The 141,674-nt window shown below is 29.9% G+C and overlaps 6 protein-coding genes and 1 long non-coding RNA gene across 10 annotated transcripts in view; 4 read left to right on the top strand and 3 right to left on the bottom strand.

The window, feature by feature from the left end:
• Window positions 1–19,187: 19,187 nt before the first annotated feature.
• On the bottom strand, window positions 19,188–26,510 carry LOC111033228. Of its 2 annotated transcripts, XM_022313875.1 has the most exons (4): window positions 26,083–26,510; window positions 21,926–22,138; window positions 19,968–20,109; window positions 19,189–19,653 (listed from the first exon to the last, which is right to left on the bottom strand). In XM_022313875.1, the coding sequence occupies exons 1-4, from the start codon at window positions 26,242–26,244 to the stop codon at window positions 19,373–19,375; spliced, it is 798 nt and encodes a 265-aa protein (XP_022169567.1). In that variant the 5' UTR covers window positions 26,245–26,510; the 3' UTR covers window positions 19,189–19,372. The 2 variants fall into 2 exon arrangements, with proteins under 2 accessions (XP_022169568.1, XP_022169567.1); XM_022313876.1 differs by lacking the exon at window positions 21,926–22,138 and having other exon boundaries at window positions 19,188–19,653.
• A 14,447-nt stretch (window positions 26,511–40,957) lies between these two features.
• On the bottom strand, window positions 40,958–56,644 carry LOC111033231 (legumain-like). The gene is made up of 8 exons (XM_022313881.1): window positions 56,413–56,644; window positions 50,630–50,727; window positions 48,473–48,554; window positions 47,536–47,621; window positions 43,958–44,111; window positions 43,795–43,867; window positions 41,432–41,550; window positions 40,958–41,343 (listed from the first exon to the last, which is right to left on the bottom strand). Exons 1-8 carry the CDS (start codon window positions 56,560–56,562, stop codon window positions 41,047–41,049), a joined length of 1,059 nt encoding a protein of 352 aa, XP_022169573.1. The 5' UTR covers window positions 56,563–56,644; the 3' UTR covers window positions 40,958–41,046.
• A 5,118-nt stretch (window positions 56,645–61,762) lies between these two features.
• On the top strand, window positions 61,763–84,753 carry LOC111033219. Its single transcript, XM_022313862.1, has 5 exons — window positions 61,763–61,961; window positions 62,092–62,742; window positions 62,866–64,191; window positions 64,276–64,617; window positions 84,560–84,753. Exons 1-5 carry the CDS (start codon window positions 61,763–61,765, stop codon window positions 84,751–84,753), a joined length of 2,712 nt encoding a protein of 903 aa, XP_022169554.1.
• A 15,593-nt stretch (window positions 84,754–100,346) lies between these two features.
• On the top strand, window positions 100,347–106,286 carry LOC111033227. Its single transcript, XM_022313874.1, has 6 exons — window positions 100,347–101,102; window positions 101,803–101,993; window positions 102,344–102,518; window positions 102,966–103,049; window positions 103,963–104,125; window positions 104,868–106,286. Exons 1-6 carry the CDS (start codon window positions 101,076–101,078, stop codon window positions 105,443–105,445), a joined length of 1,218 nt encoding a protein of 405 aa, XP_022169566.1. The 5' UTR covers window positions 100,347–101,075; the 3' UTR covers window positions 105,446–106,286.
• Window positions 106,287–109,509: 3,223 nt separating this feature from the next.
• Window positions 109,510–120,477, bottom strand: LOC111033221 (sorting nexin-6). Of its 3 annotated transcripts, none has more exons than XM_022313864.1 (14): window positions 119,900–120,477; window positions 119,098–119,151; window positions 118,918–119,022; window positions 118,739–118,849; window positions 117,328–117,449; window positions 117,081–117,243; window positions 116,844–117,009; window positions 114,747–114,862; window positions 114,416–114,598; window positions 114,322–114,348; window positions 112,943–113,006; window positions 112,746–112,831; window positions 111,628–111,702; window positions 109,510–109,929 (listed from the first exon to the last, which is right to left on the bottom strand). In XM_022313864.1, the coding sequence occupies exons 1-14, from the start codon at window positions 119,903–119,905 to the stop codon at window positions 109,846–109,848; spliced, it is 1,362 nt and encodes a 453-aa protein (XP_022169556.1). In that variant the 5' UTR covers window positions 119,906–120,477; the 3' UTR covers window positions 109,510–109,845. The 3 variants fall into 3 exon arrangements, with proteins under 3 accessions (XP_022169556.1, XP_022169557.1, XP_022169558.1); XM_022313865.1 differs by having other exon boundaries at window positions 114,322–114,339; XM_022313866.1 differs by lacking the exon at window positions 114,322–114,348.
• A 74-nt stretch (window positions 120,478–120,551) lies between these two features.
• Window positions 120,552–121,160, top strand: LOC111033223. The gene is made up of 2 exons (XR_002604384.1): window positions 120,552–120,967; window positions 121,034–121,160. It is a non-coding gene; the product is annotated as an uncharacterized LOC111033223 (long non-coding RNA).
• A 9,950-nt stretch (window positions 121,161–131,110) lies between these two features.
• Window positions 131,111–141,674, top strand: part of LOC111033220 (L-asparaginase) — a 16,648-nt gene continuing 6,084 nt past the window's right edge. The window contains exons 1-6 of the mRNA XM_022313863.1: window positions 131,111–131,657; window positions 133,236–133,698; window positions 137,372–137,513; window positions 138,665–138,776; window positions 140,006–140,131; window positions 140,970–141,180. Coding sequence (XP_022169555.1) covers window positions 133,383–133,698; window positions 137,372–137,513; window positions 138,665–138,776; window positions 140,006–140,131; window positions 140,970–141,180 — 907 coding nt within the window. The 5' untranslated portion in view covers window positions 131,111–131,657; window positions 133,236–133,382. The remainder of the gene's footprint in view (window positions 131,658–133,235; window positions 133,699–137,371; window positions 137,514–138,664; window positions 138,777–140,005; window positions 140,132–140,969; window positions 141,181–141,674) is intronic.

The following is a 141,674-nucleotide window of genomic DNA, read 5'->3' as shown; positions in this document are numbered from 1 at the left end:
CTCCCTTTTTGAACGCGAACCTCCGTTTTTGTGCGATATCATTTACGTTGTATTGTGCGCGTGTATATATATATATATTTATTTTTATTAATCTCATACCTCATGTAATTCGTGTTGCAGACGATAACGAGAAAAATATTAACTCTATACCGTCTTGTATCGTTTGTGTAATAATATATACATCGAGTCGTCTTGAGTATAATAATATGAACTAATAAAAGTCCGACGGCATGTCAATATCGGTTTCGCCGCTTTCGTCGTGTACGTATATAATATTATGTACAATCGCACACTCGCCGTTGTTGACTTACACGCGGTCGTGATCATCGCCATGAACCGTACACATGTATCTAACATCACGGTGCCTGCCAGTTGTTTTTTGCTCTATTGTTTTTTTTTTTTTTATTATTTACGGAATAAAATATTACCTTTCGGCTTTCGGCGGTACCCATGTTGTATAGAACAGAGCATAAAGCGGGTACCCAGTACCACCTATCGTACTATAAGCTGAGTGCTGCTCGCGAATCAATTAGGTTTTCTCGGAATCCCGTTTCGTTTTTCGATTTTCGCGTGCGTACAGGGTGTTTCAACAACAACAATGTGCTAACCCCGTTTTTCCTTCATTGAGACCCGACGTTCGGCATTTCTAAATAATATTGATATTATGCTACGAAAGACCGCACGTATTATAGTATTCAAATGCTCGAGATTTTATGCATTACTCGAGGAGTTACTGCGGCGATTTGATTTTCTGTTTTTCACACGTCTACATCCTTTTTCTGCCGTAGATTATTTAGCGGCTAATTTCTGTGAACATTCTCGAGTGTCGGAATCGAAATTCGAACTAGTAGCTGAATTAACCTACATCGATACGATTTCAAAAATAATATCCACTAAATAATTTTAAATAAAAAAGGAGGTTCTCATTTGAACAGAAGTTTGCATCGCTAATTCTTAATTAGTACAAAAAAAAAACACTCAATCATTTGAAAACATGGTCTTTGGGTGTTTTAAAAAGTTCAAAGATTTGAATTTTAATAATTTCACGAAAGAGGGAAAAAATATGCATCAGTTTGCTTGATGAAATAATCTGTATAAGGTGATTTTTGACGATCAATAATAGTTTTTGAAAAATGTCAACGTTTATGGAAATATTTTTTTTTAATGATATAAGTCATAATATTACCTATATTATAGGTACTACAAAACATTTTTGAAACAATATCATACATATTATTTGTAATCATTGACTTCTTAATTTTTGTACGTTTTTGAACGATACCATAGATATTCATTTATAAACTCATATTATTCTGACAGTTTAAATTCAACAAAATCAAAGTTCGAACCAATAGTAAGTTAATAATAACTACTGTAACTTGAAAATTGTGTCTAAATGTTATGTGTATTTTAAGTTCATAGACAATTTTAGACCATTACTCCGCTCATCAAAGCATTACATATTCATTGAATCCTAACCAATATTAACTACTCTTTCGACATTTGGTTTTTATAAATTAAAAATTTTCAAAGCAACATTATTCTTCGGAGTATGAAATTATAAAGATATACAGTCGTTAAAAGTGTAAAAAAAAAACTAAAAATAACATTTATTTTTTCAACATTTCGCTTTGGTATGATGTTTTACAACTATCCAAAAAAAAAAAAAAAAAATGCTTTACACGTGTTGAAGATTCGATTTATTAATTTTTTATCTTTAAAAGAACCACCCAGTATAGTAAAAGGTACGCGTGCTTGGTTTTGTCTGTATTTCGTTATAACGACGATTCAAGAGATATATTGCTTACGACCGCTGAGCAGGAGACGCTTCGTTTCGATTTGTTATCCGACGCAGACCATCACTCGTGCAAGACATTTTGCGTTTCTATTTAACTGTCTGGGTCACAATGTTTTTAGACTGAGCGGTAAATATTTAAAAAATCGATTGTTTCAAATATACGAAAAGCAAAAAACACGTTATAACACAACAGTAAAATTAAAGACCAAACTCAACGCCGTCTGATGTATAATTTTGGACGAAGGACACCACCAAAAAATTATCCCGAGGCCCCCAAAATGTCGTGCTAGTGATCACGTTAAATGTTTTCGTAATCTTAAAGCGTTACTCTATAAAGCCCACTGGTGTAACGCTGTGTATTTTACACTACCTACCGAAAAACGATTACCACGAAAATCAAAATATTTTAATTTAATCTTTTTAAATAATAAATAATATGATGTAATATAGGTAGATTCAGTCGAGGTTAATGAACTTTATAGTACCTACTTATTACACATTACAGTTGATAATTATTTTAACAACTTTACCTAAGCCTCGTTTAGTTATTGAACTAATCAGAGGCTAAAATAATAATCTTTATAATACATATTACAAATATTACAGTTGATAATTATCTTAACAACTTCACCTAATTCCTGTTTAGTGAATAATTTAAATTTTGTTTTCAAAAACACTACGAACAGCTTTGTTGGTCAAACAATAAGGAAACCTATGATACAAAAATATGTACATATTATAATCTAGTAACCGATAAACAAATATTATATTTAAAATTCGGCGCAAATACTTTTTTTATTAGTATTCGAATGACGATCAAATTTATTGTAAGAGTAATTTTTTTTTTTTTTTCAACACTGCAGCTGCATCGTTCCGTAAAAAATCGAATCGACACAACAGAATCCTCTTGTGAAATGCATAATAATATGCAATAAGGTCTGACCAGACATTTCGGTCCCCGCTCCAGTAGGCGGGTGGTGTGGGTATATTATATTAGCGGCGTTATAATAATAATAATAATAATAATAATAATAATAATAATAATAATAATATTATATCGACGTCGGTTCGGACCGCGTAAAGTCGTATCCCAGAGGCGGCTAACAGGGTCGTCGTACCCACATAATACCGTTGTCAACCGGCGGCGGCGGCGGCGGCGTCTCGGAGGAATCGAATAACGAGCCGGCGTCTGAGGGGTGGCCGCCCGTGGGTTTTGCACAGTAATGGATGGATTCGTTACCGGCGGGTCATTTTACATTTATAGCGATTTTTCAGCGGACGGACAATGCGGCGATCGTGCCGGTTTTGTATACGTCGTCTAGCTGGTCGGGCCTCGGTCGCGAGACCTGCAAAAGTGTTCGCCGCGGCCGACATTTTGTATAGTTTATGAGTTCGCCCGCTGCAGCGAGTCCGCTCGGTGCATTGTGAGTGAAAATTCCGATGTGTAGCACACACGCGCGCATTGTCACCGCCATCAGATCGATTGAACGGTCGCGACACTATTAGATGTGAATTGTTGAAAAACGGTTTTACGACGAGTCGACCAGCCGCCGTTCGCCCGGAGCGAATTCGTCATATCATTATTAATCTGATTGAATCCGATTTTTCGATTTTTGATAATCTCGCGTTGGATTCGAGATTCGACAACTCTTGACGTATAGGGTTGGATCAGTTAAACGTTTTAATCTACGAGGACAATCTTCTGCAGAACTAATAATTCATAAATTCGTTCGAGTAATAAGTGTATAGTATACTCGTCATTTTCAAAACTATGAAATGTCGTTAGTTTTCTATAAGAACAAATTTGTATGGTGGTCAATTAATAATACTTTGTCGTGGGGATGGAGGATGTGGCCGATTTGTTGACGTGCACTGTTCAGTATTTCGTCATTAAAAATATTATTATAAATACTGGAAAATGGTGATGATAGGGGGGGGGGTGTCGTCTAATACCACTGACGACTGGTATAAGCTATTATAGGGTTTTGAGTTGTTTATCGACAGTCGGTAACAGTGCGGCGTTACAAATTTGTATATTTTAACTGCAATTGATTAATCTAGGATTCTTTTGTGGCGTAAGGACAAGAGAAATCTATTTCGATTGAATTTTATCAATTATTAACACGCGTTTAATTATTATAATATCATTTCAATTACGATAGTGTATATTAATTATTATCACTTACCTATGTTTGTAAAATGAAAATAAACGGAATTTGAATGTTTTTATTGACAAAGTACCATGATGCAAATGGACACTCGCTCCCTCTTACACAGTTGGCTTCTGGTAATAGACATCACTATAACAATACGCACCTTAATTTGACTTTTTGAATACTTAGAGAACATAATATATAGTATAGGAAGTGTTGAAGGGGATAATGAAAATAGTTTTCCACAATCCCAGTCACCTATGAAAGATATTTTTCGAAGCTTGCACATTATAAAATCAAACTTTATATTAAACTATGTATCGACATTGTGGACGATGTTATCCAAGATCGACTGAATGTCGACGATTCCCAGTATCATTACTCTCCTAAAGTCCTGACGATTAAGTTGAAATTACAAACAAGTGATGTTTTTACTCCTTCGAATGGTAACATGCATTCAATTTTTTCTCATTCCAAATCAGAATAGTTTTTTTAGTAAAACAAATCGAATTTTGGACTAGTGGTTAACATTACTTGAAGTTAATCAAACTGAGAAGCACAGAGGTAAACCGACACATTGGTGCTCGTCGCAAATTAAATATCTACCGTTCTAAGTTCACTTTTTGATTCCGTAAGACTAGTATTCGACAAAATACATTTTTTTATGGTTGAAAAATAAACACCCGTACAGACCAGAAATGTTCACGGAATATTTTCATCAGAGTCTTCTATATAACACTAAGATACTATTGAAAAAATATTTTGAGCTATTCATTATTGACACTGTACATTTTTCATATTTTTTTAGTTTATTTTTAATTTACGTTGATACGCCATAATAGTCTTAATTGTATTTATGTTAATTCGTTACACGCGTTTAATTATTGTAAATGTTATTTTGTAGTTAACTTTTCATACTGTGCATTTACACCGCCACACCAGTGTGCATAATCGTATTTAATACACACAAGTTGTGTGAAAGTTTTGATTTGTGTGAAAATGACAAATTTTTGCCCAGGTAAATGTTTTAACTTTTAAGTGCTATTTATCATCTCATCCAGATAGATTGTCAATAAACCATCTGCTATAAACTCTTGATAATTTATGGTCATATCTCTGTACACCAGTGGTACAATGATTGGCTCTCGGTTAAAAAGTGTTTAGTACAAGGTTCCTGCCGCATAAGTTTATCTTCGAGCTGTATACCTATTGCAGTTAAATTTTAAAAATATTTAATCTCAATTTTTTTACGATGTTGTATGACAAAATTGAATATTCAGACGGATTTTGTTGAAATTTGAAAGCTCTTATAACCGTAACAACTTGAGAATTTCGATTATTATTTTAAAAGCATACACAATGACATTTTTCAAACATTTATACTTACCTATTTCAAGATTTATAAACCATGAATCCATGTACACCATTCACGCATTGGTATTGACTTACAATGAGTTATACGTTCATAACAAATACAGGTACTACCTACTTGATATAACGTTATAATGAAATGGCGTAGGTCAATTATAATATTCTATTATTCTATGTTATTTTTTTGGCAAAAACCAATTCAACCAACTGTATTACTATAATATCTAATAATATAAATATCTTTAGAAATAAAACCCGTCACACGCCGTTTTCTTAAGGATCTTTTAATCTATTGCACGCGACATTGTAAAATTCCCGATTTCCAAACAGTACCTTGATACTTGTTTACGTTGAATTCATTTTTAAGATTTCATAAAAAAAAAAATATTTATACAATGTTACAGTTAATAAATTTAAATTAAATGTCGATACTCTTTGTGAAGTTTAATACTAACTGTGTACCTTTTATTACTTGAAGCGTTCCTACTATTTAAATTTCAAAAGTAAAAATATATTAAAAAGTCGTTCAGACCCCTGAAAAAATACTTAAGAGGCATTACCATGAATACGTATATGGTATATGTATACGTATATTTTCAATCAAATGTATACATGTCTAAATTACTAAAACATTAATGCAGTATTGATATAATATGATTGAGCCTCGGTCGTGGAAAATATGTGAAATTTTTTTAACGTATGAACATGGTATTAATGCATTGAACCGCATTTTATTTACCGTCGACTGTAAATTCAATACACGAGCTCGGAGCTGCACAGCTTCGATGACTTTAATTTCAAATTCAACACAACATTATTGCGTAGTCAATAACAAAATTATAGGTAACAGTAGTTATCGATCGATACTGCCTATACAGTTTGTATTTTATTTTAGGGTTTATAAGTGATTTTCGAAAGAGCTTACAACATGTGGACAGTTTATCATCGTGATAGTTGTAGTATAACCGTTTGCATTAACGACTTTATACTCGAATCGATTGAAAGCCGATGTGTGTGACATATAAGACGGCATGTCTATTAATTGAAATATTATTACACAATGTGTAATGATATCACTAATACTTTAATGAATTATTATATAATTATGCAAGAAGGTACCGGTAAAAACGTGATGGTTAATCGCGATAACTATTTTACTGATGTAGATTTTGACGGCATTAGTATTTATAAGTTCGAGATCATATTAGGTACTATTAATCATGGTTAGAGAATTAGTGGCCTATTAAAAAAAAAAAAATTATCTATATCTCATATTATGCTTCTATATCTGTATTTATTTTTGACTGAAGCACTTCATATTATAACTTGTACCTTAACGCTGTGACAATAATGTGTTAGGTGTATTTGCTCACCGTTTATTTTCATACCTATATCGGTTATCGCGGTATCATTACCACTAAGAACTACCGGTTTTACTATCGAATGACGTTAAAATATTATGAAGTATACATTGGATCGATTAGCGTATTATTGTGAGGAACACGTGTTGTAACACATGCACATACACATATTTTCATTTTTTTTTTTTTTTTGATCCAAAAGTAGTTTTATTATTCGCTATAGCATTATAATATATTATATATTAAGTTTATATCTTGTAGTACAACAATTATTATGGCTCGCAGTAGGTGTCAAGTTTTTATATATATATTCAAAAAAGCACATTTGTATAAAGTAATTATTATGGGTACACATAATTAGTTTATGCAATATGCGCTTCGTACTATAAAGTATCTACAGGTTTATCCAGGAAAAATTTGTTAAAACAATTAAAGCAGTCGTTTTTAATATTCGTCCGGGTTATTGTAATATTCTAGAACATAAAAAACAGTACTAAAATAATATCTGGGATATTGTTAAATTAATATTTAATATAGTTTTTTTGTTGATTGTTGTTAGATAACTTACATGATAAAATAACACTACATAGTTCTACTGGGAGCTTTGTATAATATTATAATATAATATATCTATATTTATTTTTTCGATATTTATTTTCATGTTTTTTATTATTCGATTTGCATGGATGCAATCGGTGCACTGTCATCATCAACAGCATTATAATTTTGGCAACGAATTCAAAAATAAAATAAAATGTACATAATATTATTAGGTACGTATAATGCTATAATATACATTATTATTGTAAGAACTCATTAATACGAAACGATTGGAATTTACATAAAAAACAGGATTTTATTTTTTATTTTATTTTAATAATATACCTGCAGGACCCCAAAACAATGAGAAATATAAAATAAATATTTACAATAACACGATAAAAAATAATATGGCCGTAAGTAAAGGCGATAACGTTAATAATTAATGTTAGTAGATAGTCAGTTGACTAATTTATTCAAGGATTATATTAAAGGTAGGATTTTCGCTAGCAATTATACGCATAAGTCGATAAATATGGGTGTTTAATAAATAATTTTAAGATATTCAATGGGAGCTATCCGGACCTATGTGGTTTTTCAAAGGACAAAAAAAAACCCTGGTGGCTCCCAGTCACGTTATATTTCCCGTACGAGTGATCGGTTTGTCTCGTTCTTACACAATACACGGAGCTAATATACACGTCAGCGTTTTCTTAGTTAAAAATGGAGAGGTTCGTGCAAAATTTCATTTCAAGAAACAAAAAAAAAAACCTCCGGAGCTATCTGATTTTTCAACGGTAAGAAAACCAAACAGATCCCAGTTACACTATACGTATTTTCTAACCGGGTGGTAGGGTTTGTCTCGTTCTTACGCGGATTAACTCGTAATAATTGTTTCATCAAATTCGATTAAAACCCGATTTACGGGGATGTCATTGCGATTACAAATGGGGATGTAAAAAAAGGAAAAAATAGGAAAAAATAGTACCAGTTGGGCAGGCCGTAGACTTCGACATTCAACTTGAGTGTTTACAGCGGTTGACTAATTGCTCGTATATAGATTGTTACACAATATTTTGCAGTAAGAAATTAAATTATATTTATACACTTACATATTGTATACATATATCGTGACTGATATAATTATAATATAACGGCTCATTTTATATTTTTCTAAATTAAATAAATAACTATACGTACATTATTTACTATGATTTTTATCTCGGGCCTCGGGACCGCAGTAGTCACTGACACCCTCCCGCCCCCCTCTTTGTGGGTGTCTGCCCATAAGTTATAATTATTGGTTATTGTCCCGAAACCGAATGTTTCTTAGGATGAGATGGTGTTATCGTAAGATATTTTCGAACAATCAAAATGTATGGTATACTTGGAATCGTTCTCTTCGCAAACAACAATATCATACGAGAGTTCTGATCAACTTACCGGATAGCAGTAATTTTTTCAATAATAATAATGAAAACATTTTTTTTTTTTTATTTACAATTTCTATTTCTTTAAATGTATAATTTTATTAGTTTTTGATATTTTTGTTCTAATAATATACTATTATGTTCAAGTAAACAATCATTATTTCAATAAATATTACATAAAATTGTCACTGTACACTCACCTGCCTTAAATCATAAAGAGTGAAGTATTTACTGAATTATAAATCAATAGACATAATCTATCGTATTGATTAAACCAAACTTATAAAATCGAATTAAATAATATTATGTCTGATAAGATTTAGTTACAGTTGTGTTCTATTGTAATGGTTAATTATAAGTATAGCCTGAGTGACTACTCTTTTTTATAGGTAAAAAAGTACACATTAGATTAAGATAGTACCATAAGTACTATGAAGTATTAATGGAATCATTATTTTGTTACTTAAATTATTAAACCAAATAGCACTTAACAGTTATAAACGTTAATTACAGGAGTATTATTTTTCCTTCAATATAGATTCTTGAAAATATAATGTGTATCGAATAATAATTACCAATGGTTAACATTGTTAAACGTGTAAATAATTATATGTAAGTATAACATATTACCTAGGTATTTTACATAAAATAAATCGTTTAAGAACATTGTAATTTTTTGAAACGATATGCTGTATATATCCATATATTTTTTAACCATAAATTATAGAAAATTAACGCATTTTAACAATTATAATTACATGGCTTATCAACCTTCTGTAAGCATAAGGCGTGTGTTGAATAAAATTGGGAGTTATAGATGTACATTTGTGGATAAGCTTAGATTGTATAATATAATTTCTAAAACAGCAATTAAATACTAATTAAATTAAAAAAAAAACAAATAAATACATTAAACAATATTGATTATAAATACAAAACATTCGGAAGATGTCTAGATCACATGAAAAACATAAGATATAGGTGCTATATAAAGTAAACACAAATAAAAAAATACATTTAAGTACAATACAAATATAAATTTAAAAAATGTAAATAGCTCATTCCTCGCATAATAGTATTTTATTAAGATATGTATTTACATTTTTTGTAGAAATATTTCTTAGATATTTGTTGTCATTAAGATTTAGAAAATTGAACGCTTTAGGTCCTAGATAATCAATACATATCTCGTCAATACTTTTTTCTACATAATTTGTTTTCATATCCTAGGCTATAGTCTATAGTTTCTCGTTTATTGGAAGTTATTTAAGATAAAAGAAAGAGTACATGTCTTGTTTAACTGACATACAGGTAGTGTACACCAAGTACTACTTAGTTTTGTTTGTAGATCCAATTTTATTTATTTTATTTCGGCAGATACGAACGACTTTATTTTGCTGTGTAATTAATAATATATTCTTAGTATATTTTCAGTAGCAACCCCCCCCCCCTTCTCATACTTTTATTCAATATTGGAAAATCGATGAATGGGTATGAAAAAGTTTTGAATACATTCCAAATTGTGAATAACACAACTAAATAACTAGTAGGTAATATACAGAGTGATTCACCAAGAATGCTCGACATTTTTTTTTATAATGCAATTATTAAAATCTGATTTTTGGAATCTTTGAATATAACAACATATTTCAAATTCTTGAGATTTGTTGTATGACTCAAGAAGTGTCTTACGGAGATATACTTTTCTGTCTTCCAAATGACACAATATCCCTCTTCCATTACAAATAATTTATCATGTAATTTTTTTGAAAATTTTGATGTATCGAAAATCCAAATTAGAACAAGCAGCTTTCTAGTTATTAAGCATTTTGTGCTAAGTTAATTATTCATGATTATAGCCTTGGCACTTTTATGGCACAAACATCTTACAATTTCGGTAAATGTAATAAGATATAACAATTTTAGACCACAAAAATATTTTAATTAATTTTGTCATGTTTTTATTAAAAATTACGCAGCCAATTTTTACTAATTATAAAAACAAATTAATATAAGTTATTTTTTCATTTTCATTTTTGAATAAATTAAAAAGCAAATTCTATCCTAGGATAAACCTTTTTTTATCCAATCTCATATGTAATTATTTAAATATAAGCAATATAGGTAGGTATCTAATGTTTTCGCTTTTAGACTTTAGAGAATACATGTGTAATGTACTCAGTAATAAAACGTACCTAAGATTTCTGAAATTTGAATTTATCCAAATACAGTCGGAATTGGCTCGACGTTGAAGGGAAGGTACAAAAAGTACGAGTGGAAAACTCGGTGGATGCTAACATATTTGATACATCTCCATTTTATCTAATTTCTCCAAATTATCCGAATCTATATTGCGCTAGGCTGTAATTTCCTTTTCACAAATCCTATTAGTTCGGATGAGCCAAAATGGTGGTCCTGACAGTTCAACAACTACTTATTATGTTACTTGTTGATTGTTGTATATTATTTACGCATATTCTATGCTTTTAATGATAATTTCCAAGTACCTATAAGTTATTTACACATGATTTTGCAGAAGGTTTCGATGGTTCGAATCACGTCATATTGTTCCATTCGGTTTCCTGGCTCATCGGCTGGTCTGAGCGAACACTGTAACTTTTGTTGGGTTCATTAATTTAAAATCGAATGTGATGTGTCCAATGCCCCTATGGTGGTGCGATATCTCTTCCTACACATTTGAGTCGTAGCTATTTCTATGCATAGAAATTATTTATAATACCGAGCCGTACGCTTCGGCGTACTTCAAGTCTATAAGTTGGTAATTGATGATGGTATGAATTAATTGTCTTCGTATCAGCTCAATCAATAACTGTCACATTTTCTTAAAAATGACTGAAATCGACATTTGCAAAAATGTCATGTCAACTAGAAATAGGGTCTAACGAAACTTCCTAAGGTTTTAAGGCTATTTATACTTCAAATTGATTATCCTCTTTGCGATTACACTCTTATTTTGTTAATGCCGTATATCAACGTTTGGATTCTTTAGCTGGCAGTATACATGAGGCTAACTTAACTTTTATTGATAGGTAAATAAATTGAGTCCATGTGAAAATCACGAAAAACAAACAGCGAAAATAAAAATCGCGAAAGGTTTTAACAGCGAAAACAATAATAGCGACAAGTAAGAAATTATTTTCGTTGGTGGGTATACCTTTATAATATAATAAGTAATATAGATAGGTAATCAATTATGTAATTTTGTAATCTTGCGTCTTGGATCACGTAATAAAGATAAGCCGAAGTTGAACTTAACAACTGTCAAGCTTTGTCTTAGTAAATAATAATAATAATGATACCTAGATAATCAATGTCATTTTGTACTTAGGTACAATTCACCAGTCACACCAGTCCGCATTTCGTCCGTTTGCCGTTGCCATATTCGTACAGTTATTCACTCTTAACATTTTCGCAATGAAGTTTATATACTTATATATTATAATTTTAGGAAAAATATCAAATTTAAATTGTATTTTTTTTATAGTATTTTGACGTATTTTAAGTTTTTTATGAAAAATATATATAAAAGAATATTTTAATTTTCGCTATTATTGTTTTAGCTGTTAAAAACGTTCTCGATTTTTATTTTCACTGTTTTTTTTTCGCAATTTTGACTTTCGCGATTTTAAGTGGCACCCAAATAAATTGTAAAAACAATCGTTTGTGCTTGAATGACTATTTATCAACAGCCCTTCTGAATAATTATAATAATAATTTTTGTTCTTACTTCATTTACTAACTAATTATTCCAACTTATAATTATACTAACTAACGATTGTTTAATAGGTACTTTTAAAAGCTGTATGGAATTTATTAAAACGCAGAATTTATAGTTTTATTTAAATTGTATGCAGTCATTTGATATTTTACAACAATGTACGAGTTTACTAGCCGGGCGGTTTATTAATTCCAAAAGAAACAGAAAAATAATTTATTTTGTTAAAAGATTTGAATTTTAATTGAAAAAATGTTGTAATCTAAAGAGAAGTATCAAAAATAGATTTATATGTATTATTGTACCATTCATAGATACACGCAACCTTACATATTTGGCAGTGTATTTACCTGACATACTAATAGCGTTTTATAATATTTATCAAATTTATTTTCTTGAAATATTTTATGAAACTTTTACATTGATGTCGAAAATTAAAATTAAAAAAAAAACTAGGTAAGTGGGTAACGCTCTGCTGTACTTTATGTGTCTAAAGAGTCACTGTAGTTGATGTGTTAAATTAAAATTCAATGATGTAAAATAATTGTATATGAAAAAATGTCTTTGTGTGTATAAAATATAATAATTTACCTACTTTGAAAAATTCAAACACTCCCCAATAATATTTTTAAATTACAACAAGGTAGCCAAATCTGTAAAAAATAAGTGTTTTAAATACAATTCATGTTACGTGCAAAATAAATGTGAGATAATAAACACGATTGATATTACAACATTGACCTATCACAATAATTAGTATTCATTTTTTTATTTTATAATATTTTGACAATAATAACTTATTTTGGGTTCTGAGCGTAGGGATGAATGTAAATGCCTATTGATTTAACAGTGGTGTGAAATGTTTTTTTGTGTCTGGGGACACTTTTTCTTGTCGAAAAAAATGCTCTGACGAAGGTTTCTGGTAGAAATTTGGATCTACGTAGTTGGTACATTAAAAATATTTGGTACAGCGATGTAGATAAGATATTAAATAAAAATTATGACGTAATATAATACATCAAATAGTTTTAGAATAATATTATGTTATTTTTACTTGGGTGTTGAACCATCAGCTGTATACGTATTTGGTTGAATGTAAGTGCTAAATTCCTATACAATTGCCAACAACATTTTTTATTTGAGTTTATACTTGAAAAATATAAGTTCCAACAGACTCCAGTACTTCCATTTACAAAGTCCTCTTGAAAATAGACAACAGTAAAATATTGTACGCCTTTCTCTTGATATGATTTATTTGATCTTATATGTATTATTTATAATATAAGTATAGTTTGTAAGAGCTTAATATTTTATAGTACTTACCTACTATTATGTAAGCAACTAGTTATAAACATATTTTGTTTTGATTAAAAAAAAAAAACAAACGTTGACAACATAGGCCGACAACATTTTGTCACATTTTGTTTATGTATACCATTAGATTACAATATTTTTTTTAAAACAAATGTTAGACACACAAGTTCGATAAAGAAAATCGCTTAAGCCTAGATTTTGTTCGTGACTACGTCCATGAATCTCGTTTATTTGTTTAATTTATATAATAATTATTATTGTTATCCATTATCGGAAAAGAAATATTTATAATAAATTGAGAGATTCTTCGGGAAAGTGTACACCGAATACAGCTAATTCAAATAAGTAATTTTTTAAAATATAAAAATACAATTTATACGGCAAATTAAAAAGATGTAATAATGATACATCATCTGCAGTTACGTCGTAGAAAACGAGCGTTGAGAGTTTTATAGACGTCACTAAATATACTCTAAAGAGTAAATAAAAACCAATATAATGAAAGCCGATAAAAAAAAGTATTTATATTAAGAATAAAACAATTTTATTACGAACAATTTTGTAGTTTAAGCTTTTAAGAACGACGTAATACGTTTAGTAATAAAATGGAAAGTTTGTTTGTCGTCCGATAATATCATTACATCACATTATTATGATCATCACACGGCGTTATGGATAGGCTTTTCAGATACACTTATGTCGAGATGCTATTATTATGGTATCTCGTATAAACTATGGTCTACATTATTATATTTTGTTAAAAATATTACATCAAAGTACGACGTAATAATAATGTATTGTGTAAACGTGCAAAGAAAGTAAATTGAGTAAGAAAAAAATAAACTACAGTGAAACCTGTAAATACCAGACACTTTCTTTTGAGCTGAAATTTTGTCGACTATATTCAGAGGGTTCCACTTGTAGAAAGTTTGGAGTTTGTTTCTAAAAAAAACCTCGTTATCCACTATATATTTTGAGTGGTGTGTGTCTGTTAGGGGAGGTTACACTGTGGTATGATTGAGTCTGAATGCAATTTTATGTAAATCGAAATGAATTAAATAATAAAATTTCATATTTTATTGGACTATAATATATTATTATACTGAATTGTGTTCATGCAGTAATGAACACTTACTTGTTTACGGAATTACATGGAACAGTAAATGACTCAAATATTTTAAATGTAAAATAGATCAATGTAGACATTATATTTTTCATTGGTTAGTAAATAATAAAATGGTTTTCGTCAATTTTTTTGGAACACTTTTCTGGGAAAATTGTCATGAAAAATACTTTATTTCTGCACCAGGTGGACGAATAGCATGGTTTTATATCTTGAAACAATATTTTTAGTTTATTAAATAAGTTTTTTTTTAAACAATAAATATATATATTGGTACACTACTACACAGTGGTTCACATCTTAATGTTGTAAATGTTTTCTGGTTGTATTCACAGGAATATAACTGATAGGTACTGTCATTCTCGTCGTACGGTCTTACATTCAAATAATGTCTCAGATAATTCTGTAAGATTTAGTTTTAGTATGATATCCAAATTATTATATGTACTGCAGTGTTATTGTAATTGGACGATTCCGTTGAAATTTAATTAATATTAACATTTAAAATGTGGACAAGTGGGCACCACTTTGCTGTACCGTAGTTGTCAAGTACCTATGTCACTGTATAATGGACGTTTTAGGTTTGAATTTTTAAATTAATGTTACTTTCAGGCAAATTCATTATTTGTAAAAAGTAGGACATTTTCCATCAACCCTTTGTTGACTAAACTCAGAATTAAAAATTATTTTTCCGTTTTTTTTTTGCATACAAACATGATGTTTGACCCATTGATAAATAACTGAACCTTTTTAAAAAATTTTATCAAATCAAATTTGAGTTATGATCTTGGTACTCAGAAGTGCCGTTGGTAAGTTTAACATTTTTATCCTGGTACTAAAATATACCGTCGGCCATAAAGCACATTATTTTTTTACATACAATCTATACGAATCAAATAACTATTATATCAAGATAATTCTTTAAAATTGAAACATTACGTTTGGGTTCTAAGTAGTACGAATTTATCAAAGTATGTATATGCATTTAACAATATAATAACAAATATTTAATACTTTATACATTTGATTACTATATTTATTTTTAATTCCAAAAAATGTACATATTATATTCCTTATGTTATTCCATGGAATACATTAAAACAGTTTTTTTTTCATTAGAACAAATAAATATACCACAACGTGTACATTTTAAACGTCGTTTTGACTGTATCTGATTCATTGAACATACATCACATCTTCCTTGTTCATCCACATATTTAATTCAGCGTTTAATTCACTTTTATTTTATTTAAATTTTCTTTGAAAGAGACCTCGTACTGGAAATTGGAAGAAAGATGCTGTTGAAGAAATTCAAAGCATTTTCAATGTCCCAAAAGGTGATGAGAAACAAAAAATATAAATACAAAAATGAATACAAAATCATAGAAAAATCAATACATTTAACGCTCCGCTCCAAAACCAAAATTGATTTTGTAGTTAAAAATGTATTAACTGTTCAACTTTTTTAAGCTAATGATTGAAAATTTAAAACAAGTTTCCACGTAAGCAGTTGATTCGGTATCCAAAAAATTTTAAGATAAATACAAACACGGCTTTTTTTACAGTTATTTTAAGTTGATATTTAGACGAAATTACATATCAACACAAAGAATAACGATTTCAGTCATTTTGTTGTGATTCGGTTCTAAAACAGCCCAATTTAGCATAGGTATGTAAAACATTTTTCCAGCATTGCAAGTAATTTTAGAATAATATTATGAATAATATTATTTTAACTTACCGGCTATGGCATTAATAATAATTAATAATAATATAAAATATCCTAGAATGGTATACTGTTTCCGCTCAACATCGTTTTCCGTATACAATTATAATATCATATAATTCAATTTAAATTTAATATCACCGAATACAGCGACCTCCTAGACACCTAATGTACAGTAAAATGACATCCACTTAACCCCTTTTCTTGTTGCGTTCCCCAGGTTGGAAACCGCTTGTACAAAATATGTTTGTAAACACCATTCTATCTTTTTTTTTTTTTGTGAGAGTGACTATCACTAAAGTATATAAATAATATCATTACGTTACCTATGCAATTACAAATATAACGAATAAACGAATACATCGTACAACGAATTTGTCGACTCGTATTTGGTGTACGAGCCCAGCGAGAGGCTTTGTGTATGAGTCATTTGTGCGATTTTCGTGTGTGATCTTTTAAACATTTTGCCAAAAAAGTGCCCATTCGACCATGGCTACAGTATTACCCGACTTCACCCTGGAAAAAATAAACAAATATCAAATAATACGGTAATCGATTTATTTCGGTTCCTGCAATGTACCTCGAGTCCTCAATTGGATACGTGCTCAGGAAAGTGTGTGACGGTTGTGTACCTCGTTTTGCGGAAAACCCACAAATCCGTCTGCCACAGTTGGATTAGTTACAGCCCTCGGTTTACTTGTTTAGGTTTAAGTGTAATAAAACTTCTCGAGCAAATCGGTTTGAGTTTAATTCCGCATGGAAAATGTATTACAGATGTAAGCAACAAAGATTTTACACGATCAAGCCCAGGTGAGTGATTGCGTCTAACCTTTTAAATTTTTTTTCTGTAAAAATCTGATTCGTGTTTCGTCAGTCGTCACATACATTTTCCGATGGCAGAAGTAACGGACTTATAAATATAAAAATATTATTCTTCCAACAATGCGTGTATTATATTAAAGTGTATACTTAGTTTGAAAATGTAAAAAAAAAATAATGCACTTGACAATTTGATAATCGATTAATATTTTTCTATCCTAACTTCGACAACACGTCTGTACTTTATTACTTTCTATGGGTTGTTTTCAACAAAAATCTAAAAAATATTCATTCAATTATTTATTTGATGAATACTTTATACAACTTTTTGGATTATTTATCACATTTAAACATTTTTCCATACTAACTTTGACATTTCATACCCATGTGGTAATTCTGAGGAAAATTACAAATTTCTAAACCCAGCAATATGTCTTTGTGCTGGAAAGAAACATTTTTCTTTAATATAAAGATTGATTCACCAGCTATTACTCTATTTTTCTTATTCTATAATGCAGTTATTCAAAATGTGATTTTTTAAATATATTTTAAGAAATAAATTTGCAAATTGTTGAGATTTTTTATGCTTGTTAAGGACTGTTCTTTAGAGATACAAAGTTATTTATTCAAATAACAACCTCTTTTTTCTACTGTAAAATATTTAGCAGATAATTTTTCTAAAAATTATTAAGTATCAAAATCAAAATATGTAGGAGTAGTTTGGGTAGTTTTTTGAATTATTTTACTTTGGGTAAATACTAAGGATAATACAATGATAATGGATTATAAGATACGAGATCAATTTTAATTGAACTATGTTAGTCATTTATTTAATAAATCTAACAATATTTATAAATTATAAAAATAGACCAATCATTGAAGTACAATTAAAAGATATCCGATATTACCTGTAAAGTATAGTTACAATAAACCTTTTCTAATGACTATTGCAGTATTTTCGTTGACATACATATTTTTATAAATAAAAAACTTTTAATTTATTTTAGAATTAGGTACATAAAAAGTTCAGTAAAATTATTCACTTAATAATTTACAGTGTTTCGGGTTCACTTTCGAAAAACAGAAGCTTGTTACGCCACAGGCAACAATTCAGCAGTAAAAAATATCTCAAGAATTGCTTAATATAATATTCATTAAGTACATTTATAAATTCCAAAAATCAGAATTTGAATAAATTCATTATTAAATGAAAAAAGGGGTGAGCATGCTTGGTGAATCGCTAAAAATAAAATCACGACCTGATTTTGGTTCACGAGTCAAAGCCCAATGTTTGGGAATTTCTTCCCTAGAGGTTAATATTTAAGAATCTTTAAGTCTCTTTATTGTAATCCAATTATATATTTAATTAACTATTTGATTATTAAAAATTAGATTCTTATTATACTCTACGTCTTGGGCTATTGATCGCATTAAATTGATTTTCCAACCAAATTTGACTCTTTAAATGAAGGCCTTTGATTTCTGTGTAAAGTTATAGGTTTCTAGACCCAGAAATTTGGACTTTGCGTTGATACCTATGTGAGTTTTTTCTTCTATACATAAACACTTTTTATCCATATATTGGATGCATAGATTTCTGTTTTTAAATTTTGGTTAATACTTGTTACTAAATACTTTTTTTTCGTGGGCACTCGAACATAATTATAAAAAAAAAAATCAGCTATTATAATATAGTGCGGCCATTCCATGAAAAGGTTTACTTATGTGAAATTTTAAATTGCAATGATTGCATGTCATCGCATCCTAATTAAATAAAACAAATAATCATTATTTGCCTTTGTATTCGCATCGGAACATTTTGTTGAACGTGTAAATTAAAAACATAAATAATTCAAATCCATTTTAAACATTTATTCATATCCTGGGGCGGTTATAAGTACATTAAATCGAACAAAAATCGAAAATCAATGAAACCAACTCTTTAAAATCAAAAACTACTACATTATATCCCAATCATAGCCGGTTCGCCAACGTACAATATTATGACTGCTGCACCAGGGGTGAGTTTTGTTTCTGATTTATTTGACAAGCCATCACACTGACAGTTGCATTTTCGGCCTTAACGTTTTTAGGCAACGTCACGTTGTTTTGATTAGCCCACTCGGGGTAATTAGCTTCGTACAAAGTTTTCAGGCCCAAAGAATTTGCTATTCCTTGGCTCTTTTTGTTGGTGAATAGTCCGGATATCACGTTGCACCCCAAATGCACCATCTCGGGTAACTGCTGATTGATTACGCACTCCAACAGTTTTTTGCCCAGCCCTGTGTGTTGTACAACAAATATTAATTCAGTCGATTCAAACAGCTGGGTAGGTTCGCAGCGTGCTACACCTATATAATATAGTATGTACTATATAAAATATAAATTAATACGTTTATACGTATAAATGAAAAGCAGTCGTTTCGTATTATTTTTGCGAGAGCGTTTTTTCGAATGTATATGAATTTTCGTATTTCGTTGGAGTGTTCGACCAATAAACGTTATACTTAAAAGGGATATTATTATGCTATTTACGTGTTACCAATAAACGAGCGGTCTACCTTTTATGTGAGTATTATTAGTAAAACACACTTACCTTGACCTCTATAGGCAGGAAGAATAAACCAAGCGTAAACTCTGAAGAATGCTACAGTCTTGTAATATTTGTAAATGTCAACTTTTTGGCTCAAGTGGTTTTTGAAATTCTGTATTATATTCCATTTTTCTCCTTCGTACAACTAAAACATTTTTTTTTTTCGTACATCAAGACAAAGATAAATATAAAAACCTGGAAAATCGCTCTGTCGTACAGTTGTTGGGTGGGTTTTGAGTGTAACCTATCGTCACTGTTGAGTATAGGTCACTGCGTAATGGATGTGTGTTAATTATGAATTCAATTATAAAATAACATCTCGCATCATGTGCATAACGAAAAACAATTATTCTGAGTGGAGACGGCGTGTCAGCCTCTGTTTCTGAGAATATTAATTGTAATTCATATTCGTATTACAATAAGTTAATTATTTTTTCTATTAGTAGTACAACGGTATAGGAACTCAACCCGAAACCATATAGCTTATTAGAATATTATAATTAGAGCCCGGATTCAAAGCATGTGCCTATGATATATTTCATACAATACAGAGGACAAGAATTTCAAATGCACAATTCGTTTTGTGCATATCTATTTTGAATTCCCGTTAGAAATGTTCCCATTTTTAGAGTATTATTTTTTAAATTATTTTCGCTTGATTGTATTAATTTTTACTTTTATAAATTAATAGGTAATTATACTAGATTTCAGTGTAAATGAGGAAATTCAAATTATCGAATCAAGAAATATTGCTTACATAATATTTGATGTTTTGGTTTTTAGGTATTTCCGTTCGCATACTAAAATATGTAAAATATCGTTCTATATTATATGAATGTCTTTCTCTATAGCGAGCAATCGCCGGATATGGAACTGAACTGATCTGTACTCATTAACGAGGCATATTTGAGGAGGGAATTCTCTCGTATTTTTTTCTAGACGATATATTGATATTTTACTGTAGTGTATTAAAAAAATATTACATCAATATTAAATTAAATTTGATACTTATATTTTTTATTCGTTTACTCGAAAATAAATTTTAGATTATCTGCAACTATTAACTATTTTTAACTCTGCATCAAAGAAAAATGTATTTCTTAAAACTAATCATGGTATCAACTGTTATTAAAATATTATATTTCGTATTATGTGTGTAATATGCTACTGTTATCAGGTGCAGTTAGAGGGTCTTTAGCCACTAAAGAGCTTTAGCCATCACCTTAGGAAATGTTGAATATTGTGTATTTTCATTTATACAATAAATTATAATTCATACGTTTTGAAATCCACAAATATAAATTAAATTATTATTATCGTTATCAAATCTTGTATCCTTAATATTGTCTCCTTAAATGACTCATCTATAAACTGTTATGTATTAAAATTAAGATCATGTTTTTTTCAGGAAAAATTAACCCTCCTCCCCTCCCCCCTTCGTTTCAGATTCATAGATCCATATAGCCTGATTGTTATTAATTTATTAATTTCAATACTACTGGCGTAACGGGTAACGTAGAGCGTGATGTAAATATGTTCATTATTAAAATAGATGAAAATTAGTCTGAACAATATGTCGAAAATGTTATTACAAGAAGAGTTTGGAAAACAACAACAATATACGTAATGGTAAAAAGTTTCAAGTCCCTAAGGTTAATATTTTTCAAATTACGAAACTTAATAAGTAAAATTGTTATTTTTCGTTTAAACATCAAATTTCATCAAAATTTTAATTTGAACAAAATATTGAACCACCTCTCTCTATTCATCTAAACTTAAACTAGTTTTCTTTACAAGTAACTAATTAACTACGAAATTCTGAACTTTCTGAAACTTTCCCAGACACCGAGTGTTTATCTTTACACAGAATCTGATTATTTAATTGTCCGGTTACAAATTATTGTGTGTACCTAAGTAGGTCGTATGTACCATCAATTTGTAAAATAAATTCATCCAATTACTCTCAATCTGCTAAACTCCAATGAGTTATCTTCAATTGAACAAAATCTGCAAATAATTATTCCAACGCATTTCCCGGAGCTTTTTTCAATTACGATTGTCGATAGAGTATCAGAGATCCAATGTTTGATCAAATATAAAAATTGATCAATTGAATCTTGATCTGATGACAATGTGTTACTATCGCATAATGATTCTTCGTATATATAATTATTCTGAAAACAAAAAGGTGTTTTTTTTTTGTCATTTTTTTAAAATTGTTTTTTCAATTTAATCAATTGAGGCATAATATAGTTAAACTTGCTACTTAAAATGTTGAAAATATTTATCCCTCTGATTTTAACAATATCGATTTATTTTTTATAGAATAATAAATCATAATAATAATTTTTTTATGTAATATATTTATAATTGTTATAAATTTCAAATTTTTAAAAAATAAGAATAAAGACGTTGCTACACCGGATACCTATCTAGGTAATCCGGGTTGATTGATTGGTCAATGTATTTATTTTTTAACCTAAAATAAATTCATATATTTACGTTAAAAAATTATGCTGACCACATGTAGTGTTCTGATTAAAAAATGGTATTATAAATATGAAAAATTAATTGTAATTGTTTTACCTATCTAAAACTTGGTATCTATCTATCTAACTATACAAACATGAAATCTATTTTCATTGTAATATTAAGCCAACATAATAACAGCAGCTAATCACAGAAACTACTCATCCAAATATCTTGATTTTTTTTTAAATGATAGAATATATCACTGAGTAGGTTTTAAGCATATTTTAACCCTACAAGGAGGAAAAGGGTAGATTACACATTCACTTTTTCCAGCTCACTAAAGACAATATTTTTTTTTCATTTAAGATTGCCATAGGTTACATATTTAATTACCTACTTTAATATTATAATTAGTTGAAATATGTGACACACACATTTCTTTTGCAAATTTATTTTTTTTTCAAACAAATCTTTGGCGCGGATAACGTCGGGCAGAACAGATAGTATGATATTTAAATCATTATCATATTAACGAAATGCAATGGGAAACTGGTCTTACAATAATAAAAATTCGTTGTAAGTACCTAAATATCTATATAACGTCAAGCCACAACAAAGGCATGCATATTATTTGTTACCCTGGTATAATCGAACAGTTTAAGGGCAACGTTTTTGGATATAGCTGACAAAGTGGATTTTCTACACTTTGCACGAATCTTTAAATAATGTAAATATCTTAGTTATTATATGAAGTATTAAATACATACAAGAGGGTAGGTATTAAAAGAAAAACTTAAACTTTTCTTTGAAAATATTAAATACCTACTATGAATAATATAGTCACAATTATGTGGCTTGGCGCAAGAAGGACAGAATGTTCAGAAGGTAAAATAAGTCACATTCGAACGAATTTGAGATTATTTGACATCGTCAATATTTGATTACTTATATTGTTTGTGTGTTAAAACGGCCAATTTTACCGATTCAGTACGCCAAAATTCATACATATTCATTGGTCATTTTGACATTAGTCGATAGAAGTAGGATATATATTATAATATATATTGCGGACATTGGATTTGGACATTGGCCATTTTAAAAACAATTAATAAAGTTTATAAATATGAGTAATACGTGCCTATTAATATTATGTGCAACTAATATTACAATAAATGTAAGTTGTTTACTTATTAGAAAAAAAGTGTGCATTTTAAATTTTAGTTTTTGGCCAATAGGTATCTGTAATTATTAATTATATTTATAAATTCATCAAGAGGGTCAATGTGAAAATCCAATTAATACATTTTCTGGTTTCGCAAAATATGAACGTTTCATTAAATTAAGAATTTAATACATCAAAATGTCAATATGTCATCGAATTTCTAAAACATTAACGTAGAACCAATAATCCTATTTAAAAATTAAATTTCCCAATAATCTTCTTATTGACATTGTATCTTCTTGCGACATACCTTATTATACATAATAATATAAATACGTAACTTAACACGAAGAAGTTTAAAAAAAAAAATTGACAACATAATATTATGCTGAACTGTCAAAACCTGTACGTAGTATCGAATGGACAATTTGAAATGAATTTTGATACCAATTGAGATTCATATTTTTAGCATTTGGCTCTTGTATTCGATTTTCACCGAAATCGATCAGAAATATTATAATACGTGAGCATACAACATATGTAATTTGCACCTAAATAAACAGGCCTATCTATATTATATTTATTGATTACCTACACACAGAAAATATCAATAATATTAATAATTTATTAATTGAGGTCTACGAATTACCATGTGAATGGTTATAAATTAGGTATAAAAGGTAGATATTATTATATTGCCGGTTATAGCACTTTGAGCTCAATTCAGTCGAATTGATCAACTATTTATTAGTATTTAATGCAATAAACCAACATCAAAACAATGTTCTCTTCCTATAATAGCATATAATTTTTATAAAATATGAATGACTACGTATAAACTTTTAGGTACAGTATACCAAAAGTACGTTCGCATTTATTTGTTGTATTTTCAAAACAATACATTTCATAAAATGATAAAACCCTACTCAGGTGGAATCACTCTATTGTTAAAGCTTACTTCTAAACAACACCAGATCTGCTGAAGGCAAAACATAATTATAAATGTTGCTGTAGGCAAGTTTGTACAACACAATATACCGTGGGTATGGTGTCTTCTTAGCATTTCATTTTTTCACTCGTTTTACATGAATTTCTAGCTTTACCTGCCATGCGTTGAAGGCATAATGTTGTAGAAAAATATGCGCCGTAATGGCTGCCGAGCCATAGACTTTGTATTTAAGAAAACTGTTTAATCCAGGCATAGGTTGGCACTCCGAAGATCTGTTCACTGAGTGGAAATATTATTATGAGCGCGTTGAAATTATTTTTTTTATCATCAAATTTCAGAATTTGAATAACAGTTTCGATGTTTTATGATAATATGTTGATATGTTTTGTTATTCAGTTATGTCACAATATTTTTTAAAACATAATTTCATATGAATTTTATTGTAAGAATGTGCGTGTTTCTATATAGGTAATATCGCTGATACTTGAACTTGTACCAATCAATATGGTAATACACTGAATACTTAATACTGATGCTCAAGGATCTATTAAAGAGTGCAGCGGGACAAGATATTGTAATTTTTAAATTTTGAGTTTCACTTCCATCTGGTTACTATTACCTAGTGAAAAAGTACCTATGGTTTGTGACGTGTTTTCATTCACATATGTAGGAATGTAATAATATTAATTGTTTACCATGTAGACAGTTAGTTCAAACTTAATATCATAGACGGCAGAATTAATTTGGTATGTCATTTTTAACTAACATTTTTTTTTTCTTTGGAGTACATCAAATGTCACTTATCACCTTTTTATAGTTTAAAATTATTCATAAAAAAAATAAAGAACAACCAAATCGTTAAGAAATTAAAACTGATTTTTTTAAAATTACTTATCTATTACTTAAAAAAATGAAAAAAAATTGTATTAATTATAAATCAGACTAAGCCATTGATTATTCTATGAATTCTATGAACATTTAATATTGTTTTTATCAAAATAGTAAAAACTTGATTGACACTGCACTTGTCCTCACCACTACATGCCATACTTTTATTTAAAAAAAAATCAACGTTGTTATAGTTCAGACGTTCATAATCGAGTTTAATAAATGTCACTCGGTAAAAAATTTTTATTTTTTATTTAAAAAATATTTATTTTGTGATATTTTGTGTTACATAATATAATGACTATAATAATTTACCCGGAAAAAAAGGCAACGATGAAAACTGCTAGTACTTGCCCCCCCTCCTCTGCGTACGCCCTTGTTTAAACTAACCATGTTAGGTATGTAAATATTTTCTGAACTTTATGTTCGAACGGTTTCAAAACGAAATACATTTTATGAGATATTATATCAATCACAAATGAATTTTTAATTTTAAAATCAGGAAGATAAATAACTGCCCATACATAGGTAAGTATTAAAATAACAAAACCGCAGGTGGTTTTAAAACGTTTCCAGATGTTTTTAACACATTGTATACCTATATAGGTTACCCATAATATAATATAGATATTATGATATTATCTTACTTTAAACATGTCCAACACTTCGTCGAATCGCTCGTCGACAAATACTTGAAAAATGAATTCTGATCTGAAGACCGTCCACATTCTGGGTTGGGTGATTCTCGTCATGAAGTCTTCTTCCGTTTCCTCTTCTGCGGGTAAATCTTGTTTTGGCTTGGACGACATTGTACAACGAATCGAGTTCGTTTACGACCAGTGAAAACTAATTTCCGTTCGCGAATCGTAGATTCCTTACTATACTTCAGTGTGCATGTCTGGCCTATACATACCGCCGGTTAAGATACGGTGTACCTCCAACCGCCGCGGTACAACTCCATCGATCGTCAATATAATGGTTACCAAGGTTACTGCATGTGATTCAAAATTATCTTTAATTCGAGGCACACGGTGTACACAATAATGTTTATAATATTAGTGTACGTACCTAGTATTAAACAAAGTATATAATATGTTAATATTACAGTTCAAAAACTTACGCATAGGTACCCGTTTTCAAACATTGCTTTGTTGCTAGTTTTTCGCTTTGTTTTTGACTATATGTCGGCGAGCTTCCGAAACAATATCCAATAATAAATATTTACCGATCAAACATGAAAGGGCGAGGGTCGATACGAACAATAGAGAAAAAAATAAATTTTCCGCTTCCTGTGCTATACGTATACGTGTGTATACACAAACTACTCACTGCGCGCAATATTTACAATAGTAGGTAGGTAGGTACATATATATATATACACAAACATAAAGAAAGTCAACAAAACTTTCATGCCATATAATAATAATACGCGAATAATCGCCGTATATTAATATTTAAAAGTGTTCTTTCTGAATGATTTTCGTTTTTCATCGAAAGTCAATCGCAACAATACCTACGTGAAATGGTCTAGAACGAAAAACCGTATACAGACCGAGGTCGAAAGATGCAGAAACGGGGTTACCCGGTAGTAGGTACCTATACCTACTCACTATGAGTGGATTGATAACGAAACTGTGGTCTCGAACCTGACCCATTCCAAACATTTTGTTTGGTATTGAACCGGATTTGAACTGCAAAAACAATGCATTCCGAAGAAAAAAAATTCAAGCGAATTGTGTTGGTGGATGAAATTTAAGAAAAACTGGTTATTGTTTAACAGTCTGCTGTACATTAGGTGTCTGCAGGAGCCCAGAGAGTCACTGAAGCAATGAATGTGTTAAATTTTAATTCGATAATCAATAATCTACGAAAAACAATTCTGGGCGAAGACAGTCTTGTCAGATTGTCAGCCTATAATATCACTAAGTAAAGTTGATGATAATTATTATTGTGATTAAAGTAATTTATTTTTCTATAGACGTTATAACTAGTGTAGGTAAATTCATTTTTGGCAAAAAATTATAATTTCAAATGTTATCGTGTGTATAAAATATAATTATATAGACACTCTGAATGTTTTTAACTACAAAATAATTTCGAAATATTCGAGATTTTGATGAATGTCTTAAAAATTTCAACTTAAAATACTTATACAACAGATTTTTAAAATTGTTAAACTGATTTTATAACTGTTTAAGAGGAACCTCGCATTACATTTTCGAGGTTTTTGGCACAACGAATACAATCGTATTGACATTTAATACAGAAATTTCAAATGTCTATTAATAACTCAAAACTAGTCAAAATATTTTGAAAATGTTATCACTTAAATTTTAAGATAAATATTTTATGAATATTTCAAGTATTTGAGGTGATTATTTTTTGAATAGCCAAAAAATAAGAAAATCATTGTAGGTATGAGAATTTGTTAACTTACGGGTGAATATCCAATGTCTAACATCAAGTAACGGTAGTAAAAAATTAATATGACTTTCCAATACACTTTTTTTGTTTGTTAAATGTAGGAAAACTTAAGGAAAATCCTGCATTAAGTTTTAAAATCTAAGATATATAAAACAAAAATGTTATTAATCTATAATTCAAATTTATGAATTTGAATAAAAGAGAATAAACAATTAATAATTTGCTAATTTTTGCGACTTTTTAAATCTTGTCAAAGTTCTAAGTTCAAACGCCCATAAAATATTATTATGGATTTTCACTAAAATTTTTTTTTCATTTTTACTAAGAACAACTTATAAGGACCTTGTATTATATTTTCAAGTTCTTTGACGGACCGAAAAAATTTTTATCGACCTTAATCAAAAAAACTTTCAAATTTCAAAACCTATAAATAGTTCTATACAAGTCGAAATATTTTAAACATTTTATGGTGTATAGAAAATGTGAATTGAAACACTCAGAGAAAATTGCATGTATCTATGGTAATTTTTTTTAGAGTTAATTCGAAAACCAATTTCGCTTAAAAATCTCAGTTTTTCTTTAATTTTTTGTTTGCTTATCCCTACTATTGGGAATTTTTTACTTTTGACCCTCAAAAGTATCAAGTTTCACTTTCTTATCATAAAAGACGATGTTGAGGATAATCGAAGCATTTTTACTGTCCCAAAAGGTAATGACATACACCAAAAAATAAAATAAAGATAAAAACACACATCATTGTAAAATCAATACATTCATCGCTCAGCTCAGAACCTAAAAGGTGGGCGAGTGGGTACCGCTCTGTCTTACAGTAGTAAGTTGTCGAGCATGTAGTTTTTATGGATGTATTTTTTTTTTATTTCAATGATGGATCATTGCAAAATAAAAACGATTCAGAGCGGAGACGCTGTGATCTTGGTATACTAGTGAAAATAATCAAATTTAATAGGTAGGTAGTTAAAAAAAAAATAGTAAAAATTGATGATTTATCAAGGCTATAATAATAGCTCAAAAAGAGCCAAAATATTTCAAAAACGTTACCATGTATGAAAATCGTAATTCATATATTATACTTTTATTGAAATGTGTCCGCGGGTTATTAGTTTTTGTGTTTTCTGTAATAATTACTATTTATTTTTCAAAATGCTCTCAAAAACTACTATGAACTATCAATTTTCAACATTTTAAAGTACGGATCAGATTAATTTTTCTATCGGAAAAGATGCCGATGTCGAGAATCGAAGCATTTTTGCTAGCCCAGATGTTGATGACGGACAGAAAACAAAACAAACATCACCGCGAAATCAATATATTTATTCGCTACGCTCAGAATCAAACAATTTATTTTTTACAACAGTAAGCCACTTATACGCAAACATATTATAAAGAAAGTCTACAAAACGATGACGCCATATAATACGTAAATAATCGAATATTATTTTTGAATGATTCGCAGGATATGTCTCATCAAAATATATCTTCAAGTGTTCACGAGAACAGAGATCTTTGTATTCAAGGTGCTTAATATTATATATAGGCAGAGGTATCATTTAATTTAATTCGTTTTATTAAATAAATAAGCCTCGGCGTCTATGGCCATTGGCATACAAGTAGTCTTTTAGTATATTATAGAGATTCTTAAGATATAGAATTTACGTAAACAATTAACAGGTTTGTACAGTATTTGTAAGATTGGTCTTAAGGTATAGTATTTGCATGAACAATTAACAGATTTTCACAGTATTCGTAAGATTGATCTGGATTCAAAAATGCATCATGAGACTCGCGTTGTCCGGGTGGAGGGTTTTCGACAGGATATTTGAAACAAGAGCTAGGTGTTATGTCGTTGGACTATTATTGGACGTTGGTCGAAGGACTTAATGTTACCAAATTTTTCATTCGCCTACTATACCACCGGTATGGTAAACGAGCATACTAACATTTTACATTTATTGTAGGTAGACCTACTCACGGAAATATTTTCACGCGCGCTGTTTAACGATACTAATTACTAATATATTATTCATTTTTCGATTCGGCAGACTAACACCGTGTAATATTGTGCACATTGAGTTTATCAAGAAATTATAATTGAATTGATATTTCAGCCACCTAGGTTGTATAGGTATAACATATTTAATTATTTATCTGTTAATCACGGTACGCGGGATCAGAACCGAATGGTGCTAATTTGGATTTCGAATTTTCAGTTATTGCGATCACTTATTAGTTACCCGAAGGAAATTTATTTTCCTTTCATCTATTCGTTTCGTCGCGATTCTTATCGAAGTACAAGGATTCATTGAGTCGATAGATTTCATAATATTATACAATTTCCAAATGTTTGTTGAAAACAATAATCATTGTATTCAATACTTAATATCTCCGAACTATTTTTGTCAGAAAATCTTTATCGATATTCATTTATACCATTGCGGTATACCAGTACTCTTAAAAGAATATTCTCTTGCAGATTATTACCGGGTAGGTAATTTTCAATTTTTTTTTCTTTTTTGTGTCATAATGATGTGATTATGTTTGAAGGTTGGTACTTTTGTTAATCAACTATATATTTTTCATTTTGTAAATAGTTTTATAATTTTATTAATAAGACATTGCTCAATTGAACAAGAAGTTATATTTTAATTTTTTTAATTTTTGGTTTACTATGAAAATAATATATTGAATTGAGTATTATTCTAGTGATCTTTAATATAAAAGTACCGAATGATATACTGTATACTATGTAAAACATGATTATTTAAATAATGTGTATGATGTTCAGTTGTGGACTGTGGTAATGTTTTATTCTCTTTTCTATGGGCTCGGTCAATGAATTATTGAAGAAAAAGAAAATTACTTTATATTCTCTAGCTTAGAGTATATTCTCAAGAATATTGTATATTTTATTCTTGAGAATATTCTCTCGAAAGATGATTACGGTAATTGTACATCACTATATACCAGTAGATAGAATGTCGATGTGTTCATTCACGTACTGCAATAATAAACAAGCATAAAAATATAAAATATTTGTTAATGCGGGAAAAAAATTATAAAATTTAGGTACCTCCCCCCCCCTGGATCCACAGTTGGTTCTATACACACTTTAAATCAACTAAAAATTTTATTTCGTATTCACAGTTCAAATATATACAATAGTTATAGGTATTGCAGTAAATGTAATTTTTTTTTTATTATTGGGCTTATAATAAATTAGTCTTCGACAACTGAGGTCATTGGCCTAAAGGTTAGACATATGACCGTGGAAAACTTGGAGATATTTTTCGAGTTTCCCTCTCCAAGTGCTTGTGTCATAGTGTGTGGGTTAACAAGACAAATGTATTACATAAATTCATGTTATAATTATTGTTTATTATTGAATCAACGAAATTATATAATAGTTGACAGCACCACCATAGTATTATTTTGGTCTTATCATTCACGACCCATCCCCTTTTGTAAAACTAAATTTAATTTCCCGGAAATTATACACTTAAACACTTAACTCAGAACAAAAAAGTTCTAACGGAGTGACAAAAATACTCGTATATTCAAGTCCAAAAGGTTCTGTCTGCAGAACTTTTTGAACTTTACAGTCCTTAACTTAAATCGTTTGTACATTATCTTTCTTTTTATGTTAACTTTTACTCAGAACGAACCCAAATTACAAGACTTAACACAGAACAACTTTGTTAAATGCTAAATTTGACTACCATATTAAAATCATTAATTATTGTCATTACGAAAGAAGACAATATAACTGTCTGAAGTTTAAATTATTTCTTCACGTGAAAATTCGATAATTTTGGGATTGCCGACGAGTGTACTACTCGTGTGTGTAACTAATATATTGTGATCAAATGACTACAGATAGCCTACAGGGTTGCAAATAATTATTTTAGAATGTTTTTGAGTGAGCAAATAAAATATCAGCGAAAAAGGTGCTTAAAATAATACTTAAATATTCGTTTCATCCGATGTAGTTGAGTAGGTATACTACTCAAATACATTAAAAACTATTTCGAATACCTATACTTAAAGCCCTCGTCAGCTCATATTGTAATAATTAAAGTTCGGACTTGAAGGCAAATGCATTTTTCTTTTTCTCAGATGATGGTTGAAAACATATAATTGATTTTCTAAAAACCGTTTCATTACATTTTTAAGGAAACGGTAAATAGTATTTATTTGTATGCTCACAGTCGATTTGTTTTTTTTTCACCGCGACATTATTCCACCATGTTCAAGCGAGAACGTTCCCTTTCCAAGGACATCGATTTAACAGTATTATACATCACAGGAAGATTGCAAACTCGAAATTAGTTTTGCGCTCACAAGGAAATATTTGCCATATGCAAAAAATTTTTTTTTTTGTATCTTGTAAGCTCCTGAATTTCAGTAAACTTTGCTATAAATTTGTGAAAATAATTTAGAATTAATAAGTAACTACTATAGAAGTGAATAAATAAATTTACAAAAAATGTTTATTTAAGCAATTCTGTGTTGTTTTACTCTTAAAAAAATCATTCCAGCTCATAACAAGGTTATATGCGCAAAATATTTGTAAGTGACGAACAAATCGGTGGATAACCTAAACTGTAACGTGATAAAATTCGATCTCATTCGAAAAGGACGTTCTCCCTTTAACACTGTGTAATTAATGGGAGATGGACAATTGACCGACAACCATTCGAATGACAGGACAATCGATCGACAACCAAAATACCGACAAGACAATCAACCGACAGGGTCAATCGACTGACAACCAAAATACCGACAAGACAATTTTATCTTTAATTTATATTCTTATTTTAAAAATATTTTAATAATACATTTTTTATGATATTGTATAATAATAATAATAATATTGATAATATTTTTTTTATAATAAATAATAATTTGCTAGTTAAGTATAATAATTAAATAATTAAAAAAATAATTCGTTATTTAATAAAAAAAAATACTGGAAAGACTAAAAAATAATATACAAATGTATGTGACTCTATAGAGTGTATATTACATGGTTAGGTTGTGAGCAATACCTCGAAGATACTCCAGACGTGTCTTACTTTCACGATTGTTAAAAGCAGTCTTCAAGCGCTGTTCACGTTTTTGCTGAAGATTTGTTGGGCTTGGCTTTGGAGCTCCTTGAAGAATAGCTTCGATATCTGCATCAACCTTACTTTGTTCTTTCTGAAGTTCTTTAATCAGCGTAAACAGACCAATATGAGCCCTCCCCATCAATTCATTCCAACGCCGATGCCATGCCTCATTTTATAATTTTATATTTTATAATTTTGGTTTAACCTGCTTTATTTGTTGTCTTATTTATTTTATATAAAAGAGACATGTGCCAATTTTCAAAACTTTCAGCAATATATATATGATATAAGTTCCCGATTAAATTATATTTAAAGAAGATTTTTATTATTATTAAATATTATTACTATACAATATTTATAAAAATCTTTTTAATATAAGTGAAATTAAATTACTATGTAGGTACTTATAATGTTTAATTACTATTTTGTTTGTCGGTTGATTGTCTTGTCGGTATTTTGGTTGTCGGTCGATAGTCCTGTTGGTCGAATGGTTGTCGGTCGATTGACCCAGAACCGTAATTAATACATCGAGGTGAAAAAAAAAACAATTAGACCGTGAACAATGAACATACAATCATGCTGTATCGTACTTGGGTGAACATAATTATTTTTGACTTTTTTCACCTGTAAATGGATTTTTTGCTTTTTTTATTTATGTTTTGCACAATAGTCGTATACGTACTTTTGGTACTAACAGATAAGAGGTTGAGAAAACGACTAGTTTTCGATGTTGTGTTTAAAATTACTTAGGTATGTTTTACTACCGCCTATCGCCGCGCCGTTAGGCGTATCGATAAAGTATTTTCGCTTTAAATCAGAGTTTCTCAAAATACCTAGAGTGCCTACAGATTAAAATATGTTCTTCGTGAGGAGTAATGGTTCAAGATTCAGTATTGATTGGAGAAACAAAACAAACTATAACGATTTAAAAAATAATAATTCAGATTATCATTTATGTATATGAAATACGCAACAATGACTTCAGTAAACGCCGAGAGACAACTATGTGTAAAAAAATATTTTATGCCCATATAGACATTTACTTCCAACGGTTTTCTGAAGACAGTTTCCGTATTATAACAAGTTCAATACAGATTATGGTACCTAGCGAATATTTTTCCAACTATAAACTAGTTAATTTTGCGGGAACCCATTCAAGTTTTTAGTACATTTTTCAACTGCTCTTTCGTATATCTATATATTAAAATCTTTTTGCAATTTGTTCATATTTGAAGTGCTTTTTGTGTCGTTTACATTGCCATCAAAACCGAACCCTAGTTACAATAAATAAATGAATAAACAAGAGTATTTAAATATTACCAACCTACCTAAATACAAGAAAGAAAAAAAGTGTCTGAATAAAGGTATCCAAATACTTAACTCCACTGCTGCCGAATGCTGATAGCTAAAGGGAATTAAAAAGTACCATTGAGAGTGGGCGCTATACTGCTGTTATTAATGTTGTGCAACATGAGAAATGTATTTTAAGGCTACGAAATAATTTTAATTTGTGTTGCCTTATCGAAAAAAATATAGTAATAAAGTTTCAAAGTTAATATATTTATTATTGTCTTTATAGACTGTATACAAAATGATTCGCCAAGCATGCTCCCTCTCCTCTCATTGTTTCCTTTAATAATTTATTTACTCAAAATTCTGATTTTTGGAATGTTTTAATATAATTTTGAAGGACCATATCCTTAGTGCGAAGTATAAATGCAAACATTTAAATAGCCAAGACACTAGTCGATATAATTTTGAAGTAAGTACATAAAAATATTTAAAACAATTACAAATTAAATAATTTACAGTAAAATGGGGTAGGAGGTTCTCGCTTGAAAAATAGAAGTTTTTACCGCCACGGGAGTACATAAGACACTCCTTAAGTAGTACAAAAGAGTTTAAGAATTTGAAATAAATGGTATTTAAGTGTATTAAATAATTCCAAAAAACAATATTGTCAAACAATATTGCCTATATAATCGTTCAAAAACAATAGTTTATGCAAATTTTCATTAATATTATACTTTTATTAACACCAATAAGGAGTCGTGCGATAGTAATAACTCGAAGAGAATAACAGTAATTTTGGTCTAAAAATGTTTGCTGCATCGAACTATTCACATCGAGTAATAATACTACAGAAAAAAAAACTATTTATTTATTGATGTACTCGTATCGAAGCAATAGTATGGTTGCAAAAATGGCCGTCAATTTGTCGCTTGAAATAGAACTTTATTGCGTCACAGGGTAAAGCAGACATAACCCATAGGTGTAGCAAACATTAATTGTGACGATCAAATTAAGTGAAATAGAAGTTTAAAAGTCGGATTTCGATTGACGATATTTCACACAGGCAATGAATAAACTAATGATATAATATATTATAGTCCTGTAAACAAAAACAAAAAAAAAAACGGCCAATAATTTGTTTGAACTATATGCGGGGGGGGGGGCAATCTGCTAGGTAGTACAAATAACAGAAATCGTCCAAAACGAATTATCTACTTACACCGTTGTGCAGCAGACAAGTGTGCGTTTTTCGTCGCAAAACTATAATACAAGTCATCGGGACACTGGTGAACTTAATTTCCCGCTCGAGATCTGGCAGGTGAAAAATATACATCCTTCTGTAAGTATTCCTACAGTGTAAAAAAGTATACAGATACAGTGATCCCTCGTTATCCGCGGAGGTCAGGTCCCAGCAAAGTTGCGCGGATATCGAAACCGCGGATAACGAGACCATAAAGCAATGTAAAACGGGACGTTAGGTATTTTATTTACACACGATTTTTAATTTTTATTATTTCGTGCATATTTTGTATTTAATTTTAAAGATCGCAAAAAGGTTAATATGTTTTACGATCATTTGATTATATATTTTTTTTATATAATTTATTAATTATTTATACGTACATAATATTATTATATTAGGAAGGATGAAAAAAAATTGTAATTGACGTTTGTTTCCTTTTGTTTTCTACGTCTTTGCGAACTTCTTCGTGAGGCACCAGCAATTCTCGGATTCAGCTTTTTATGTACTCTATATGTTATAAGTAATGGGTACAATAAAGATACAATTTCATCGTATGTATAATTGATAACATTTTATCGCCGACCCAACCGCGAATTAAAAATCCGCGGATAACGAGGGATACTGTAATTTAATTTATGAAGTCATATTATATATTATTATCTACTTATTCCAAATATTGGTTTTAAAGTTTGTTTCGAAGATATTGGCGGCTCCGATGAATTGGATGCTGTTGCCTATTGATTTAGGGCGATTGTGGAGTATTTCAGCTAATGATCCGGGCAGGCCATCGTGACTTGTTCTGATGCTGTGATATGTTCGTCATTCAGTGAGAATATTATGATTGATGGTTACTTGCAACGCACGCTCCGCATATTGGGGTTCTTTCTTGACCATCTGTGGGAGATTTGAGTGTGTCCGATTCGTTTAAATTATTAAGTTTATAATAAAATACAAAATTATAATACGTTTACGTCAAAGTTTAGTCAAACATCAGTTTAATGATCAAATGTCTTTAATAGAATATCACAACTAGGGCTCGGAAATCTAAAGATTGCATATGATTATTCTGTAATCCGTATGATCTCGATTTATAGCATGCCTAGTTAAAAATCTGAGCTATATACGATCATGAGTTTAAAAAAAGAAAAATTAGAATGCATATTTCGTCAATTTAAGGAAAAAGTATTTTTGATTTGTATACTCATATAATGCGTATTCAATATTTAAAAACAAAATTTTAATAAAAAAAAATGTAATTACTGTTATCGTTTTGGTCGACTTTAGAAATTATTGACATTATTTCAAAGAATTATATTACATTATAATATTATCTTATCGAATACAATTTTTTTCAGTTCAATAAAATGTTGAAATTGAAACAGTTTTCCACCATATTTTAAATACTTGTTATAATTTTTTTTTTTTAGATCTAACATCATTGTTTTGTTTTTTTGAATTGAATTGTGAATTCATTGTTATGTATATTTAGTAATGTTTTTTGTAGAAAATTATTTTACATGCTGCATCCGAACTGAGTCCCAATATAACCTTTTATGATGAATTTAGTTGTTTTAGGGTATATGCCAATTGAGTTCAGCGAAATTTTATGTATAATTCTAATTCAGTCCATGTTTTTATACTAACTGACTCAAATTAAAAAAAAAAAAAAAACATTTTCCTTTCCATTTGTACAGACTCGGGACTGTCAGCAAACTAAAAATTAGGTATTTAATGTATCTGTGTCATTTTCTCTTACTTCTCTATGAATAATTGTTCAAGGTCTCTCAACTGGATCATTTAAATATGCTTTGCGTTTTAGTTTATTGCTAAATGTTCTGTCTATTTATTAAAAATTCACTATGTTGTTGATGGTTATGACTTATAGATTTCTCAACTATAGTATTAAATTCGTTTAATTTAAAAGACGACTTACAGTTATTTTTGCAACATGTCCAGCGTTGATAATTATTGGCTAAATGCTTATGAAAACTAAATCTGTATCCGTCGATTATAAATGTAATTTTATTTCTTTCACTTAGGTAGTATAACTTCTTCATCCATGATGTTTGGTTTAAAAAGAGTGCATAATATAATGAACAAAAATTCCAAGTTATAAAAACGATATGAACAATATCAGTAGGTATGTCGCGTAATCTTCTATAGTGATATCGGTAGACGGTAATTATTATACTAGCGACGATAGAAATAAAATCTAAAATTCCTGGCCTATTATAGTTAATATGTTACTATATTATCTGACGAAAGTCATAAAAATGATATGAACCAAACGTTATACATTCGTATATCCATTTTGCATCGTGGCACGGCTGTGCGGCATAATTTCCGCTTTGTCTGAACTCTGGACTGTCGATTTTATGTTTTACTCAAAATAATCCTCGGACTCAATTAGTATATGTCCCGTTTGTACCCGGGGCTCAATTAGTATACAATTTTTCCCCCTTCAGGATTCAATTGGTATACAGCGATTTTACAACAATTATTTATGATAATATTGTAAAAAAAAAACATACTTTATTGAAATGATATATCTCAACAGAGGATACAAAAAAAAAAGATTATCGCCAGTCAACCACACACGGATATAGCGTAAAAGCCAATGCAAATGGTCCATCAATCATGAATGTTGTCATATTGATGGTTCGATTCCGAGCGTGATAGTAACACGCACTTATTTTCTATATTAAATATTGTATTTTGGGCGACAGTGTCACTGATGAAATAAAAATATGTCAACAGCTAGGCACCGACAATTTATAAATAAATATGTGTTTTATTGTTTTTTGTTCGGTTTATTTGGGGAACCTAAATATTTAACATGATCTGATAATCAAACTAATTATTATTATTTTTCGTTTAATCTGAAAAGTTTTAATTTACAGTATTAATACAAGTTTCTATTTCAGCTTATTTTTTACTGATTTTTGTTTTGACTATTTAGGGATCTTAGGTCTTCAAATTCTTATTTTAAGTTACACTTGAATTTTTAGTTTAATACAATTCAAAACTCTAAACAGTTCTAAAACCAATTGAATAATATTGCAATGTTGCTCTTAAAATCATTTTAAATGGTATTTGTTTCTTTGTGAATTTTAAGTCGCACGTGTATCGTTTGACCAAAAAAGTTTAACGTTCACGCTCGTTTGATATCAATTTTTATTGACTTTATGCAGCTTAAAAGGAGTCAAAATATTATGAAAATTATTTCATGTGTGGAAAATAATAAAATTAACATCCGACCAAAATGTCAAGTATTCGAGATCATTTTTTATAAAATAACACAAAATAAGATAATCGTTCAATGAGACTTCGTCAACAATTTAAGGGTGAAAATCCAATGTCGAAAAAATTTGAATTTCAAACACTCATAAAAAATTATTGTCCATTTATTTCATTTTAAAGTATGTACGGTCATTTGTTTTTTAGTTACCTACATCAAAAAAACGGCATCGACTTTTTTCGAAACCCGGTCTTGCTTAAGAATCCCGGTTTTTGAAAGTTTATTGAAGTTGAAAATTGCAGCATATTATTTCGATTACTCTCACGTGTACAGAGTAACAGACACAAAAAATAAAAATAAAATACATACATAATACCTACATATTATCATTGTAAAATCAATACGTTACAGAATCTGGATTGCTTAAAAAGTAAAAACCCAATTTTTTTTTAACATTAATCAGTAATCATAATAATAATAATGGTAATCATAAATGTTTTCAACCCTATAGTAATGAGCATTTACATTTTTGAAATGAGCATTAATTTATCATCGCAAACTAAAAAAAATTTGGCACTCCTGTGGTTGTCAAGTATTAATACCAATTATCCCGATAATATTGTGAAGAGCACATTCTATTATAAAACCTTGAAGTGTATTAATTCAAAAAAAAATTAAACTCTATTATTTTGGAACGACATTAAAAAATAGTATGCAAACACTGTAAATATTTTAGTTCGCATTATAGTTTACATGCTTTTTATATTTTTTATAACTCGGACGAAGACACCATAAAGGGCATACACTACATATCATGCACTATAATAAAAAAAAAAAGGGTCTCTAAAAATATAATATATCAATTTTATTTTATCACTAGCTCTCCGACCCCCGGTCCCCTATCTTAACTCGATTGGGTACTGATTTTGGATGCACAGTCGTTAGACCTCATCTATAAGCATGTATAGCGTCGAGTTAAAATCGATTAACGTTCAACTTAGTCACCTAGATATTATGCAAATCCACATGATGACACATTCAAAATTATTCTCTACCCAAAATTGGATCGCGATCTTATCGCTGACATAGACGATGGTTTCCTGGCTTAAAATGTATTTAGTCAACATACGAAAACACCTACGTGGATAGAACTGATTTTCATTTTAAATTTGTTTTGCATTTATTTTTGTTTTTTGGTCATGTCATGCTTTTTTTTTTTAACAATTCAGATAAGAATTACGAGTGAATTATTTGTCGTTATTATTAACCTATTTATATTTTTCACCAATCGAATAATTTAATAGTATCTACCTAAAACAACATTCCAAATCTTTTTTAGATTAACAGCACACAATATTATATTCTAATGATGTTTTGAATATATATTATTGACATTTTCAATTTAAAAAAAAAATCAATAATTAATTGTATTTTGAATGTATTTTGATTGTATGGCCGTTTTTTTAAGTCTTGTACATATTATAAACATTTTTATGGCATTTTTCCAGATTTTTATAACCATCAACATAATTAGGGCATTATAAGCATAGTATATGTTATAACTATAGTGAAGACGAAATTCGATTTATTGTGAATAGTCGTAATAACATAATATAATACAAAAGGTGATGTTCAATGTATTCTTCAGGAATGTTTGGGAAATTTTTGTTTAAACTCACAGTATATTCTTGATAAAACTTAAGTACCTATACTGACATTATGTCATTAAAAACTTTTTAGTAATATTTAATATGTTTAATCGTCGGTGTACACGACGAAAATAAATTATAATATCAGTTCATTGAGTGATGTCTATGGCGAACAACACCAAATAAAAATTATTAGCTTTACATATTTGCGCATTTTCCTCAAATGTTGATTGAAATATTGTGTTCGCCATATTCGGTATAATGTTATTCTTTGTTGCTAGCTAATATATACTTGTTTTTATTTTATGACCATCATCGGCTCCTAAAAACACTTTCAGAAAATTTGAAAAATTTCTAAGTCGAAGGTTTATTGCTAGAAATTAATCGTTGCAGTGACGAATAGCCAGAATTAATTTCGGAATAATAATCATCGAAATCCGCTTTAATTTATTATATTCAATCAAAATAATATTTTATATTACACATTAATCTATATATATATAATAATATATAGTATACTTGGATATCATAGTCGTATATTTATAAATATTATAAGTCTCAACTATTTTTTTTTTTTGCTACTTTTTTTTCGTTGGTTGACCACAATCACTTCGTTACGCGTAAGTTACATGCTCAGCTAGCTATTGAGAAAAACGCCGATTTACATTTTGCTCAACAGGTACTTCGACCTCTGCGATTATCGAGTCTTTGTCGTATGCCGAATGGCCCCCGGAAACGTCACCAACGAGCTCTGTTTTCGTGGTTTTTGAACTCGACGAGTTGCGATTCTGGTAACCAATGAATTGACTAATCGGTAACTTTCCGATATTCCAGTCGCCGTAGAGTTGAGGGTGTTCCTTGGCCGTGTTCGCCACGTCGTCTCGGACATGGTCGAAATGGTCGAACACGCTTTGACTCTTCCTCAATCCGTCGGGATTCTGTGGGAATATATTTAAAAAAAAAAAAATCTAATGCGAACTTGTTCGAATACGGCGGACGAAATCTATTAAATAATAATTATGTTACGTTTTCGGCATAATTCATCCAAGCGTATGAAAACAGTCCGGCCAGACACGGCTCTATGCTCGTGTCACAAAACGTTCCGTATGTGTCTTCGTCTGGTCCGCCGGCTGTGATCGCCAAAACTGTGGACAAAACGTAAACACGTTAATATTATAGTGGAAGGTTAAATGCGGGACCAAGTCTAAGACCGTATAAAGTTTAAATTTTGACGAAATCGGGTGTTTAGGAGCCAAAAAACGTGTTTTTATTAAACGACCTACTTATCGTTGAGGTTTCAAACCGAATGACAGTAGAAACTTTTGACATTTTCATCAAATTATCACTTATATCTAGCGAGGCTTGAAAATTAAATACCCATATAGTCGCTCACAGTGAGTTATTGGTTTATTACTGAAGTTCAAAAATCTACAAGAAATACCATCACATTTTTATGGGAACGATGAATTTGAAGTTTGACGATCTAGGGCGTGGAGATAAAATGTAAAATTTTTAATTAATCTTCAATGCAACCGGGTAAAAATAACGAAAATAACAGCGTACAACAATAGAATATATTATATACGCATTGGATGAAAAAAAAATACGGAATTCGTTAAAATAACAAAAGTAAGAAGGTATGTAAATTATTTTTTTACTATAAACATAAAACTGTATGTCAAATAAAGTATTTGTTTTTTGCTAAGTAATTGGATGGGTGACCACTTTCTCTGCCATATATTTTTTAGGTGCTTTTTTTTATAAATTTTTTTATGTTGGCTAGCAAAACATTTTATAAACGCGCAATACGAAATTACAGAACGGTTCATACATTATTCCACACGTTTAATTTCATAAAATATATTATTCGTAAGGAAATGTTATAAAAATGTTATAAAAAAAGGAAACTACCTTTTTTTATCGATTGTCACATTACGCACGGTTTTTTTACACTGCACAATGAAATATTTAAAATATTCGGATTAATTTTAAGCCATGAACATCAGTCAACGGTACGTTGTCATTTGCTCTTAAATAAATAACAACTATAACATAAATTTGTAATTGTATTTGTAATTTATATTTGCTATATTGTAGAATTGCACCTCTGCGGGCCAAAGGTTGGGCGCCACTGCTGTGGTATATAGATAATGGATGTACATATTATTATTATTATTTTGGCCTGGTCCCAAAATTATGTTATTCCGGGCTGCTTTCATTCTTAACACCGACCTCAGATTCATGTTATCGAGTTAGAACATTGTGGTAAACGATCAGAGAATTAGTTAATTAATCGTATCAAAAAATACTAAAAACAGTCAAGCTATATACATCTGTAAATCATCGTCGACTGTAGTCGATATAAAAACACACCGATACTCTTCAGGTACATGAATGGTGTATTGTGTCATCCTTAACAATATTATCCATCAATTAATAAAATAAAAAAACTTTTTTTTTTAAAGACAATATTATTAGCTATTAACAAAATGTCATCTCAATTTTTATTGGGTGCTCAGCAACCCAAATAGCACCCATCTATATGGCGTCTATAGAAGCAAAACATTATATAGCTGGAAACAATAATACAACTATAAATTCTTAACTCTGCCTCGTAATAATAAAATCATCATGGTCTGAAAGAACGAATAGATTATAAAAACTAAAATCAAACCTATTCAAATGCAATTATAAATATTAGTGTTTAGTATTAAGTTAAGGGTTATTTGCAATATTTTTAAATTTGTTATCAAGTTGAAAAGCCTAGTTTTTATCGATTTTAACACTAGCATACTTAACTTTTTACCAACTTAAAACTTTATAGTTAGTAGTATAAATTTCTATGTAGTGATTGGTTGAAGTTTTTCTTCAGTAAGAAAAACAAATCGCCATAAGACATTACCCGAAATATATTTTGACATGAAATCGAAAAATAATGAAATAAAATATAATTTAAATCTAAATAAACTATCTCCACTTATTGAATTGAAAAATCTAATTCCACCCTTTCGCGCTAGTTAAGAGACAATGTTTGTCAGTAGTTGTTAAATCGTCCGAAATCTAAAAACAACTGCAGGTTAATGTAAAAAGTTAAAATTAAATTGACTTTTTAGTTTAACTTTAAATTTTTGGTTCGTTCATGTCCAGCGTTGGACTACATTTATAGGTACACATTATAAACCAACATGAACAAAAGATAAATATTCATACAAAATCAACGCATTTATCATTTGGATATTCTAAAATTAAGAAAAACGACACTTAAACTAAAATACCGTAAGACATGCGATTGAACATTTCAACAACCAATGCTTCTCGTAAATTAAACTCTATTGGATCCTTAACAAAAACAAAAAACGAAATGTAGCTATATAATATTATGTACGTACCATTTATATTATGAGGAAGCGTAGAATTTTCGAACATGGCGCCAGAATGACTCGATTCTAAGTACATCAATAACTGCGTCAAAATGACGAAATATTATTATATCGCTTGCACAGTGACGAGTGTTGTGAATTTATGATTAAAAAAAAAATACGCTTATATTACATGTTTATAACCATTTCGGTTGTACATTTGCTTAAACGTTCTCACAAGTTCGTCTCCGTGCAACATCACATCTTCGCCAGAATTCGGGAATTCGATTTGTCCACCGTGGCCTCCAAGACCCGTGTGGAAAATTAAAATATTGTCTTTATTCGTGCTGGAAACATAATTCAAAATTATACATCAATCATACTAGCCGGCACGAAGTACGATTTTACTGCAGTTGAGTAGTCAGGGGGATGATGGGGCTACAGCCCCCCACCATAGGTTAGGTAACAGGTTAGGTAACCAACAGCCACCGTGTTCAATGTTCGTATTAACATACGTTATACATAGAATATATTATACTAAAAAATAATTATTTTACAAAAAGTGCAAGTGAAGAGATGTTGAATGGGGATTTTTTTTTAGTGAGAATTAAACCCCCCTCCCCCATCCATAAAAAAAAATGCTTGGCTACTGAACTACCGTGTATTATGTGATTTCAAATGTTTTTAAGTTTTTGGCGCAGGTAGTTGCATAAAATGCGTTTAAACGTACGACTGTCGTGTATACATAAAATATGTACAATGTGGCATGGTGTGGCACGGTGGTTGTATTCGGTCACGTTTCGTTTCTGAGTGCAAGCACCGGTCGGTTTCACCAGCTACCGGGTGGGTGACCATAACCGGGTTTTTAAAGACAAATCCTTACCACACAAACAGGTGTTGTGACCAACCGTACCCTCTCCCGCAGTAATAAACCTACTATAAACTTACAAACAGCTATAAACGGTCATTGCTGCCGTGCTTGAAATCGATAAAATAATGAATACAATTTTAAAATGTGAATATGTAATACCTGCTTTGATAGTTGTCAAATCATTACGTCATATTTGGATCATTAAGTATTTTAAAAATCTCGCGAATAATAAAAATTAAAAAATATACCATAAATATCTGTACCCATCTTATAAAAATATAAACAAACATATTATACGCCTGATGTTATTCGATTGAAATAATACTCTGTCTCCGCGGCTTATACATTTCGCAGTGACTAATAATCGTCTGCTTTTTAACGTGTTTTTTTTTTCTATTATTTTGTTTCAAAGTTTTCCCGACAATATATAGTCATCTGAACTTAATGTTTTAATATTTTGTTTTTTCGGCACGCTAACAATTATATAGACGATTAAAAATTATTTACAGCAATCGACAATGATCACAATAGAATAGATTATACGTAATAATAAAGCAGTAGAATAAACAATAAACGCGGTGCGCATAATAATGAACAAAAAAGGAAGTTAAATACATTTTTCAAACAAGACATAACTATGTCGAGTGAGTATATCGTGGGCGCGTTTACTTTCGAGGCCTGCGGAGGGTCACTTATTAGATGGAAATATTACGCACGTTTTAGTGGTTTGGAAAAAATTGTTGACAGATTTCTCGTGTAAGTTTTTGCTGTAAAAACTTCGAAGTCTGTGCGAAGGGCTTCGTTTCTGCCTAGACAATGCGCATCATTTGAAATCTTTCGTAATATGTTAGGCCGGAAGACGTGAATTTCATCTATTATATGAGTTGTGGTGCACCGGCCTCAAAAGGGGACAGCGTGACATATTTTTCCCTCGACCTTTTTCCCTCGCGGCACACTAATCTCAACCCATATTTAGCCAAAGCACACGTCTTGTCGCTGACATATATATGTGTGCATATTTTTTTTTATAGTAGGCTCTCGTCGTATATTAATTATTAATACCAAAGTAGTTGAATACCAGTTTATTACTAACAAACAATTTAAAACGGCGTGTTTCTTTGGGATAAAAAAAAATATTATTACAATTATAATTAAAAATATTTCAACCTATTACCGAAATTTTAGGTCAACGTTTAACCTAACGTCAACGATCGTGAAATTTTGGGGCACATCTACAGAGGCCTCACGGCACACCAATGTGCCGCCGATTGCACCCATTGCGGCACACCGTTTGGGAAACACTGATATATAGAGTACTATGTGCAGTAGACATTTGTCTGTAGCAAGGAGCGTTTCCGGCTGCAGGTGGTTCATCGATGTTTTTTAAACATTTAATTGAAATATTACAGTTGGCTTTTTTATGTCAGTTATTTTAAAAGCTCGGCGCATGTCGTGTTTTGGCAGGTAACTACGGGTATTGTGTGATTGTAACTCTTTGGAGTGAACCTATAAATTGTCATCATTGAGTGGGTCACAGTGATTGAACGCAATATTGTGTTGATTTTGAATACATCGAATGATAAATCATCAAGTACAAAAAACGATTCTGCGCTGAGGCGGCACGTAAAAGACTATCTATTTCAGAGGATATTTTATGATTTATTTATTTAATAATTATAAGAAATGTGTTTTTCTATTATTATACCCACCATCATAATATAATAGTACCTACAGTACGTATTTTAAATGCAAACTCATGTTTATGGCTAATACGTTTTTTTGAATTGCAACAAAATAACCAAAATCGTTTGATTAATAAAAATCTTCTTTTTTTTCTTCAATTTAAAGCCAATCGACAACGTAAGAAAGGAACTTTGTGTTAAAGTGTAATGGATAATTTTTTTTTAATTGTTCTGAATTCAAAATTCAAACGAATAATTTTTCAGTTGTTATAATGTTTCATGTAAATATGAATATAAATGAATTATATTTGTTAAAAATGATTTTACAATAATATAAAATAGATGTAACATTAGAATTCGGTCTAGTATTTATCACAATAAATTGGACCATTTTTACCAATTAAGGTCACTAAAATATTCGAATCACCTTATCTTCAAAGCCCATTATCGTGGACTTATTATCTTAAGACTACAGACTCAAAAACTCGAAAACATTTTTTTATTCTAATACGTCAATATTTTCAAAAAAATAATTCTATAAATAATTTCCTGTAAAAAAGGGGGGTTCTCATTTTAAAAACAGAAGTTGGTAACTCCACATGACACTCCTCAGTCCTCAAGTAGTACTAAAAATTCAAGAATTCGAAATAAATGGTCTTTGACCAAGTGTCCTTACAAATTTCAGATTTCGAATAACTGGATTAATTTGATAAAAAAAGGGGGTGAGTTACGGTTTGGTAAATTACCGTGTATACTCGTAAACTATAGACATTTTACTTTTTGACCCCCGCTGTGACCAGGTGAAGCTTGGGAAAATGACAACACACAATCGTTGTAAAATTAATAGCTCATGGTCGATATAGCTCTGCTCTGAATCCAAATGTGAATTTTCTTCGCTCGCGTTTTGGAAGTTGATGGGTTTCGGGTGGGTCAACTGAATGCGTTCGACAACTCTTGACAAGATTTATCGGGTTCGATTTAAATTTCAAACAGAATTAATGTTAATCACAAAACAATACCGTTAATTGTACAACTAATGTTATATTCTGAATGTCTGTAATTACATCGACTTCAGGGGATAGGATGGATACTTCTCAACTCACATCCCCGAAATCGATGGTTTAATTTTTTTCTTCGGTTCCAATAATATTAATGTAGTACGAAATATATTATTCTAATATGTTTCTAATTTTAATCTAATCACAACACCAAACTTACCTTAGTACCACTCTTTCACTTCCGATTCCTTTTACCTTCATCTTGTATCCTCGGAGAACGTTCAAAAATACATCTTTTCTGACATTCTAAAAATTAAAATTAAAACACTCATTACTCTTCAACAAATAAGAATACACGGGTACACTAAACTGATATGCGACAATAAAACTAGTTAAATATCTAACTATTCACTTGAATACAACTCAAGTGTACATTGTACGCCACTCTAGGATTGTCAATTAATCAATGTTAGAAATCGAAATGAAATTGTTTGATTGTAATTTCAGTTTATGCTTATCGATGTAAGTTTCTTTCTGAATACAAATTTAAAAAATTTATTGATTTTATAATTTATTGATTTTTATATTGTTTCAAAATATCAGATTCTATTTAAAATTTTCTGATTTTCAAACAGGATTCAAACATCAGTGTTACATTTCTACGGTTTCAGTTTGGTTTTCTACGTGCAGCCAACAGGCCATACCTAAAGTGGATCGTCGTTTGTTCGTCGATACGATGCGAAACCGTCCTAAATAATCGGTAATTACCTACTAATGAAGAACTACAATATTGTTAACCGTTGCAGGTTACTCTTGAATTTGAATTCGTATTTTTAGATTTTACCTCGATATGTACATAAACATTTTTAAAACGATTATTATTTTGAAACAAATCGTCGATTTTACAGATTTTATTTTTTAATTTCATCGTCTATTTTTAATATCATTGTAAAAATTTGATTTTCACAGAGAATTTTCATCGATATTTAAAATAGATTTTGAAATCAGTTCATATTATCCTTACTATAATTATAACTATGATAATTTAATGTGTTTGAATAAAACTTATTACATACGCTGTCTTCAAACAACATTTTTATGAAATAAGTAATAACGATCGATCGTTGTCATAAGCAAAGTAGGAAAACCATACTTACTTCTCCAGTGTAATCAATTGGTACACCTTCATAAACATTTATACCATTTGGCTCGTTTCTAATCACACCAGGTTCGGGATTTCTAAAAAAATATAGATTAAAATGTTTTTAATTTAATGCAATTCAAAAATACTGTATCTTATAATCGAATTAAAAACATTTGTATAATTTGTTCTACAACTAAAAAACTGCTGTAAAAGTACCCTGTGAAATAAACCGAGAAAAAGGCTTTACTGCTTCTAACGTTCAAATTAAGTATTTAACTTATTTTCGTTCAGCTTTTTCATTAAAATAATGATACCGAAGTTCTAAAAACTAAACCGAACAACATTTAACAACATTTTATTTAGCATTTACAAAAAAGTTCAATGCTTACTCACATTTATTACTCTATTAGAAGAACATGGGTTAAAAATTTATTATAACCGCTGTATACTCTAACCTATACATTGTGTAAATTCGTTTTGGTTGAATATTAATACTAATTAGAATTGAAAAGATGAGCGGATTTAATAGATTATTAAAAGTTTAAAGTGATATGATTCTAATAATATGCCGTAAAAAAAACCTTAAGGTGTTCTCTTAATAATCCTTGAACTTATAAAATATGTTTTTTTTATTTGATTAGTTTTATAACCTGCAACCAATTATAGCTACAATAAGAAACAAATGATTTATTGTAAATGAGCGTATATCTATATTTACATAATAATTATCATTCATTAATTGTACATAGTGCGTATAATGATACGCTTAAACTTGAAAACAATTATTCCTTTGAAATCTAAATTGTTTAAATTCAGTCACCCTCGAAATAATTAAAATATGCTACCATAAATATCACCTTGTAACTGGGCTGCAAAGTTACCCGAAAAACGCCGCATCACACTTGACAACATTTAAACTGAATGAAGTTTTGAAAATGTTACTATTTAGTTATTTTAACAGATATCAAGATCAGCTGTTTCTAAAAACATAACCTATTAAATTATAAACACCCACTCGACACAAATATCACAATAAAATACATGCATTTTCAAACACTGTCATTATTTTATTATGTGATGTCCATTTCATCAAAGCACTGATCGTATTGTTCAGTAAGAGATTAAAAACCTATAAAATCATTACTATTCACTAGTTGTGAACAAAATGTGATGATTAACATTAAAAAATTTGTTTATATACTGTAATGTACCTTCTAATTTTAGAGCGAATTTTTAGGTTTTTAAGTACCCACTGAATTTATTGACGTTATGCAGTTGAACGAGGGTGAAAATGTGTACGACTCATCCACTATTAGAACTCATAGAAAAAATTTACTTTGAATGTTTTAATATTATAATAAAAAAAAGGTTTTTTTTTTTTTTTTGCGAATGTATCGCCATCGAATATCAAAAAAAATATGTTAATTGACGAATCTCACCAACTAAAATACAAAACTAACTCTGTGTTATGGTGATTAATACGATTTAATTTAATTTAATTTAAAAAAATAAGTTATATTTATTGCACTCATTAGGTATTTTTGGTAAACTTCGGTCACATTTGAAAAAAGTGAAACATTTAAGCAATTTCAAATTTAATTACAAACTAGTTTGCATTTCATTTTTGCCATCATATCTCATGTTTAAATATTAAAAACACTCAGAGTACATTTTCTTCTAAAAATCCTATAGTGGATAAGTAGTCCACATTTTTCACTCCTGTTGCATTGTATAACATCAATAAATATGTAGGCGCGTAAGGATTTTTTAGGCCTGGAGATTTAAATAGAATAATGAGGTTTTTTCTATAGGCATTAAGGACATCAACATGCGTATCAGGACACCGGGAAATCTCCAGCCGTCCTCCGTCCTGCCAGCTCGCCTTTGGACGATAGACTAATAGTCTTCTTCTTTGTGGGTCCATACCTATCTTCTTTTGTGTTCGGACATTATTTTTGTTGCTTATATTTTTTTTTATTCGTACACAAAATGTATATTAACTTAGGGTGACTATAAACCCCAACTAAATTCTATATCAGCCGATATTTATTATAACCAGCTGTAAGTACTCGCAGTGCCTATAGTGAGGTGTTATATTATGGGTTGAAAACTCAAAACTTATAATAATGTACGATTAATCGATAAAAACAATAACAGTATAATAACTCACTCTGAATTGTATGCAATATCATCGTACATAAATGTAATGATACGTTCTTTCGGAATGCCATTTTCCCTCAGTATTTTGTAAGCATGACATACATTGGACTGAAAAATACAGGTGCATCATTTAAATGTGTTGAATTCGTGTTATAAATAATAGTTTTTATTTTATTTGAGCGAATAATTGTGTCTATTCAAAAAAAGATTACCTATGTTTAAATATTACACCGAAAGAATTAATGTGGACTAGAAATTGACGGTATTTTAAAAATGTTACTTTATTCGTTTATTGTTGAACATTTAAATAACAAATAAAATACCAATATCAACAAGATGCTTTTAGAAAATATCATCATCACTGTGGAACCAATATTGGAGGCTATTTTAGTAGAAGTATGATGGTAAGAATGAAAACACGAAAAAATTTTGTTTTCAAAAGTACTCGGAATATGCACGTACCTACCTATATATATATATAATATATATATATATATATGTTACAGTTAAAGTGTTGAATCAGTTCGTTTATGAAATAACTAGGTAATTTATAAAATAACTAAAACTTGTAGGTAATGTATATAATTTATACTTTAACTATAGTTATTTTATACATTCCCTGGTATCACTTCGTTAATGTGTCAAATTGTAAATAACAAAATATAATAAATATAGTTCTAACATTTTCATCAATTTAATATAACAAAATCAGATAAGATTGACCTAACCTTTTATTTTTTATTTATTCGATACCTACCTACACATTATAATTACAAGAGTATGTTGAAGTCTTGAAGAGTGTTATTACAACTATACTCTTGATCCCAGTTCACAGTTCACAGTATGTTCAGAAAATTTGTTAGCTGTAGAAGTTCCAAATAAAAGTATTACATTAAGATCTGCGGCAACTGCGCAGTCACTTTGAACTGGTCAGGGTTTTTTTAAGTGAACTTGTACCAAAACATGTGGCACGAAGCGATATGTTTGTAGAAAAAAAAAGTATTGTGCAACTCTAAACGCCATAATAGCCTTACACGAACAAATATAGATAAATAATAAAACTATAATTAATTCAGTAAAATAAAATATTTTAATATATAGGTACTTTAAATTTTAATGTATTTTATACTTTAACGGATATCAAACTGAAATTGTATATAATAATTAGATATTCTATGAAATAACTAGTTAAAGTACAATTTTCATGTATTGTTTCATAGGTACTTTAACTAACATTCGTAGGTAATTCATGAACTACCTAGTTATTTCATAAAATAACGGAATTCAACACTTTAACTGTAACATATATATATATAGGCTATTCGTAGGCACGGGTCATAACTAAGGTTTGTAAATTGTAGGAGTTGCATTTTATTCAATGTGTTATCGATTTATAGCAGACCAAACTAAAAATCCGAGCTATACGACTGTGAGTTTAAATCTCGAAAATCGAAAATGCCTATTATGCATATTTCCTCAGTTTAAAAAAAAAGCATATTTCTTGATTTTCACGTTTAATATTTTCTATAATATTGGAAATGTATAACTCGATATTATTTAATGTAGGTAGGCATCTATTGCTATTGTCGCAGTAAAATTTTAATTTAACCACAAAAGTATGATGCACATTATTATTTAATCTCTATGGCACTAATATAACGATGATAAGTTTATCTTTTCTAATAAGTTTTTCAGTTCAATAAAATGTTAAAATCAAGTACAGTTTTCCGCCATATCTTAGTATTATAAATTAATTTTTCATATTTTAAGTTTCTATAGTGCAAATTAATAACAATATAAATTCTTTTTGACGGAAATTTGAATTTTTGTGAACGTTTCTCAAATTTTTTTGCGTTTTCGACATTTATTCACATGCATATTTTACCATTTTCCTATAACTTCCAAACTACTTATTATAATATTATACTTATACAACGATAACACAAATAATTTTACACATGGAGCCACTTCAGACACGTCATTTTATCATTTTCCAGGACCTAAATTCTGGCGAAGTATCCGATTCACGAAAAACTGCAATTTAGAACTGTAGTTATTATACTTTTCGTACCCGACTCGAACGCAGGCAGTAAAGTATAAGGTGGAATAAGCCTAAAATATTTGTCCTATAATACTGTCTCGGCTTACGGTCGGCTCAAATATTAATTATCTGTTAAAATAATATATTCCGCCGACCGATATATTATTATTATTTGGGTACCTGCTGTCGGTCAAAATAATGTCGGCTTATACTTATAGCCCCTCGAATTAATACCACTTAATTACTTAATTATACTTATCCTCATAGTGTTTTTTCGCGACCTCTTAAAACTAAATCGGTTTAAGTTAAATAATTATACGCAATTATGGTGGCAACTAAAATATAAAATATAAATTGAAAATCGCATAGAATATTGCTGGTTAAATTTTAAAAACAACCTGTTCCAATACATTTTACATATCAAAATATTCCAGCTGAGTTCAATAGTGATAATTTTTAATGAAAATATTATACTTCGTATACATATATTTCAACAATAAATTATGCTGGAACGAACAAAATATATTTTTTGTAGGCAATATAGGTAGGTCCTAAACGATAGGTAGGTATGTACAGCAGTTCTCTTTCGAATTAAATCGTATAGCCCGAGAAATTAACAAAAATAACTAGATAATACCTAACTTACCTACCTATCTGGGAATTAAAAAGCTTAATTTATTAACTAAATGTTTATTATTATATTACTTTGGTGCGATTCGACCAACAAGACGCATCAGGCCACTGCACCATATATTATCAAATAATAAATAATAGGACCCAGATTTCAATGCTAAGTGCGCTTTGAGCATTTTCGGGTGTTCTGGGGCAATGCATTCCAATAGTTCATAATTCGATTCATATAACAACAGATACTTAAAAAAAATGATTTAAAAAACTCATTTATTTCGTATTTTTTCAAATGCAAAATATTACATCGAGAAATATTTTTACTATAGTATTTGCTTTTACACTTTTTAGACCTTTTTTATCCGTACCAAAATATACATATGAATTACATCGTTCGATAAAATGTTGGAAATTCCGAAAGTTAAACCATCGGTTTTCTATCGGTAGCGTAAACGAGGACCTATAAAAAAAATGTGGGTCATTTTGTAAGGAAATGGTTATCGCGTTGAATAAACATTTTTTCGAGCAGCTTTGGTTATTTACTTTGGTTTTTTTTTTAATTCTCAAGGAATTATAATCCTGGCTCTCAATTAAGGTATTCAAACGGAGATGATAAAACGGTTTTTAATTCACAAGCAAGACAGTATTTGGGAAGAACGTCGTCCATGAACGCACTCTCTCACGTTCACGTTCATATTTAGTGAACGGTAGGTACTCGAACGTCACTCGTTTTTTTTTTCAAATTGAACGCGAACGACATTTATATTTTAACGAACTTGAAAGATTTTTAAGACGCTCAATTTATTTGACATTTAAAAAATACGTGTTTAAGACATAATGATAAATTATATCATATAATTATATTTTCTCATTACAAAAAAATTTAAAAAATTCAAATTAACGACCTGATGAACGTGCTAATTTTTTTAGTGAATGTTTCAAACACCGAGCCACAGTACACTCGAGAACCAATGCCATTCAACGGTTGCAAATTAATGGTGCACATCGTTAGATATGTCATTATGTCAATCGTCATTCGTAGACATTTGGTACGATGTAAATAAGTATTCGATAAAATTGAGTTCAAATCAAATTCGTTCATCGTTGTTATATTAAGCAATTATTTTATTGTTGGTAATCTTCGCTTGTATACTTTTGTTGTTTGCGCACCTGTCAATATTTTTATTTAATTTGCATTGTTATTAATTTATTATTATTATAATTCAGTAATAGGTTCGCATTGTGCGGCCATATTATATTTCGTCAAGTCACGAAGATGATGAAACGATTTTGAAGCCGGTTAATTGTTTATTATAATAAAAGAATTGTGTAAAAAAAAATAATAATAATACTAAAAAACGTTAAGTTCGTCGTTTGTGAATGACATATCTTTGAACCGGCACGGAGTCAACCACACGGTGGTAATCATTTGTTATGGATTATACGTGTGTTGAGGAAAGGTTCTGGAAACTTTTCACGGAAATATTCGACACCAGAAATGTTTAGTAAACTCCTTGGAGTCGTAAGACCTCTTATTGCTAAACAAAAAGATACAAATCGCCGAGGGAACGATTGGCGATAACATATAATACATTTTTACCCGAAACTGCGGGTTCATTCAAACTATATATGATATAGTTAATACATTTATCTTGGTATTTGTGTACAACTCAGTGTGAAATCTCTCCAAAGCATTCCATCAGTTTGTCTTTGCTCGGTTTGAATAATTTGTGAACACTTGAGATTCCAACAAACAATCGGGCGGTCCTTATACAATGTTTTGTATTAATTAAAAAAAAATTGCTCATCATTCCATTCCAAATCGTTTAAAATTCAATAAAAAAAAAAAAAAAATGAAAACTAATTTCAATCAAAACACTGTACTACGACGCTTCCACTTTTATCTCGAGTACTTCCTCTGTGCAAAATCAATACGGAATCGGCACAGTATTCGGGGTAAACTGCAACAGTCGTTCGGGTAAATACCAGTATTGGTCACGCATCATTAATACCATGTATACCATTGCCCAAATAATATTTCCTTTCATGTATACCACCCTAGAGATCGTCTGCGAACGCAAACGAAAACGTTTGAAGATGTTCTCTTGGCACTCTCTTGGGTACGTTTACACTGAAAACAGAGCCCGCGAATATTTGGACCAGAAATCTGCGCATTCGTCCACGTTCGTTAAATTCTGCAGTGGGGACGCCCCTCGGAGATTATAAATCAATGGCAATCAGTTTTAATCAAACTTGCCGGTCCCGATTTACATATTTTACAAAAATTACACACAGAAAAATGTTCGTCTATATCGGACACTCCACACTGGTTAATGGGTCATTGTATATTTTCAAGGGCATGTTTCCTCAGTGCTCAGCCCATTTACCCGACTGTATCGATTATTATACACTATTTCCTCGACTTACTTATCCCACAGAAAATAATTAAACATTTGAAAATATTTTTTACACCTTTGAATTCGTTATTTATGAAACAATGTTTTTGAAAAAATAAATAATTTTACATTTTATTGATGGTTATCATGTTTATTATCTTTATGAGTGACAACGTACGTTTCAAGTACACAAATAAAGGCATACCAAATAATGAATAATATTTATCAGTACATAGCCAAATTTTATTTTTCTATTATAATGCATAATTTGTAAGTATTTCAACTATTGGACCTAATTGGCCTTATTAATTCATTCGGTTAATTTGGACTCATATGTACTCTGGTCCCAAAGTGAGATCGATAAACGGCGAGTACTGCTACAAAGTGGTCGATTGCGGAGATACATAGCCATCGCATTTATATCCTACAGATTTTTATGGAGGTACTTACTTCATTTAGCTTGCAAAGTATTTTATTATATTGTCAGTTAAGTAAAAAGGTAAAGAAACGCTAGAAATGAAAAAAGTTAAGCCGTCGATTCTCCGTCAATTGCGTATAATTTAATTACATGTCAGTAAAAAAAAAATGTAGGTAAGTCATTTTTTGAGGGCTACCTTTTGAGATGAAAATTCATAACTCCAGGCATTTTTGGTTGTTTTTTATAGAATATTTTGACAGTTTCCGTAGCATTTAAATCCAGGCCCCAATTATAATATTTTAATCTTATACCTGATGTCGGTACCGCAACCACCTGTGTGAGCCAGCAACTAGAACAGCCCATATATTTTGAGACGAATGACCCGGATCGTTTTCGCTTATACGAGCGCTGAATGCTATTGCAATAAAAAACGCAGTTAAAATCCACGAAATTAAAAACATGGTTCGGTCGTAAAAACGTATAAAAATAATTTATTATTTTGAAAGTAAATCGATCTAATGACGTTTTATTACCTATTGAACAATCGAATGTCAAAAAACTCGTTTTATATGAAATTTTTTTCAAGAGGTTTATTGTATTATCTACTTTTGTTTACTCTAATTTTAATATATTATATAATATGAGGTGGCCTAAGTGATATTTTAATTAAAATATTATGACAAGATGAATATTATGTAGTTTTTTATATTATATTTTTTAATCAAATAGAATATATTTCGATTAATGGTCTTACTATGTACAATGATAATTTCACTACAGTCGAGGACATCATATTATGAGAATACGAGTACAACACTAAGTGTACGTACTTACAGATATTAATAGAACCGAAATCTTAACTAATCTACATGACATGTGGTAATGTCAAAAGATTTTTAGTAAAAAATGTAATACAATTCATAATTTTCAGTATTAAAAATAAAAAATGAAAAATTGCAAACCGTACTCGTGGCATAACATAAAGATGTTTAAATATTGATTGGAATAAAAGCTGTTTCTGCAGGTACACCTTAGTATGCGTATACATATTATACATCGTTGTACTTAGAACATAAGTTATTCGTCTGTCAAAGGAAAACTCATAGACAAACACTAAGGCTCAATTAGGGGTACGTTGGAGATGGTGAGACCCTTAAAATCAAACGAGTTAATCCCCACCCCCCATCCATTTTATTTAATATTTCAGTAATTTTACTAAATCAAATGTTACAAATATTTGATAATAGATTATTTTTAGCCCCTCAAAATATGGGTTTGATGGCGATCTGTGATATTGTGGTAACTGGTAAAAGATTATTGGCCGTCGATAGTCGGTTATGTATTTTTTTTTAAGTTATCCGTTTTCTCCGATTGTGGTATTTTTTTGATTTACTCTCTCGTGAAGCTGCATCATTGGGGTGGCAACGTCAAAGTTTTATTTTTATCAATAAAATACGAATTATTATAATACAAATGATGCGAATAACAAACCGAGTTCACGTAGCCAAGTTTGAATATTATAGTATTTTCAACGGTTTAATAAATTATTGATAATCATTTCGTGCAATCGACAATATTGTTGCGTCTCAAGAGGAGCACATGGACAAAATGTATTTTTGAGATATTTCAAAGAATTTTAAGCTATAATGACCACTTGTACCTACGCATTTATATTTACATTGCACTTGCACAGCCCAAATATTTAATAATCTGTCGAGCTAAGATAATTTTTTAAGTATGTCTTAAAATTACACTAACAGTTTGAGTAAAAAAAAAAACTACTCACAATCGTAAAACGGGTCACCTTGAGTAGCGATTATAAACGGATAAAGGTGGTTTAAAATAGATGTGGTTATATTATTTTGTTTTTTGATCGATCGCAATTGTTTTGGATTTAAAATTAAAATGTATAAATGCTTATTTGTGTTTTATTGATATAATTTATTTCATAACGAAATCACGAATCAATGTACCTTCCTAGCTTTGTGTACCTGGTACACTAAAAAATCGTAAAATTGTATAAGAATATGAAACGAAATTGAATATTATGAAGATTACACAAGTAGGTAGGTAACAATAAAATGACAATAATAATAGTAACAACTTGAAACGGACATTTTTTTTTTTTTTGAAGTAGATATTATTTCATTTTTAAATGAAATATTATTATTATTATTTTCGTCTGTAAAAAAATACTTTTGTAGTTTTATGTTCCGGTGACATCCGTTCACTTGGAATCTGAAACTAAAGGAGCCTCAAGCTACAATATATTATTTTCGTAATTGTATTATGTTATATTATTTACCTAACGATATCTTGTTAGTCGTTATAGTTTGTCAGTAATTTGAGTTATTGACTTACACATTTATAAGTTAGAACTAATAAATCATTTTGAAAGTGCATATCGACTATAGTCTATACTCTATATACAGTATACACTATATTCTATACATTGTCTAGAAATGATGCAGCTATCCAATTTTTATAGGCACACATAAACATTTTTTTTTGCATATTTTCATTAAACTTTCAGTGGCGCCCAGACGGGTCGCAGCAAGTACTACAACTGCATGCCGTGCTCTCGTTGGGGGCGTGTGTAAGTTACTATGGTGTCACAGAAAAGCTCGTACATTCTTAGTACAAACAATAGTCCATACTAATTAATTTTCGTTAACTGCAGTGGTTAATAAGTGAGCACAATCGAGTATTTGTGGAGTGCAGCAAGAATACTTTTTTAAAATATAAAAAAAATGGACGGGTAACTTTTTTTAACTGCAAAACACTGTGAGCCACTGGTCACTATGGTATACTCAATGATATCATGTACTATACCAGCACGGGTAGAACACGATAGAAAGGTAGAACGGTAGAACTGGGTAGAACGGTCCTCATCGGCCGTACCTTTTTTAATAGCACGATTGAGAACGTTCTTACCTGCTAACTTTTATGCAACGTTGCCACATCAATTAAAAATAAAAACAATAAAAATACAATATAAAATATATATATAAGATATCAATCACTATGTTTTGTTTACAAAACCAAAAATTTTGGTTTAAATTTTCAATCCTTAGCTATTAAAGTTAAACATTTAATAAATTGTTAACAAAAAAATCATATTTAAATTTTAAATTTGATTAAAACACACACACATATCATGGTACCTATATATATATGTATGGTATATAGGTATTTATAACGGCAATAGTTTGAGCGTAAGAGCCTAGCTATGATAATTTATTATTAACCATCGACGGTGAGCCAAATGTCTCTTGTTAATCGCATGAATTGTCGTAAATTGTATAAAAAATGCATTTTTTTTTAAAAAAATACAAAAAAAAATCAGTTTACACATTTTATACTTACAAAACAACGTTTCAAAACACCAAAAAAAGATGCCTTTGCATCAAAATCCCAGCCCAAAAAACTATTACTAAAAGTTAAGATAAATGGCAACGTCGCTGGAAATATCGTTCTCAATAGTTTGATTTTAAGGTACAAAATATTGTGTAATGATATGCTCACACATCATTGTAACAATTATTTAAGATATAACAAATAAATAAATAACGGCCAGACTGTCACACGTAGAAATCGGAAATCTCTAGACCCCAATAAATTATTGTCACAGACAAAATTGTCTAATTATATTATACGATCAGGGATTAAGAAATCGACACGTACCTATGTTTGCAACTGTAGAGCGTAGGACGTGTGGCTTTCTTACATGCCGCCGGAGAAAAGGTATGGTAAAAAAGGTCCTTGTCACAGAAGAGAAATCGGATGTACAAAACAACCTTTTGATGAAGCCGCCTATCACTCTCTGGCCGGCACAACCGGATCGTCCCTTCGGCAGTGCATGAGCACCTTCCTCGAGTGAAACAGCCTCTCACGAGTGCAGGCGCACCACCAAACAGATTAACAACCTCTCTATACCGAATTCTACGAGCGACAACTGGACTCCTTTTGACGAGCAATAATCAGTGTGTTTCTTTATTTTTTCGAGTATATTAAATAATTAATTTTGTGTCACCTAAAACTCCCACTGCCAACCTAGTGACAACTGCGAGTCAGGTAAGACATATTAAAATATAAAATATAGTATTGTTGCCTGCCTTATATTAAATTATATGTGCATGCATTTACATTTACATCATAGAAGTGTATTTGATCAAATTCTCGAGAACACGACCTCGAGAACCCTCCGACGATCAGGAGGAAGGTATTAACGTAAATTTAGATCATCTTGAATATTAGTGTCGGCAGGCGTCGTACTAACATTTACGATTGATTTCTATAATTTATTTTATTTTTTAAATTATTTTATTCTTTTAATTTTTGCGTTATTACAATAATTGTTTCTTTGATCTGCCGACATCGTTCTCAATCGTGTTGCTAAAAAGGTGATACGTTCTCAACCGTACAACACCGATCAGCGTATTCTATTTCATTTATACTGTGTACATATACAGGTCGATTCGCCAAGCATGCTCATCCCACTTTTTTCCATTTTTAAATGAATGAATTTAAATTCAGATTTGTGAAATTTTTAAAGATATAGGTATCTACTCAGTGACAATTTTTTGTACAACTCGAGGTTCTGTTTTCAAAACTGAACTTCCCCCCATTCTCCCTCCACCCTTTTTACTAAAAATCTTTTAGCGAGTGATATTTTTTGAAAATGTTGATATTATACCTAGTATTAGTCGGGTAACCGAAAAACCGTAAATTATCGTATCTAACTTTCTAATTATTTCTAACGTCGTTTCAGGATATCTTATACCTTCAATGTTTATATTTTAAATTCATAATGTGAACCAATATTACAAGAATGAAAGTCACTGATTGGTGGGGTACAAAATCACATACTTACAGCATTTTCTTCGTTGCAAAAAGACAAATTAGGTGAGTAACTTGTTGTTACACTTGAAATAATTAACTCAAGTACGGTTAAGTTAAGTGAACACAATATGGATAAGTTAGAAGTTAATATTTTACGAAAAACTAATATAAATTCGCTGAATTTAAAGTTAATTTGGAAAAAAATATCGGTTTTACCTACTCGGTTTAAAAAAAGTAAATCAATTACTTGTTATTAGTTTGCGGATCATGGAATAAGAGTGTACGGCGCCTACTTATATGGTACTTAAACATAATATTATTTTGTCAAGACACATAGCCAGGGGCGGAGTGGCCCACCGGGATACCGGGAAAAATCCCGGTGGCCTGGAAGCCAAATGGCCCGTTTACCTAAAGTATAGATAATAATAATGTAGAGTAATGAAAAAATTTATTTATCTATATATATACGAAGACGAAATCAAATTTAATTATAAGTATACCGTATCTAATATACGCACGTATATACCCACTTCAGTTCAGTTCACACTATCTATTTTTATAACTTTCGCTGTAGCCTTCTATGTCTTCGACACGGAGTATTATGTCTATATTATATTATATCTGTGGTCTACGACAATATCTTATCGGTTTATCGCCTCGCTATACTATCGAATCAAATGTACATTACTATATTTTTTCGTTATTTTGTCATTAGATAAAATACGTTGCGAGTGGTAACTACATTTATATTTCATACGTATTAAAAAGTTTTGTTTTTAAATATTATATTCATTTCAACCTAAAATATTTCTCATCAAAATGAGCGATAATAAGAAAAGAAAAGGTGGCGCTGAAAGAGAGAGGGAAAAAAGTAAAAAGTTATTGATGTTAAGTGGAAAACAATGTATGAGATTAGATTCATATTTTGGTAAAAGAAATCCAGTTACACTTTCAACGGATTCGGAAAATATCTCTGATCATAATGATTTATCATTTGAAACGGATCATACTTCCCAAGGTAAGCTTATCAAATAAAATTATTTTTTTATATAGGTACCATATAAGTTATAAATTATTTAATAAATTTTAAGTTATAACAAAAAAAGTAAAAAGTTTACCCCTTGACCACCCTTTTTTTTATTTAACAGATATTAACGAGTTTACTAACGATGAAAAAATATTAAATTCCGAAAATAGTAGTTCTGCTCTAATGCAACTTCAACATGACACTCCGGTTATCAATCCAGAAAAAAACGTAGAATTAAACAAATTTAAGAAACCAAATTCTCATAATTTAAAGTACTTTTTTCAAATTCATCCGGTACAACCGTCTGATGATTCAATTTTACCATTTTCGAGTAAAAAGGTATTTTTTCGTAACAACAAATTAAATAGGAATTGGTGTACATACAATGAGCATTCAAAACAAATATTTTGTTCCGTTTGTTTGGCTTTTTCGACTGACAGTAATGCATTTACTAATGGTATGAGTGACTGGAAACATGTTTACCAGCGTATTTCAGAACACGAGGCAAGTAAATGTCATATGCAATGCTCTGAAGCTTATTTTATGCATGTTCAACAAAAAAATATTGAAAATTTATTATTAGTTGACCAAAAAAGAATACAAAGAGAAGAAGTTAAGAAAAATAGGGCAGTACTTGAGAGAATTATTGAAGTTATCAAGGTTATTGGAAAACGTGGTTTAAGTATACGAGGTAAAAATAATGAAGCTGCTTATTTACTCAATGACCCTATCTTAGATCATGGCAATTTCCTTGAAATGATTATATTATTAAGTAAATATGACGCTGTTTTAAATGAACATTTGAATAAAATTATAAATACGAGCGAAAAAATGCATAAACGTGGATCTCAAGGGCGTGGAAGTTTTGTTACTCTTTTAAGTCACTATTCAATAGATAATGTAGTTACATCAATCTCTTCATTAATAAAGTCTACTATTTCAAATCAAATAAAACAATCAGATATGTTTTCTGTTTTGATTGATACTACCCAGGATATCTCGGTGATGGACCAGTGTTCAATTGTACTAAGGTACGTAATAAATGGAGAAATAAATGAAAAATTAGTCGCTGTTAAGTGCTGTACTGATTCTACAGGGGAAGGTATGATGAAGTTATTACAATCTGCATTATTTTCATTAGACATAAACATTACTCGTTGTATTGGGAATGCTACAGATGGTGCAGCTAATATGCAAGGCATGTATAAAGGTTTTACGTCTTGGCTTAGCAAAACAGCGCCCGAACAAGTTCATGTTTGGTGCTATAGCCACGTTTTAAACCTGGTAATATGTGACGCTACAAAAAACCCAGTTAAAGTAGCAACGTTCTTTTCTATCATTAATTCATGTGCCGTATTTTTTAAAGAATCATACCAGCGTATGAATATTTGGAAGTCAATAAGTAATAATCATCACGATAATATTCGAAATAAACGTCTTCAAATCATCGGAGAAACGAGATGGACCGCAAAGCAAACAGCCCTTAACAGAATTTTTGGTACTTATGATAAATTTGACGATGCTTTGTATACAGAGTTGATTATTTGTCTATCTAAAATATCTAATAATGAAGGTTTTAAGCCCGATATTCGATCTAAAGCTAACTGTTTATTGTCATCATTATTGAAGTATGAAAATATCCTCATTGCACATATGTTTATGAAAATATTTTCTATAACAGGTCCCTTATCAAGATACTTGCAAACAAGTGGCTTAGATTTATTAAAATGTCAACAAATGGTCGAAGGCACTTTAAAACAAATAGAAAAACTCCAACGAGATATGGAAAATATAAAAATAACATGTGATAAGTTTATAGAAAAGGCTCAACGAATTATTGATTTAGAAATTGAAAATACTGAAGATGAAAAAAATAAGAAAGATTTAGAAATGTGTGATATTCAAGATCAGTTTGAAAATAAACGTATTCAAAGAAAGAAAAGGATGTCTACTTATGAAACGGAAGATGAACCAATAATTAATGCTGCAAAAAAATTTGAAGTTGAAGTTTATAATAAAGTATTTGATGCTATTATACGAAGTATGACTTCAAGGTTTATTAAAAATAATACATTATACTTTGATCTTTCTCTATTATCGCCAAACAATTTTGAATCATTCAAAAATGGAATGCCGAGTGGTGCATTATCTACATTATCTTTGAAACTTAAACCATTTATTGAATGTAACAATGATGTTGAACAAATTAAAAGCAGTTTATGTGAAGAATTATTACATTTTTCTAGCTCATGGGAATTTTTAAAAAAATCAGTAAATGACGAATATAATATGATATATTGTGAAGATAGTGAAAATTCTGATGACAAAGAAGATTCAAATTCATGTAAAATAAAGCCATGCAGAAGTTGTCAAAATTGTCCTCTTTGTTGTTACAAGGCCTTAATTAAATATAGTTTATTTTCTAACACATATCCAACTTTGATGTTGGCATATCAATTCTTACTGACATTACCCGTAACACAAGTTGCGTGTGAAAGATCATTTTCAACACTGAAGTATATAAAAAACCGATTAAGAAGTACGATGAGCAACGAACACTTAGAAAATTTCATGTTAATGGCAATCGAGAAAAAAACACTAGTCGAACTTAACAATGACGAAATAATAAACTCTGTTGGAGAAAAGAGTAAATTATTAAACAAATTATTATTGTAAGCATTGATTAAGTAGGTATGTTATGAGTAATGTTATAAGTTAATGTTAATGTTATAAGTAAAACAATTATTATAATTATATCTGAAGCTAAAGTAGTTTATTCTTTGTAAGTTAATATATTTATTTTAATTTTATTAGAACATATTATAGGTATAAAAACAATAATGATTTATTATTATTTTGGTTTGTGTATTTTTATTTCGGTTTTATAGTTTTGTTAATAGTTTTATCTGTAAAATACATGCACTGTTATATTGTATTTTAGTACCTACCTATTTGTTGTTTGTCTGCCTATATATATTTACATACAAAATTAGATAAAATACAATTTTTAATCAGGAATTGAAAATTTTGAGTGGCCTGGAGAAAATTAATTTTCCTGGCCTGAATTTTTTTCCCACTCCGCCCCTGCACATAGCCGAAATTGTTAAATGAACATAATTTATTAGCTATTACTACTTTTATTGCAATAGATTTTTCATACCAAAAACTGTGTGTAAAGTATTTGGTGTAAGTGGGTACTTATAAAACCATTATAACCAAAACTTTCAAACACGTGTATGATTTGTACCAGATGGATTATTTTTAAGTCAACTGAAAATAAGTTTTGCTGTCTCAACAGTCGAAATATTAAAGTGCCTAATTAAATTATTCTTTAATCAGTGTCTAACGTCTGTATTATTGTATTGTATAATAGAGTATACCTATTGCCAGAGTGCGACGTTTTTTTCGTCTCAATAGAATCTCGAGAGAGTTGAAAATGTTTGATTTCCGATTTAATCATTTGAAGTATCTACCCATGTATAGATATAGATTAGTGCAATATTATATTGTATAACGTGCATGCGTCACCGGCAATATGAATAATTGAGGTATTTTGAAAAATGCCTAGGCATTATAAGTATACTGCCGACCCATTTTAGGTAATGTAAATAAAACATAGGATTTTCAATATTATTTTATATATAACCTAGGTATATTATGAAGTACCTAGGCGTTATGTAAAATACCAATTTTTTTGGGCAAAGTAAAAAAACAATTTATCATAGTATGTTATAATATTATATTAAGATTCTTATAATTATAATATATTATTGCTCATCTCACAAAATCTAATTTTTATCTACTATTATATATTTATACATAGGTATTGCTATATATATATTATTAATATTATTGTTATATTAAGTAGGTAAGTACTATTATTTATACATTTTACTTACTACTATCTACTTATTACTACATGTTGTAGAAAAATGGAATTTTTAAACATTGTGGTGCCAGGGAAACTCACCTATTTTGAAGGTCAAAAAAACATTATTTTTAAGGCATATGCACTTTTTATTTTGATACTTGATCATACAAACACATTTTAAAAATCATTGGCTAGTTCCTGCAGTCGACTGTTCTTTTGCGACTGTTCTTAACGCCAGTTTTGTGCCTGTTGGAACATTGTACATTTGTAGTAGCTTTTTTTGACATACAGTGAACTGACTTCTGGCGTATCACTGCTTCAGAACTTCAGAATTTCAATCTTCATCGCACCAAATCGTGCACACGCGGACACGGTGCACGCATTCACGATAAACTACAACTTGTAAGTAAAGTCACCGGTATTAGGCGATACCCAATTTTGTTTATTTTTATCACATTTCCTACTCCACGTTGGGCATTATACACAATACCCGGGCAAAGCTTGTATTATGTATATTTCCGAATGATTTTCGGCATTTTATATAATTCCTAGGTATTTTGTAAAACACCCGATTCTCCATATTGCCGGTAACATATATTATATCGTACTGTCGCATAGTCTATTGCGAATCGTATGTCATAAGAATGCCTACTGCGGATTGAACGGACGGAAGGAGTAGAGTTTCTCTCGGTCGTTTTTCTCCCTTACCTCTCTGCCACAACCCCCCCCTCCCCAGCCGACGTCTACGGACAGAGTTAAGTTTCCGAGTCACACACACACGCGCGCGCGCGCGCAATACATACGAGTAATACGTCGAAAAAACGAGAGCAATACGGTTTGTTGAATGCGAAAAAAAATAAGTAGAGAAACGCGAACGCGGATGAGCGGCACCCCCCCCCCCAACACTACTCCGACGTCCGCGGGGCATTATACGTCGTCCCGGCTCGCTCGAACCGAGCAGAGGTATATCGGCTAGATATTATATGGTCCGAAGATCGATATATATATATATATGTAATATTCTGTATTATGTGCTATGTATTCGATTACACACCACCCCCGCAGGAGCAATCGAAGCTGCCCTCCGAAGGGGGTCGGATTATTATCGCAGTGCAACCCTACCCCTCGCGGGCGGCTTATACGGCGATTCTCGGAAAACAGCGCCTCTGGGGGGGGGGGGGGGTTACACGGAGACGGGGGCCAACGTTTTTCGTTGTATTTTTGTTTTTCACTTATCGCCCGTCGTCGGCTTGGTAATCCGGCGGTATGGGATCGTATATATATATATATATATTATAAGAGGACGGGTCGGGGGGGGGGGCGTACTTGCGCGGCTTTTTCACTTACAAAAGAAACGGTTCACTGTATAAAAATACAACACAGTCCCTATATAATATTAAGTTATTTTATCGGATTTAAGTCTCCATAACTTGCACGTGCACCACGCATCCCACTCCGCGTCCGACTCAAAAACGTTATACATTATCTCCCCCGCCGACCGCTTACCCCCCGCGCTCGAGAAAACAAAAAAAAAAAAAAAACACAAGTAAAAAAAGTAGTAGCTGATTTTGACGTTCGGAATTTCTTCTTTTTTTTATTTTATTTTTCCAACTCCCGAGTTCTTGACGGGGAAAAAAAGCAACGTTTACGTAATAAAGTCTTCGTTTTTAAACTCATATTTTCATAAATTATTAACGCTCCGTCTGCTTTAATATAAAAAGTTTCGGCAATCCGCGACGCAGGTGTATTGTCGTCATATTATTACTCACGTCGGAGCACCGTCTTAAGTACATTGCAATACCTATACCTGTGTACCAGGTATATATATATATATATATATGATATTATCCGTGTAACCGTAGTGCATATAATATAATATATATACCATATTATGTAGAACGCTGCGTTATACAGGACGATTCGCCGAGCGTGCACATCGCGGCCTCTTCTCTTATCTCCGACCCAGCAGTTATCAAAAATCTTATTTTCGGAACTTTTGTGAAATATACAGTGCGTTTCTTTCCAGAGGTAACACTATTGAATAATAATTGTGTCCAGTGACATCGGATTGATATGCGGTTTTCGGGAGGAGATAATATGGGAATACATGAATATACACATTTCTCGGTGATTTTTACGTTTTTAGATCTTTCCGTGTGCTAATGCGCAATACAACTTGCATTTTGTAAAACGTCAACAAGTGTTTTGAATACCAAATTCAGATAGACCGAATTTTTCAAAATCATTTCGAGCACTTTTTACCATATAGCTCTAAAATCAAAATTGACTAAATGACAAAGTTTCGATCAAAATTATTGATAGCCTATCGTATAAAAAAAAAAATACTTGACATTTCATAATAATTCATAAAATTCTGGCATTATTGTTGAAAAATTCAATAATTTTAATCGAAACTTTAACTCGTTGTTCATTTAGTCAATTTTGATTTTAGAGCTATATGGTAAAAAGAACCAAATTGACCTGTTGCCGTTTACAAAAAATACAAGTTGCATTTCGCAGGCGCGCACGGAAAGATCTAAAAATGTAAAAATCATCAAGAAATGTGTATTCATATATTGTATTTCCTATCTTCTCCCGAAAACCGCATATCCATCTAATGTCACTGGACAAAATAATTTAATTTTTTCTTTTAAAAAGAAACACACTTTGTGCATAGAAATCATATAATATAATTTTATTCGAATTCTCTAGGTTTCTTCACTCTTCTCTTGATAACGAGACACGTGTATTGAAGATGTTAACTTCTGTTTTTCAACTCAGACCCTCCCCCCTCCCCGGCCTCACTTTTCTACTGAATTTTATCTAGTGAACGATTGCGTGTCTAAATCGAAATTTGAACGAATACCTTATGAGTAGTAATTTAACTCTGTGTACCATGATTTCTTGAAAATTGTACTAATTACCATTGATACATCAACATTTATTATCTTTTAAAAACGGTTCGGCGATAATCAATAAGTAATTAATAAATACTAGAACCGATATCAAATCATTTATTTTATATTTCTGTAAGACCGTTTTTAAGGAATATTTATTCTCGCTATGCTCACTTGTAGAATTTCAAAAAATGTATTCTCTAAACCAGGGGTTATGGGCAACTGGCGGCCCGCGGACCTTTTTAGCTGGGCCGAGCTACATTTTCATACTACATCATTTTAAAGTTAATTTTAGGTACACTTTAATCTATTTATTTAAAACCAATTAAAATGTTTATTTTGAATGGCATTTTTTTTTGTGCTGCCTATGCTCTTGCACGCTAGATTTTAATCTTCTGAAAATTGGCCCTCTAGTGACTTTGAGCGGCACATCCCTGCCTTAAACAGTTGACAGAAAAAGGGGGGGGGGTAAAACTGAAGCATTGTAATATTTTTAAATTCCGAAATCAACATTTGAACAAAATTCGTCGTTACTGGAAAACACGGGGGTGACCGTGTTCGGTGAATCGCCCTGTATACACAGCTACTATTAGTATGTAAAAATGCTTTATGTATATTTTATACTTTTATCGAATTATAATATAATAATATGTATAAACGCGCATAATGCATATTATAGAGGGAACGAGAAAATCGAATTATGGCACATATAATCATACCTCTACGGTATAGCTTTCGTATTTTAATAAACATTGTACTCTGCATTATTGTACCACATATAAATACGCGAGGAAATTTGATATTCCGTTATTACCGTTCGTCGTTCGCTTTTTGCTTCAGTATAAAAATTATTTCTCAATTCTATCGCCGTACTTACTGCGTGTAGAATGTAGGCAGGTATACATATTATTATCATGTGCTATGTATATTATGCATTCTGCACCTACTCGCCGTGCACGGCCCGAGAGAAAATCGATGGAAATGAAAAGCCCCGTTTTCATCACACACAACATTGGTGTATGGTAATTTAAAATATAATATAAATAACGTAACACAATAATACCTATATATACCTACGCAGTTAATATATTTTCACTCTTTTCCACGATGCAGCAGTATTTACACCTCTTGCGGCTCTATACGCAATAAACATATATTATATATATATATATTATATATGTGTTACGGGCAAAGTGGAAAATTCGGACAATGTATACAATGCCCGGGCATTGTATACAGTGACCGGGCGTTGTATACAATGTCCGAGGTATATTGGGCAATGTAAATTGTGAAGTATTTATACAAATAATCTGCATAATATGTTTTGTTAGATGATCCTTATAAACTAATATGAACTTATAATCGCCATCTGATTGTGCTTTCATATCGATCAAGGTCAATTTGACAGCGAGAATTCATTTCAGAAGATATGATTGGTTTTACAACCAACCTTTTTTTAGCTGTACTTCTCTTATTTTTACATGATTCGCAATTATTTAAGTATAACATTATTACATCTCTAGTTATATTTTTGTGCTTTTTATTAATCTCGTGTTCCATTCTATTTCTATCTCCATGTCCAATTGACAAATGAACTTCGTGTATAATATCATATAACTGAACATTATGCACATAATATTTTATTTCATTACCTTTAAATACATTTAAAATTTAATTAATTAAAAAAAAATTGTAATACTCTTATATAAATAACCATATAAACGAGTATAATTAAATTAGTATATAATATCATTGATTAGGTATAATAATATTATGCAGATTATTTGTATAAATACTTCACAATTTACATTGCCCAATATACCTCGGGCATTGTATACATTGTCCGAATTTTCCACTTTGCCCGTAACATATATATATATATATAAATTATTTCCAACGACACATACACACACGTTACCAGGTTACCTTCGTGTGGTAAGAGATAATAAAATAAAAAATAAATAAAGCCCGCAGACAATATATATATATATATATATATTATATAAATATATAATTATGTCGGTATAGGTATAAGAATATGTACCACCCGTGTTCTGTATAGTATAATAATATGTAGGTTGGTGCATAGACATTTCTGTACGCTTATGAATCGGCTTATTTGATTTGGAATACATTTTAGGGCGTACACTATAGGATGTACAATAATATAACATTTAATATGACGAATGAGTAGAATACTTATGCATCGACGTGCAGGATGATTCGCTGAGCATGATAATCAACCCATTCCTTCTTTAATAACGAATTTAATTACCAGAATCTTATTTTTGGATTTTTGTAATTTTTAAATTGCTTGGTTTTTTCTACTACTATTACTACTACTACTAAGGAATGTCCCGTGGAGAAACAAACTTAATTTTTCAAACGAGACCCCTGCCCTTTTTACTCTATATTGTTTCATACAGTTCTACATTATTGTTTTGAAAACGTCGATACACCTTATTCGAAATTCAAACGAGTGGTTTCTCGATTATTATTAAAATGTTTACACAACATTAATGGGATAATAGTCCTTCAAATTTTCGTTAAAAATATGTAAAGTGGATGTGATATTGGATCAAGTTTTTACGAGTTATTAATGTTGATAGATTAACACTGATCACTATTATAATTCACCAAAACCTCTTCCTAACCCATATATCGTGGGTTATATTATTTTGGTTAGCACACAAAGTTTATAACTCAAAAACTATTCGTTCGCATTTTGTATCTGATACCTACGGCAATACTATCAAAATGCGTTCCCAAATAATTTACAGTATAGAGGAGGGTTGTTTTCGTTTGAAACGGATTTCAAACGGTCCCCGTGAGTTCATCCCGCTGATGCCTCTGAAACAAGCAGGAGGTAGTTGTGAAAGTCGTGCGTGTAGGTGACTAACGTAGTACGAATTGTATAGGTGTTTTTAATATTTATTTTCGACTCTAACAAAAATGTTTCCAGTCAATTATTCTACCGTAATGCTCGAATCTGATCTGTTACCGGATAATTTATGGTCGTCGAGGATTTAAGGTTTAAACAGTGAGTATAGGACTATCACGTTAATTGTATTCTAGCAACCTGATCAGTAGGGCTCGGATGTTTATGCACTTAAAACTACTGCGAAATGTATGCATTTTATGCACTAAAAAATTACAAAATATGAGCTGAAAATTATAAAATATGCATTTTTAGTCAATAAAAACAGCAAAATATGCACAAAAAAGTGTTTTACAATTCATAAAACAAAAATATTATATTTTTATTACCCAGTAGTTATTTTTATGTATTTTTTTTTTTTTTACTAAAATTTAAAATACATTTTTCAAATGTACATAGTGTTTTATTTACCTACTTTAATATATATTATTATTATTTATTATTTATTACATTATTAGCGTTACACGCTATGGTTTTTTTTAATTTGCTCAAATTTGTAGCTACGTCTGTTATCGGTAAGTAAGTTTTTTTAGCGTGAAAAACTTCGTTCTACATCAACTATGTTATTGGAGCATATTTGAAAAATGCAAAATCCTCAACCTTCAAATCCTCTTCTATTCCTTCCATAGTATCAACTTCACCGGAATGTAATTTTGAAATTTTGTACCAAAGTCTTAAATCCTTTATTTTTTTCAATTACGTTTTGAAATTTGTCGTAAATTTCTTTTCCTACTTTTCCATTAGCCATTTTGAGGGTTTCTCTTGTATTATTGACTACTTCAATTGATTCGAACAAAGTCAGTCCTGATGATGACTGGTAAAATGTTGTAGTTCGTTAATTTAAGTTGTTTTAAAAAAAAATGTAATAAAATAATTTGTTTTTAAAATCCCAAAATATGCAATTAAAATACAAAACCATTAAATACGAAAAAAATATGCAAAATAAAAATAGTATTATTTGATTCAGTAGAACATGAATACAATTTGTATTCAGGTTAGCATTAAATTGGACAAATAGAAAAAAATATGCAATTTCATAAACATCCGAGCCCTACTGATCAGTAACCTGTTAATTTATGGTCGCTGAGGATTGAAAGTCTTAACAGTAAGGTAGCGATATCGACTTGTTGAGAGCCAAACTGTAAACGGTCAATTCATGGTATTTTGGTGACTCGAATGTCAATAGAGGTTTATCAACAAAGTGTACGACAGTTGATTTTTTTTTAATTCAAATTTTAACGTATGTCATATCTTTAAAATATATGAATTCAATCCCGAATCGTTATTGTAAAATTTTTACTTGTATCAATTTATGGCAAATTGCCTGTACCCAAAACATTTTTTTTTTTTTGGGGGGGGGGCACAAATTGGCAATGCACTGCAGAGTAAAACTTCTGTTTTTCATAGGATAGTTACCAGCTATACCAAGCTTTTATAATTTGAACAATATGCTATTTGAATTTTTTGTGTAATGTCAACATGTCCGTAGAAAACATATTTGCACAAGCTATCGCTTTGTTTTAAAACAATGCGAAAATTGACTTTTTTCCTGTTTCTGTGTAATCTCGTTTTGATTATTGTACACAAATTTCCACTTGAGCGTTTACTTAACGTTAACTAACCTAAACTAAGAAAATATCGGAAAGATATCTTAAATATATAAGCTATACAAAATTGTATTCGAACTAAGTACAAAACACTGAACAGAACGTACCTATATCAAATCATATGTCCAATTAATTAAAAAGCAAAATCCAGAAAACTGAAAAGACAAAACAAATATGGATATTAATTATATGGCCGAATAAAATCATGAAGTTGCTTACGATAAAATCAGAACCTATGAATATTTAATTTTGTGGCACAGGTACCTACTATATTGATGGTTCATGTGTCTCCAAATATATCGACGAAAATATGTTGTCCCTGAAATATTGAGGCTGTAAACACATTGTTACTCTGTTTATTGTTAAATAAGCCACTGGGTTCGCAAAAAAATACTTTCAAAAAAAGACCACACGCTGTCCAATAATATTATTTAATATTAATATTATATTACTTTCATCTAATCATTTATTAAACTCCTATTTATCGTCCTATACGTATTGCTAATGAAGACCCCTACCTTTAATTACCCTTAAACAAATTCGTCAACTGCAGGGTCTCTACTAACATTACTTATTAACGCCATTACCTTTACTTATAATTATATTGCCTTGTATCATTAAGTTGAATAATGTAAATATCAATTATACATACGTATGACATTGTTTTTTTCTCCAGCCTGTGTCTTAATAAAATAAAAAGTGACATAATAATAGTGTGTATAATATATTAAAAGCTAAATTATTAGACAAAAAAAATATGTATAAAAAATAAAATAAAAACATCATATAATGAGCTAATTTGAATAATAAAAAAAAAAAACACAATTTTTAACCATATTATCATACACAATAATAAAATGTAGACACCGTAGCCAGGGAGGGAGTGAGGCAGGGGAAAGAGACTCGGGGGCCGTTGTCCCGTCGGTGCATACAATTTAATAAACATTTTCCATAAACACTTTTATCGAATTACACTACAATGTAAAAATATTGTAACGATCCTCAAAGCACATGGAAAACAACACTTAATTTCGTCTCCTTTATTCGAGCAAATAGAACATTTTTTAATTTAATTAAATTGCTTAACAGTCGTTAACACGCGAATGGCTCGGTGGCCGCAGCCCGCCAGTAATTTAAAGGGCAATAGGTACACCGCGTTTGTCTGGCACTGTTTATTTCAAGAATTATCTCGAAAAGGCACTTTTCGATAGAGCCGGTAGTACTTACGTTGAAATATTATATGATGATATTCGTATCTCTGAAACGTGACTGCCGCAATTCAAAACTCGTCAATTTTGAGTTTTTACTGCTTTCGAACAGTTAAGAGATAGCTCCATGAAATGCGACAACGCCACATTTAATATTATTTTTCATTTGGCCACTAATGAGATGACGTGTCGGTATTGAGTTATTTAATTTTTAGCTAATTTCCAAAGCAAGAGAACCGTGTTTACTTTGTTTGGCAGTACTTACACTTATTTTAATGTATCCAATTGATCACCGAAGTCAAAGTTCGAGACAGCCTCACTTCGGTGTGTGGCATCCTCTAACTAAATAAAAACTAATTATCCTTTTGATGTATTATGTTGAGTGCAACGCAGTGATACTTAGGTTTGTGATGGTATTGCACTATTGCATATTATAAGGTTTTGTGATGTTGCAGCCACAATATGAGATTCAATATTGCCATGTTTCAGTTTATAAAAATCAATTTCTGTGCGGGATACAGTGACGTCTTAAGATATTATGGTAGTCTTGCTTTTTATTAAGAAATTGTAAAAAGCCGCGAGTCCAACTTTTTGGGTTTAAAAGAGCATTTTATAATATTCGAAAAATTCATATTTGTAAATCAATGTGTTTGCGAGTATTTAAGTTTCTAATTAGGTATCGATCTGCTGTCGAGCATGTCGTTGTAATGGATGTGTTGTGTATTTGAATTCAATAATGTGTGATGAATACGAAAAATAATTCTGAGCCAAGGCTGTTAAATACATTTTTTCCAAACAAATTGCATTTGAAAATGTCATTGTGTACAATATTGTATGCAATAGAATAATGTACTATTAAAATCTCTATGTTATACTCAAGCACAATATTTTTAAATTACAACAAAATACTAAAATCGTTATTAACGGCGTTAATATGTAATTTCGTCCAAATATGAACTTAAAATGTCTGTAAAAATGTCCGTATATTGTTTAGATACGTATTTTTTGTTTACAGTACAAACTATTTATGAGAATCGTTGTTTTACATTTTCAGTCTTTAGTTATAATAAATTTTTTAACTACAAAATAATTTGAAAACATTCAGGATTTAGGTAAATTTTGACTGTGCCTGTGGATACTTCTCAACAGCTATTTTTAACATTCATGAGGAACATTGTATTCAGTTTTCTTGCTCAATGTATTGACATTTATAGAAAAAAAACTAAAAAACATTGAAAATTGAAAGTGCTATAAATAACTTAGAAAGAGTCGAAATATTTTTAAAAAGTTGTCATGTGTAGAAAACGATAAAATAAACATTTGATGAAAATATATCAAGTGCCTATACGGTTTATAGTTTATGATTAACAAGAAAATAAGAAAAATCGTTGTATAAGAGAATTTATCAATTTGCGGGGAATATCCAAAATTTAGCTTCAAAAGCTCGTAAAAAATCAATTTGACTTTCCGGTAAACTTTTTTAAAAATTTCTTCTGATAACCATTAACGAGGAACCTTGTATGAGTTGTCAGTAGTCGGTAAATGGACTCAAAAGTTAATAAGTTATAATCATAATTAAACACGTAATTAAATATCAATAATATAATAATAAATGCAATATTTTCGTAAAAAAAAAAAATGTTTGTAAGTCCAAAAATACTTTATATGAGCTCCTGATTTTTAAATGTTAACAAAATCGAGTATTATTTTAGGCTTAAAAAACAAACAATTCTCACTAAACGACCTTCGTAATGTTGTGGTTCCAAAACGAATAGCCGTAGAAACTTTTGACATTTTCATCAAAATTATTACCCATTTCTAGTAAGGCTTGAAAATCAAATAGATCCTCGTTAACTCCAAGGAGTTATTACGGTTTATTATTAACATCCAAAAACCTACAAGAAATATTGTCACATTTTTTTATGGACACAATGGATATGAAGTTTAAGGATCTAGGATGTGGAGATAAAATGTAAAATGTTTAATTATTTTCAATATAATCGAGTAAAAATAACAAAAAAAAAAAAACGAAATCCGTTAAAATAACAAAATTAGATACCTTTGTAAATTATTTGTCTACTATAAAGATAAAATTGTAAATTAAATAACATTTTTTGCACATGTGCAACCACCGTAAGGACAACCTCTGGCGGTCGTGGGATTCTGTCAAGTTTCCTCCGGCTCAGCCAGCGGTTTTATGCTACGTAATTGGATGGGTGGCCACTCTCTCTGTTGTATATTTTTTACTTTTTTTCTCTATAACATTTTTTTTTTTGTTCGTTAGTAAAACATTTTAGAAATGTTATACAGAAATACAGAATTCCATACGCTTAATTCCATGAAATATATATCATTCGTAAGGACTTAAAAAATAAAAAAAAAAAAAAAAAAAAGGACACAGCATTTTTTACAGATTGTCACACTACTTAAGTTTTTTTTTACTTGACACAATGAAATATTTAAAATATTTAGATTAATTTTAATCTATTCACATGAATCAACGGTAACTGGTGAGGAAATAATTTGGCAATTTTCGCGATGTTGATGAATTTTTGTATCATAATATTAATTTCAGACGTTCATAAAAGATTACTGTGGATTTAAACTCAACTTTTTTTTTAATTTCCACTAAGTACAACTTACGAGAAATATCGTATTACATTTTCAAGTTTTTCGATAGAGCAAGAGATTTTGTATCGACAATCACTAAAAAAAAAACTAATAAAAACTCGAATTTTTCTTATGATATTATTATTTATTATTTATCTTATAGCCCAAAAAAGTGGCAATATTTTGAAAATGTCATGGTTTATGGAAATTGCTTGTATAAATAAAAAAAATTTCGCCTATCCACATACGATTATTTCGTGTAGAGTTATACATTAAAATACAAAAATCTATTTTTTCGAAGACTGGTTTTGATGACGGAATTCTGAGATTTTGGAAATTTCAGTTTTTGCTTAATCGTTTGTTTTTCCTGCCACGCTTTAGAAAACTATTAGAATTTTTTTACTTCTGACCCCTTAGATGCCGACCAGATTCACTTTCGTTCCAGTAAAGGTGCTGTCGTTGAAAATCGAAGCATTTTTACCGAGGCCCAAAGGCGATGGATGCAGACACAAAAATTAAAAACACAACGAAACCAACGTCATCGTAAAACCAATATCAGATTGAATCAGAACCTGAAATTCTAAACACCTCAGATTTTGAATAGCTGCATAGATACTTGTAGGAAAAAAACCCGATGTGCATGCTCGACGGATCTCTCTATATTCAAGTCGTATCGAATGAAATTCCAGCAAACTAATATCGAAATCGTCAATGTAAACATTAATATAATAATATGATATAAGCGTGCCGAGATGTACACAGGTGATATTATATATCGAGAGGGAAGAAATATTATATCTTTGGCGTCATAAGAAAAATATATTGCCTGATGTGACGGCGTGACGCATAGCTGCTGGCGCTGTACCTACTTACATTTTTCAGTGCAAATAATTCTTTGTAAAATATCGTCTGTTTGCTCGCGGGGCTACTTATACATTCCGAAATCCGACTCGGACCGAACCATATATATATAATAATTTTATAGCGGAGAACAGCGGGAAGACACGCACGGTCACACTTTCGTCATATATATATATATATATATAGGTAAGTGCATATGGTAAGTGCGGTATGTGCGGTCGCTCGGATATAAGAAATAATACTCTGGGTCCAGCTGTGTATAATATGATACGGGTACCTGCGAAATAAACTATATACGAGTACATAAAAGCACGTTTGAGGTTTACGAATTCTCTCTGCGTATACGATATATAATATACGTCGTCATAATATAATCGCAACATTTTTATATTTTCTCGTATTTTCTTTTTCCGATAACGCGAAAAATATCGAATCGCACACAATAGCCCGTTGGCCCGCGGGCATGTGTCGTCACTTTCGTGATTAAATTCGGTCGGTTTTTTTTTTTAAATATATATAGCTCCATCCAGCCCTGGGATAATCTCCTCGTCCAAAGCCTGCAGCAGACCCTATATATAAGGTCGCACGACGAGGATCAACCCTCGACGGGCTTAACGATAGTTACCCAATTGACTAAGTCTTGTGAATGTTGAGCTTTTCAATTTTTTTTTTCATTTCTGACAGTACAACTACACCGCTATTCGTCAAAACGCAATTAAATCACTTGTTCAGTAGTATTTTACGGCCGCCACTTCAGACAAAGGTTACGAAACAACCGTACTGACTTTAACCAGGTATACCAGCTATATATATGCGCCTTCGACCGGTGTCTTAAATCGTTTTGATATCGAATACATGCTTAAGTACGAATGATGCCACCCAAGGTTCATTAAAAATAACAGGTGGCTATCTCGTGTAGGTATACATAAACCAATGATAAGTACTATTTTCTATTACAATTTGTTTTTTGGACATAGTGGCTCCGTATTTGAATTATTGCACATAAGATAAAAAAAAAAAATATTCACAAATCGCGTACATGACGTTACAGATATTATGATATATGTAGTACATAATATTTACCTATTTGAAATAATAAAGTGATACGTTCTCGGTTTGTTGCACGAACGAGCCAATTTCGAATGATTGGTTTTGAGTATATTTTGTTTGTTTGAATAATCACTTGGACAAAAAAGAGGGCTGTATAGATAGTTTATGTACTTTAAGGATAATGATATTATTTAATTTACATCTGCAGGTATTGAAATGGGCCGAACTTCATTTTCGCATCGTCCGTTTACCTGCACCAAATTATCGTGCATCAAATTCGCATCGGTGTTCTGAGCAATTTATCTAGAATATAAAAAAATATGTCACGTAATATATGATGTTTGTGGATAATGAATGATTTAATATTTTCAAGCTTAAAAATAATAAAAATACATACATTTACATTTTAACTAAAAAAAAAAAAAAATAATACAAATACAAATATACTTATAGTTTGAGTAAAAATGGATAAAAAATAAATCGTATTCGTTTCAATTAGTACACTTCACCGGTGGTATACTCAAGCCTATGTTTTGGAATAAAGTCAAGTTTTTGACGCAGACGTCATTACTACGGTACAAGAATATTTTAAAACAGAAATCCCCATACAATATCTAAAAATTGTAATTTAGAGATGTGTACCTTTTTAAGATTGTAATTAGAAAACAACTTGAGCTTTTAGGTGCACTACTTTTTTCAGTTCTACTGTCAAATTATGTCGATGCGCAAATGATACGCGACCTTTTTAAACGGTCGATGAGCGAACGATGTATAACGGAAAAATCGAACGAAGCTCGACCGTCTTACAAAAAAAAGGCCAAAATTAACAATAGTGATGCTCAAACGATAACCGAAATCGTGAGGAATTTAATTAGTTATTAGGTTATTTTGTATTAAAACTGTCTAATAGCTGTTTTGAATTGTTAAAGTATTTTTAACTTGTAGAACATTTGATTTCGCGTACACGTGAAAATCTCTGCTTTTGTTCGAAGCAATGAGTCTCGATGTATTCCCAATTCTCCCACACCCAGTTTGCCGACACTCAATTCGACTACACTCGATTTAAAGAAACACAGTTCAGTCATAATAATATATAAATAACATGTAATACAAAAATATTAAATATATTACGTAGTCATAATATTTTCCAAATCCCTGTTTAATTATAATGAATATAGAAAATATAAAATGTAATTTAAAAATATAGGTAAAATGGTAATATTACATAGTCGCTTATAAAAATAAAAGTATAATTTTTTTTTTATCATTTATTATTAAAATACACAATCTGTAAATATGATATGATACAACGAGCGTATGCGATGGAGGTGACATGGCTTGAGTGGCAGGAGACAAGAAGCCGCCCATTGGAGGTTCCACTTAGGGTTTGGTGTTTATTTTAATGTGCTAGCGAGAGAGAGTGAGATCGAATACAAAATTAAGGGGAGGTAGAGGTACATACAATTTTATTTAAGTAGGTCACGACACCAGGTATGTTTAAGACGCCTTCTGGGGTCACCGGGAATAACGTTAGTGGCTATCTCGGAAATCAGGGGATTACGATGGCTGTGGAGCTTGGAATGTGTGCGCTTGTAGAGAGTTTTTTGCTACGTTTTGGACTGTTGGAATGGCTAGATCTCTATGTAGAGTGTCGTTAGATACATAGAAGGGGGCTTTGGTTATTTGGCGGAGACGTTTTGATTGGAAGACTTGGATTTTGTGTAAGTTGGACTTTTTGGCTGCACCCCAGAGTTGGATACCGTATGTCCAGATTGGTTTGAGTAAGAGTTTGTATAATAGTAGCTTGTATTTTAAGTCAATGTGCCAAAAGTATAAATAAAAATAAAAATAGTTATATGCGAATATGATATTATATGGTATCGATATACTCAATTAGAGTAATTTCGTTTTCTCTTAACCTGAAATAGTAAAATATAATTATTTAAAATATAGATAGGTAGATACAGTAGGCGCCGCTTATTATACTCACATTGGGACCAGCACAAAGTGAGTCTTATAACCGAATGAATCTTATAAAGTGGAAAAAAAAATTAATTACGTATTTATGAATTTTATTTTACTACATATTTTTCTTTAATTTTAATACTCTAATACATATTACACACGTCATATGTATTATTGAATAAATTAAAAAAATTCTGATAAAAAAATTAAGATTATGTAAATACATGTTCAAAATGATTATAATATGTATTAATAAAAAATTATAAAATATGTACCTATTTATTAGGTACATCTGGAAAAAAATTGTGATTTTGTTTTTTTTTTAGTTATAATTATAAACTAATATTCCAGAAATATATTTTAAAATATGAAAGACGAACAATTTGTTGTAGGTACATACACACATAATAAAGCAAAAAACATTAATTTATAAAAAATTCATAAATGTTTATTTTTTACCATTTTTTTTTACAAAATTTGAATCTTATAACCGAATTTTTTATAACGTATTTGGATACGTCCGGAACGTTTCAGACAATTTTGAGTCTAATAAGCGACTGAACCTTATATCCGCGAGTCTTATAAGCGGCGTCCACTGTATAAATAAAAACAAGTCAAAAATTAAATATGTAGGAATACATTTTATTGGAGTACCTACCTCGCGCAGTGAAATAAAACTACAAACTAAAATTATAATCATTATTTGAACTTACATGCTATACACATTTATAATACATTGATGGATGTCAATAATTATCATGTGATAGGTACCTTTAATACTACCTATCTCATAATCACAATTAAATAAGTTTACAGATATCCTACCTTTGCCGAGATATATACATATATAATATTATCCGATAGGTACCTGTCCTTATACTCGCGATACAATAAATGTACGGAATATGATGATAGTACCTATATTATAGTTTTATTTCAATGCGACAAAGCATGTCGCCAATGTCATTTGTCGGCGAATTGGATTTTTTTAAAAACCATTAAAAACTGGTTTTTTTTTTTCAAAATGGCACTCTCCCATAGAAATGCGTTTATTTAATTCATTAAAATATTAAAAACAACTACATTGGAGTCTTATTGGTATTCGACCAATAACCAACATCAAAGCCATGGCGCATATGTATTATGTAATATTCTATATTAAACACAATTCAATAGTGTAGTGGCTCTTGGGGGGGGGGGGGTTGAGGCGTTACTTCAAACAATAGCATAAGTATAGACTTCGAAAGGTTGAGAACCCTCATTGATTTCACGGATTGATCTCTACATTTCCAATGATTTGTAATTTGGTCAAATTACATTAATTTGCTGCGCCCCATAAAATTATGGTATACCTAAGTAAGTGCGAGGATTGAACCAGTGATTTGGTAATCGTTTTTGATCGACTATTGTAATAATGGTATACGTTGGTATATATAGTTTTGGAATAGACCCCTAGCTGATTTAAAATATAAAGTCGAGGTTTGTACATAATATGGTTTTCATACTTATACCTTTACCATACGTTTCTGATATAGGAGCAACGCTATACTGTAAATCATGTGACGTGCAATTTTGAAAATCGTCAGCACCGTGTTCATAATATGTAATAATATACACAACATAATATTATAATATAATTTATGGTGGTATTACAAACAATAATGATTATTTATTGTTATTGCCCAATGATTAATTCCTAATGGTTCTTATAGTCGTTAAAGTTTATGTAAAACGTATAAGACCGTTAGTTATTGCGTAATATAATGGCGCATAAGTACACAGAGTACATTAATTACTATTTTACGCGTGAATAATATTATAATATTAAAATTATCTAGATAAAAACTGATCAAAAATCAAAATGATTTACGCGATCAAAGCAGCATACCGGGTGATCAAATTAACGTGAGACATTTATAATAATTTCAAAAACTTCAGCAATTTTGAAAAAAACCTATTTTCGATAATTTTGAGGGGTTTGAATTTGAAAACAACATTTTTCCACAAGAATCATATATTTTTCATGGTTATCTTTTTTTTTTTTTTAAGTATTTTAGTTTTTTGAATAACAATGCATTTTCGATTTCTTATTCCAAAGCAGAATATATTATGTTGGAGTAATTCTAAGTGCTGTCAAAATCAATTTCAGACAAGCGTGGTTAATTATATTTTATAAGCAGGATTCCAAGTTAGTTCTGGTGAGCAGAGTGGAGTGGTACAGTGGTAGCCGGTAGCTACACCTTAAAATTTTGGTTCAAACTCCTCTTGTCTACCCGTTAAATACTTACAAGTTTCAACCACACAATAATAGACTACTAGTCCGAAATTGCATAGATCCTAGACCGAAATAGCCCGAATAATGTTCAACTCCAGAATATGCAACCAAAAATAAAATATGTTGTTATTCAAGAGATATAAGAACTAAAACGAATTTATGGCGATAAAAATACAATTTCTGTAAAATATATTTAAAATGCTGTTTTGTAATGACTTAAAGTCGTGCAAATAGAATATTTTCAAAAAGCTCATGTTCTGATACGGTGGAGCACAATGCCTGTTATTATTATTATTATTATTATTACACATATTATATATTACTATTATAATATTATACACGTACATACTAACAGAAAAGTAAAAAAAAATTGATTTCGGGATCGACATTCCTAGAATGTTTAGACGGTAAAAACATAAATCAAATTATGATACAGATCATACTAAAAAATATTTTAAAATAAGTGTATTCCTTCAACTTCTGGACAATATTAAGTACAGCGATTAGATGGCCGGTTTATTAACCACAAAACTATTACAGCTGACTTATATTTTCTCATTTCTGATAAAAATTATAATCAACAACGATTTAAGTGAGTTTTATTCAAATGATATTGGTCAAGAAGTTATTGAAAATGCAGAGGTAAAGATATTGCATACTTATTTAGAAAACCAGGCGTACAAGGTGTTTTTGACGCTCTTGGTGAGTGCAATAAAGACCTTTTTCCAAATGTTTCGAAACTCCTTCGAATATTTGCGACATTGGCTGTTATAATCATCATTAGGATTAGCATCATTAAATATTCATCGTGAAGTCAAAGTAACAGTAGAAAAAGTAATCGTCATTCAATCAAAAACGACGAACGGATTTTATTTTATAATCTATTATTTAATTTTTTATCTATTGACCATACTATACTGACAAAATGTATACATATTAATTAATTAAGATAAAAGTTATAGCTGGTAAGTATTATATATAATATTTGATGTTTATAATTAACACCCCCCCCCCCCTTAAGAAAATCCTAGTTACGCAACAGGTGCCACCGCGTCTAATAATAATAACTAGGGCTCGGATGTCTATGAAATTGCTTATTTTTTTCTCTTTGTCCAATTTAATGCTAACCTGGATACAAATTGTATTCACGTTCTACTGAATCAAATAATACTATTTTTATTTTGCATATTTTTCCGTATTTAATGGTTTTGTATTTTAATTGCATATTTTGGGATTTTAAAAACAAATTATTTTATTACATTTTTTTTAAAAACAATTTAAATTAACGAACTACAACATTTTACCAGTCAACGCAACTAAATTAGAATCATCAGGACTGACTTTGTTCGAATCAATTGAAGTAGTCAATAATACAAGAGAAACCCTCAAAATGGCTAATGGAAAAGTAGGAAAAGAAATTTACGACAAATTTCAAAACGTAATTGAAAAAAATAAAGGATTTGAAACTTTGGTACAAAATTTCAAAAATACATTCCGGTGAAGTTGATACTATGGAAGGAATAAAAGAAGATTTGAAGGTTGAGGATCATGCATTTTTCAAATATGCTCCAATAACATCAATTGATGTAGAACGAAGTTTTTCACGCTACAAAAACTTACTTACCTATAACAGACACAGTAACAAATTTGAGCAAATTAAAAAAACCATAGTAGCACAGTGTAATGCTAATAGTGTAATAAATAGGGCTCGGAAGTTGTAGGAGCTAAAAAAGGTAAAATATGCATGCAAATATACTAAAATTGTGAAATATGCATTAAAAATGTTAAATATGCAAAAATATTATTCTAATTCCAAAAATTAAATACATCAGATGTTGTTTACAAATTAATCATATACATAAAAATTATTTATAACTAAAAAAAAAGTTTAACTGATTGGCATTTTGACTTCTTATTGAGCTGAAAATAAAATTAATAATATTTTTTCAGTATTTTTTAAATTACGAAAAAAATACATGTTTTCTAATACCTGTTAAGTTATTGCATTGAACCACCAATATTTTCTTAAGATTTTTATTTCAATTGAACGACGATTATTCGATAGAAGATTCTTATATCGAGAAAACGATCTTTCGACGTCAGTCGAAGTCATCGGAGCATATTTATAAAATTGACTAAGGCGATGACAATACATACCTTCGTTGGTCATTTTGAGTTTTATATTCACTATTAGTTGAAATATACGGGTTAAGAAAGAAATACATCAATTTTTTTTAGAAAAATATGAAATATGCATAATATGTGTATAAAATCAATGAAATCTGCACTTTTTAGCTAAAATTGGCAAAATATGCATTTTCAATTTTCAATTTTTTAACTTGCAATTGTATATTTCAAATTTCTATCTAGGTCTGCTATAAATTGAGATCATACAGAACAATATGCAATTCCTACAACTTCCGAGCCCTAGTAATAAATAATAAATAATATAAATTAAAGTAAATAAAACACTATGAAAAATGCATTTTAAATTTTAGTAAAAAAAAAAAATATATAAGAATAACTACTGTGTAATAAAAATATAATATTTTTGTTTAATGAATTGTAAAACATTTTTTTGTGCATATTTTGGTGTTTTTATTGACTAAAAATGCATATTTTATCATTTTTAGCTCATATTTTGTTAGCATATTTCGTAATTTTTTAGTGCATAAATGCATGCACTTCGCAGTAGTTTTAAGTGCATAAACATCCGAGCCCTAATATTAATAACACTTGATTTCTCTTGATCGCATTGCTCTTTAGAAAAATGCCTTAAGGGAATCGAAGCAGGAGTAATTTTCGTAAGTCTTAGACCAATAAGAAGTGGTAAATTACACACACCTCGGAACGTCCGATTTTAGTGATAGTGGATATTTTATATAATATCTAGTGAAAAATATGTTTTTATTAATTGTACGATGAAAAAGTTGTTTGGCAAACGATATGTATAATAGGTAGTTATTATTTTCAAAAACGTTAGTGTTTTCTGAATTAACGAGTGATGTCTTGAGTTAAATCATAGATCAGCCCATATATTATATGGAGTTGATTGTCAAGTACAAATTACTGCGTCTACTCTCTACTATGTAATATTATAATTAAGATACAATATAGGTGCGTTGAAAATAAATAAATTAGGGTGCAGTTTTAGGTGTTGCATGTACATAACTAGGCGTTTAGGTATTTAATGGATTCTTGTTTTGTTTTGCGATGAGAACAATAGTAAATAATAATAATAAATTGTTTCTTTTTCAAGAGTAGTTTTTTTTTAAATTTTCATTGAAATCCAAATATTCAAAAACTCGACACATATAATATGACAGTGCGTTTTGTGGTGGTAACTTGCAGCTGTAGTTTTTCAAACAATTGAAAAACATAGTATTCAAAACCAGTAACTTGCCCATAGGTATAAGTCTGACGTTATAGCTCTTGCAGTAAGACCATCTTTTAATTTAACATTTTCAATAACCGTCAGCAATTTTCATCGATTAATATTATTCTTCTGGGATTTTATGAAATGTCATATTCCAAAAGATCACTACGAGTTAGTTCCTTGGCTGTCTACAGGTGGCATACGAGTTGGTTCCAGGGTTGTCTGTACAGGCAATATATACGAATCGGAGAGCTTCCATAATGATAATACGACTACTATATTATGTTAAATGAACTTTTCAAATTATTGTCATATATTCAATGAACAAGAATTTCCTTACCATTTCGTACAGGCTATCACGACTGCCTAGAATACCGGTACGATTAACAGTGTTATCAGTATATTTATATACATCAATAATTAGATGTCATATGATGTATGTGAGCTGTTCAATGTCACCCATTATTAACTATAATAACTCTAGGAAAATTAATTTTGAAGGGTGTTCAAGATGTTCTCGAGCTTTTCTTTTCGACCCATTGTTTAACGCTTGCCCCTCAAATACGTTTTCAATACATTTGTGACGATTGTGTTCAAGGATACTTTCCTCGATAATATTTAAATTACAGTGAAACTTCCATACACCGAAGTCGAATAAGCAGCAAAAAAATTCGTAATATGGAGGAATTCGTAGAATTACGTATTTTTTTTCAACTTTTTTAAAAAATTGTATTGCGTGTATGTATATGTCACCGTCAATATGAATAATTCAGGTATTTTGAAAAATGCCTAGACATTATGTATACTGCCGACCCATTTTAGGTAATGTAAATAAAACATATTATTTTATGTATAGCCTAGGTATTTTATGGAATACCTAGGCGTTATGTAAAATACCAATTTTTTTTAGGCAAAAGTAAAAAAACAATTTATCATAATACGTTATAATATTATATTAAGATTCTTATAATTATAATATATTATTACTCATCAAAATCTAATTTTTATCTACTATTATATTTTTATACATAGGTATTGCTATATATTATTAATATTATTGTTATATTAAGTAGGTACTATTATTTATACATTTTACTTACTACTATCTACTTTTTACTACATGTTGTAGAAAAATGGAATTTTTAAACATTGTGTGCCAGGGGAACTCACCCATTTTGAAGGTCAAAAAAACATTATTTTTAAGACATATGCACTTTTTATTTTGATACTTGATCATACAAACACATTTTAAAAATCATTGGCTAGTTCCTGTCGACTGTTCCTTTGCGACTGTTCTTTTATACTTTTGTGCCTACAGTTGGAACATTGTAAATTTGCAGTAGCTTTTTTGACATAATATAGTGAACTGACTTCTGGCGTATCACTGCTTCAGAACTTCAGAATTTTAATCTTCATTGCACCAAATCGTGCACACGCGAACACGGTACGTGCATTCACGATAAACTATAACTTATAAGCAAATAAGTCGCTGGTAATATAAGCGATACAAAATTTTGTTTATTTTTATCATATTTCCTACTCCACCTTGGGAATTATACATAATACCTAGGCAAAGCTTGTATTATGTATATTTCCGAGTGATTTTGGCATTTTATATGATTTCTTGGTATTTTGTAAAATACCCGATTCTCCAAATTGCCGGTAACATATTATATACTTCTATGTTGTATATGTTATGTAAAAAACAACATCTAATATTATATTACATTTTAATTTAGTTTTTAATTTTATAATTCAAAAGAAATAATTAGTGAGTTTTGTTTCCTATCATTTTTATAAATTGTACTTTTTTCGTAAAAAGTTTCTATATCATTAAGTTTTAAAATACTGCAATAAAATTAATCGGTTTGCCTACCTTCGGTGGCTTATCTTTATCGGATTCATTGTTCATGTATAATTTTAGAACTATGTTTAAAATTTGACTAGTGACAACATTTAAAAAAACCAGTTTTTATCGAATAATTATTTCGTTTTATAGAAACATCAGATTCGTTATTTGAAGATAAATTTACGTGTATTCAACAATGAAAGTCATGGTTCTCAAAAATAATTCGTTAAATAGAAAATTTCGTTATTACGGAAGTTCCGCTGTATTCTTTTTCTTAAATTCACTTAACACATCACTTCCATTCAAACTCACACATTAATACTACAATTTTGCGATGAAAATACGTGTGACTAGGTCAGTTTTCACAACAACACTGACGAGACACAAAAATATATAACCAATCTACAACCTATTAGCTAATGTGATAGGTATTATATCCATAAACTTTCACAGACATCGTAAAATCTAATAAAATATTATGACTTAGGGATTTGTGCATACGGGAACCAATTCGAACAGTTGCACGCTGATAAGTAATTTCGAACGGAAACCAATTCGTACACTTTATTTGACCAGGAAACCAATTCCATATAACCCAATGACCATTTTAAATGGTAAATAATATACTTACATAATGTTTTGGAAACACATGTTTTAACTGCTTACTTATTGTGAAATGAATTCAGTTTCACTAGACATACAAATAATTGCAAATCATAATAAAATACAGTTAGAGCACTTATTATTACATTACAACTAATATCAGTATGTTTTAAATTTAATTCAAATAATTTTACTGAAATCTATTAACTATAAATTATTACTATAATAGTATGACATAGATATTACAACACTGTGTAAATTACTGTTAATATCACAAAAACGTTTAGGAAATTGTTTTCATTCAAAACAAGTAAATAATTTATATTTTTAATTAATCATAAATACACTGTGCCGTTTTCGAACAATAGTTGGTTAACTAACAAGATATATAACCACATAAGTACCTAATATTACTTTCATATACATAACTTACAGTAACAATATACACTTTAACACACAAACTTCATTTACTTCATTTACAAACTCAAAGTATTATCATTCTATATGGGCCTAATATTATTGAATAGCTTAATATGTGTGAGCCGCACATAAAAATGTATCGAAAAAAACAAGTTACCCATATTTTTAATTGTATTCGTTACAATCACAACCGTTTATTATTATTTAAATTACTATCAAATCATATTAATAATTGATGATCTCAGAGGTTGATTTCTCCTCTCGTGTTTTCGTGTCATTGCATAAATTACGCCCATACGCTAATTGTCAACACCATGACAGATTGCATAATATATTCTAATATTTTTTTTATAAACAGTTATTTGTGAGGTACCTACCTACCCACCTACCCATCTAACTATATATTATTTAAAACACAAAAAAAAAAATCAAATTTATAATTCTTTTCAGATGTTTGCGACGTTTGACGTCTCTATTTTCTACCACTTACATTTCTATTCATAGTGAAATTATATTGCACTAAGCCACGTTTAAGACTAAACCTATATAGGTACTCTAACGTGGTTCCGACACGAAATTAAAATGTTGTAATTTTGTTTATTTTTTTTTTTTCTAAATTTGTCTTTAAATTTAATTGCCCACCAATACCCCGGCCACACAAAAATTAGCAGTGGGCCTCGTATTTGACGTGCCAGCTATTGTTCAACACTGCAATAGTAAATTCGCCCAAATACACACACTGCAGTCGTCGTTGTAAGTTTCTAAAACTTTCTATTGCGTCACAACGCATAATTATATATTTACATTTTAAATATTAAATGGATTTTAAATTTTGGATTCACCTTAGTATTAGTCGAATACTTTTAGAACTTTTATCTAAATTTTTTCCATTACACATTAATATTCGGTAGCACTCAATTTTATCGTATTTACGTTTTATTTTCAGATAAGATATAACTACAGACCGTTTTTCCGTAACTATTGTTATTATTTATTTTTATTCTCGTCATTTTGAGAACGCGTATTATTCGCCGATGTGACGCAGACGATTCGAAGTACAGGTCACACCATTTATATAAACGACTGCCACACTCAATCTAATTTGCAGGTTAAGTGTTTCACGTATAATAGAGGTCCTACCCTGCTGCAAAATTATTTCACGAGTGCATCGGAACGAGCGATGGTTGTAAACAACGAAGATATGTTGTTTTGGGAAAGCACTTTTGGGGGTAGTTAAATTATCTTAAAAGTTTCGCAAGCGGGATGTATATCGATTGAAAAGTAAAAGCATATAATATGTGGAACTTTAGAAAGTCGATTTTCGTTAATAACCGTCATCGGTATGGTGGTGAAAACCGCGAACAACGCGTACTTTTGTAGGTATAAGGCAACCCACGTGTCCCTATAAATCTATTATCGCGGTCCAGAAACTTATTTATATTGCTTGCCCGGGGACAGAGGAATTTTAACGAGAAGTTAATCGTGTTATACCTCACAATATATAGGTTAGGTTAGGTCATTTTAACTATACCCAACAATGTTATGTCGAAAACTATAAACATTGTTTTTATAAACAGTCGCATTTAAAAAAAAAAAACGGCTTAGAGCTTAAGAGTTGCGGCAGTGCATGCAAGCTCGGAATCATAAATTTAAATATTACTTTTCATTGTAGAAAGACAAAGTCTAGCGAATTCTGTAAGTGTATTACGACCTTCGGATGGCTCATTTAAGTGACCTACCACTAATATCTAAGAACCCATCGATTATTACCTAGCTATAAAAATGCACGCACCCCATGTGTGTCGTTCTAGAAATCAAAAGTAAGCTGCTGCGTTATTATCATAATACGAAATATAATACGAGTCAAACACGTTCGAGATTCATGTTGATATGGAATAAACGTAGAATTTAAAATAATCTCCAGAATTTGGTTGGTAAGACGTAAGTATTACACCAGTCTTGCGAGTTTTCATCGGATTTGATCAGATGCCGTCCGAATGAAAAATTAGAACACAATCATAATATCATGTGGCGTACTAACGGGGGGGGGGGGGGGGATAACCCCCACCCACGAAATTAATGGATGATTTAATTTACTATGAGAAAATCAAAATGTCTAGTTCCTTTATAATAATTGTATCGTACTTGGGTATAACAAATTGGGGAATAGTAAGTTTCTACACGGTAAAAACCAGGTACGTATGTTAGTTCCAACACGACGGAAGAAGGTACTTATGTAAGTTCCTACACGGTAAAAATAAGGTACGTATGTCAGTTCCTACACTGCGGAAAGGGTTATAAATATGTATATTATACACAGACGTATCCTTTTAATAATAATATGTCCAGCCGCAGCTTACTAATATACATTAAATTAATATACTTAATTTAAAGCAAAACGTATACAAAATTACGGGAAAAAAAACGATTTTTTTTATATTTTTTAACCATCATAATATATTTGTTTTTTTAAATTCGTATAAACATATATTTAATTGTGTAAATATACATACCTATTTAACCCTTTCCGCAGTAACTAACATACTTAGCTGGTTTTTACCGTGTAGGAACTTACATATTATTATGTACCCTTTTCCGTCGTGTAGGAACTTACGTATGTATTTTGTGTACCTGCCACTCTCGTGTAGGAACTTACATTCGCCCGACAAATCATCCATTATGACGAAATAAACAGCGTACGTTTTAAAATGCCTTTGTAATATTGTTCTATATGTAATTCTGAATTCTGATCGTAAATATTATTAAACAGTACAGCTCACATTATCAGCTAATGTGGGTACCCATACGGGACAGTATGAGTATTTTCCACGAAGATGTTGTGGATACGGACGTGGACGATCGGTGCGATTATCGTGACAATCTTTTGTCGTCGTCGTGAAACGTATTTCATTTCGTTCGATTAATCGCCTAGTGTGTTGGCCACTTTAATCTATAATCGACAATCGTTAACGTCGTTGTCGTGTATTACCGAGACAGTACCCACATTTAGGGTGTTCCTTAATTTTCAATTTCAAAATACTATTGGTCTTACCCCCTATATCGGTGTGTATAGGTACCTATGAAAATTTTAGGTCAATCAAATAAAGTTAACCCGTGAAGTTGAAGTTTGAGATTATTAATACATTTTTAGATAATTCTAGACATTTTTGGTATTTCCGTAAGTATTTCGTAAACCGTCATGAAAATCGTAATTTTTCATCATATGTTGTTTCAAGTAAATTAAATTTCCAATATATTTTATGATTTAACATGTTTTGATAATTCTATTTATTTACAACACCCATAAGCTTTGATCTTAAAATTTGCAATTTCTCCACAAATACATTATTTACATTTTATTATTTTACTGTAGGTTTAATATATTACTCGGGCGGCACTACTGAGTGCCCTACTTCCCTACTGGTGTCCTTTTTTTACACAATTGGGGACAATTTTTCGATGTTCTTGCACACACAGTAAGACATACTGTTTTTGTTCCTCATCTAAAGTTAATGATGTATTAAAATCGTCCATTAATTTCACTGACCCTTCAACAGTATCATTGATTATTGTAGGTCCTACATGCTAAAACGTTTGAAATCATGGGAGAAAATCGTCTTAATGGATTGGCTCGTCTAAGTATTCACAGAGATATACCAATAAAAAGTAGTGAAGTGATCGATATTTTTTCAGAAAAAAATAGAAAATTAATGTTCAGGTGTCACGTCATCTAATATATGTTAATTAAAAAAATTACCAGTACGCCGCTGTATAATATTACACAAAACACGCATACTTGACGATTGATGACGCTTCATTGTCTGCCGCTATAATAATATAACTGGTGACGAGCGTATAATATTATTTTATTGTACAGTTAATTTACGTGTAATAGTCATTGGCGCAAATCACATGGGTGCACCCCGAATCTCGTGCGAATCTAATGTACTTGGTTCAAACTTTTTGTTGAAAGAGTCAATGTGTCTGACAATAACCTACAAATATCGAATTTTTCTACAAATTTACAGCCCTTTACAATATTGGCTTAAATATTTAATTGATTTTTTTTCACATAGAGCTATCATATTATGTGACGGTTATAAGGAAGAATACGTATCAATATACGAGGAATATGAGAGGGGTAAATAAGCCTCTCACAGTTTTGCTTCCCGTGAAATTTCTTAGGTGTTTAAGCCCCCATAATACCTACTTTTGGGTTATTTGAGCCTACGGTATAATATATAAGCACTATCCAAATTTGAGCCGACATTGGGTTGGCTTATAGAAAGGGGTTATAAGTAGCTTGTCCGCGGAACCCAGCCACTGAGCCACCCACGACCAACCCACACACGGGCCGTAAAGCATTATCACTTTTTAAAAACGTGTTTTATTATTTTATTAATTTAACATCGATAAAAATGTTTAGTTAAATGTCATTAAAGACAGGATAAATATTATATTTATAGATAATATCTAAATAATATTATGTAGTATTATAATAATTCATTTTTATCACAACTATAGGATTGTGGATTAAATACATTAAAAAAACATTAAACAATGCTCTTTAAATCTGGAAAATGCAGTAAAAAATACACATAAATCTAGAAAAATGCACTAAAAATCATCAGAAATATAAATATTCGTGTCATATGTGACCACATTAATGGATAATATATAACTGCCTACCGTCACATAATATATGATAAAAAAAAATAAACGAATAAAGATTTTAGTTGCGCAAACAGTATGATGAGTGAAAAATTGTGGCTCACTCGCATAGGCTATACATTTGTTTAACAGGTATTATAAGAATTAAGTGTTTTAAAAAAAAAAAAACTAATTTGAAAAAGTATCCTTTTTAACAATTGAATGAATTCAGAACTGTTTTATTGATCGACACTGAGCTTCTATAAAATGAAGTGACAACATTTCTCGATTCTGGCCTGAAACACATTAAAATCTCAAAACATTCAGTACCTATCGAATGCTGCACTATACCTACTTACAAATTATAATAATTTGCACATGAATCATAGTTTAAAAAATATGAGATTTTATCGTGAGTAAAATATTTTAAATTAAAGATGTTATTAATCAGGTATACGGCATGCGTACAGGTCATTATGCGTTAAGTATATTTATAAAAAACGAGAATTAAAAAATAATTTTTTTGAGCTATTGACCCAATCAACGGAAATTATTGAGATCTAAGTATCCCTCAAAGAAGCAATAAAAAATAAAAATAATAATGATCTAGAAAGGTCAATAACGCACGAAAAAATCGCAGGTAAAAGTTTCGAAATTGGATTCACCGTGGTAGGTGCCTAATTCAAAAATTGTGCTAAAGATGCTTTGTTTCAATGTGCATCGGTGAGCCAATAACAATATGCGGCTTTTGTCCATACGAACGCACAGCGGGGCCATTGCTCTGATATGTCGTCATGAAGTTTAACAGCTCGACAAAGGTACAAAATAATTGCGCCATGAGTTTACGAGAAAAAAAAATAAGTAGGTATAGGCATATATATGCACCAATTCAATATCTTAATGTAGGCACACGACCGAGCTCAGACAGTCCTGATTGCGTCGCCGACACTCGCTTTATAATAATATATCGGCTAGGTATATACACATCAAATATAATACTCGCCTACATAGTATTATTATATACGTTTATAATGTGATATTGACATATCGGCAGCTATTACATCGAATCCGGCCAACATATCATATTTTGACGACCTACGACAGCGGTGGCACGACAAAATTTGCATACACGACCCGCGTCAGAGTATATAATATTATACGAGAATTGGTTTTGCGGGGGACGCGACGCCGCGGAGACGAGGCCGATCGCTGCGAGTTTATGTAGATAAAAAAGTTACTTCGTGGCGGTGGTGATTTCACTGATTTCACACTCAGCGGGCCGATAAAAATGTGACCATAACCCGACCGTTGCTGGGATGTGTATATAAGACGAGACGCCTAATGCTATTGAATAATGCTGCAGAACCGTGTTGAGGTACTCGCCGTCAAAGCGTTCAATAAAAAAAATATAATAATAATAATAATAATGATTTAATATAAATAACGAACTCTTTGAGTTTAATATACAGCTTTAATATATATAGTATATCGCTCCAGATTAAATGTTGAAGCTGATTTAAGAGTAGAAGTGTCAAATATCAAACCAAACATAGAATCAATTGTGTCTGCAATCCGAGCTCGGGTCTCTCATTAAAATAATTAAGTAATTTTATTAGTTAGTCAGTAATTTTATAATTTTAAAAATATTAAACTGTTAATTATAATAATAATTTCAGTAAATTTTGTTTATGTTTTGTATTAATTAAATTAAAGAAATATTGAAATTGCCTAAAATTAACAATTTAATTTATATGAATAAAATGTTTGTAAACATTAAGACAACATTAAAGTAATTATTTATTATACACATACATAATATTGGTAGAAAAGAGGGGGGGGTCGTATTATCAAAATAAATAATTTTGGGGATCGTGGACCAAAAGAGGTTGCTCATCCCCGTCTTAAACAATGACCTATGCGATTTAAAAATTCTTCTATCGTCAACGCATAATTAGAATTATGTTCATGTAATTGTGTAACTAATGGTCCACAACTATACTAAATTAAAATGATTACAAATCTAATCTTTAGAATTGTAAAATAAATTACATATTTTAAATGTTTTTAAATTAAATATAAATATGATATATTATATGTAGTAGCCAGTAGGCATGTATCTGTATAATAAATCATATAATTATAAAAGAAAATTTAATAGAACATTCTGTATTTTCGGGCTTTTCGTCCAACGATATCAAAATTTAATCCGGACATTTTGTCTATTTTTTTTCAAAATGGACTTTTCGTCTCGGATTCCAAAACGAGATATAGGTAGTCAACAGATAAATCTTATCGTAAAAAAGCGCCAAAATATTCTAGATACCTTCAAAATATATTTAGGCACCCTTATATTATTGGTATGGGTATGTACCTACAACCTAGCTACTTACTTGGTAAGCAATTCTATTTCGAAATATATAGCTGTACCAAACTATTATACGTACCTAATAAATAGTAAAAATCTCTTCCGAATTTCCAACACCAATCACAAGAGAAATGCATTTTGTGCACTATATTTAATGAATATATTTATTAATTGAAATATGGGTGACCCCGTGTGTAGAACAATCATTGAAGCTTTGATATGTGATAAGTAGATTGAAACTCGTCTTGTATTCGATGATCGATAGCTAGGACAGGTGTCTGCCGCAAACTGGATGCAAGTGCAGCGTTTAGAGTGGCTGACAATAACACCTCGAATAATACCACGAATACCAATTACCATTACCGTGTATCAGCTGCTGTGATTAGGCAGGTATCTGAAGTTGTTTTTCGTTAACGCCGATGACAAACGAAGTGCGAACAACCACACTCATTATATACGTCGTATAATTCTGCTGAACGTTTAAAATTTAAATAATAATATTTATATTTGATTAGTGTGAGGACTTTTTACGCAAAAAAAATCACACGATAATATCGCGTCATATATGTATGCATATTTAATATTTATACACAGAACAAATCTTGAAAATATGAGACAATTGAATGAAAATATTTTAAAAATAGATTGATGCGAAAAAAAAAACGCAGTAATTTGGCGGTGTACTACTTCCAGGATGTAAAGCAAATATTTTTTCGGTGAAATTGCTTGACGAGAGTTCGAACAATCGAGTTAACGTTCTGTTTAATAAACTGTGCAACTGATATTTTTGCTTACCGAAAAAAACGACATTTTTGTAATTTGAAGTCGACGGCATTTTTTCATTGTTTCGATTTTCTACTTGACGAAACATTAATTTACACCTTTATTAGGTTTTGAAAACGGTATTTTGTTGGGGTTTAATTTCACATTAATGAGCAATAAACATTAAACTTGTCGAAACTCGAAATATTAAAAAATATGCAATATACTTACTCATTGAATGTGCAACAAAAAATTTTGTCAGACTATCACGATTCGTATAAGTGCGCGTAACATACCAAATTTCAGCAGGTCATGTTCGATTCGGTTGGTGTAAAAATTAGAGCGAACCGACCTAATATGAAACTCGATGGTGAGGACTTTATCCGTGTTCATATGTTGGTTTTTTGTGATAGTTCAATTTTTGGCATGTTATAAAGCGTAAATTAAAAACGCTCGCTTAAAAATTAAACCATCGTACAAAACCTAACTGCAGAGATAGGTCCTTTAAGGTTTCTGACGAAAATCTAGAATTTCAAAAAGAAAAGCAAAAGATATGACTTATAGCGTAAAAATCATAGTTCTAAAATTCTGATTGTGTACAACTACCCCCAGAACTACTAACCCACGATAACCGGATCGTTTTCATACAGATATATAGTTACAAAATATAATCAAAATATAATCATTTAGATTTGTATTATTTTTTAGAGATAAAAATAAGTATACCCATAGGTATTTCTCAAAAAAGTAAAATACTAGTTCAACGTGAATTCAAATAATATTTATAGTACCTGAAGTACTTAAAGTTAAAGTTTATACAATCTCAAAAAAAAACCGTGCATTGCATCCAGATATAAGTATTATTTTTTAATATAATATAATATTAAAGACTTAATATTTTTAAATTTGTGTTATTGCTAATGATGATAACGGCTTTTATAAACTATGTATGTAAAATAAAATACAAAATTGAAATTTATAGATATTAATGTATTTATATTTGAATTGGGTACCGAAAATGGTTTTCTTAAACACAAGTATACGAGATCACAACTTGTGTAAAGAAATTTTACGTGATCTCAAAACCCTGCTTGAATCATCTTAATAAAAAGAGATAACACTCCGAAGAGCAGCAGGATGTAGTAGTCTTTTGGGTACACAAGACTATCAAAGATGTGACTGTAAGATGAAGTGTAAAACAAATAAATGCACCTTTGAGTAGTTGGGAAATTATGCAATTCGAAATGTCACAACTCACAGTGCATTATCATGTGAAAATAAATAATAATACAAAAATGTAAATACAAATAACATGATTCACTAATATTGTTTGGAATTAACGTAAATCCTTAGTAACTAACGTTATAAACATTGTAAAATATTCATTATTATCTATTAACGTTAATTGCTAGTTAATAACGTTAATATACATTTAACATCTTTTACAGTAACATATATATTACATACCTACCAGTCACCTATAACTTACCACGTTATTAAGCAAATAAAAATACCTATTGGAGTTTTACCGAATTTTTATTTTAGGACATGACTCTGGAATTTTTTCACCGGACTTTTCGGTAGAATACTGTACTACACACTGTTGTACACACTACACTTTGTAACCTTGTCTAATAAGCCGAATGTCTGGGCAGGTATAATAATTATTCATTAGTACGATAATAATTATTTTACAGTTTTCACCTCCATGGGACATTTTTCTGTCGGGAAGGGCAAAGGTAATTTTAATAGAACGGTCAAGTGGGTAGCACTGTCCGCCTATGTAATATTACTAAGTAATATATTTTACGATATTTATGTGATTAGAGTAATTTATTTAACTATAAGGCATTAGTGTACCACAGTAGGCTAAATTAATTTTTGCCCAAAAAATAAATTTGAAAATGTCATTGTGTGTATAGGATATAATAATATATTTTAAAAGTTTCACGTACCAATGAATGATATGTTTTTTAAATTAGAACAAAATAACGAAATACGATATTCTTCATCTTTAAAAAAAAAAACTGATTATGTATTTTTTACATCCATAAGATACAATATTATGAACTACTTATCACTTATGAGAAACCTTGTTTAAAATTGTCGATCCTTGGCTATAAAAATTTAAAATTTTACACATTAAAAACTAACAAAAAAAAATTTGAAAATTGTCCAGGTTATAATGAATTTTGTAAAAAATTTGAACTTTAAAATATGGTTATAAAAAAAAAATCATACATATATATCATTAATGTATTTCAACTGTTATTACAACAACTTATGAGAAACCTATAATATACATAATTACATTTTCAATAATTTTGATAAAACAATTTTATCGACTTTCGTAGAAAAAATATTTAAAAAAAAAACAAATGAAAATTGAATGTCTATAAATAAGCTAAGATACCGTCCATCGACATCAAAACAACATTAAATCAAATTGATTAATTTCAATTAAAAAAATATCAATATTAATCTAATAATTTAATGAACGTATACATTTAGTATACAACGCTAATAATATGAATGATTTGTATTTTGCATAAAATAAACTGCGAATTGACGTTTAAAATTATAATTATAAATCCAAGAAAAAAATGTTGTGTCATTCATGTACTTTTTCCTACAATACCCTTTCCTAACAATATATACATAATTTTATATTTTTAATTATTATCGTTAAAAATGTGTGCGGCCCGCAAATAATTTTCGAAAACTACGTTTGGCCCATTCTGCAATCCTAATGAGGACCGCTCATCTACAGGTAGTTGTGGTCTACGCTCCACGGCGAAATCTCGTTTGCAACGTAAATATTATTATTACGTATTTTTTAATTCGGCGAAACGCAAAAAAAAAAAACATTTTCCCGGTATAAACGGTGTCGACGAGTTCCTGTAAATCGACGTCATGACATCGACGCAAATCGAGATTACACACAATATAAAATTATGACACGTCAGACGATATAATATTTTATTATTATAATTTCCTGTCAATCGGTGACCGGACCGCCACGTTTTACAATCACCTACCTACCTATACCGAGTTTACGTGTCGCGGTGACGTCGATGCGGTATGGCAAATCCACGGATATCCGGTTTCTTCCCCGGACGATTCGTAATGGTCACGAATCTTATTTACCCGTAAAAAACACACCGTCGTAACCTTGGATTTAAAACCTATTTTCGGTTCATCATCATAATGTAGCGCCGTCGTACTCGAACAATAAACCAATAAAAAAAAATAGTGTTATTATTGCGCTATTCGTACGACCGGACTGTACCGCGGATACCGCGAGCAAATGACATATTATTATCATCGGTATCGCTCGGGTTATCACTTGCCGCCACTGATACGACGAAAAAAACAACAACAACAACATCGACGACGACGATACTGATATTATTATTTTTGTTGTTAATAACACTATCGCCGATCAGATCTCCGCCGCCGCCGCCGCCGTCAATCCGCAGGGTCGTCCGTCCTACTGGGCAGCCCTTTGCGCGCGCACGTGTGCGTTTGCGTGTGCGTGCGCGCTTGTATTCGCCGCCGCCGCCGCCGTCGACTCGACGTGCTCCTCTCGGCGGTCGTCGTCACACACGGATACCGAACGTCGACGTTCGGACGTGCACGTTATCATTCGCCGCTCCCGCCGCCGCCGTTGCCGTCCCTCTTCCGACGGAAACCGGTGGTCACTGTTGTCCTGTCCGGTTGCCGCCGCCAGCGTCCCGGTGCTCGCCGCAGCCGCTCATCGCCGTCCACGTCGTTCTGCTCGCGAACTTCGTAGCACCGATGGCCGTGCGCGCCCCAGCCAAAAATGTGAGTACACCTGCTCTGATATTCGGCCCGATTTTCGCTAGGTTCCCGGACTCCACGGTGATACCTACCATGGCAACGTCCACCGCCTCCAACCCCTTGTGCGAGCTGTGACCGGTTCAGTGTCTTACCGCGGTACACTCGACGGTTCCACTCACCGAGTCGTTGTTCGCCCTTGTAATTTTCAATGTCCGCCACCACCACCGTTAGGTTAGGTTGGTGGATAAATTTCTCATCTATTTTTTCTCATGGTTTGACATTATCCAATCTGGTTTCATCGAATGTATCCCGGTAACTAAAATTCCTCAGTATTATATTTTTTCGATAATTCTCCGGGTGATATTATGTACCTAGCCGAAAGCAAATCCTTGGAGTACTTTTTCTAACCATACCATATGTCCTTCATTCGTCAATGATCTATACCTTCCTACCTACTATATATTTATTTTATTTTCTCCAATATGTCATTACTTATATCAACATTTTTGACGTCTAAAAAATATGTTTACCTACCAAAATAATCTTCCATACATGCAAATTTAAATACATCATATGAATATAGATAGTTAAAAAAATCTATAGATATTTTAAATTTCATATAGGTATTAAATGCAGTCATAATAACTTGTTTTAAATTTGTTGTAACTTATTTATTTTAAATTAATATATCTATTCTAACTAAACATAATATTTTTATGTTCAGGACTGTAGCTGCGAGCAGACTAGCTTACATTTACATGCTGAAATCGAAAATTTAAAACAAAAACTCTTAGAAAGAGAAAATCACATTGTCAACATGGAGACTAATTTTCTTTGTGAAGCTGAAAAATTTCCTCATGGCGAGTATGCTGCATTAACAGATGAAATATTAATATGGCAAGACAAATATTCTAGGTAATTACTTATTAGTTTTTATTATATCCAATATGAATTAGTAATTATACCTAACATATTATTACTTATAATACATTTTTATAAAGTCCAATTTTATTTATCATACCTAACAAAACGTTTTACATTATATGCACAGATAAATTATTTACACTACACTACTTTATGTGATATTTTATGACACAATAAAATATTTATATACCTACAGTTAATTACTTTTAAGTACCTATAACAATATAAAATATAACAACTGTTAATGAGAGTTTTGAAGATAGCCATGCCAGTTGATAATATTACACAGTAACAGGTTATTGTAAACATTTAACTGTAATATGATAATATGTTTTATTTAGATTATTAGAATCACATAAGAGAGTCCAACGTGTCAACCAAAGTCTTGAAGATAAATTATTGTTACTTGTTGACAAAACTGAATCAGAAAAGAATGTATTAAACTCAGAAATCACAATTATATCTCAAAAACTGGTTGACCAACAATTTCAAGTGAATCAATTGAACGATGAAAATGTAAGTTATTTAAGTCAATATTTTTAATTAATAAAATCATAAATTAAATAATTGATATTCATGATATTTTGTGAATAAATTATTTAGTCAACAAATTGTGAAGGTAGTAATAATCAACACAAATACAAACAAAAACCTAATTATAAAAATTAATCTTTGGTACCAACACAATATTATTTAAATTAAAAATTACCCTTGAAATAACTCTTTATTAAATTATGGATAATTCAGAATTTGTTTTCTTATGAACTAACTGACTGTTACAGTTACTAACATAACTAAGATGGTTACATCAATTATTTATTATTTTTTAAGAACATATTCTTAATATTATTTTAGATACTTTGTATTATGTTATGTCATTATTTGTACATCCTCTAATATCTATCATGTTCAATAATATGACAAATAGGTATATTTTTAATTGTGTAAATTTATTTCTTACAGGAAAGGTACAAAAATGATCTTAATATTGCTATTCAATTACTTCAGTGCAAACCATCTCATTTTGTTTCTCAAAAATATGATAACGTAAGTAAATTTAAATTGTATTAGTCAGTTTTATACAATACACATATTAATAACTGTATCTATCCGTTAAATATTTAACAATAAAAATTTTGATTTGAATAATTAATGAGCTATATCATCTTAAGATATTTTATCATACCTATTCAATCTATTATAGTGGTTCTCAACCTTTTTTTACAATAACAGACTAACTTAAATCTAAATAAATGATGTCACACTCAATATAAATCAATGGTTTTTTAAAAAAAATAACTTTTATTAATATATGTTATTTATTATTTTTATTTTCCGTGCTACCATTTTATTATTAAAACAAAAATATAAACTTACATCATTACCTATAAATTGAACAGTCTTGGGTAGGCACGAGGTAGGCATTTAAATGAAAAAAAAAAGTATTAGGTAATTTAAAAAATATCTGTTTATACTTGAGTTTGATAGACTAACCATAAATCTTTTATTTCATGGACAAACTTACACATATCAAATGTTTATTTACGTACCTAAATATTTTAAGCTAGGTAATTTAATTGTTTAAAATCTATGTTATATAGATGAAACCGGATGAAACATTGTCCGTATCACCTTTTTTTAAGTTTTTAGTTTTCACCAATATACTCTATTATAATTCCGTGATAATGTCTTACGCCTAATTATATTTTTCAAATACAATGTAAATATACTTACCAAATAAATAGGTAAATGATAACAAAAAAATAATTTAGTGACATGGTTATATTTTAAATAGGCGACACACCTATTGAAAACCATAGACTTGGTCCATCACTTAAAAAAAACATATTTTAAAAAAACAACACTGCATAACTATAACATTTAAATCTTGTAACATTAATGTACAAAATTAAATATTTTTTGTTTAATAAATGTTATGATGTTTATATTATATTTTTAGCTGCCAAGTGAATTACAATCCAAAGTTCGAAATTATATTTTTAGCAAACAACGTAGACTGTCAGATGGCAATGGTAACATAGCACAGAAATCAGAAGGAAAAACTATAAAAGTACCAATTCCTACATTTCCTCCAACAGCAATGGTTTATTCATTGAGTAATGGTAATTTTTTTTAATATTTTTTATTTTTCATTAAACTATAATGAGTGTTGGCATTTTTTTTTTTAAACTAGTACAATTTCCAAAGTGATAAATTATTGAAATACAAGATGTTTAGTTCCAGAAAAAATAGTTAAACATGTTTTAATGTAAGCTATATTTTTATAAATTGAGATAATTGAACATGTTTATACATACCTCATACTTAACAGTTCAACTTAAATTATGTAAATAGTAATTTATTCTTGAATAGAAAATTTAAACTATTGAAATATACATATTACCTATATAATTAACAATTTTAAATTGGTTATGAGTTCATTATGTTCAAATCAATTGATTCAAACAAAAACGATATAAATATGTTTAAATCATTTAAATGTTTTAATTATTAAAAAACATACACTGAACGAGTGCCTCGGATGTTACAAAATTTCTCGGTATGTTGCCAAAAATGTTTCATTTATATATCCTGGTCACCAATATTAATTTTTGCGTATGTCCTGTTGATTATTTAACGTATTGTATGTGTCTGGGTTAATCATAATAGAAAAATAGAATAGCACAATACCTCAGCATAAGATTTGTTCATTTCATGTATGTATACCGATTGCACTATATATTCTAAACACAATATCCAACACTAATTATTAGCTGTAACAATTAATATAAACATAATTCCAAACATGCATTTTAATTGCCTATGAAATAACAAAAATATATTATTATAATTATTATTTTTTAGATAAAGATCTGAAGTCATCAAGAGATGCAGAAGAAGGATCATCACAGCCAGTCAACAGTGTTTCAGCTGCAATCCTGGCAAAAGTTTTAGAAGAAAGAGTCAAAGAGCGGTTAACTCAACGACACTGTTCTACTTGTTCATGTGCTAACAAAACTGGCGACCCTAATACAGACCAACAAGAATGTCATTCACCTCAAACAGATTCCTCTGATAAACGAATGCGCACCCTCACAAAATATAGTAAACGACCAATGACAACCAAAAGTTCAGAGTCTCTAGTATCTGAACCAGAATTGTCGTCATATTTTGAAAGCTCTGTATCTTTAACTGATTCTTCTGATAATGGACTAAAATTATCAGCTCGGTCTAGATTATGTTCGGTACGCTTACAAGAAGGCAGTAATAATATATTATTAGATAACGCTGCAACACCATATACAGGTCCTATTCTCTATAAAAGTCGTTCTTCTAGCGGTGAGTATGACGAACCTTTGGTGCACGCACAAAAATTGGTCGACCGTAACATCCATGCAAACGAACACACACGTATAATGATTTCAGATGAAGAAATTATTTAAAAATTGTACAGTTGGTAAGAATATGAGTGTATGTGATTTGTTTAAGAGTTATATAATTGGTAAGAACATGAGTGTATGTGATTTGTTTGACAATAATTTTATTAGGTGATTGATTTAATTAAAATATGTATATTAACCGGAATATACATTTTAAATACATAGGTTTGTTATGGTGACTTTATTATACATCATTATTTAGTGTGGAAAGTCTCCTTTGAACTATCACTATGAAAAAAGTCACAATTTAAATTTCCTGATGTTATATCATAATACAATGAATCAATTTACCAATAGAACACTTAACCCTTCATTATTCACCTTATTGAGTAATATTATACCACATGTGCTAAGCTTCTTTCTGAAATTAATGATTTCAAAGATTTTATTATTTTTTTGCTACAGATGTGTCTTGAATGCATGAAAATATTAAATACACATTTTTTACCATCTCGCGGTAACTATGAACATTCATTCTATATTAATTAAAATATCGAAACACACTGTCATAATACTTTTATCACAAATGATATCACGTGCATTAGAGATTCCTATGTTTTTACCTTCAAATGAACAAAAGTTTTAACATGTCTGGGGTATTAAAATACTCTGTGATGACCAATGAAGGGTTCTGTTGAAATATGTATAATATGTTAAATCATGTCTTTGTATCAATAATTAAGATTAAAATAAATAAGCAAAATAACAATTAACTGTTCTTCAGGAAGATTCACTAAGCATAATTCACTTTACATTTTAATAACTGAGTTAAACTATGTTTAACAATTCTAAATATCTGAATTTGAAAAAGTTTTATCATTGTTCAAGAAAATATAAAAAAATGGAGATGAGTATACTTGGTGAATCACTCTAATAAAACCAACATTTTTTCTGTAATTTAACTGTCTTTACCTGATAGATGAATCTACCTATATAATATATATTTCACGCTGAATGGTGATGATGATACAAGTTTTATAATCAAACTCAGACCACATATTTTCACTCATGTCATCTACATTTCTTTGCCAATTTATGTTATCTGGAAAAAATTATAAAATTATATATTCAATATTATAATTATGATAATTTTTGTAAACGTATAAAATAACTATTTTAACGCTGGAAAATTAATTTACAGGTACTGACCAGACTGCATTATTGTATTTTAAAATATTGGTTTGATTATACTAAAGATAATAATAAAACCAAAAATTACTATTTTACTCTATATTTTATTTATTTAGAAGATAATATATTATAATATGTATTATAATTTTTATAAATGACATTAAAGTGATTCATTTACAAAGTATAAGACAAATAGTGTTGTATTTATTTCTCTCCAAAGGTTTATATACTTAAGACAAGATGTATTTAAAAAAAATTTTAGTTACCTGAATTCTTAAATAACATTTTTGTTTTGTTTATATTTGTTTTTATTGTTTTAATTTATACGGATATGGCATTATTATTATTATAAATATTATTATTTGTTTTTATTTTTTTCATTACATTGTTTATACTTTTGTTAATACCTATTATGTTTGAGTAGTATTTACCTAAATAATATATATCGCAATATGCAAATTTACACCATTTGCCTGGATTCAAAAATAGTCATAAATTATGATTTGAGCACATTAACTTGGCTTAATTGATTCTTGGTGGTGATTTAATGTACTCAGGTAGTGAGCAATACCAACTGAATGAAAAAAAAATTATAATAGTACTATTAAACTTAATATTTTTTCTTCTATTACCTAAATAGTATATTTATTGGTAACTTGTATAGAAATAGTGATGTAAGTCATGAATTAATGATATATTTAATTCTGAGTAAATCAAATGAAATTGATCCTAAAATAGTGTACTGGAATTCATAGTTTATACTGAAATGTTTAAAATGTCTAGAGGTAATAGATCAATAGATGCAATATTGGTATGTTTTGTTTCTTAGTATAACGTAGTTATACTAATGGCTTCATTTCAGACCTAAAACAAGTTAAATTAATTGAGAACTAATATATATATATATATATACATATATCAAAAAAAAAAATCACCAGCAGGTATCCTCTATTGTACAGTTAGGCATCGAGTGTACCTTATCATTAAGTAGGCCACTGTGAAAAATACGTAAAATTTGAATCTAACAAAAAACAATTCTGAACCAAAATGGTCTAATTTTAGTAACCATTGATACTTAATAATTATATATTAATTATTAATTATTAATAGCAGTTTTTAAATATAAAGAGCGTCGTCAAACACAAAAATGAAAAAAACACATATTGTTAAATCAATTTATTCATCTGAATCTAAAATTAAAAGAATTTTAAAGTAATAATCGTAGCAATAGTAAACAATACCGAAATTCCAAACAAGATATACTCCGTGTTTCTAGTAAAGTTCTAATATTATTAAAATCGAAATTAAAACTATCGTAGTAGTTATATTTACATACTATCATATAAACAAAAATTCAACTGAAAGCATTCAATATTTATAGTTTACCTTACATAATTGTCACTGGAGTCCACAATAATGAACTTCATCAGTCGTTATTAGATAATTTACCTATTTTCTTGAAAATAATTCTCTATAGATGGTCATATCGTCCTAGAAAGGTTTAAAGTTTAAAAGTTTAAAAATAATATATTATCTAAAAACATTAAATTGGTAGTGTTGCGAGCAAAGAATTGCGTGATTTCTTAACCGACCATACCAAATAGATATGATAAACAACATATATATTATAATTAATAAGAGTAACCTTGCACATGATGCAAGTACTATTCAAGGATTGAAGACCATCAATGAAAGCCATGTGCCGATGCAAAGCTCGCTATTAACTGCAGCCACGAGCAGTTACTCTACATCTTCGACTACTACACCTGAAAGACACTTGCAAAACACACGATCCAGTCCAAGACAGATCAGGAATCTTTTATAAGAGAGCCCGGAGTGCAGCAGAATCAGATGTACCACAGCTGTTGAGTCCTGAGCACCTTCACTCACATTGACATAGCTTATGTATTTTATAATTTTGCTTATAATAAACAATTATTAAGTGAACTATTGGCTTAAACTATTCATTGGAAATGTACTATCATCTAGATCTCTGACAGTCAGATTACAACAGTAGTATTACAATATTATTGTTCATTTATACTACTATTATACTAGTCATAGACATGAATAAATTATATAAAGTACTCATCAGGGTGCATCGATAATTGATATCAAAACATCATGGTAAAATTCATGTTAATCTAATTATTCTTATTGCAGAACCAGCAAAAATTAGACTAATATTGTTATTACTGATTATTTTAATTGAATGTAACAATATAATGTTGTATTTAACTTAATTGTCTTCATAAATATATCACTATAAATAAGGTGGACAACTAAATTTAACTCCTTCCCCCCTATGAGACAACTATAACTACTACTATAAATAAGCTCATCGGCGATTAATTTTTAAAAGCTATTATTTATTAACAATTATATAATATCATATTAGTATAATATAGAATTTTTATCATTATATCACACACAAAGAATATTAAGTGTACCTATAACTTATAGTTTATATAAATTTAAATATAGTCTTGAAATAATAAAAACATTTTTGTAGTTATAATCTATTTATTAGATAATAATATAATTTCATGTACAGTACGTACTTGGGTGCCTGTAATGTATGATATACACCTCACTATAGGCATAACTAAATGTCTAAATATAGCTATGACAGCACGTTTTTTGATCAAGCATTTGATAGATTAGGTTTAATTATACTAAGTTATAGAAGTCTATATGGCCCGCACAGAGTATTCTGGAATGGCACGAACAAGACATCAAAATATGATATTATTCAAGAATAAATTGATATTTACACTAAGACATTTGTATGTGTGTTCAAGAAACAACATATCTGCATCCATATCTATAGATTGACCATGCAACTTTCATCTAGACTGTGCCAGATAACAATAATTATTATAAACATCAATGAGATCTTTGACATAAGGTATTATCCATAAAATAATGTAGAAAAATTGAATACAAATCAAATATATTTCAATGATTAAAACGCATATAATTTAAAAATATAAATTTATAAAAATGGTGATTCTCAATCTTGAAATTCCACACGCATTGCAAGTAATCAAAGTAAGGTAAGAAATAAAAAAGAATTAAAAATAACCCATAAACACTATTAACTTAAATGTTACATCCATCTATTTTTTTATAACCCAGTTTTATTTTGTTACATAATAGGTTTTTCAAAACATTTGTACGTCATTAGCTGATACTTTTGAGTAAAGAATATATTATATATAAAGTTTGTAATAACTTATTTGATTTAATTACACAATGCCAATATGTTTCATTCAATTGAAACTCACAAATAAATTATTTAAATTCATAGACATAAATAAATTAAAACAATTGCTCCCATGATAACGTCGTGCCAACTACATGTATGCAAACAACAACACAAAACATAACAAGTGAAAGATAATAGTACACTAAATGCACAAATGTAAATTACACAACAGTCGATTAATTAATTTGGTATAAGAAAAAGGCAATATGATTGAATAAGAACATTTTAATTACCAATTGTCATAGTAACACAATACTATAGCATTGTAAAATTGATATTTAATATAAAATACCATTGATTAATCAAGGTAACACAATGTTTTGGTAAAATAATTATTCATGATACGTGTATTATTTTAAATACATTAAATCAATTGAAAACTCATCAACCTCGCCTTTAACTTAATGCAAGAAAAATTAAAATTTGTCATTAAATGACAGAATTTTAAAATTTCACAAACTTTTTTTCTTTTTATATAGCAATAACATAATATATTTTACGATAGATATTAATGGTATTAACATATATATACATAAATATATCATTAATGTGATAATTATATATATATATACATATAACATTAATGATATGATAAATATATTAACTGAGCTAGTGTTGGTGAAAACTGTTTCCCAAAATATAAAAATAATAAATGTGTATACTAATAAATAATAATACAAAATAATAAAATCACTTTAAGGAATGATTAATTTCCTAATATAAAATATAAAGTATAAACGTATATATTTAAATAAATTATAAACTATAAATAATAATATATTTTATATAATTTTCAAAATTTTAATATATTTTAATTTTAATAATCAATAAATAATTTAATAATACAAAAAATGGTGGATACATAGAGATTATAATAATAATTAAGGCTGTTTTAATTTTAACAAATTATGGTTGTATAAATTGTACTAAGTTCTGACAGAACTATCATATACAGTAGAGCATTGATTATTTAGACCAATTAGGACCAGCAAGGAAACAAATGATCGATTTGGGAGGATTATTATTGTATAGTGACTAAATATATATTTTGTACTTGCATACTGAATTTAAATATTTTATTTATACATCTGTCATTCATATTAAAATATATTATATTATTTGTACGTGTACCTATATGTATACCAGGGGAAGCCAAGCGGCGGCTCGAGTATTCACTTTTTTACTAATATAATAATAGGAATTATACCTTTTCTTGCTATCCATATAATTTTTCATTATATCATGACTCTCATATTGTTGGGTACCACTGGTATACATGATTAATAGAGATAGGATATTGATGACCAAAAAATGGCTAAAAATGAACCACATACAATTTTGAAAATCCAGCAGTAAGAGAAGATAAATTAAAATGAATATGCAATGCAAGTATCTAAACACATTTTTTTACATCTTTAAATGTTAATTATTTATGTTTTATAATATATAACATATGTTATGTAAAAATAAATTGATAAAAATATGATAATAGTACTTCTTTGAGAAAAGAATAATGGAACTCATAAAAATAATATCTCTAATAATCAAATATATAATATATTATTATTTAAAGTAAATTAAGTAATGTACTTCAAGTGTATTTTAAATTAATTATTTTTGTTAAATGTGTGAAGAAACCAGTAATTAAGTTTATTCGCAAATCTTGGTACGAATAATTCACAGACAGAATAATCAACATTCCACTGTATATGAGTATATTTAAATCAGCCATAAAATAACATAACACAATTTCTGTGAAAAATCATAAAATTGATTATGAAATTACCTCGACGTTAAGTGTTGACTTCTTTTCTTCGCTGTTTATCATTTCGAGGCTAGTTTTCAGAATGTCTATTTGATGCTAAAAAGAATGTATAATAAATATATTATGAATTTGTCATTTACATTTTATTCTTAAAATAGATTAAATGTAAACAGGGATTTATAGAATAATGGGTCCCACCAAACATTTAACTTATCATAAATAAACCTCCAAAAAATTTTTTTTAATTTAATATGGACAAAAAGTCGGTATATTTTTAGGTAATATAAATATGTATCTATGCAACATGTGTACTATACAACAACTGTTGTCTATTGGTGTAACAAGTACCGAACAATTAAACATAAGACACAACCAATAATTATAATTTAAAATAAAAACATATTACTGTTTTTTTACATATTAATTATTAATTCCCAAAGAGAAGTAGAGTGAACACTTTACATTTATTTCTCGTCTGCATTACAAGTATAGACATTGTTTTTATAATATATTTAATATTATAAAATCAATGGTATGGTTAAATACTCTATAAAAAAAATGTACCTTTATATTTTAACTAAGACTTGGAACTTTTTTCTTCTAATAAAACATATGAGATATATCTTAATCGAAATTTGACTTATGTCAAGCAGAATTCAATAGGAAAAAATTAATTTTGCATTTTAAAATTTGTATAGTATTTCTTGGTTAAAACATCATTTTTCATGAATTTTGGTGAGTTTCTCTACTTTATGTAGGTATATTTTATAAATAACCATTATTTAAGTATTTTTTTAGGTCATTTTTGAACATAAATATGTCATTTTATGATTTTTTCTCATACATTTATCATGATTTTTAGATCATCAAGTTCCAGGCTGTAATTATTACCAATATAAAATAAACAATAGTATACCATTGCCTTGTTTATATTTAATTTAATAATTGTATTTTTTTAACCAAAGAAATAATTATTGTTTTATAGTGTCTAACCAGTGTCTGATATTCCTGGTTTACCCTATAGGATTAGTTTATATAATAGAATTTTATTTAAACTTCTATTACTTAAGATAAATATTTGGAAATCATGTTGGCTCATTCTTACCAAAATAAAATAAAATTCTAAAAAATGTAGGTACCTGTGCATGTTTTATTTCCCATTCAGCAAGTTCTAATAAGTTTTTATTGAAAGTTGACACTCGTCTTGCTTTAAAATCAATCAATTCTAAAATAATTAAAAGGTATTAAATCATTGATTACAACATATGATATATTATACATAATTATATAAAATAAAATGGACAAAACTATGTTGAATTTTATATTATAAATTTACCTTCTTTTCCTTTATCAGACATGACTTCAAATTTTTCACATGATATCTGTTGTGTTGCTTCTGCCTAAAAAAAATTATGATTTTTTTATATATACTATTCATATAACAATAGTACATAATTTATCTAAGTAACACATAAAATATTTTGCTGACAATTATCTAATAGACATTATATCTACTAAAGAAAAACAAATACAAAATACAAAATATCTTAAATGTTTCAACTATAAAACTGTTAAAAATTATAAGAAAAAAAAGCTATAATAGATTAATAAAATTAACTTTGTAATTCAGCATCCAATTATCTCAATACAATGAAATTCACTTATAACAAAGACGGTTATAAGTTAAAAAATATAAATACCCATTTACAACAAACTAAATATTTAGGGTGATCAGAAATACAGTTATTCCTAACAATATCACTTATCACTGTAGTCCACATTTATATTACCTAAAAACTTACAAATATTCTCTTAAGTATTAGAAAAATAATTAATGAACTCCAGTATATTATGTTTAAGTATTGATAACATTTTTTTTTTTACAATAATCCTTAAATAATTATTTATGTAAATTATTATACACATGCATAAGCATAATGGAATACTTACACTAAAGTAATAGCTAAAATAGTGTAGTATATAGTTGTATTTATTGGTTCTATCTATTGTTTCAAAAGGTGTTGAAAATGAATACATTTTTTTCATTTTAAGTATTAAAAACACTCAAAAACTAAACCAAATCTTTAGACATTTGATAAACAAATATGTTATTCTTATCAATATACTAGGTACAGCATGGAAACTTTATAGTGCCATCACTGTGTTTTATTTTTTTTTATCAATACTATGCTAAATAAAAAAGATGATTGGTAAATATTTTAAAAATATTTTTTTCTGGTTCCTTAATATTAAAATTAGTGTTTTTTCTAACAATTTAAAAAGTAATCAATATATTATGGTAGATAAGCTTAATATTTTATATCCTAAAACTGTTCTAAAATATGAAAAAAAAAATTTTTACTAAGAATTCTTGATTTTAATGAACTGTTAAAATTTGTAACTATCATAAGACTGCATATACTTAGTAATAACGTGTAAAAACACATAAACCTGGACTATTCATCATTTTACATAAATTATAAATTAAAATAGGTAAATAATATAAAGATATGTACTAGTTATTAACATGCAAACTACTCTTTAACCAAAAATTACAACATTTGCAAAAGTAATATGTAAAAACATAACAATTTGAAGTATATTTGTATATTAATCATACATTTCTAAAAAGATAATTAACAAAACAATTGGCAAATCTTAGCATATTGCTACGATCATGTTATGCCATTATACATCATACTAATGGGTACTCACATCATAAACTTCTTGAGCCTCGTTAAACAAGTTAACGAAATAAAAATTATATAATATATTATGTATATTTTATATATAGTAAAAAATTACTTACTGCATGAACATCTTTATTTTTTGCCCTAGCTTTCTCTAGATTACGATTAGCTGTTTCGTAGTTTGCTAAACAACGTAATCGCCTATATAATAATCGTTTTGCAGCAAATGAATCACCTACATAGTAACGCAATGTATCTGAAAGTTTAAGGTCTTCATCAGATGCAACTCTCCCTTCCACTTTCTACATATAATTATAAAAATAAATTAGTAATGACTAATAACTAATTAATACTTATTATTTTTTGTTAATATATTTGAACCAAATAAAATAGCCTTAATCCAAATATATAAATAGTAATACATTATCTTATATAAATGGCAATACTTACTCTAAGTTTTTCCAATGTTTCAGAAAATCGGTTCAAGAACCAATCAAGCTCTCGATGATCAAAAGTAGATAACTGGACTAAACATGATGAAATCTTGATATAACAGTCTGCAACATCTGTTCAATATTTAAGTTTTTAAAAATGCATTTATTTTTTTATATAATTGGGTAGGTTAAGTTTTTATCAATGGCCAAAAAACAAAAACAAATTTAAGGGCAAACATTTTTTTTTTTTAGCATAGGTGTTATTAACACTATGAACAATGAACATATTATTCAACCAACAGCACTTTACAGTGAGACAGCAGTATAATCACTGATGAATGTATACTCGACACACATTAAGAGCATGTGTTGGACGAGCAACTTCCTCAACCACACGTCATCTTAGTATGCCGTTCGCACAATTCCGTTTGTAGTGCATGTTAAGAGACGGTTGAGATCTGGCTGTGTATCAATGGGCACTTAATCGTTTGTTGCCCAGTCATGCTCTTAACGTGAGGCAAATTTATGTTATACTGTACACTTCACAACAATTATGTATGAGTACATAAAATAAATGATTTAAAAGGACATCTACCCACACTTGTAGCTCCGTATAAGTACACCATAACATACCACAATTTATTCTCACCAGTTGAAATGTTGTGTAGTTAACTTAAATATTGAAATAAATAAAACTATTATTAAAAGAACTATACACCCACAGACGTTGTCTCTTTATTACAAATGTATAACAAGACAAATTGTAAGTTCTGAATAATCCATTTGACTGTATTATGTTTAATGTTGGAGTGAAAATTAATTATTAACAAATTTAGAAGTAAGAATATTATCTGGTGAATGTATTTTAATTTTAAAGTGAGTTATCGAGTATTTCTATGCAATTGAATATTTTTTTCCTTTTCACATTTTTGGATACTTGTCAGTACTTTTTACGAATCATAATAGTTTGAAGTTACAGTCAAAATATCTTTTGGTATATTTTATGGTTATCGCATATTTTTAAGAAATTAAAATGTATTGCGTATTGAAGCAAAATTTAAAAAAAAAAAAATCATAAAATAATTTTTTGTCTAGTAAACAAATCTAGTAATTGAAATAAAGATAATGTAACAAATCGATTACGACCCACACTTTTATGTCTATTATTTAAATAAATCACTCTTGCTTGTCAGTCAGCTATAGACATACCCAGGGCTGTATTAAGAGGGGAGCAATGGGGACATTTATATTAATTAATATTGATCTATTTAGAGGGCGGCCGGGCCCCCTGTAGTAACTTAGTGCTGTATTGAATCAATAAATATTTTTTTTTTGGAAAAAATTTGTAATATGACTCGATCCTTCTGAACTTCACAGTGCAACGATAACGCCAAATTAACCAAACGATAGCTCCAAGCATAGAATATAATTAATATTATTTTAACACAACCATGGTTGTAGATAGACAACCATGACTTAACCATAAAGAGTTATAACTAAAGATGTGTAAAGAAAAATCAAAAAGTAGATACAATAAATTGTTATAAATATTGTAAAAGTTTGTGATACAAATAATAGAAATTTTCTTGCATATTTTTAAGATTTTACCTGCATATTATATGGCATATTTTGATACTTTTTATTACATAAAGATCTACTCATAACTCTATTTAAAACGTACAATTTTCTATGTTATGTGTTTGTAAGACAGAGATAACGCATGAAGCTTTAGTATTTTCTTAAGCTTAAAGGAAAAACAATTTTATACGATATTTTAGTTTTTAAGAAAATTACGAGTACATAAAACATTAATACTTAAACATTTTTATAACTCCTGAAAGTAAACCTTGGTATGTTATGCATTAGTAAAATGGAGACAGCACATGCAAGTATGATGTAATTTCAAGAAATATTGATTTCACATCAGCAATAATAACCAGCGCAATAACATTATACATTATAGATTATGTATACATTCTGATATTAATAATAAATATATTATGCTGGACACAGAATTGCTTTGAAAGCCACAGATTCCTGGCCCCTGATATAAATTAGAGTAAACGTTATATTCAAATTACAATGTTAGTACATAGATCTACAATATACTAACCTTTATGCTTGTTTACCATTTTATCTGATTTCATAGTAGCATCTTTTAAATGACCATAATAATCTATGAGGAAATTTTTTTCTTGCTCAAAAAAATCATTGACATCTCTTACAGTTGCAGAAAGCAGGTACTCGTCAGTGGTCTTCGACAGAGATTTCATAATTTCCTTAAAACAAATGACATAAAAGTAATATAAAAAAAAAAAAACAAACAAATTATAAAAAACAAAACACTAACCTCAAAAAGTTCTTTTTTGTTTTTTGTACGAACGGCAAGATCTTGATCATATTCTAAAAATACTCGAAAATTTGTATCGTAACGAAATACAGGGTGCTGAGCTAGTCTTGAAAGGAACATTTCGTGCATGGCAACAGTCTTTTTAAATGTGGCTAAGTACTCACTAAAAAAAAAGTGATTGTTGGCTTAGAAATAAATAACACAATTAGGTATCAAGGATGATAATTAAATAATTGTATTGCCATACGCTTCTAATTCTTTTTTCATTTTCAAAAATTCTTCTTTGGTCATTGTTCCTTCACCTTCTCCTAATTTTTGTAATTTTTCTCTAGAAGAATCAAAATCTGGACGAGGTGGGGCAGGTGGAATCTAAAATCCATAGATAACATAGATCAGTAATAAATTAAAACTTTAATTTATAATTCTTACATAAATTTAAAAATAATGTAGAAAATTAGATTTCTATGTTTGTTAAATTCTTAGTACAAAACAGGTACATAAAAATACGATATGGACTTTGTTATTTCCTGTAAGTAATTTCCCATGCTTCTATTACTTATTTATACTTAATTAGTAAATTATTTTTATTTTATTTTTTACTAAGTAGTATATACACAATATGTTTTTGCAATTACAGATAATTATACAGTCAAAGCTCTTTATAACGAAACTTTTTACAACGAAAAACTCTATATAACGTAAACATTACATAATAATGGTTGGTTTGCTATATAACCCATTAGACAATTCATTCTCTATAACGTATTAGTCACTCTCAATAAATTATATTTAATAAGTATGTATAATAATAATAATAATAATTTAATATAATACGTAAATATATATAAAATAATGTAAAAATAATGATGTGTTTGATAAATAATTAAAATTTTGTTTTTTTTTAAACCCTCTCTATTACGAAAACTCTCTATAACGAAAGAAATCTCTTGGTCCTTTCAGATTCGTTATAAAGAGTTTTGACTGTATGTACGTTTATACGTATTTATCAAAAGTATCTATCAATAATGTTTTAAACAATTCTGAACATCAAAGATGGGTATTTACTTAATATCTATGGATGTAATTAGTTGTAAGACAGCTGCTCAATAATAACACTTTAAAATGTGTGGTTATTTGAGTTAGATCAGACGCATTAGATCTTGACCATTCCTTTTTAATTTCCGTGGAGAATTATTTCTAAGAGTGAATTATTAAAAATATTTGAGTTAATAATCTGTTATACAATATTTTAGTGCATTAGCACTTGGAAAATTAATTCAAAAATATTTCATATTGATAGAAAGTAAAATAATTTTAATATTAAATTGCATATTTGACTTAAGGAAAAAAAAGATCTTACTCTATACATTTTTTAATTACTTAATGTATTAGTTATTAAATTATGCCTAAATAAATTGATGATTGATAGTTTATTTATCTAATTTTAATCCATCCATTTTTTCTTTTTGTATTTATACGGTAAGAAACTGTTTGAAATAATGAGTTTTTACTTTCAGCGTTTTTAAATTTAATAACTTATAACTAAACTTAATGTGTTTAAAAATGTTTTTAGACAATCATTATGCGTTTCTCATTAGTATTTTGTCAATGCTGTAATTCAAGTGAATGAATTAATTTACATAAATTTCCATACTAACAATAAATCCAGCATAGTCTTCATTTTCTTCAAACTGATCATGTAACCAGATAAATTCTTCATGCTGACGCACAACTGAAAATTCTGATCTTTGAAAATCTGGTAATGTTGTCTAAACCATAAACATCAAATTATTATAGTTGTCTTTAGTAAATTGTATTACAGTAATAAGACTCTCACCTTTGATAAGACAGTGAATTTGACTCGATCCTTTTCACTGAGAGCGTCAGAAATAACAACTTGAAGAGAATTATCACTTAAATCAACATTCTCAGAATTGCTTCCCTGTTGTACAAATTCAAACATTAGAAATTAAAATAAGACAAACAGATGAAATGCATGATAAAACAGAATAATTACTTCGTTTAATATATCACTCTGGGAATTGTTTTCTTCCACGTCAAACTCGTCGGACTAAAAACAAAAAATTATTGTGTAGATATTTAACATATAGAAATAAACAGGAAAACAATTAGCGATAAATGTGTCTGGACCAGTGCTTGGGATGCTAAATCATCCCCTAGCCACAGTTATAAAATATCAAAAATAATGTTTATAACCTAACCTAATGTATGCAAGATTTTTTGTTATTTTATGTTAATATTAAAAAAACAAATAACTTTTTTTTTAACTTATACATGTTATTGCATATTACAGTTACAATTCTAATGTGTTCTGCATTATGTGAAAGAAATTTTATAAGTACCAATGCAACAAACTGAAAATTGTTTGAGGACAAGTATAGAAATTGTTTACATATAGACTTGTCCATTTTAAATATTGAGGAGGAAGTTGCAAATAACATAAGAACAGAATAAGTGTTGGTATTACAGCACAAAAACAATGAAAATAGGTCGGAAAATAGTTTTAAAATAATACATTGTATTTACTAGATATATTAATCAACACCAAACGTATGTTATGTGTAGTTGTTATTAATTATTTGAATAATATGACAAATATTTTAATTTGCAAAGTGGATTAGTAAGATGTACATCATTTTAGCACCCTCTAGTTGGACTAGGGACTTGCGATGAACAGTCTTAGCCAGACCCATCATTGCAAACAACATATCCGGTGCGAACTATCTGACGGCAGTCGAACGAAAAGCTCATTCGAGGGCCAAAAGTAATTAACAATAAACTCAGATGAGGGTACTTACAAGCATAGTGCACACGGACGTGGGACGCTGACTCCGTTTCACAGGGGGTGTCAGTCAAGGAGCGGGCGGGCGGACGGACGTTGGACTAGAAACAAAATCGAGTGATTCGTGAGTTGAGAGCGTCTACGCCGACCGATGATAATGGCACTGTGTTTGTTGTCACTCTTGTCGCCGTCCTGACGGCAAGCAAAGATCAGACGATGTCGGCGAACGCATTTAATACGAAAAACGTCGATCGCGCGTGCGTACAATACCGCGACGATCGTCGATGGGTGACGGGCCTGCGGACTGCAACAGTCGACAACGGATCGAACGCGACTATCGTAATCGCGGAGTACTTCGTTTCCGCTGGACACGCGAACAACGGTATACTAAACGGACGACGACGAATTATTACAACAGACCTAAAATGTCGTCGAAACAGAGGGTAGTGAATCGTAATAACAATAACGTCATATATTATTGTCTAGCTGTTTTCCGTGTCGTTCCAACTTCGAACGCACTCTCTGCGCGCAGTGGGTACGAAATGTACAATGAACAATGTGATAAGAGCGACGTCGGCGGCGGCGGCGTACGCCAAACGCTAATACGCCCACTCCATTGTGTCGTTTATGATTACACGATATCTCGATTCTCGAGGGAACTTCCGCGGCCGCCGCCGTCGTCGTCGTCACTCGGCAGGCCGCGTTTACGGTGTTGCCAACGCACACGAGACGTATTATGATATTACATAATATTATTATTGTTGTGCCATTGTTGTAGCTAAAAAGTAAAAAATTAATCGTGAAAATATCATTTCAACTAATACCCGTATAAGAATATCACGAGAGTAAAACATCAATTAATATTGTGCGTTTTAAACGCAAGTGTTGATCAGCACCGTCCTCAATCGATCTCTGACCGCAATCGAATTTTAGCGGCCCGACTTCAATGAGTTCAATAACAATTAATGTACCTAATCGGAGTGTTGGATTTCGGTTTCATATTTTTTTTTTTCGTTTGTTTGACACCCACTTACCCAAAAAATTGCAATATTATGATCATGTTCGCCTAATGCCGGAAAACAATGTGAGTGTGTGTACAATTAGGTAAATATTGTCAACAATGTAATTAATCGTGTTCATTATTGCTCAGCCGCGGCCTCTGCAGCACACACTGGACAGTCTTACTGGTTTCTCCGAGTGGGCAGAATAGAGACCAAAAACCTATCCGAGTGGCATAATTAGGTGTTTATATTTTTTGTCGTAGGTACGTGAAAATCTGTAAGTAATAATAATAATAATAGTAGTGGTCTATATTGTAAATGACAAAATTACAATATCTTTAGGTTAGGTACCCGTTGTCTAATACATAAAAAATAATGAATGTTTATAATTATTATGTGTTAGTCCTCTATAGATTCAAAACCTACTGGTCCATTAATAACCTATATAGGTGGCTCAAACATGCATTTCGTTCGAAAGTTGAAAACTCGGTTTCTATATACCTACTATATTAGTTTCATTAGTTATTATTATACTAATGTATAAATTGTTTGGGAAGTAGAAACACTGAATACAATTATTAGAAAATAATTGGAGCTAGTCCGTCGGTTTTTGAGTTTAAAAAAACATCCACTGATATAAAAATGTCAAACTATTATTGAGATAATTCACTGAGATAATAAATACATACTATACGTATTATTTACATAGCTGTATCTTTACGTCGATTTTACAATATAGAAAATGGTAAAACAATGTAGATTAATTATTGATGATACAGCTGTCCAAGATAAAATAATTTACTTTACTTTATCTGTTACCATGCAGCTGGTCTTTTTTAAATGGGTACTAATGTTGATACCGCAACATTTCTGACAATTGCATTTTTAGATTCTGAACAGAGCGATGAATGTATTGATTTTACAATGATGTGTGTTTTATTTTTTTTTTTGTGTCCGTCATCACGGTTTGGGGCAGTAAAAGTGCTACGATTGTCTTCCCACTTTTCTCACAGGAGAGTGAATCTTGATGGTGCATCATTCGGGAGATCAAAATTCAAAATTCCCAATAGTTTTCGAAAAAAACAAAAAATTAAGGAAAAACGGGAATTTTTACGCAAAATCAGTGTTCGAAAAAATTGATTTTGGTTTTTAGTGTACCTCTATAAAAATGACCATTGGTACATGACATTTTCACTGAATGTTTGTATTAGCCTTTTCTACACACTAGACAATTTTCAAAATATTTTGAATCATGTTGATCCATTTATAGGCATATGAAATGTTCGATTATTATTTGTTTTTTTTTAAACTAATGTCGATAAAAAAAACTCTGTGCTCTGTCAAATAACTTAAAAATGTAATACAAGGTTCCTCGCAAGTTTTTGTTAGTAGAAATTTAAAAAAAAAAGCTGAGAATAAATCCACAATAATTTTGATGAGAGTTTGAATTTAAAATTTTGACAAAATTCGTAAAAACCACAAAATTTACACCACACGTTTATTTAATTAAATCATATCCTTGATAAATTTACTAAATATTTTGACTTGTTTTAAGCTGTTGACGGACATTTTAAATTTTCATTTCTTTTGTTTTTTATAAATGTTTTATATAATTTTTTATAAATGTTAAGTTTTTGTAATTATAATATCTGTGATAAAATTTAACTTATGAGTAATATATATATAGGTATGATTTTTTTTTCATACATCGTATCAGAAAATAGATTCAATCAAAATTTGTTTTGTGTTATTTATAAATCAAATTCGAAATCTTATTGTACCTACCTGTTTTTACATATTTAATAGATTAGGTACATGTTTAAAAGGGCAAATAAATGCATAATTTCATTATTCACATTCCCGTGTTAATGATTTTTTGTATTTTTGTAAAATTGTAAATTGACAAAAAAATTTATAAAGCAATTTTTCGTATAATTTTTAAGCATATATTTTTGCATATTTTGAATTACATGTTACATATTTTGTCTGTATGGAATTCCCTTTATTATATTAAATATTTAAACTTTTTTCATCCAAAAACTTAATTGTAGGTATTTCACACAACAATATGGTTTATAAATAAAAAACTTAATAAGTTGAAAATATAAAATATACTTATGAATACCACAAAATGAACCAACCAAAATATTTATTTTTTATTCATTAAAAATTATTTCATGTCTAGTAAATGCTAATTTGAACAATTTTAAAATTTACATTTTTTCGTTTTTGAGTTACACCAAAAACAAAATCGATTTCTTCAAAAACTGGTTTTGCTCAAGATTTCAGTTTTTTTCTTAGATAATTTCTTATCCCTCCCCCCCCCTCCTCACCAAAACAAAGTACTAACTAGAATCTAGATCCAATTTGCTACCAAAAGGCAGAAGCCACCCATCAATGTTAAAAATCAAAGGATCGTTACTGCTCCAAATCAATGGTGTCAAAATAAAAAAACCCATAATTGTAAAGCATATATATATATATATCGTATATAGTTATAAGAATACTACTACAGATAGATAAATAATAGGTACTCACCAAATAAAAACAAAAGTAGGTACCTACCAGCGTAATCTGAATAGTTTACATGTATATTATTATATCATTAATAATGTCATGTTATTAATATTATGGTTAAGAATACCGATACAATTTACATAATATATACATTTTATAGATATAATTATATCATTTTAAAGATTGTGCAATCATACACTTATTATACTACATTATCAATATTAATATGTCATATTATGTGTTATGTGTATATTGTAATATATTTTCTTAGTACCTAGGTATTTGTTGTATACAAAGTGATTGTAGTAAAATAAACTGTTCAATATTAATATAATTATTGCTGTTAACATTTTTGAATATAAATTACTGGTGGGTAGTTTTTTTCATATTCTACTAATTTATAATTATACATAATTAGGTAGTATAAAAGAGTACTAACATAAGACTTTATATTAATAATATAACATATTAAACCAATATTATATTATTAACCCTTTATTATACATGTCACAGAATGCAGTGCAAATCAACAAATATTTTATAGCAATATTATCTTATAATCGATTGTGTAGATTATATTATTTTAGATTTTCTAAACTACTTTTAGTATAGTTTCAGTGGGTATGATTCAGTACATTGGTGACTAGTTTGTTGACAACATAAACTCTTTAATATAGACGTACCTATCGTTTATACGATTCACGTTTTCAAAATAATTTTTACTTATCTGTAGCTAATTGTTTTTTGAGTAACAAGCATACAAGTGCTTACATACAAGATACAAATGTGCCAATAACTACACAATATATGCTTACAAATGACAGGAAATAAAATTAATTCAATCAATATGCATGCTGATTTTGAAAAAGCAGCGCTTAATACTGTTTTGAAAATGTTTCCTCAATGTAAAATGTTTGGCTGTACCTTTCATTTAGGACAAAATTGGTTCCGGCAAAAACAACAAAATAAAATATTATTATCCGAGTACTTAAAAGATTCGGAAGTTGGAAAATGGATGAAGTATTTTTATGGTTTAAGTTATTTACCACCCAATGAATTTCCAGATGGCTTTACAGATCTTATGGCCGTAGCACCAGTTAGTTTTAGATTCTTAGATTATATTTTAGAAAATTATATTGACTCTGACGGCAATTTTCGACCAATCTTATGGGCTTGTGAACCAAATGTAATTCCAAGACGACGAATAGCGCAGAAAGTTTCCGTAAACTTATTATAATAGCCAATTTTATACACCACATCCACACATACATCAAGTCATTGAAATACTCATGCAAATTCAAAGTGAAAAAGATTTAAAAATTGACTCAATACAAAACAATGTAATGAATTTTTAAGAAAAGGAAACTGTACCTACATAAAGAAGAGTACATACAAGATATGTGTATGATCTGACATTAGGTATTTTTGTCACGACTCACGGGTATCCAAAATATATATGCCCAAACGAGTTGTAAAAAAGGTAAATGTGGGCAAACTATAGTTGTTGCTCTTTATATATACCGTGTATCGCACTGCCAGGTTAAGTTAGCTTAACCTTGTGCATGTAGGTACTAGGTACATTTTATTTAGTCAATTATTTACCTTTTACATGTTAATTTGTTATTAATACAAAATATTCATTTTTGAATGTAGGTATCTAATTGTTTTTTTGTAAAATATTTTGAATACTGACTGTATCTTGTTAATCCTCTTGTATATATGTTTAATAATCAATAATCCCACACTTGACATTTTTTTTACAATTTACGTCAGCAGTTTTTAAAGTGTTCAACTCCGATTAAAAGTAATTATTACCTATGTAATTATACTTTTGTATTATACTCGACGTCGCGTGCTGCATCCAAATTCCTATTCATATAAAAAAAAAAAAATTATAAAATTTTACGAGTTTATTCAAAAACCAAATTTAATTTTAAATTCTGAGTTCGTGTGTGTACCTATAATATCATAATAATAATATGTCAATTTTAAGTAGGCATACAGGGTTTTTACATAAGAATATAAGACATATTTCTGTAGCAGTAAAATTTATCAGTATTACAGTATTTTAACTTCAAGAACAATATATTATGAGATTCCCTGAGAAATTTAATTGTTTTCCTTTTTATAACAATGGATAATATTGTCTTAATATATTAAGAACCTAACCTTAGACTATAGTCTAAAGTAACTGACCAAATATTTATTGATATGGCTGGCCAGGTGGGTGTATGGCTATATATTATACGTAAGTATATGTATGTATTTATGTACGTATGTATTTACCTATGCTATCTGACGAAATTATACTTAAACAAGAAAAAATATACTTGTACCTACTAATTATTAAGTAGATACCTATATTATACGAAAAATGTATAAAATAGAAAACCAAAAAAACGAATATATCAATATATATCAATGAAGTCCCGTACATTTTTTTATTTTGTATTCTCAAATGCTTATCGATATTAGTCATTAAATTTATCTATTTATAATTTTAAACAGCTAAATTATACTTATTATCATGAAATATTACACACATTTATCAAATTTGGGATTAATTCGTATTTACCACAAAAAAAGACTAGGTTTATAAAATTGTAATTTATTGTGTTTGAAAGTCAACATTTGAATTAAAGACACATTCTTTATTCGAAGAGAGGATTATTTATGAGATAATGTCATATTTTTGAATAAAATATTGTCTAAAAAATAAAATGCCACAGCATATTCGTTTTATATTATTATATTACTTTGGTAGGTAGGTTAGGTTAGGTTAGGTTATTTACTATAATATTGGGACACCTTTGTTAGAAAATATTTTTCAAGAATGACATGACATTGTTTCAAAATTATTCTCTTCTAAGTATTGTGTTATAGTTGCTTAAACTCTAATATTAACCAAGATACAACAAATTTGATTTTGGGTAGGCGCCTACTAGAACTTTGCTGTATTGTCCGTTGATTGACAGAGACAGTATACTTGCCCCTAAGATATATCCATACGGGTATCACGTTCTCTTAATTATAATATCTCATTATTTTTAATTATAACTTACAACTTTACTAATACTATTGCACTTGCAATTATGATATCAATAAAGTCGCTAAATTTATAAATAAGAGCAATAAAAATTTTTAATTTAATCTCATTTGTAATGATAGCAAGTTGTAATTTGTAGTTACAAAGCAATTGAAATTTCTTATGCAAATTTTAACGCATACTTCATATATATATGTATATATAAGTAGGTACCTAAATTATATTATATACATTATGCATACCTAATAAACTATAGAGATAAAATTTATAATCTTCTAGTCTTTGCATTTTTTCTTCTCCTGTATAGCTTAAACGTAATCTATAGGCTATATCAGTATAAAATGATCAACTAAGTGTTTCTCTTGAATAGATTTTTTCAATATTAAATTTTTTTCTAGCAATTGTAACCAGTTGAAATAAACAATGAACCTATATTATAGCTGCAAAAATTGCTTTAATACATTTTGAAAAAAAAAAATTCCTTGGTAAGCGCTAGATTAATAGGAACTTCTTTAGTCAGTTTTATTATGGATTAAGTTAACATAATTTGAACAGTTTGGTTACTGAATCAGAAAACTCGAACCTCTGCAAACAATGGTATATCACTGACGTATATGTGATAAATGTTATATTATTGGACTGCAGACTGCGAGTGTAACAATAAAGGTGCACCTACTATTCGAGGTAGATATATTCACATAATATGGTATGTATAATCTTTACGGGAATGTTTGTGTATAAATAAAGTGCAAATAACTTATTAGATATCCATGCGTAACTAACGATGTTGTATTAATAATTACTTTAAGTATTCAGTACTACAATATGTATTAATATGGATCAAAAGTAGTACAAAACATAAGTTCTTGATAAAGTAAAACAAATGACAGTATACGATTATTTGATTAGCAGTCATACATCATAGTTACTTAATATATTTACATAAATAATCTAACAATATTATTATGTATATAGATAGGTATTGTTGAGTATCTTATTAACTTTGTATATCAGGTAATATGTTTATCATGAATTATTTTAGCTAAAATTAATCAGTTAGATTTAGACTGCTCTCGACATATTATATAAAAACTGTTAATGTATATGTATATAGATTACATTGAGTAGATACCTACCTACCTACCTACCTACCTACCTACGCATAACTTTAAATACGTGTAGGTTATCGTATCTGAATTAATTTAAAATGTTAAATGTATTTATCATATCTTGTGGTGTAGGTTTGGCTCATGATTTGGACTCCAGCACAATGATTTTCAAAGGGAGGGTCCATTACCTTGTTTATAAGCGATTTTTTTTAAACTTCAATAATTGAATTCTATACAAATCAGATTATTACTGATAATATAAATAAATACGTTTTAAAAATGTTTAAAGGTTACCTTGATTTTAAAGTATTTTAGGGTGTTTTACATGATAGGTATTTGTTTACCTATCATCGCAACAATCATAACTATATTGCTCTGAACTTGACTTTTAATGTTAAAATTACTTAAAACCATAAATAATTAATTAAAAATTTCAAAAATTGATTGTGAATTTATTTTTAAAATTAGAATATATTATAGTTTTTAAATTTTAAATAAATCGAAACGGAGATTTATTTTTAAGGTTCATATGTTAATATGAGCAGAAGTTAAGTAAAAATATATTCGAGTATATAAGAGTCTATACCTACTAGTTCACTGTGGCTGTATTCTTAACAAATATAAAAATAGTATTCTGTATTATATAAATACTTGAAAGACTGGACTGGATAACATGTTAGGTTAGTTATATTTTAAATAATTAATTTTAAAAACTTATGCTTAGAACAAAAAAATCTGACTCAAGATAAGACAAATTCAAAAAATACCTACAACTAAAGTAGAAAAATGCAAATTAAAATTACATGAGTTACATGAATTAAATTTCCTTTAAAAACGTGCATGGTATAAAATGTAGTACCTATTAAAGAAAATGTAAATGTATCAAACCCCTGGTCAATGTCATTGACCATACCTACTTAAGTTTTATTATTTTAAAGTCCAATCTTAAAATAATGAGCTTTAGGTTGATGTACTTATTGTTTTTTTTTTACTTTGAAGACAATACACATTATTAGTTATTACAATATACCTAATAGAATAATTACCACAAGGAAGATAATAAAATCGTAATTGGTCAAAGATATTTTACATATTTGGCTTTTTGCATTAGGCACCATAATATATAGAACACAAAATCGGAGGCTCACAACGATAATCGGGAAGTGGGGAGGGCCTGTCCCACACTGTTTTATATTTTTAAATTAAACACATAGATACTCAAATTAATTTATTACTTGAAATAATTTGTTGTACATAGTTTTGTTTAAAGAATGTCTAAATGTCGATTGCGTCTGGTAGATATGTATCGGACATCAGTTGTAATTATAATGTTATATAAGTTACAAATATACTTATATAAAAATTAAAAACCTATTAATATAATACGATATCTATTATGTATCATACAATTCACTACAGTTTTAAATAGAATTTTAAATACAATTTTGTTAACTGGAAGTTCTATATGAATACGAATTTAAGATTACTACAATTTTATTTTATTAATGAGGTACCTATGTAACAATGTATGATGTATCAATATTATTCACGAGTAAGACAGTTGTGAGTCAGAATGTAATTATAACAAATAATATTTATTTTTTTTGTGATTTGGATAATTTTTGATATAATAATGTGAGTTCAATTGTGGTTTGAGTTACCTGGTATCGACTAAATAATTGTGTAATACTGTAATATCATGAAAATTACCGTTTACTTTATTATAAAGTGTCCAACCGATGTCGTGTGTACTGTGCCTACGTATAGTATTATAGTGTCAAGTAGGTACTTTAAAATATATTATATTATATTAAAATATTAAATCAATATAAATACCTAGGTACCTATATTATTATATAATTTATAAGTGTTAATAGCCAATACCAACATACCATAGAATGGTTTAAATAGCTTAAAATTAGTCTAAATATTTTCAAAATTTCACCTAGCACAGAAAATAATGATATGTTATGGTAAAACTTTTCAAATATTTGCAATCATATTTCTTTAATTACAACAAGAAAATGTTGTATTTCGTTTATAAAACCTACATAATTTATCAACATTTGAACTTGGTTCAAACAGGTTCCTATGAAAACATTGTGTCTACATATTTTCATTTTTTAAATTGTTGTAAATGAAACTTTGTATTGAACTTTCAAATATCTATAAATATATCCCATTTTAAGTTATACCAACATGTTCAAAAAATGCTAAAAAGTACGAAAAAAGTTGGTATCGTAACTCCTTAGATTGTAGACAAATCTAAGTATAATATTTGAGAATATTGTCCTAAAATAAACTAAAAATTTCAAATATCAGAATTTGAATAAATTCATTATAAAAATGAAAAAGTAGAGAGCATGCTTGTCGAATCACCCTGTATAATGTATTTTTTCTGTATAAAATATACTGTTTGCTGATTGTACTGACTGTACCCAATAATGTTAGTTTCAAATGACTTAAATAAAGATTGGCGATTGTGATGAAGTAAATTATGTTGCAAAAGATATAGAGGTCATTAATGTGGATTAAAACAAATTTAAATTAAAGAGTATAGATAAAAATAAAACGCTTTTAAAACTGCTTAAGTGATTACGATGATGAACAAAATTATAACTTTGTGTGTATTTTTAGCAGGACCTGATGATTTCATCTTATTGTTTAGTGGTACATGTCTTAATAACAGTTAAATGTATTCCAAATGCAATTTCATCTTAGTCATATATGTAATTACGTTTTAAAATACAATACTATAGAGCCTAAATACTAGATAAGACTGTCAAATTTGCTTAATTATTTAAATACTACAGTCTACACATTATTCAATATGATTTTTGTAAAATTTATTTACGTTAAATTTGTAAAAATATATTGCATATAGTGCGAAGTTTGAGACGGCTAATCAAACAACGTATTATTATTATTATTATTTATAATACAATTTTTTTTAACATTAATACTTTTCAAGGGCAGTGATAATATATATCGACTTTAAATTACCGAAATCACCATATGGGTAAAATATTATGAATCTAGGTAAACATATCCGAGAACATAACATTCACTGCTAAAGTGTCCAGAAAAAAACGATAAAAAACTGTGCATCACGATATTTCCGTACATATATTTTTATAATATTCCTTATATTGTATATAGAGAGAACTGGTCCCCTCCTACTGAACATTTTCACCAATATTGGGCGTTTCTTCCTCAAGCATTTTTGTTTTTCAGTTATTTTTGTACGTAACTATCACACTCGGATATTTTGGTATTTAAGCACACCGTAACCATAAAACCATAATGAAATTATTATTTGTTCACGTAATAGTCTCTGAGGAGTGAAGACCTTTATGTTTTGTTTTTATCATTCCCAGATTCACCTGTGCTAGGAATCACTTACCTATACGTATTCCGAACGAAATCATTTGATCGCCATTTCTCGTTATTATCTCGCCAAGCGGCGACCGCGAACAACAATAAATAAATGCCAATTATAATTACTATCATCATTATAATAATATCAACCATTAACTTGATTTCTGCAATTATTTTAATTATAATTATATTATTACGTTAATTATTGCGTTTGCGCGCGTGCGTGCAAGCTCTATTTTCTATTGCTATATTATAATACTATTATTACATACTCGTACGAGTATTACCATCGGAACAATTAATATTGCAATATTATGTACCTATTATGTACTTATTAATAATTATATCAGCGAAGAGCAAAAGCGACGGCTTTCCTTCCATTGGGCGGCTCTACCCGCTGCAGCACAACCGGTAACCGTCGCATTCAAACGGGCCGCGGCGGCGTCGGCAACAGCTAACAATCGTCATCGGCCGCAGTTCGTGTTCGCACTGCACGCGCATACGATATCATAGCCGCTCACAATTTCCGGCGGCGGCGATATTGTTGTTATATTTTATTTTATTTTTTTTGGTCGTCGACACAATAATTCACACCTACTTGGATCTCAATCACTTGCAACAACTGCACCTGCAGAGCCGGTCGTCAAGCGTCTCGTCCCGTTCGCGCCTGGTCCACGGGGCTCGTCAAACCGTTTTCGATCGAAACACACCCGCAAGTTGCCGGTGAGCACAGCTAATATTTATAATATTATATTTTTTAATTATTGTTATTGTTAATGTGATATCAATTATCGCAGTCATCATTAGCGGTAGCATAGTATTATTATACTTTGTTTGTATTATGCGTTCGCATGCAATGCCGCCGTGTTGAGAAATTATTTCTACCCATCCATACGCTTCACAAACAAATTTTGTTATTTGGCTCTATTTCCGAAACAGCCCACTTAAGTTATATACGTTTACCACAAGTATAAAAAAAAAAACTTATGAAATATTAAAAGAAACCTGGGCTTCATCATTTTTCGCTTTTCGGCTGTATATATATATATATTATGTATAGGCTATATTATAATCTTTGTTATATAATATTATGAACGGGAGGATACTAAACTAATTACTAATAATTTTAATGTACAAATATAACGTTTTAAACTTCAAATATAAATTTCAGTAATCATAAAGTTATAATATAGGCAAACAAGCGATTCATGCCACGGTGATTTGTGTATCAGGATTTTTTATACCGGTGTTTAATACGTGTATAATGTTATAATTTATATACTTAGGTATTTCCTCGAAAATAATACGGATGAAAACAGAAATGCTTCGGTCCGCTAATTAATAATTATTCTTTAAAAAATGATTTTGAAAAACATTATTTAAAAAAATGTGGTGTTGTTTTACCATCAAATAATTATTACATCTAAACATTTGCCACTCAAGCCAAATGTCCCCAATGCTTCACTTAACATCCATGTTTGCATGAAAAATCGGGGCAATGCTGTCCGATTTGACACAACTAAATATATATATTAGGTACCTATATCACCGGACATAATGTGAATAGTACTCGTACAATTATTTAGTTTAATATCTAGCAAAATTATTGTTGTCATGTTATGCTAATGTTTTTTTTCGTGTTCACACAAATCCCATTATTGTAATCGGACCAATCTTGGATTTTAATTTTTTTTATAGGCCCCAATATTGAAAGTATTTAAAATACTTACTGATCCTTTAAACCGTACAGACTTTTGTGAAACATATTGAATTATAATACTAAAAAAAATTTAGCATTTGTTACAAAATATTATCACCGTGCGTCCCTACGTATTTTGGCCGTCTGACTGGTGACGCGCGGCACAACGGCGGTAGATCGCAGTTTTGTTGTACATATTAATAGATGTCCTATATAATTTATGGCATTCCCTTGAATTCAGTCTTGAAAACCCACACAAAACGAGAAATGTAACTAAACTACCAACTATTTTAATCGAGCACTGGTGATACCTATACACCGTTTATTCTTATTCTTATTTTTATATTATTTTTGACAATAAAAGCGATACAGCTTTTAATTTTTACATCAAAATATATAATTCTAACGAATGATTTCCACATAATGGAACACCCAAATTAACTACTTTAACTAGTTTCTAACTAGTACCTACATATCCATTCCAATTACACAGACATATATGCTATATTATACTAAATATTTAACATAGGTACTTCAGTAAGTTATATATTTTGTGAGTAAATATTGCAGTTGATTTTATGATATGAATCCCGCTTTTACAGGTGCTGCATCGAAGATCGTCGTGGGTCATCATATACGTGGGCTCGGACGCTGTACAAACTGCTACTGCAATTGCTATATTGCTACTGTTTCTATAATATTGCTTAGTTTTTAGTGAGATCATAAACCTATAACTTTTTCACATCGAAATGGATCAAAAACCGCTACTAGAATCGCGACCAAACGGCGACGTTGCTAAAAGCTCGGCACCAACGATCGGCAAGTCCGGCGAGAACGGTCACGCCGACGGTATTACCGAGCCGCAGCCGTACCGTCTGTCATCGCCTTCGCCGTCGTATCTCGGGTCCACCCCGTCGCAGGCGTACCTTGGGTCCACGCCGCCGCAGCCGTTTCGCAGACGGTGCGACTCGATGACCGCCAACGAGGATGGCGACCAGAACGAGTCCAAAGTGTTGGTCATCTACACGGGCGGCACCATCGGGATGATCCGGAACGACGATAACAGTAAGAGTATAAGAAATAAATAAGAATACACGATAAATGAATGATAATATATAATAAGCTAGCTGCAGCTGGTTGAGACGTATTATGCTATTATTTAAATGGAATTATTGTAAAAACGGTCAGAACAGTTGGACGTAGGTATAATAATTGGAATCGATCTATCCTGTATCGGAGGAGTATTTAAACACTTAGACACAAATCGGCCATAAATCGAGTACTGCTTGGGCACTGACCAAATTTTTCTGAGCACAACCGGGTTTGTCCAAATGTTTTTTTTTTAAATTTAAAAAATACCTGCAATACTTTTGACATATTTGAATGTTTTGCTTAGTTTTTTTTTTTTTAGAAAATCAGGTATTTTTCTTTATACTATTGAGTCAACACAGGATTAAAAAAGGAGGGCAATATAAAATGTTGAAATTTAACGTAGGTAACTTGAACTTTTTAAATAAGTAGATAATTTTCGAAATAACCTAAGTGTTCAATATTAAAACCTACTCACTCAGCAGTATATAGCCGATGTAAAATAAAAATCATAAAAATATAATATTATAATAGCATGATGGTATAGGCGTTCTATTGACGATACCCCGGGATAATCAAGTCGCTTGGTTAATTGTGAGTATATCGTATATGATGGCCTTACTCTTGTTTCTATAGCTAAAAGTTCTGAAAGTATTCAAATATGATTTAACATGATCCGACGATCGAATCATGTTATGATATCGAAAGGCGGAATAATAAAAACACTCACTTTTCTATGTTAAACCATATTTTTAACCATAATATGTTATGTAACTCCATTTCTGGTTTTGAATATTTAATTAATTTAAGCTAATCGATTGACTTTTTAAAAATTAAATATTGGAGTGCCGGAAAACTCACAATTATTAGCGAACACGTTTCAGTAGGTGAGTATAATATATAATTATACAACATATAACGTTTTCATATCAGTTCCGGCCAAATTATAGCATTACCGTTTTGCGATTTATTTTTTTACCGTCTAATCAATAATCGTACTCACAATGCACACTTTTGAAGTGCGTTTATCCACAGAGTTCGATGCGTTCGTTAGTCACGTGACTTCAAACTTGTTCTGGCGGACGTGAAACGCAGAAATAATTATGCGCACATTGTCCGCCGTGAATTGTAGCTAGGCAGTTTAATAATACATATCATAATTTCTTAATCATCTCGCAGTTGTGAAGGCCTTGAACCGATAATTTATTAAACATTCAGGACCATCGATATTATGGTTTTAGTGGTGGCTGCGGAGAACACGTGTTCGTCCACGTGTCCCGTCCATTATAATATATTTTACACCTAGAAACGATTGCCGATCGCTAAAATTGTTACACAATCGAATGGTGTAATTAATTATAGTGATTCTCGTTTTCTTAGTTACTTATAGTATAGTTTATTGGCATACCTATTAAAATATTATGTAGGTACTTGTACCGGCACGGTAGCAACAACAACAAAGTTGTTATAAGAACGCTCTAGATTTCGCCGACCCGCGAGTGGCGACGACCTGTTACAAGTACCTACCGTGTATAAAACATAATAATATTATAAGCACTACGGGCCCGGTGGAGAGGCGTAATAACGTAATCGTCGCATAATCCTTAACCAAGTGTCATAGTATACCTAACTCTGTACAGTATTATTATTATTATTTATTCATTATATCGTGCATATTTACCAACCATGGTTTCAATATTATCGTTAGTCAACTGCAAAACGCCGTTAACTAAGCGTGAGCGGTGACGACGAAGACTGCACGGAACAGGATCGCCGTCGTATAATCGTTATTATTATTATTATTTACTATTACATGCACTTGATTACCCAACGACACAATATCACGACGCCAGCAGTGATCAGTCAACTTAACCCTGGAGTGGGGTCTGAAGATAATTTTTTTAATGCAACTTTTGTTGGCTCCCACTTTACACCCAACATTAACTTCTTGAATTTAATTAGTTATTTTTCAATTTATTGATATAAATACAAATTTAAATTCTTAAAAACAAATAATCGAAGCCCACTCTTAAGAGAGAGAGAGAGTGAGTGAGGGTTATGCTAGAAGCGGACGATCCACAATCATATACCGCACTTCAAACACATGCATTCACATTTCATAAAATACCGATATAGTTTATTAGCTGCATAAATATTAAATACACAATTATTGTATAGTGAATACTTTGAAAAACGTATGAATCTTTTATTATATTATACATATAATAACTAAGGAAATTTAATATTTGACTATAACTGTCACAGTAACTCACAAAGTGCATATGTCATTCTGACTATATATTATTAAGGTTTTGAAAATGTTATTCTGACAAGTGACAGTTAAATTTAAAAGTTAAACACTAACGTGGCTAATTTAAATGTTTTCATTTTAGATTCTGAGCGGTACGATGAGTGTATTGATTTTACAATAATATGTGTTTTCTTATTCTTTATTTTTTTTTGTGGCTATCACCTAGACTTGGGGGAGTTAAAATGCTTCGATTTTCTTCAACAGCAACTTTTCTGATAGAAAAATGAATTTAGTTGATGCATTAGGAAATTTGGTCAAAATTCCCAAAATTCCCAATAGTTTTAAAAAGCGATAGGCAAAATAAACAAAAAATTAAGGAAAGACTAATTTCCGAAAATATCAATATTCGTTTTTAGTGTAACTCTAAAAAAATGACCTTAGAGACATGGCATTTTCAGAAACAAAATATTTTGACTCGTTTTGAACTATTTATAGGCATATGAAATTTTCGATGATTATTTGTTTTTTTTTTTTACTAATGTCGATTAAAATTTTTCACTCAGTCTAAAAACTTGTAACTGTAATACAAGGTTCCTCGTAGGTTTTTATAAGTGAAAATTAAAAAAAAGTTTAGCTTAAATCCACAATCATTTTTTATGAGCGTTTGAATTTAGAATTTTAACAAAATTCGTAAAAATTATGAAAAATGGCAAATTATTTTGAGAAATTCATAAACACTTTTCTTTTTATATCTAAGATTGATACAAGATAATTCCTTATAAGTTTGTCTACCTTTATCAATAAAAAAAAAAATTTCACTGGAAAGTCAAATTAAATTTTTTCGAGTTTGAAATTGAAATTTTTACAACATTGGATGTTAACTCGATTTTGTCCTTAACTAAAAAGTCTTAAAAATGTATATACACATTTAATTTTTACAGACATTTTAAATTCAAGTTCTAATTCATATTATATCATTTATCACACATATTATTAACACAAAGAATAACGATTTTAATCATTTTGTTGTAATTCTGTTCCAAAACAGCCCAATTTTACATAAGGAGGTATACATAATATTTTTCCAGCATCACTGATAATATAAGAATAATATTATGAATAATATTAATTCAATTTACCAACTGCGGTATTAATAATAAGTAATAACAGCATAAAATATCTTAGACTGACATACCGTCTCCGATCAGAATCGTTTTTCGTGTACAATGATATCATTGAATTCAAATTTTATACCATCCATCACAGCGACCTTCTAGACAGCTAATGCACGGCTGAGCAACATCCACTCATCCGCTTTTTATCCATAAATATAGTTTGTTACAATAAATATAAGACACTGACTATTTCTGGCTAATTTTTTTATACGTTTTTATTTAGTGTTGGTGCCCACACCTAGCAACGGCAACTCCACGGATTTTCTCATGGAGCACAAGATGCGCCAGGACCACCGTTTGTACGACGCAAAGTACGCACAACACAAGTACGGGGCGTCCATGAACTGCAGCCCGCTAGTGTTGCCGTAAGTATAATTATTGTAAAAATATTCAAAGTTTATTCGGAAGTTATAGTAACTAAAATTGACTAAAAATATACACTAACCCTTTAAATATACTAAAATATAAAAATACAAATGTTGAATATAGGAACAAATTAAAAAATATATATTTACTAACACTGTTGTATATACGTACTACTACCTATGTACAAATTTTGATTTTTTTAAATAAATAAATAAAAAACGGAAAAGAAATATCTGAATATCTGATTACGTGTGGAAAACTGGTTAACCTTTGCCGATGTTCATTTATAATTATTGAACTGAAAAAAGGTTTCCGGTAGGTACCTAAAAAATATTCATAAAATATATTTTCAATATTTGTGAAATTGTATTCATAAAATAAAAACATCTATTTTGAAAACATTAAATGAATAAATATGAAATTAAACTTAAAACTTTCGATTTTTATTAAACTCATCATTCTATAAAATTTATGTCTAGCTTAGTTCGCTAAAAATGGAGGCCTGAGGGTGGGTATATAAGAAAATAATATCCTACTCCTACAACTCCGAGCTTTAACAATGTACTTTAAATCAAAGATGACAAATATAAAACGATTGTATAGGTATTAATTTATGTGATATGGTTTCATCAAATTCTCACTGACAATAATAATATCATATGCAAGGTTTTGCTGTTACCTTAGATTATGTACCATAATATAATATGTATATTACATTATTACGGATATATGAATATGGATGTACCGTACATATTACATTCATACATTGACTAAAGTTTAAAGGAAAATTATTATTTACATTTACATTTAACATTTTTCTCTTATAAAATATGCATAGGTACAATGTTTTTTGTCCGAATAAATATTTTGTTAGTTTTCAAAAAATGTTCTTATAGGTGAACAATTATGATCCAATGGAGTTCATATTGGTACATAATATTATAATACTTACAGGTTTATAGACGTCGTAGATACACGGGTTCTTTACGGGTGTCTTTGTGATTACTGATTAACCTTTGACAATAATAATTACACTCTCCTGACTAAAAAAACCTGCATAGCAATGAATGAATGATAAATAGCCAAGTGTAAATTGAGTTTAACCATAAAATAACATATCGATCATCGTCATGTTTTTGCGCGTTCACAGCATGGTCAAGGGATTCCGACGGATCGTTTACTCGGTGTACCAATACCCAGAGCTGTTAGACTCAAGCAACATGTGCATGCGTGATTGGCGGAGCATTGCTGAAGACATATGGGTACGTTTATAATGTGTATATTATGATATATATATATAGTACATATCATTAATCATTCGTTTTAATAACTTGGTCTCACGGTTTATGGGTTGATGGCTAAAACTTGAGTGTGAATACTAAATAGTGACTCGTGAGAAAGTATGTTTTTCCGCCAGAAATGCAATACACCGCGGTCGATCACGTGTCGATTCGGATCCCAGCAGGGGATCTATTCCTCGGGGAAATCGAAAACAGATGTTCGGTTGGCAAGGGGCGAAGTAGGTACAAATCTCGACATTTCCGAGCAGCCGTTTTCATCTGACTATTGTACACATAATGTATTACATTAAATTATATGTATTATTATGTTCACGATTTTCAAACGTGTTCAACGAGGAACTTCTTATATTTTGAATGAAACGTGTTGCATGCATCGTCTGCTGCTGGGATCGTCCACGCTCGGTGTCCGTTATATTACAGTCTCACTGAGTCACCGTAAAAGGCAGGCACTGTTCTATTAATATGAGTGCCTAATATTTTAGTAGGATACTTAAATCGGTCAGAAGGATATACAAAAAATTCATTAGACTCGACGAATCCGGCGAAATAAATTAGAGCTATGATATCCTTTAGACTAATATACCACCGTTATTAAGTTAACAATATACCTATGTATAATATTGTGTTCAGGACTTTTTTTGACTGTAGTACTAGAGTAGATATTAATATCAAAGCATTTCGATACTGACATTTTAATAGTCCCGCCAAATAATATCGGAAATAATACTTTTTCATCTTGATTATTATATCTCTCCGAGGTTAGCATTGACGCAATTAGAATCACATTTTACTTATAATAGGGGGCGGGAGGCTCTCTATAAATCCATGAAAATGCAATCTGTGAAAATGTATGTGGTTTATGTCTAGTGTCTACACCCCGCGAATCAATGACTTCTATAATAGTACACAATTTTATTTTCACAATATTTGTGGTGCCTTGGCCTTCTCGCCCATCAATCATCTTACACCGTCATCTTATTTTTCAGGGCCTTAGGTAAAAGGCATTTATCATCATGATATTAGACATGCTTAACACCATGAAATATATGTATCAACACTATTAACACATATATTGTTGATCTATTTTGAAAACAGACACTTAAATGCTGCGTGGGAGATGTATAATGTCAACGAAATTTTTTTGGAGTACAATATTTTTGTTATTATTATTATACTGTAATGTATTTCAGCAAGCCTACGAACTGTACGACGGATTCGTCGTGTTACACGGCACCGATACGTTGGCGTACACTGCGTCCGCGCTGTCGTTCATGTTTGAGAACCTCGGCAAGACCATCATCATTACGGGTGCTCAAGTAATAAATTATAATTATTATAATTACTATATAAATATCGAAAATCTTATGAACTATGTCCCTAGTCATATATTTATATCCTCAAATATCTGTGACTGCTGCAGCTTCTCCCCTCGGCACCAATAGCTATGTATATATATATATATATAATATATATATATATATATATTCGTAAACCATTGTAGCTTCGCCAACCCCTGACTCCAAACATAATTTATATCCACATAAATTTTTTTACTTATTAATTTATATAAAACCCATGATCTGTGAGTGACTCTACCTCATAAGTTATATGGATAAATAATTGATGTTTATATAGGTTTGAACAAAATATTAAAAATGGTATGGGTACCAACTCAACGATAAAATATATTAATATATACCTAAGTAACACATGATATACATTATAAACACATGGCCGTTGAATGATATAATTTATAACACATAAATAGACAAACAGATGTTTATTCCGTGCACATGTTGTATAGATAATGATTTATCGTCACTTTGTTGCTGTCACTTTCGGTCGCACAGATAAATCGTAGATGTCGTTTAATTGTCACAAATCACCGCAGCTAGTGGATTAGTGGATCTATGGGGTTCAGCTCTCTAAATTATAAATTTAGCCTCACTCCTCAATTATTTGAATTAAACATACAGTTTTGTACAGTTATTATTACATTCCTCAGATTATTTTTTAGGCGTTTTTTGGATCCCACAGAATTCTAATCCCGTCAATGTACTTAACCAATATTGGTGGTGTGCCTGCAAAGAGGATATCGTATAATGTGATATTACGATGTTGTTTGTTTACGGGTGGTTTGTTGTATTTATTTAGCTGCCGGTGTTCGACTTGCGAAGCGACGGAAGTGACAACTTCGTCACCAGTTTGCTGATGGCCGGTAACTATTGCATTCCCGAGGTGACGATTCTGTTCCATAACAAACTTTTGCGCGGCAACCGCACTGTCAAGGTGGACTGCGAGAGCTTCGCTGCGTTCGACTCACCAAACTTGGCGCCGCTGGCCGTCATCGGGATCGACATCAATGGTACGTGAGATAATATCTCAAATACATTATCCAATACTGATTACTTGTAACCCCCATGTTTTCACATACCAACATGGTATTTACTGTTATAAATCTTGTGGACTATTAAGTCAGTTATATCTTTTATTAACGCTTAAGTCTTAAGAGGACGTTAAGCACACAAGTATGTGTACTATCCATCTTACAAAACTAAAACATAGCATATTTGAGTTCAGCATTTGTTTGTTCATTTTATTCATTCACCAATTGTGTGTTGGCAGAATTAATTTATTATACATTCTGTAGGTAAGAAAATTATCTAATGCATCTCATAGGCTTTTATTGATAATCTCATTTTAAAGCGAGTTATTAGTTATAAGAATGTAAAATAAAATAATTTTAAAATGGTCATAACTTATTAAAAAATGTAATATCAATAAAATCTTAAGATATCCTAGAGAATATTCATATCTCAAAGTGTTTTGATAGGACCAATTACTATATATTACTCTAAT

This window comes from Myzus persicae, unplaced genomic scaffold, assembly GCF_001856785.1.
Source record: "Myzus persicae strain clone G006 unplaced genomic scaffold, MPER_G0061.0, whole genome shotgun sequence".
NCBI classification, from domain to species: Eukaryota; Metazoa; Arthropoda; class Insecta; order Hemiptera; family Aphididae; genus Myzus; species Myzus persicae.
This window is presented reverse-complemented; position numbering and strand designations above follow the sequence as displayed.

Excerpts from the sequence above, each read along its gene's own strand:
- LOC111033228 (XM_022313875.1), bottom strand. The coding sequence starts at position 26,244 with ATGTCGTCCAAGCCAAAACAAGATTTACCCGCAGAAGAGGAAACGGAA. Across the intron at positions 22,139-26,082 it reads AAGTGTTGGACATGTTTAAA|AATAATTATATATACGAAGA; the intron begins GTAAGATAATAT and ends TTTTGTTTTCAG. Across the intron at positions 20,110-21,925 it reads TGGAGTTTAGCAGATTGAGA|TTGTACGAAGGAGAAAAATG; the intron begins GTAATTGGATGA and ends AAAATGTTTTAG.
- LOC111033231 (XM_022313881.1), bottom strand. The coding sequence starts at position 56,562 with ATGTTTTTAATTTCGTGGATTTTAACTGCGTTTTTTATTGCAATAGCA. Across the intron at positions 44,112-47,535 it reads AGTGAAAGAGTGGTACTAAG|CACGAATAAAGACAATATTT; the intron begins GTAAGTTTGGTG and ends TTATGTTTCCAG. Across the intron at positions 41,344-41,431 it reads GGATGAATTATGCCGAAAAC|AATCCCGACGGATTGAGGAA; the intron begins GTAACATAATTA and ends ATATTCCCACAG.
- LOC111033219 (XM_022313862.1), top strand. The coding sequence starts at position 61,763 with ATGAGCGATAATAAGAAAAGAAAAGGTGGCGCTGAAAGAGAGAGGGAA. Across the intron at positions 61,962-62,091 it reads AACGGATCATACTTCCCAAG|ATATTAACGAGTTTACTAAC; the intron begins GTAAGCTTATCA and ends TTTATTTAACAG. Across the intron at positions 62,743-62,865 it reads TGAAATGATTATATTATTAA|ATAATGTAGTTACATCAATC; the intron begins GTAAATATGACG and ends ACTATTCAATAG.
- LOC111033227 (XM_022313874.1), top strand. The coding sequence starts at position 101,076 with ATGGCCGTGCGCGCCCCAGCCAAAAAT. Across the intron at positions 101,103-101,802 it reads TGCGCGCCCCAGCCAAAAAT|GACTGTAGCTGCGAGCAGAC; the intron begins GTGAGTACACCT and ends TTTTATGTTCAG. Across the intron at positions 102,519-102,965 it reads ATCAATTGAACGATGAAAAT|GAAAGGTACAAAAATGATCT; the intron begins GTAAGTTATTTA and ends TATTTCTTACAG.
- LOC111033221 (XM_022313864.1), bottom strand. Across the intron at positions 117,450-118,738 it reads AAGACTATGCTGGATTTATT|ATTCCACCTGCCCCACCTCG; the intron begins GTTAGTATGGAA and ends TATGGATTTTAG. Across the intron at positions 114,599-114,746 it reads AAACATTGGAAAAACTTAGA|AAAGTGGAAGGGAGAGTTGC; the intron begins GTAAGTATTGCC and ends AATTATATGTAG.